Raw genomic sequence first — 122,590 nt, forward strand, 5'->3', positions numbered from 1 at the left:
AGAGTCGGAATAGTTTGTTCTTTCGTTGTTATCGTCACTGGCGCATGGATCGATGGCTTGGAACCATAGAGGTGCATGCATCCCCTCAAATGGGAACCCTTTATTTGGGAGCTTTGAAAAAAAAAACGATTTATAATTTAAATCAGGTGGTATCTAGTATCTGATGGTGAAAGTGTCAGAAATAGATATTAGGAAATCGGGCATGTGATATTAGTATACATAACTCACGCGTGAAAAGAAATATGGCTTGTGAAGACATTCTTTTAAAATGGGATACAGGTCGTTTGACCACAGTGACCCGTGATCTCAGCATCCGTAACTTAAACTAACTAAATATTCCACAGACAAACATAAATCTATATAGATATACCTCCGCTAAGAGCGTGATTGCTTCTTGTATGTACTATGGGTAAACGCTTGACGTGTCGGAGTCAACTGTGTCTGATTCGCCAAGCACAATAACTCCCAAGAGGACATGGTGACTCATTACGATGAACCTCTTCGGCCATGATGACACCACCGTGACTGCTAGAGATCTCCTGAATTTTTTTATGAATTGTATTGTTTGAGAACTTTTACAAATCTCACGCAAACTGAATAAAGATTGTTAAATCAATTAAATTAATCATTAAATCATTAAATCATGCGATTCGTATTTTCATTTGCTAGAGTGAGTATCAAAACTACCATAGTATGCCATTGCAAATGTTGACTTGGCGCTGATTGGACAAGGATCTCTTCATTTCCAAAAAAAAAACTGTCAGTTCGACTAAAATACTACATTTTTAACAAGTATGTAATTATACATTTTTGCAATGGTTCGATGTCTGTGAAATCCCCCCCCCAGTACAGTTGGTGTTAAAAATGACAGAGGCCAGCTAACTGCGCTTCAGCTGATTTATCTCATGTGCGAGATATGGGTCTCATATAAACACAGATGGCGACTTTGACTGAGATAAACGAGTACAAACTAAGACGCTACTTAGCTTTAATTAGGTATTGTGAATGAAAGGTATCGAAGGAGTCACCGGCGGTAATTAGTGCAAGTCGCGCCCAGGTCAAACCTCATACTTGTGATTTCCATTAGAAGAGCGCATTGGATTGTGGGAAAATCAATGTTTATCAACACAAATGTCGCACATACGCGGCGCGACGACCACCACCCTTCAACCAAGTGATATGTGTATTTGGTTCTAAATACATGCTCGGGATCTCTGGTCAGGGGTTGGTGCATCTTTACAATGACACCTATACCATGTTGCGCTATGAGATATATATGCGGGTGTGAGTATGTAAATTTTAGTTGGGGTTGGGGCGCGCGATGGATGTGCCCACTAGAAACCGACCTTAATTTTATGTGTTCATTGAAGATTACCAATGAATACACAGTCTATAGATACAATGTACCTCACACAATATTGGCAAACTAAAAGCGTGGACGGCAAAATCATATTACTCACAATATTCAATATAGTACTTATGGAATTTTACGCAACACCCATTATTCAGCCAATCAACACATAATCATTGCTTGTAATGGCAACTGGTCGCGTACGGGGATATCTCAACTCGCTTCAGCCAATACAAATATTAATATTTTCCATATTTGATCATGGATACGGTTTGAATACGTCGAGAATAATCTTGGTTCAGGTTGTGTGAGTTTTGTTTTCAAGGGTAAACTCTTTATAACTACTAAACGTTCGAGGAAGTTCTTGCCATGACGTCATCCCAACTTAAGTGTGTCCTATACTCGCTATAGCCCTTCTAGGAATTAAAGTTAAGCGCGTGAAATTAAAAATAGCTGCCACCGAACGAACTGAGATATGGCGGTGAAATATCAATGACGATGAAACAGCAACTTTTGTTTTACACGCAACTCCAGCCCTGCAGTGTACAGTCATGCAAATGGACACGGCTGCTCTAAGATACTGGGATTGAAATTCTAAAAACAAACACCACGTATTTCTCATGATGTCGATATAAACCATTGTGTTGCTTTGTTTACGCTCTGGATCCAAACCTCATTTTGTTATAATTATCAAAATAAATATATCGAACGAGGGTAGGAAAACGTCAATTTATTAAGTGCATGAGTCTAAAGGTTTAAGATTGTTGGGAGGAAACATCGGATGGATTCATCGTTGATATGAATTGAATTGTGTGTTTATATTCGCCAAGAAAATAAATACTGTAAGGTGGGTGGCTTGAATAGGGGACTATATTTGTTGCGCATAGAGGCGCACCGGACTCTTTACTCATACAAGCATAAGTCTCACAACGATGAATGCAATGCGAGAATGATGCCATTTTAAATGTACGCCCCTTAATCGACAATGTTGCAACTTTCCTCGATAGTATCAATACACTGAATTATGCCACATATGTTTAACTCATTCATCAAAGCAGTTACTGTAACTAGCGGGGGATTGGTCATTGCAGAGGAAAAATCACAAAAAGAAACAAACATTACAAAAAGAGATATACACGCGTTTGAAAAAAAAATAAAAAAACACCATCCTAAGAATTTCTCATAACCATCTCTAACTGAATAAAAAAACGCAGGTTACTGGTCCCTGTGGGAAAGCATATTTTCGTTTTTTTAAAAACAAACCTGTGTATGTTCAGTTTCGCGTCAACCATGGATACTGATTCTAGTTATGTTTGTTTATTTATACAGAAAGTAAATAAGGTAATCGAAATATTATAGTCCATGTAACTGGAAAAGTGAAACAACAACAGCGATAGAGTCTCTGGCACAACGCGCTGGCTCGACACGTGACCATAACTAGCGCGTAGGATTGGTCAACTGCGAAAAGATAACCAGAGAAGTTATGTCGGGCACGCGGAGGACAGTTTTATCAAAACATTGGGGATTGTGCCACTGTCCATATGTTCAATGTGTATTTACGAGGGGCGTTCAATAAGTAATGCCCGTGACCCACTTCCAGTTGTCAGATCTAGATGAAATTTTGCATGCGTAATGATTTACATCTCTATGGGTTATGTTGCAAACAACAGCTCTGAACTAATTGTGGTTTCTGATTTACTGGTGTTTGAACCGAGTCAGGTGTGAAATGGAGCCAGCTGCGCAGTGATCTGTTTTTTGTAAGGACTTTTGATGAAATGAAAGAAACTTATGATGATGATGCCCGATCATATGACCTTGTAAAACGCTGGCATCGTGAATTCAAACATGGCCGGATGTCTGTGGAACCAGCTCCCAGACCTGGTCGTCCCTCTTCTGCCATTGATGAGGCATCTGTTCGTCAAGTTGAAGCAGCCATTTTGGAAGATCTACGCATTACTATTCGCCAAATAGCCCAAGATCAAGATTAGTACAGAGTCTGTGGAAACTATCACTCATGATCATTTGCATATGCATAAGGTGTCTGCCAGATGGATTCCCAGGTTGCTCACACCTTTCCAGAAGCAAGAACGCGTCGACTGCTCGAGGATGAATTTGGAGATGTGCCAAAACGATAAGTCAAAGTTTTTCAAAAGACTGATTACATAGGATGAAACTTGGGCCCATCACTATGATCCAGAGACCAAAGCCCAGTCAATGCAATGGAAGCACTTGGATTCACCACCTCCAAAGACGGCAAGGGTGCAGCCCTCCGCTGGCAAGGTCATGCTCACAGTCTTCTGGGACAGGACGGAGTAGTGACGACAGATTTCCCGGCAAAGGGCACCACAATTACAGGAGCCTATTACGCTTCAATTTTGATGAAATTAAGAGAAGCTATCAAAATCAAGAGGCGGGGCAAGATCAGCAAAGGTATCCTCCTTCTGCAGGACAACGCTATGATGTCCTCCCCCATCCCCCTTACTCTCCTGACCTTGCACCCTCTAACTTTCATTTCTTCCCAGCCATGAAGTTGTTTTTGAAAGGAAAGCGTTTCCCAGATGAGTTACGACGCGGTTGGAGGACCAACCTGGGGTGTTCTACAAAATCGGTGCCCAGAGCTGCATCAAACGATGGGAGAAATGCATAACTCTGGGTGGTTCCTATGTGGAGAAAGACTAATAACTGTGCCAAGTTTCATTAATTTCCTGCTATGGGAAATGGATCAGGAGTATTACTTATTGAACGCCCCTCGTATATCACGCGGTCACCGCCGCGAGATGCCAAATTAGTCAATTTCACAAGTCATTTTTTGTCCGAGTACGCTCTCAAGTTCGCCATGTTTTCATCCTCGTTCAGGATGATAGTAGTCATGTAAAACCACTAGGATAGAACACCTATCAGTGATCAATATCATCATATCGCATAAAACCCGAAATTAATCTGTTCGTCAATAATATGTTTATAGTTTATATTTTGTAGATATAACACTTTATTTGCAGTCGTATTTGTTCTTTCATATATAGAAACGGAATATGATTGTTTGGATTGCTAGGTTGTGCAAATAATTCAATCCCCGGATTTTGAAAATAAATAAAAATAAATCTCGATGATTTCAACGACTCTGACAGTGAGTCATGTTGACAATTAATAAACATCGCATCAAGTACCATCCTCTCGCACATATAATCGAGTATAATGTGTGTTTCAGTTCTAATTATAGCAAGTTGAGTTCACCTTGATGGGAAAGGTTGGACATGATTCGATCTAATGTCAAGTTCCTGCCAGAAAACGCACACACAATTTATAGGTAATAAACATGCTCAGAAATTAAAGTCCCAATCTGGGTGATTAAAAAGTACATTATAAAGATGGAATTCTACGACTTAAATCTATGGACTTAAAGCGCGGTAGTCGTCGCGCTGCGCATGTGCGAGATATATGGGTCTCATATAAACAAAGATGGCGACTTTGACTGTTGCGCAGATCAACGAATACGAACTGACACGTTTCCAGGCTTAAATTAGGTAATTTTCACGTGATTGGAAGGTATCGAAGGAGTCACCGGTGGTAATTAGTGCAAGTTGCGCCCATGTCAAACCTCATACTTGTGATTTCCATTTGAAGAGCGCATTGGATTGTGGGAAAATCAATGTTTATCAACACAAATGTCGAACATACGCAGCGCGACGACTACCGCGCTTTAAAATTGCATTTCCCCTTTGCATAATCTGCAGAAACCCACCACTGGTCTATGTAACCACTATAAGGATGGAATCCCGAAATCGAATTTATACATACTTCTTATTAAACAATTGAGTGATTACAACAATGATAAATTGGGTTTGATTCGGAAATTAGTACCACGACCTTTGGGTCTGTCAAGCGCGCAGATATTTCAGAATGTGTTAACAAACTAACTGTATCATTCCGCAAGGTGATCGCGTACAATACTGTAAAATGACTAATTTTCGCTGGGTTTAAATTTCACTGATTTACCATTTCAGGCATATTCAGTGGGTTTTAATTTTACAGTTTTATTATTTAGATAATGTGCTCTATCCTCAATTTTACATATTCACTGGGTTTTAATTTAGCGCATTTTCCAGTCAGCGATATAAGCGAAATCAAAACCCAGTGAATAATTAATCATTTTACACTAATCAGTGATGAGTGGTTCTGTGACAAAAATGTACTTTATTTGAGTAAGAGGTTGGCCATTAAAAACTTGAGAGTGGAACTACTGTGCAAATATATTTTTTTTTCAACGAGTTTTGTGAAACTTTTTTTAACCACAATGATGTTTCTTTGAATATTGCAAATTTTCTTTTTCAAGTAGGTGTGGTATTTCTATAACCCTCCCTGTATTTTTTCTTCACAATTGTCTGTGCAGAACTTCCCTCAAACTTTCCCTAACATTGACAGATTCGACAGTCGCCAAGTGAGCAGGAGGTAATTTTATTTCAAAAGGGTTTCTAAGAAAATTTAGATGATTGACAGATTCCGTGGGTTGCTGTGTATGTTGATGTTTTCTCCAATAATGTTGAATGAAAGTGACAGTGTCTGTATCTGGACATACACATAGTAAAACACGCATAAAATATGTTCTGCAAAAACACGTCAAGTGTTGTGGTATAAAAAAAACACGTGACGGCCACATCATTTTCGAGGTTCATTACTTTGAGACGCTGTTATGATATCTCTCAAGGGAACAAAGCGGGAAACAGCAAACAGCTGTGGTCTAATATATCACCCGCAATAGAGAATACCGAGGCTATCTGGGTTATGTTAGCCTGACAGACTTCAAAGCGCGACCTTAGCAAATGTCGGCTACATATGTGATCAAATGGAAGCAGAAAGTAAACAGATGTGTTGTAACCGATAACGTCCACAACATGTTATCTAAACGCTATATATCGCCAAGTAGACACAAATGGCATCGTGATATCAGCGTCGATGGGGTTAATACGCGACTTTTAATCAATGTGCGTGTATGTGGCTTGATTTTAATTCAAGGATATGGGAAGGGAAAAAATCAAATTTGACAACTTGTTGATAGAGTGTGTTAATATGTAAAATAACGATCACTTGTCGTATGAATGGTTAACCCCGGTGGTGCGTCTTCAAGTGTACAGTATATGTCACCACGACAGCTGTTTTAATAATACTATTACAGTAATTACAGTGCCGTCCATATAAACACACCGACTGAATAATATATCACTTGTGGACTACTATAAACGGAACCAAAACATCGCCTACCTCAACAGAAGAACACAAATAACAACAACGGCGAATTCAGTAAAACCACACCAGTGGACCATTACGGCCTTCCACGATTAAGTTACACCCCGTCACCCTGAGGTCTGCGACAACTGGTACAGTAAGCGGGAGATCGTCATGGGGCGTGTGTGGACATCTCTCGCTGGAGTTCTACGCCATGTCTACTAACTAGTGCAGGCTGCCACTGACTCATAAGTCTCCGTCCCTACTATGCCCACCGAAACATTGGGGCATTAATCTTCAGTAGCTTACGGAGTTCAGAATGAGTGAAGTGATCAGAGCGAACCAATTACAACCGGTCTCTGAGGTCGGCAAGGTTCTGATAAAGACTAATTGGGATGCCCGATAATTTATGACAATTTTTTTATTTTATGGCAGTGGTACAGATTTTCAACAGTTTTACAGGAAACGCATTTCTCGTAAAAACAAATATAGTCGGGACAGCTGAATATGACATGGTGTGGTCACGAATGTCATGAATGAATTAAAGTGAATCTCACTGCACTAATATCCGAATAATATGCCAACGAGTTTCAGTGACACGTGACATTATATCTGAGTACTTCATCTAACCAGCCATTTTGTTCATTCTCGTTCACAGCGCGCGTTTTACCCATACTGGTTTCCAAGTGGATGGTTTATTTATTTCATGATATACAGTAAATACATGCCAATCAATCAATCAATCAATATGGTGTTTATATACATTATCCCACTTATAAGTGCATTTCTAATTTGAAAAAAAAAGTATTGCGAGAGTAGCACTGATGTTATTGTATTTAGAACGACCGACCACCGTGTAAGTCCACCGGAATCTCATCACTTTTATTGAGTGCAGTGTAATTCCGCACTGGTAGTTACGATTTAAGTATATCACAGTGTGACAAAACTACCGCAGCTTTTACCAGTGAACACCAGACTAACTGCAATATAAAAACCTAAATAAACTGGCTTTGTGAATGCAATCAAAACCTGGCTGCCACACAAGTTATTTCCAGTCTGATTTCAATTACAACGCATCACCAACGTTAGTCCCATATCAACTTCCAAAGCATTAGCTAGACTCAGTAAACAAGTGTTAAAGCGGGAGGGTCGTCCCCTGCGCACGCGCGGGAATTGAGTCCCAAGCGACGATAACAACACACGCTAAAAACGCAAAGGCTCATGGGTGGACGCTTGTTTGTAAACAATGACACGCTATGGCCACCTGACGCATGCGCAGATGACGACGCCCCACTTTAAATATGAGCAGACAAATGTGGCCATATTTCACCGGGACTGAAGCTGTTTAAGAAAAGGAGTTATGGCATTTTTGAATAAACAGTTCTCTGTATAATATCAAACCCTTCATTTACCACGTATTATCTGAAAATTAGGATATGGAAGAACGCAAGGAATGAATTGGATTCAAGTTGGCCACCGAGAAAATGGTAATTTTTATCCAATTAACTATTTTGAGCTATAGTGGGCAGATCTCATATCTTAAGATGGTTTTGTTCGTTAACGCTTGGTGGAAAATAATATGTAGTTACCAGATTGGAAAATTATATGTGTTTCGTAGATAATCGCTATCTATTTGGTATGTAATTGAATTTACAGATGGATATCCCACCCATGTGATTGGTCAATCCTGCCAATCACCAGGTGGTTTGATGTGTACTGTAGAACATGTTGCGAATTTGACTCTTGGCATGAATTAACAAAATCGTAATTTAGCTAAAGTGTTAACTATCTCCCTGTGAGAATATACTCTCTGTTAAATTAGCTACATCTCGAATTAGCGAAATTACAGATTAGCTAAATTAGCTAAAATAACATGCTAGCTGAAAAGACATGTTTTACAGTATATTTTTCACCGAAAATGCCTTTGTTATGAGGAATTGGTCAAATAAACGCCCCAGCCCTCAATGTATTTGCATATGCCCTTTAATTAACTACAGGTGTCTTGGACATATACAATTGAAATGGGGGGGGGCTGCACTTAAGGGGCAGGGTTAGGATTATATTTATGGGTAACTCTTACCAATTACTGTTTCATTCCCTCCATCAACGTGTTAGCTGTTTCAAATGTTTGCATATCAGAGAAATGAAGCATATGTACAAGGAAAAATTGATACGCTGAAAAACCTATCAATAAATAAGCTGCTCTCTGATTGGTCTGATAGTTAGGTGTTAGGGTTGGGTAGCCAATCAGACACAATGTTGTAAATAGCTTTGCGTTGACTCAATTATCATACTGCTCTTTTGCACAGTAGTGCACGAAAACCACGGTGATGTGCATCGACATTACAATATTCGGTAGTTTGCAAATACACTTAATCATCTTGTTTTATGCCCCTCCAATCACAGAAAACAAATCAATCTACTGGCAGAAGCAGGTGTTCCGTGAACTCCTAAAACGCCCGCTAATTGGTCAGTTGATCGACTCATGAATACTCAAATAATAGTCTCCAAATACATGTCTTGTCGGTGGTTTTTACTGGAAAGAATGTAACACTATTATCGAGACATTTGAAGGCAGTGCTCAATGATGACATCATTTAAAAATGTTCCAATGTTATTGTATCAGCCAATAGAATATCAGTATCAGTTTGGAAATTTATAAAAATCAATGAAATTTAGTTGTGGTCGCAATAGTACAAGTTGTAATTGGGGTGGGCCCGGGGGGTATTTGCAAAAAATACTGACAGGGGTGTGTAGCTGGTTGTTTGAAATCCCAACCCCTTATCAGACAGAAATAAACTCAAATTGCTTACCCCTTTTTAGACAAACTGTGGATATTTGACACCCCTTTCCAGACAATAAGCATAAATCTTAATGGTACCAAGGGAAAAGCAGGTGGACTCCGGGGAGGACTTTGACGATCAAAATGAAGTTACAGAAAGAAAAAATTAGCTTCATTATCCTGATTGTTGGATCACTCAAGCTCTAGAAACAGTCTTTGGAAAATATGGATCCCTTTTTAGACAGAAATAATGAAAAAGGATACCCCTTTTCAGACAGACAGGGTAAAATAAGATACCCTTTTTCAGACAGAAATGGTGAATTTGGGACCCCTTTTGGCGGCACATATACATATAGGGGGTGGGGGCAAAATCAATTTCATGGCTCTCTAGCTCTCATTGAGTTCTCGGCACCCATTTGCGTGCAAGGTCAACTTACAATTCCAAAAATGCGATAATTTACGTGGAATGAAATTAAAAATTGCGCCTTCCAGCGACGAATCGCAAGAAAACCGCGGTGAAATCACAGGGAGCCCAGGAACTATGATCAACTGTACGCACTCCTTATGAGCGGGGGGGGGGTATTATCGGCTGATATCTAGTATAAGAAATAGGCAAGGGATGAAGGCTCCACCCAGCTCATATTTTTTGAACTGGAAAAAACAGACGAACAGAATGAAAAATTAAATCTATAAAAAATACCAGGTTGAAGAATATTAGTTGCTCTTTCAAATTTCGCCATAGCCTTACCTCAATTTTACCTATATCTGCAGAATAAACCAAGAAAACTACACAAATTGACTCCATTTATGAATAACTAACGGTTGGCCCGAACGCACGGCACAGTTGGAGGCGTGGCTTGCTCTGAATTTGTCATGAACCAATCACGGGCTCCCTGTGGCTTTACCCAATTTGTAATTTTGACGTCACAGAAACATTTCGTCGTTTTTTTCTTTCAAATATATATGAGATTTTGTATGTAAATATATATATTTCCTGTATTTTTTTTCTGCAGCATTTGTCAAAATTTATTCTGTGAGTATTTTTTTTCAATTTCCACCCAATCCATACTTTCTAATGGTCAACCCCCGTTGTCTAATCTTTCCTGTGAAATCGCATTAGAAGTTATAACATCACTGGTAGACGATGGCTATGCATCGTTCCACTGCCATTAGCTACCTGAAACTGGTACGACTTTCTAAAACTTTAACTTTATATTTAAAAAAAAACACCATAGATAGATTCAGTAAGTCGGTACACAATGAAAAATGACTTGACTCGTCACCAGTATTTCGAGGGAAATATGCGCAATGACGTCATGAATGAACTAGACATGTCATTCTGTGGAATTTAGACTGCGATTTTTAGAGTCATTAATCGCCTGTACAAATAGTTGACTTACTATACCGTCAACACGTGGTGCTAATGTAATTGACGTAAGAACGGTTGTGAAATGAACAAATAAACACACGTATGAGTACGTTGAATTCTGACAGTTTAATGAGGTGAATGAGTTGACTCACATTGTTCATCTCGTAGATCGTGAGCAACGTGTCGGGCTTTTAAACCACCCGGCACAACGAGGGGTGGGGTGGGGGGGGGGGTTTCCAACTGACCCTTTATCACTGGGACTGTTGTGTGGCATAACATTGTGCAGCAACTGTACATAGAACATAATCGGTAATAATCCCACACCGTTCAAGGAAAAGTTCTTGATTTACGTGTTCGACGTGACCAAAATTGATTTACATACGTGACCAAAATTGGATCTGGTAATCTAGACATGTACATACTACTGTCACTGTTTGATAAACTTATCAGACCAGTTATTGTGTATGAGAGTAACATTTGGGGGCTATCGGTACATTCTTGGTATCTCAAAAAGTACACCAATCATGGCAATATATAGTGAATTGGGAAAATTACCACTTGACTCTTTTATTAAGAAACAAATGATAAAATATGCCAATCGTATTGCAAATTCCACAAATACTCTACTTCGAGAAGCATACTATGGCAATAAAATTATTAAAAGTAAATGGTTTAAGAAACTTGATTTGATATTAAAAAATATTATCTCATTATCAAAATTAAAAACAATTGATGAGAAATTAAAAGAAGAGTTTACAACTGAGTGGAAAAATGAAATAAATAATGACAACAAGGACAAATCAAATTCTAAAAATAAGCTAAAAATCTACACACTTTTTAAAACTAAAATAGATCAAGAAACTACTTAACAATTATGAAAAACAGTGAAATTCTCAAATCCTTAACAAAATGTAGACTTGGCAAATGTATACCAAATTTTGACAAATTTAGTAATGAAAATAAATTCATATCATTACTAAGTGGCGCAAAAATGTCAATTCCTTTAGCACAATATAAAAAAAAAAACTACCTACATAAACTAAGCCAGTAACACATTCCTTGTATACAAATTTTTTATCATTTCTTTTTATTTTTACTTTTTGTCTTTACTTTTTATGTAGTTATATTTCTTTTACTAATATCTGATTTGCAACCCTTTTCATCACCTTCGGGGATGTTGTGTGTTAATGAATAGATACTAAACTATTCGCCCGTCTATTACTATATCACCCCGTATATTACTATATCACTCCGCGTTTCTGTACGTTACAATATGATACGCATATAATGCGTCCGTGCGATACGAATTCGTCCACTCTGCAAAACGATAACATATACTGTGACCGGAAACATGGGTTTATCCACGTAGAAAAATGATAAACAAAAAACAGGTTCGGGTGACGTAAGTGCATCCACACGTAAGTGTTAACATATAATTCGCTTGGGCGACATGAGTTCTTCTTCTACACGTACCAAAATGATAAACACACAGTACGACGGGTGACATGAGTTCGTCCACGTAACGAATGATAAACATTTAATGTAAAGGGTGACATGTCTTCGTCCACGTAACGAATGATAAACATTTAATGTAAAGGATGACATGAGTTCGTCCACGTAACGAATGATAAACATTTAATGTAAAGGGTGACATGTCTTCGTCCCCGTAACGAATGATAAACATTTAATGTAAAGGGTGACATGAGTTCGTCCACGTAATGCATGATAAACATTTAATGTAAAGGATGACATGAGTTCGTCCACGTAACGAATGATAAACATTTAATGTAACGGGCGACATGAGTTCGTCCACGTAACGAATGATAAACATTTAATGTAATGGGCGACATGATTTCGTCCACGTAACGAATGATAAACATTTAATGTAACGGGTGACATGAGTTCGTCCACGTAACGAATGATAAACATTTAATGTAACGGGCGACATGACTTCGTCCACGTAACGATTGATAAACATTTAATGTAAAGGGTGACATGAGTTCGTCCACGTAACGAATGATAAACATTTAATGTAACGGGCGACATGAGTTCGTCCACGTAACGAATGATAAACATTTAATGTAAAGGGTGACATGACTTCGTCCACGTAACGAATGGTAAACATTTAATGTAAAGGGTGACATGAGTTCATCCACGTAACGAATGATAAACATTTAATGTAACGGGCGACATGAGTTCGTCCACGTAACGAATGACAAACATTTAATGTAAAGGGTGACATGACTTCGTCCACGTAACGAATGGTAAACATTTAATGTAAAGGGTGACATGAGTTCGTCCACGTAACGAATGATAAACATTTAATGTAATGGGCGACATGAGTTCGTCCACGTAACGAATGATAAACATTTAATGTAAAGGGTGACATGACTTCGTCCACGTAATGAATGGTAAACATTTAATGTACAGGATGACATGAGTTCGTCCACGTAACGAATGATAAACATTTAATGTAAAGGGCGACATGAGTTCGTCCACGTAACGAATGATAAACATTTAATGTAAAAGGTGACATGACTTCGTCCACGTAACGAAAGGTAAACATTTAATGTAACGGGTGACATGAGTTCATCCACGTAACGAATGATAAACATTTAATGTAACGGGCGACATGAGTTCGTCCACGTAACGAATGATAAACATTTAATGTAACGGGCGACATGACTTCGTCCACGTAACGATTGATAAACATTTAATGTAAAGGGTGACATGAGTTCGTCCACGTAACGAATGATAAACATTTAATGAAAAGGGTGACATGTCTTTGTCCACGTAACGAATGATAAACATTTAATGTAAAGGGTGACATGAGTTAGTCCACGTAACGAATGATAAACATTTAATGTAAAGGATGACATGAGTTCGTCCACGTAACGAATGATAAACATTTAATGTAAAGGGTGACATGTCTTCGTCCCCGTAACGAATGATAAACATTTAATGTAAAGGGTGACATGAGTTCGTCCACGTAATGCATGATAAACATTTAATGTAAAGGATGACATGAGTTCGTCCACGTAACGAATGATAAACATTTAATGTAACGGGCGACATGAGTTCGTCCACGTAACGAATGATAAACATTTAATGTAATGGGCGACATGATTTCGTCCACGTAACGAATGATAAACATTTAATGTAACGGGTGACATGAGTTCGTCCACGTAACGAATGATAAACATTTAATGTAACGGGCGACATGACTTCGTCCACGTAACGATTGATAAACATTTAATGTAAAGGGTGACATGAGTTCGTCCACGTAACGAATGATAAACATTTAATGTAAAGGGTGACATGTCTTTGTCCACGTAACGAATGATAAACATTTAATGTAAAGGGTGACATGAGTTAGTCCACGTAACGAATGATAAACATTTAATGTAAAGGGTGACATGTCTTCGTCCCCGTAACGAATGATAAACATTTAATGTAAAGGGTGACATGAGTTCGTCCACGTAATGAATGATAAACATTTAATGTAAAGGATGACATGACTTCGTCCACGTAATGAATGATAAACATTTAATGTAACAGGTGACATGAGTTCATCCACGTAACGAATAATAAACATTTAATGTAAAGGGTGACATGAGTTCGTCCACGTAACGAATGATAAACATTTAATGTAAAGGGTGACATGACTTCGTCCACGTAACGAATGATAAACATTTAATGTAAAGGGTGACATGTCTTCGTCCACGTAACAAATGATAAACATTTAATGTAAAGGGTGACATGACTTCGTCTACGTAACGAATGATAAACATTTAATGTAAAGGGTGACATGTCTTTATCCACATAACGAATGATAAACATTTAATGTAACGGGCAACATGACTTCGTTCACGTAACGAATGATAAACATTTAATGTAAAGGGTGACATGTCTTCGTCCACGTAACGAATGATAAACATTTAATGTAAAAGGTGACACGACTTTGTCCACATAACGAATGATAAACATTTAATGTAAAGGATGACATGAGTTCGTCCACGTAACGAATGATAAACATTTAATGTAACGGGCGACATGAGTTCGTCCACGTAACGAATGATAAACATTTAATGTAAAGGGTGACATGACTTCGTCCACGTAACGAATGGTAAACATTTAATGTAAAGGGTGACATGAGTTCATCCACGTAACGAATGATAAACATTTAATGTAACGGGCGACATGAGTTCGTCCACGTAACGAATGACAAACATTTAATGTAAAGGGTGACATGACTTCGTCCACGTAACGAATGGTAAACATTTAATGTAAAGGGTGACATGAGTTCGTCCACGTAACGAATGATAAACATTTAATGTAATGGGCGACATGAGTTCGTCCACGTAACGAATGATAAACATTTAATGTAAAGGGTGACATGTCTTTATCCACATAACGAATGATAAACATTTAATGTAACGGGCAACATGACTTCGTCCACGTAACGAATGATAAACATTTAATGTAAAGGGTGACATGTCTTCGTCCACGTAACGAATGATAAACATTTAATGTAAAGGATGACATGAGTTCGTCCACGTAACGAATGATAAACATTTAATGTAAAGGGTGACATGTCTTCGTCCCCGTAACGAATGATAAACATTTAATGTAAAGGGTGACATGAGTTCGTCCACGTAATGCATGATAAACATTTAATGTAAAGGATGACATGAGTTCGTCCACGTAACGAATGATAAACATTTAATGTAACGGGCGACATGAGTTCGTCCACGTAACGAATGATAAACATTTAATGTAATGGGCGACATGATTTCATCCACGTAACGAATGATAAACATTTAATGTAACGGGTGACATGAGTTCGTCCACGTAACGAATGATAAACATTTAATGTAACGGGCGACATGACTTCGTCCACGTAACGATTGATAAACATTTAATGTAAAGGGTGACATGAGTTCGTCCACGTAACGAATGATAAACATTTAATGTAACGGGCGACATGAGTTCGTCCACGTAACGAATGATAAACATTTAATGTAAAGGGTGACATGACTTCGTCCACGTAACGAATGGTAAACATTTAATGTAAAGGGTGACATGAGTTCATCCACGTAACGAATGATAAACATTTAATGTAACGGGCGACATGAGTTCGTCCACGTAACGAATGACAAACATTTAATGTAAAGGGTGACATGACTTCGTCCACGTAACGAATGGTAAACATTTAATGTAAAGGGTGACATGAGTTCGTCCACGTAACGAATGATAAACATTTAATGTAATGGGCGACATGAGTTCGTCCACGTAACGAATGATAAACATTTAATGTAAAGGGTGACATGACTTCGTCCACGTAATGAATGGTAAACATTTAATGTACAGGATGACATGAGTTCGTCCACGTAACGAATGATAAACATTTAATGTAAAGGGCGACATGAGTTCGTCCACGTAACGAATGATAAACATTTAATGTAAAAGGTGACATGACTTCGTCCACGTAACGAAAGGTAAACATTTAATGTAACGGGTGACATGAGTTCATCCACGTAACGAATGATAAACATTTAATGTAACGGGCGACATGAGTTCGTCCACGTAACGAATGATAAACATTTAATGTAACGGGCGACATGACTTCGTCCACGTAACGATTGATAAACATTTAATGTAAAGGGTGACATGAGTTCGTCCACGTAACGAATGATAAACATTTAATGAAAAGGGTGACATGTCTTTGTCCACGTAACGAATGATAAACATTTAATGTAAAGGGTGACATGAGTTAGTCCACGTAACGAATGATAAACATTTAATGTAAAGGATGACATGAGTTCGTCCACGTAACGAATGATAAACATTTAATGTAAAGGGTGACATGTCTTCGTCCCCGTAACGAATGATAAACATTTAATGTAAAGGGTGACATGAGTTCGTCCACGTAATGCATGATAAACATTTAATTTAAAGGATGACATGAGTTCGTCCACGTAACGAATGATAAACATTTAATGTAACGGGCGACATGAGTTCGTCCACGTAACGAATGATAAACATTCAATGTAATGGGCGACATGATTTCGTCCACGTAACGAATGATAAACATTTAATGTAACGGGTGACATGAGTTCGTCCACGTAACGAATGATAAACATTTAATGTAACGGGCGACATGACTTCGTCCACGTAACGATTGATAAACATTTAATGTAAAGGGTGACATGAGTTCGTCCACGTAACGAATGATAAACATTTAATGTAAAGGGTGACATGTCTTTGTCCACGTAACGAATGATAAACATTTAATGTAAAGGGTGACATGAGTTAGTCCACGTAACGAATGATAAACATTTAATGTAAAGGGTGACATGTCTTCGTCCCCGTAACGAATGATAAACATTTAATGTAAAGGGTGACATGAGTTCGTCCACGTAATGAATGATAAACATTTAATGTAAAGGATGACATGACTTCGTCCACGTAATGAATGATAAACATTTAATGTAACAGGTGACATGAGTTCATCCACGTAACGAATAATAAACATTTAATGTAAAGGGTGACATGAGTTCGTCCACGTAACGAATGATAAACATTTAATGTAAAGGGTGACATGACTTCGTCCACGTAACGAATGATAAACATTTAATGTAAAGGGTGACATGTCTTCGTCCACGTAACAAATGATAAACATTTAATGTAAAGGGTGACATGACTTCGTCTACGTAACGAATGATAAAAATTTAATGTAAAGGGTGACATGTCTTTATCCACATAACGAATGATAAACATTTAATGTAACGGGCAACATGACTTCGTTCACGTAACGAATGATAAACATTTAATGTAAAGGGTGACATGTCTTCGTCCACGTAACGAATGATAAACATTTAATGTAAAAGGTGACACGACTTTGTCCACATAACGAATGATAAACATTTAATGTAAAGGATGACATGAGTTCGTCCACGTAACGAATGATAAACATTTAATGTAACGGGCGACATGAGTTCGTCCACGTAACGAATGATAAACATTTAATGTAAAGGGTGACATGACTTCGTCCACGTAACGAATGGTAAACATTTAATGTAAAGGGTGACATGAGTTCATCCACGTAACGAATGATAAACATTTAATGTAACGGGCGACATGAGTTCGTCCACGTAACGAATGACAAACATTTAATGTAAAGGGTGACATGACTTCGTCCACGTAACGAATGGTAAACATTTAATGTAAAGGGTGACATGAGTTCGTCCACGTAACGAATGATAAACATTTAATGTAATGGGCGACATGAGTTCGTCCACGTAACGAATGATAAACATTTAATGTAAAGGGTGACATGACTTCGTCCACGTAATGAATGGTAAACATTTAATGTACAGGATGACATGAGTTCGTCCACGTAATGAATGATAAACATTTAATGTAAAGGGCGACATGAGTTCGTCCACGTAACGAATGATAAACATTTAATGTAAAAGGTGACATGACTTCGTCCACGTAACGAAAGGTAAACATTTAATGTAACGGGTGACATGAGTTCATCCACGTAACGAATGATAAACATTTAATGTAACGGGCGACATGAGTTCGTCCACGTAACGAATGATAAACATTTAATGTAAAGGGTGACATGACTTCGTCCACGTAACGAATGATAAACATTTAATGTAAAGGGTGACATGAATTCGTCCACGTAACGAATGATACATATTTAATGTAAAAGGTGACACAAGTTCGTCCATGTAACGAATGATAAACATTTAATGTAAAGGGTGACATGACTTCGTCCCCGTAACGAATGATAAACATTTAATGTAAAGGGTGACATGACTTCGTCCACGTAACGAATGATAAACATTTAATGTAACGGGCGACATGACTTCGTCCCCGTAACGAATGATAAACATTTAATGTAAAGGGTGACACTACTTTGTCCACGTAACGAATGATAAACATTTAATGTAAAGGGTGACATGACTTCGTCCACGTAACAAATGATAAACATTTAATGTAACAGGCGACACGAGTTCGTCCCCGTAACGAATGATAAACATTTAATGTAAAGGGTGACATGACTTCGTCCACGTAATGAATGATAAACATATAATGTAACGGGCGACACGAGTTCGTCCCCGTAACGAATGATTAACATTTAATGTAAAGGGTAACATGATTTCGTCCACGTAACGAATGGTAAACATTTAATGTAAAGTGTGACACTACTTTGTCCACGTAACGAATGATAAACATTTAATGTAAAGGATGACATGAGTTCGTCCACGTAACGAATGATAAACATTTAATGTAACGGGCGACACGAGTTCGTCCCCGTAACGAATGATAAACATTTAATGTAAAGGGTGACACTACTTTGTCCACGTAACGAATGATAAACATTTAATGTAAAGGATGACATGAGTTCGTCCACGTAACGAATGGTAAACATTTAATGTAACGGGCGACATGTCTTCGTCCACGTAACGAATGGTAAACATTTAATGTAACGGGCGACATGTCTTCGTCCACGTAACGAATGATAAACATTTAATGTAACAGGCGTCATGTCTTCGTCCACGTAACGAATGACAAAAATTTTATGTAAAGGATGACATGAGTTCATCCACGTAACGAATGATAAACATTTAATGTAAAGGGTGACACGACTTTGTCCACGTAACGAATGATAAACATTTAATGTAAAGGATGACATGAGTTCGTCCACGTAACGAATGATAAACATTTAATGTAACGGGCGACATGAGTTCGTCCACGTAAAGAATGATAAACATTTAATGTAACGGGCGACATGAGTTCGTCCACGTAACGAATGATAAACATTTAATGTAACGGGTGACATGATTTCGTCCACGTAACGAATGATAAACATTTAATGTAACAGGCGTCATGTCTTCGTCCACGTAACGAATGATAAACATTTAATGTAACGGGCGACATGTCTTCGTCCACGTAACGAATGGTAAACATTTAATGTAACAGGCGTCATGTCTTCGTCCACGTAACGAATGATAAACATTTAATGTAAAGGGTGACATGAGTTCGTCCACGTAACGAATGATAAACATTTAATGTAAAGGGTGACACTACTTTGTCCACGTAACGAATGATAAACATTTAATGTAAAGGATGACATGTTTTCGTCCACGTAACGAATGATAAACATTTAATGTAATGGGCGACACGAGTTTGTCCCCATAACGAATGATAAACATTTAATGTAAAGGGTGACATGACTTCGTCCACGTAACGAATGATAAACATTTAATGTAAAGGGTGACACTACTTTGTCCACGTAACGAATGATAAACATTTAATTTAAAGGATGACATGAGTTCGTCCACGTAACGAATGATAAACATTTAATGTAAAGGGTGACATGACTTCGTCCACGTAACAAATGGTAAACATTTAATGTAAAGGATGACATGAGTTCGTCCATGTAACAAATGATAAACATTTAATGTAACGGGCGACATGAGTTCGTCCACGTAACAAATGATAAACATTTAATGTAAAAGGTGACATGACTTCGTCCACGTAACGAATGGTAAACATTTAATGTAAAGGGTGACATGAGTTCATCCACGTAACGAATGATAAACATTTAATGTAACGGGCGACATGAGTTCGTCCACGTAACGAATGATAAACATTTAATGTAAAGGATGACATGACTTCGTCCACGTAACGAATGATAAACATTTAATGTAAAGGGTGACATGAATTCGTCCACGTAATGAATGATACATATTTAATGTAAAAGGTGACACGAGTTCGTCCATGTAACGAATGATAAACATTTAATGTAAAGGGTGACATGACTTCGTCCACGTAATGAATGATAAACATTTAATGTAATGGGCGACATGACTTCGTCCCCGTAACGAATGATAAACATTTAATGTAAAGGGTGACATGACTTCGTCCACGTAACGAATGATAAACATTTAATGTAACGGGCAACATGACTTCGTCCCCGTAACGAATGATAAACATTTAATGTAAAGGGTGACACTACTTTGTCCACGTAACGAATGATAAACATTTAATGTAAAGGGTGACATGACTTCGTCCACGTAACAAATGATAAACATTTAATGTAACAGGCGACACAAGTTCGTCCCCGTAACGAATGATAAACATTTAATGTAAAGGGTGACATGACTTCGTCCACGTAATGAATGATAAACATTTAATGTAACGGGCGACACGAGTTCGTCCCCGTAACGAATGATTAACATTAAATGTAAAGGGTGACATGACTTCGTCCACGTAACGAATGGTAAACATTTAATGTAAAGGGTGACACTACTTTGTCCACGTAACGAATGATAAACATTTAATGTAAAGGATGACATGAGTTCGTCCCCGTAACGAATGATAAACATTTAATGTAAAGGGTGACATGACTTCGTCCACGTAACGAATGATAAACATTTAATGTAAAGGGTGACACTACTTTGTCCACGTAACGAATGATAAACATTTAATGTAAAGGATGACATGAGTTCGTCCACGTAACGAATGGTAAACATTTAATGTAACGGGCGACATGTCTTCGTCCACGTAACAAATGGTAAACATTTAATGTAACGGGCGACATGTCTTCGTCCACGTAACGAATGACAAAAATTTAATGTAAAGGATGACATGAGTTCGTCCACGTAACGAATGATAAACATTTAATGTAAAGGGTGACACGACTTTGTCCACGTAACGAATGATAAACATTTAATGTAAAGGATGACATGAGTTCGTCCACGTAACGAATGATAAACATTTAATGTAACGGGCGACATGAGTTCGTCCACGTAACGAATGATACATATTTAATGTAACAGGCGTCATGAGTTCGTCCACGTAATGAATGATAAACATTTAATGTAACAGGCGACATGACTTCGTCCACGTAACGACGGCTAAACATTTAATGTAACGGGCGACATGAGTTCGTCCACGTAACGAATGATAAACATTTAATGTAACGGGTGACATGATTTCGTCCACGTAACGAATGATAAACATTTAATGTAACAGGCGTCATGTCTTCGTCCACGTAACGAATGATAAACATTTAATGTAACGGGCGACATGTCTTCGTCCATGTAACAAATGATAAACATTTAATGTAATGGGCGACATGTCTTCGTCCACGGAACGAATGATAAACATTTAATGTAACGGGTGACACAACTTTGTCCACGTAACGAATGGTAAACATTTAATGTAACAGGCGTCATGTTTTCGTCCACGTAACGAATGATAAACATTTAATGTAAAGGGTGACATGAGTTCGTCCACGTAACGAATGATAAACATTTAATGTAACAGGCGTCATGTCTTCGTCCACGTAACGAATGATAAACATTTAATGTCACGGGTGACACAACATCGTCCTCGTGACGAATGGTAAACATTTAATGTAACATGCGACATGTCTTCGTCCACGTAACGAATGATAAACATTGAATGTAAAGGGTGACACGACTTCGTCCACGTAACGAATGATAAACATTTAATGTAAAGGGTGACACGACTTCGTCCACGTAACGAATGGTAAACATTTAATGTAACAGGCGTCATGTCTTCGTCCACGTAACAAATGATAAACATTTAATGTAAAAGGTGACACGAGTTCGTCCACGTAATGAATGATAAACATTTAATGTAACGGGCGACATGTCTTCGTCCACGTAACGAATGATAAACATTTAATGTAACAGGTGTCATATCTTCGTCCACGTAACGAATGATATACATTTAATGTAAAGGGTGACACAACTTTGTCCACGTAACGAATGATAAACATTTAATGTAACGGGCGACATGTCTTCGTCCACGTAACGAATGATAAACATTTAATGTAACAGGCGTCATATCTTCGTCCACGTAACGAATGATAAACATTTAATGTAAAGGGTGACAGAACTTTGTCCACGTAACGAATGATAAACATTTTATGTAAAAGGTGACATGAGTTCGTCCACGTAACGAATGATAAACATTTAATGTAACGGGCGACATGTCTTCGTCCACGTAACGAATGGTAAACATTTAATGTAACAGGCGTCATGTCTTCGTCCACGTAACGAATGATAAACATTTAATGTAAAGGGTGACACGACTTTGTCCACGTAACGAATGATAAACATTTAATGTAAAAGGTGACATGAGTTCGTCCACGAAACGAATGATAAACATTTAATGTAAAAGGTGACATGACTTCGTTCACATAACGAATGATAAACATTTAATGTAAAGGGTCACATGACTTCGTCCACGTAACGAATGATAAACATTTAATGTAAAGGGTGACATGAGTTAGTCCACGTAACGAATGATACATATTTAATGTAACAGGCGTCATGAGTTCGTCCACGTAATGAATGATAAACATTTAATGTAAAGGGTGACATGACTTCGTCCATGTAACGAAGGCTAAACATTTAATGTAACGGGCGACATGACTTTGTCCCGTAACGAATGATACATATTTAATGCAACAGGCGTCATGACTTCGTCCACGTAACGAATGATAAACATTTAATGTAAAGGGCGACATGACTTTGTCCACGTAACGAATGATACATATTTAATGTAACAGGCGTCATGAGTTCGTCCACGTAATGAATGATAAACATTTAATGTAACAGGCGACATGACTTCGTCCACGTAACGACGGCTAAACATTTAATGTAACGGGCGACATGACTTCGTCCACGTAACGAATGATACATATTTAATGTAACGGGCGACATGAGTTCGTCCACGTAACGAATGATAAACATTTAATGTAACGGGCGACATGAGTTCGTCCACGTAACGAATGATACATATTTAATGTAACGGGCGACATGACTTCGTCCACGTAACGAATGATACATATTTAATGTAACGGGCGACATGAGTTCGTTCACGTAACGAATGATAAACATTTAATGTTGTTTCTATTTCGCTAAATACTGATATACGGTAATGCTATTTGGGAATACAATGTAGTTCTTACAAAACTGGCTTGGAAGATGTTCAAGCACACATTTCACGATTTATCATGTAGGTATGAGGAAAACACTCCCATAATGGAAATGTTTGAGGAATTGGCTCAATTTTGAATAAATGTTTTTCTCAAACTGAATGATTAAATATTATATTAAATAGTAATGAACACATCAAACGATCGTTTGAATGATGCAGCGTTATTAAATAAACAACTGAATGGTTATTGCGTAATAACTTCACAGCGAGATAAGATTAATGAAACACAATTAATCGATAAAGATATTATAATTACAAGCACTAAACAAAGGCGATTTACAAAAAAAGTAGAAAACTTATTCCTCCTTTATCGGAACAAAAAAAATGCTAACAATAGTAACAATGCTAACAAATATTGATCTACGCGAGGCGTGAGTCAATCTCTCGGTTAAATTTAAAGGGCGGCAGTCGTCGTGCCGCGTCCTGTTCGATATGGGACTCATAGCGACGTATACAACGCGTTTATTCACATGAAATTCGAACACGCGCTGAGCGACGACCACCGCGCTTTAAGTAAACGCGAGCTCAAAATCGAAACAGGGAGGCATACTAAACCGAAATTACCAGCAGAACAAAGTATCTGCAATCTTTGCTCAAAAAATAAAAGTGGAAGACAAACCTATTTTATTTAACTTATTACAACATGGCTTTTAACAGTGATCAAAGGAATATTATATGAAGAGACTGGAAAACAAATAATTTTTTTTAACAAATTTGACAAAAGAGAACAAATTTGTAATGATAATGGGCAATAAAAAACACTGCAGTGAATATTGTATTGATCAAATTTATAAAAACAAAACAAAAAAAACTTAATAATAAGACAGCAACACTTCTTGTCGCCATAGAATAATCTTCATTTTATTTGTGCAATTCCTTACTTTATTCTGCCCATTCATAATCATGTATTTCTAGCACGAAAATAATGATCAGCTATCTTGACTAAGATTTTGAAACAGATACATGTGCAAATATGTTACATGATGTATGCATAAAGTTTCAACATACGTTGAAAACAAAATGGCCGTACATATATATACCATGTATCAAATCAGTCAAACTAGATATCGTCAAGAAGAAGTGAAATAGTATTTTTGACCAAAAATCGCTAAAATTGTAGACTTCAAGATGTCGTCACAAAATCTAATGAAGATCCACCTAAGAAACATATGTACCAAGTATAAAAACAATAGATTTACGTTTTCAAGAAAAAGTTGTTCGAAAAAAAAGTTGACGCGACTCGGAGACGACAACGACTTATAACAACAGCTCATCTTCAGGGACAGCGAAGCAACAACAAAAGAAAATTGAAGAAATTGTCACAAGCAAACAAATCAGCAAACCAACAAACCAAATACCAAAGCAATTAGGATGGCAGTTTTCAGGAAAAATTATAACATAGAATTGTTGACGGACGACGACGGACAATTACCTATCTTTGATGACAGCGGAGCTAAAAAAAACGACGATAACAACTGTTTCACTACACTTTCAGAGTTACTGGTGGTCAAATATATGAGAGAGTGGTGAAGCACTATCGGGTAACATTCACACGATATTACCCTCAACAACAACACCGTGTTAGATGTGTAGACCACTTTGTCTCCTGAGATCATTATATGTATTATTAGGGTGCAAATGGACGGAATCCATCATCAGTGGGTGATAGTATGAACACCGACTCGACAAAAAAGCTATATGATAGCCATTTCCGGTCTGGTTGTTCCGTCTGTAGTCTATTTCATTTCTGTACTTCTCGATGACGACGATCGCTTTTGCACATACACCAATGATTTATGGTGTCAGCGAGTGCAATCATCGCCATTCATTACTGTAATCACAATAATACCCACGGTTATTGTAAACTCATGGCGTGAACATTGTACAGAATTTGGGATCAGCAAACCAGTGTTATCAAATAGATAATGCTGTACAATACAGAGCCCAGAAATACTATCAACTTTATTATTAGTAATGGGTCAAAAACTCATGGCTACATGAACTTAATGACATTAAGATATTCTACCGTACTGACATTAATGCAAATCAAAAATTACTAAAATAAAATATGGAATAAAGACAATAATAAAAACAAAAAGCTTTGAACATATAAGCAATTTAATAATTTAATTAAACTGGCCCCATATTTAACAAAATTAATTAACTCCAAGATATCAAAATACTAGCAAGATTGAGACTGAGTTGCCACAAACTAGGAATTGAAATAGACATAAATAAACGCAACAAAACACCAATCAGTGAAAAAATATGCATAACATGTACACTAATAGAAGATGAAAATTAGTTTTCTTTACTTCCTGTAAACTTTACTCATCTGCTCAGAATAATACAAGTAAAGTCACACAAACAATTTGAGCACCAAACACCCACATATGGTTAAAGCGTGGGAGTCGACACCTGCGCATGCGTCAGATGGTCATGGCGTGTCATTGTTTACAAACAAGCGTCTACCCATGAGCCTTTGCGTTTTATGCGTAAGTTGTTATCGTCGCTTGGGACTCAATTCCCGCGCGTGCGCAGGTGACGCCCCTCCCGCTTTAACTGTAGCCAGCCAACTACTAATACGGAATTATTATGAATGATGTATTCACTGTTTTTAATGTAATGTAATTTGTTTCTTCTACTTTGTTATTTCTTTTTTATCTGAATGTTTGTTTATTCGTATGAACTTATTATATTACTGGTGGGTTGATTAATCTAGAATCTACACGTTTGGAGAAGGATTTGGACAAATGACCCCATTAACCATATGGGGTGCGCTATCCGAGGCTGTTATCCGGGAACACTTCGAAACGCAAAATATCGTGTGTGATTATTTGACAATTCTGACATTATCCAATACACGAACCGAAACAATGCATTGCGAAGAACATTGGAAACCGATATTTATTCTTTACAGATAAAATAACCAAAGTTCAATGAATGTCTTTACACGAACGTTGTTTGTTAGTTAGTTTAGATCACCGTCCCTCAACGTTGAGGGACGGTGTTTAGATATAGTTCAACTTCCCGGTGTTGTTGAGTTGAAACGTAATTGGTCGTGCAGATGTTAAACGGAGTTAAACATACCCACTATATATAACCTTCGATACCTGACCATTGTAGGGAATTACACATATTAGTTCTAAACAAAACCTAGTTCTTGGAAAGTGATACCATTGTGAGGCTCAGAGGCTGTTACCAAAATGAGGTATGGAGGCTGTTACCAAAGTAAGGTTTGGAGAATGCACGTGATATCAAAGTGAGGCTTGGGGGCTATTACTAAAGTGAGGCTTGGAGGCTATTATCAAAGTGAGGTTGGAGGCTATTATCAAAGTGAGGTCGGAGTGTGATACTAAAGTGGGGCTTGGAGGGTGATTCCAAAGTATGGTTTGAAAGCTATCATTCATAGTGAGACTTAGAGGGTGATACCAAAAGGTGGCTTGGAGGCTGTAGAGTGGTGTACTGTGAGTGGAACACTATATATATTCTATTGTAGAGTGGTGTACAGTGAGTGGAACACTATATATATTCTATTGTAGAGTGGTGTACAGTGAGTGGAACACTATATATATTCTATTGTAGAGTAGTGTACAGTGAGTGGAACACTATATATATTCTATTGTAGAGTGGTGTACAGTGAGTGGAACACTATATATATTATATTGTAGAGTACTGTACAGTGAGTGGAACACTATATATATTCTATTGTAGAGTAGTGTACAGTGAGTGGAACACTATATATATTCTATTGTAGAGTGGTGTACAGTGAGTGGAACACTATATATATTCTATTGTAGAGTGGTGTACAGTGAGTGGAACACTATATATATTCTATTGTAGAGTGGTGTACAGTGAGTGGAACACTATATATATTCTATTGTAGAGTAGTGTACAGTGAGTGGAACACTATATATATTCTATTGTAGAGTACTGTACAGTGAGTGGAACACTATATATATTCTATTGTAGAGTAGTGTACAGTGAGTGGAACACTATATATATTCTATTGTAGAGTGGTGTACAGTGAGTGGAACACTATATATATTCTATTGTAGAGTGGTGTACAGTGAGTGGAACACTATATATATTCTATTGTAGAGTGGTGTACAGTGGGTGGAACACTATATATATTCTATTGTAGAGTGGTGTACAGTGAGTGGAACACTATATATATTCTATTGTAGAGTAGTGTACAGTGAGTGGAACACTATATATATTCTATTGTAGAGTAGTGTACAGTGAGTGGAACACTATATATATTCTATTGTAGAGTGGTGTACAGTGAGTGGAACACTATATATATTCTATTGTAGAGTGGTGTACAGTGAGTGGAACACATGGATTCAGCCATGCTGTTTCTAAGAGCAATGTAAAATCACATACAGATGAATTCCATCATGTAGTTTGAATACTTAAAGGCCCAGGTATACTATAAATACGCTCCTAAACAATAAGGATTATTTCCTTGCTTGTCACGCTGTAGTAAACAGCTCCAGCCAAGCTCCGGTAAAAACGTGTTTTCTCGAACTTACAGGTCGATTATGTCGTGCCAAAGTGGATGCATGTGACTATGAATATCACAGCAGTGACTGTGTGTAATATTTATGACAATAAATTGTGTACGAGCTGAGATTTTGGCGGATAAAAGTAAAAAACATGAACCGGGGAAAGGGATGCGCGACTAATCTTGAATAATTACTACTGTCAATCAAAGTCACGTGACGTTGGACCGCTGAAACAGGATGCGTCATAGGCTACGCAAGTGATTAACACCATGCATTAAAATAGCCACACCTCCAATTCACACTTGCCCGGGGCAAGTGAATTGGGCCTTTAAACACTAAGTAATCTCAATGACAAAAGAACAAACTTACATTTAATTTAAAGTTTATTTTTTGAAAATCTTTGACAGTGACATTCATTACTGCATTTATTGAAAAAAAAAATGTTTTCAACAATTGGTCAGAAATGTGGAATCATTTTACAAGCCTAGAAAAAATTGGTTGTTAAGCCCAGCAAATAGGAACAAGCTGTTCCTTGATTGGCTGACTGGATGAGTAAGCAATATGATTAGGGAACAATGCAGAGCTGGGTTGTAACTTTTGAGTATTATTTGTGATGAAAATTCACAGCTGGCTGAAGATATGCATTGAATAACAGGAAGCACATTTTATACACTGCGAGAGCTCTATTATATAGTACCAAAGTGAGCTTACAGGCTGTTACTAAAGTGAGGCTAGGAGAGTGATACCAAAAGGAGGCTTGGAGGCCATTGCTAAAGTGAGGCCAGGAGGATACCAAAGTGAGGCTCTGACCCTTGACATGCACACAAAACTTTATTTACAGCAGCATTATTCAAGTTCTAGAAATAGCTTTTTCATAAATTTGTTAGTCCTATTGCTTAATATCGATCAACTTAACATGAACAGAATAGGAATGCAGTCAACAAATTCATATTAGCTTCAAGCGCCACCAAGTGGCAGAATTTAGCAAAGAATAATGTGAATCACTAGAGGGCGCAATAACTTGTTTTAAGATGTATACCTTGATGGCTATACAACCAATGCTTCCAAGCCTCAGACTGGTACAAATAATATATATGGCACCCAGAACATGTTTTTTTTTTATTGAGTGAATAAACCACTTGTTTCTTTCACAGATCAGAGAGAATATCTTCAGTTGGTATGCATTTCATATTACAAGTATTAAACTTGTTTAAAGGGCAGTGGTCAACGTGCGACATTTTGTGTTGATAATCTTTGATTTTCCAACAATTCAATGCTCTACTAATAGAAATCACAAGTTCGAATTTTGACCTGGGCATGACTTACACTAACTACCGCTGGTGACTCGTATGATACCCAACAATTACCAAAGAAATAACCTAGTTAAAGTTTGGTAACATCTTAGTTTGTACTCAATGGTCTGCGCAACAGTCACCATCTTTGTGTATATGAACCCATAACTCCTACAAGTGCGACGCAGCGACCACGGCCCAAACACCTTTGTTGTAAAATATATACCTAACAAAAAGTAGTCAAGCATCTTTTTTATATTCCTAAATACCAGTACTATTAGTTTAGAGGGCGATAGACATTCTGATGCATTATGGTCCATATCGAACTCATGCGTCATATACAATGTGTGTAAAATAAATTGTTTTAATGAAATTTACACTTTTACGGTACGATGACCACTTCCTTTTTCACTGATGGCTGAGCTGCTACTGACTTTAAAGTACACTTAAAACGAATCATGACAATGTCAGCTGATAGGACAATCACAACAAACTTTATAACACTTTGCATTCCTATATTCTTTAACTGGTATATTTAAAACCCATAAAATATCCACAGTATGTTTTTTTTAAACATGAAAAATTTACTGTGACTGTGAATTGCACTCAAGGGTTTGACCTGTTCCACGTAGCATTTCAAATTCACGAAAACAGTATGCAATGTTACATAATAATAAAGACTGCCCTTGGAAGCAGGCATGGTGATTCTTAATAATCTTGTACTTTCATCGATAATATAACATTCTGTGTAAAATAATATTCCATTCAAAAAATGTTGCTCTCTTAAAAATAATTCTTACGCATGGCCTCCAAAGATCACACATCCTGGCACTCTCGGGGGTATTGTTGTCTTATAACAGCAATAAGTTTCAATATTGTACCTCAGTTTTAAACTGGTTCGAATTTTTTTGTTAAATACAATTGAGAAAATGTTATTGATAGTGAATTCATACCACCAGATCGTACCAGGATGTGTGACCTTAAAGTACCAGGATGTGTGACCTTTGGGGGGTCATGTACATGTATAAGGCCCACTGAATGTCCTGAGCAAAATGCAATATAAACACATTTTTGACGTAAATCTCAATTGCCCATGTCATTTTAATTGTAGAAGCAGTAATCTTGTTTTCATCATAAAACAATCAAATTTGTGACCAGTATTTTTACACAGCATTTTGCGAAAAGTTGGCAACAAAAAATAATGCGAAGACAATTACAGAAAAAAAGCAAATAATGTAGAAAAAAGAAAATGTAATCCCAATACAGTTGGGTTATAAAGCACCATTTACATAATCATATATACATAATATACATAGTAATCAAGTCATTATTAAATTGCAGTTGTACAGTACACCTTGGACATCTTAGAGATAAATTTAGTCCATAAGTGGCTGACAGTACAATGTCAGAATTCATTTATCAGTTGGCTTCCGCGTATCACTGTATGTGGAGAGACAATGTGATTATTCATTCGGTGACAGAACTATCATTTCGGCAGTTGCTGAATGTACTGATCAGGGGTTGACAGTCAATTTTATTTCGTATTCAGAAAATATCCTGTTCGGGGGGGCATAGTTGTCCAGTTACGATTCAGTGCACGAAGTAATTAAGTTGGATGAAGTGAAGGCACAGATGTACTGATTGGTTCTCTCATTCTGATTCAGCGAATAACCACATGATATATGATTCATGTGTTGGCTTTGCTTTCCAGATCTGACTGTTGATTGGTTGATCAGCTCTGTTACAGTGTCCAGTCCTGATTGGCAGATCTGAATGTTGATTGGTTAACAAAGTCAGTTACAGTGATTAGCTGCTCGGCTAACCAGATCTGACTGTTAATTGGTTGGTCAGTTTATGTAATCAGCTGACTGTCCAATTCCAACATTCAAACTAGTATTCCATTTTAGCAAACATACATCTCATTCAGTGACAGTATTAGTCAGCAAGTCCAATCATCCAATGAAGACATGTGAGCAGCAATATATCCTATTAGTAATCCGATGAAGTCATCCAGTAAATTTACAATAAAATACGATCAGTGGAAACATTGTTCCTTGATATTCACAGTGTTACGATAAAAAATAGTTCACATTTCCAATAAGATTCTTCACAATATTGGCAGTATCCAAGATTGGTCAAAAAAATGGCAGGACAAACATGAAATCTACAATGAGTTCAACCAAAGACACAATAACTAGTCTATTTACATAATTCCATTGCAGCATTATATTACGCTTGCTGGCAGTTTATCGAACATTGCTTTGTTTTTAGTTTTTGAAGTCCTATCAAGCCTTTCCAATGTACAGCCATTGTTTTGTAATATTTTAGCGCAGTCCTCGGCCCCAACGGCATTAGCATATGATAATGGCGTCCGTCCATCTGCGTCTACACAGTTAACATCCACATTATACTAAAAGATAGAAAGTAAAGACTGTCAATTGTTTTGTTTACAATTTTCACACAGAGGAAAGAATATAGAAATTTGTCTCGACACGTCACTCACCCATATACTAGTATGCAGCTGTTTTATAATAGAATACTGTAAAATGACTAATTTTCACTGGGTTTAAATTTCCCTGATTTACCATTTCAGGCATATTCAGTGGGTTTTAAATTCACGGTTTCGTCATTTAGATAATGTGTTCTATGCTAAATTTTACATATTCACTGGGTTTTAATTTAGCGCATTTTCCAGTCAGCGAAATAAGCAAAATTAAAACTCCGTGAATAATTACGCCTTTTACAGTAGCTAACACAGCTTGGTGTCTTGACATCATCCCAGACTGGAACACTTACCCAAATAAGTAACTGCGTTATAACAGAATTAGCCAATGCGCAACTGAGGTGCAATGAAGTCCTGCCATCTTGGCTTCCGTAACTCGTATTTACTTCCTCTGCCGAATTACTATGCGCTAATAGCAAAACTACCATACGTAAATCTTCCCTGGTCACAGCATCAAGTAATTGCTGAAATAAGAAAGAAAGTTGATTCATTCATAGTCAGACAGGTGGTTATATCTAATTGTTATTCACCATTCCGACTTGGCAAATTGATCTCTGCTTTTGAAGAGATCCAAGCACCAGGACTAGATATCACAATTATGTTTTATTGTAAGCGTCATTAAAAAGTCTCAGTGAAAGTGGTTTCAAAAATAAATGTTAAATTTTGTAAATTATTTTACAAAAATACTACTTTAGACATAACATAATTATTTCATGTACGAGGTACTGTAATTGCATTAATTATTCACTGGGTTTTAATTTCGCTGATAAGTAAAATCTGCTAAGTTAAATCTATGTTAAACTGATAAAATAATTTCCTTGACAATATTGTGAAATTACATCAAATTAGTAAAATTAAAATTTAGTGAAAATAAATGGTTTTACAGTATTCAATAGAGACTGACTATGGTCTCATGCCACTAATCAACCAATAGCTGCAATTTAATGCCTTGCAAGAGCCAATGAAATTTTTTAAATATTTTTTTTTTCTCAGGTGCTCCCTGATTACCTGGGTCAAAGGTGAGACCAGCATGTGGTCTTTTGTTTACTACTTAGCGGCTGTGTACCTGTGGCTTTATTCTGTGTGTATTTGGATGTTCTAATCTTGGTGTTTTTTCAGTGATTTCTTTAGGTGCAATCCAAATACAGTAGGTGTGTCTTGTTTACCTGAGATTTGTAAGAGTTTGAGCTGGCCAACATGTTAGTTTTTTTTCATATGGTTGATTACTGGCATGTTGATTTCCCATTTTTGAGCTATGTTTTCAACTTTCTTCATCATTTTCATATAGCAATCTCGTCATATGTTAACATTGTCGTTTATGGAGTTTCAATTAGTGGTATGACCCTACACAGTGCAGTGCGACTAATTCTATTTCCTGCTCACCTCTCCCAATGATTCATCAGAGTAAGGTAGCGGTGCCAAATATTCCTTGTGTTCGTATTTCGCTCGTATCCACTTTTCTTTTTCTTCCCTACTTGAGCTCTGTGTTGGTTTTATTCTTCCTCTCAATACCACCTCCCACACACTGTTTGCAAACGAGTTCCCGATGGATGTCATCACCAATGTTATATCACACCTACGAAGTACGTAGTACATGGTTAAATAAATTACTGTAAAATCTGTATTAGGGGCCGTGGCTTCTATTAAAATGGTACAATGCAACCAAGGGAATGCGACTTCTATTAGCGCATCTACACGTATGAGAAATGATGAGCAATCTGGTATTTCATTGGACAGTAGGAATAAACATTTGATCCCATGATTTCTTATCTTAATTTGACATCTGCAATCTGTTATTTTATTGGACAGTAAGAATAAACATTTGATCCCATGAGTCCTTATCTTATTGAACCAATTTAGCAGGCATTCCAACAAGTCACACATTTTTTTTCTCCAAATATTCACTAAAAAATTGGAAGTACCATCACAAAATGAAAAATCAGACTGAAAATATTGACTAAAATAAGAAATAATTTAAGTTATCATTATGATACCAACGATTCCAAGAGGTCCAATGTATACATATAAAATGTTGGGGCATTTGGGTGAGCCATTTTTAAAAATGAGTCGAAAATAATTTTTTTATGAAAAACGACAAAAATATTCATTGAGAACACCAATGCAACTTGGCATCAAAGAGAAAATGTGCTAGTCAGTTAACAATGTTATTTCAGACAAGTGTCTGGCACCTGTTGTTAAACTTGGAACACTTTCCAACAACCAAGTACATATGTAACAGTTTATGATGCGCAAACTTGATGTAATAGAAAAAGAGACAAACCATTTATTTTCTATGTTCATTTGAAATGTGGTCAGCATCTCACCCAATAATCTCTGATATTGGATGCAAATAGGTAAACCCATTGATAGAATGGGTCGGTCCATTACACAGGTTACTTTTTACATAAACTCGTTGGCACCACTGTCAGAAAGCAGCATTGCTAACAGACTACCAAATTTGCATGCTAATTTAACGTGCTGCATGAGTGTTAGAACACTACTTAAGTTGAAAACGTAAAGTTGAAGCTGACGAATGATGGTCGACTCTGTCAACAGCAGAGATAAATATGACCACAGACATACCTTTGTCATTTATGCGAGCACATACACATGTACGCTGCTAATAAAGCAAATACAGTATATACCCCCCGGTAATATATGACAACCCACACTGGTAAGCAACCATATTTAGTAAAGTGAACTTACGGCCACTCATCCAGGTCTAAAGATCGCACCCTAGATAAATGCGTTCCAAGATTACGATGAATTCCTGAACACTCAATACACATTAAAGCTCCTAAATTTAAACTTGCCCAATCTGGACCTGAAACAAAATAAAAGATTACTCAGTTTGTTTCATAACTCAACTACGTGAATACAAGTATTTTGCAATGCACAGTCTGTGTTGTGTATTCAAAATATATAAATGCAGATTCATGGATACTTAGAAGAATCTGAATTTAGTATTTTTTTACAACGAAAACTACCATCTTTAATCAATTGACAAAATTCTTGTATGTACGTGTGTATGTATGTATGACATGATATACGGTTTATGTATAGGGTTTGAAGTTACGTGCTCAAGGCATGTACGAGATAAATGTCTGAAACATAATTTATCAAAAACAAAATGGCCTCCGATTGGCCATCTTTGGTTGAATTTACAAATCAAACTGACGTGCATCAACTACACATAATGGTTAATTCCTTCCACTAAATTTGGATAAAATCAAACGATGCATGCCTTACTTTACGTTACATTTTTTGTTGTTTTGTTTTTTAGTACTGTATGTGCAAAGTTCAAAGAGAATGGTTGTCCAGCTCCAGACAGTTGGTCACACATACACACAGACTGAACCATATGTCCCCATTTCGGACTATGCAAACAATTGAACAGAGCTTTCAGCCTACTATGTTAATTCTTGGTGTTTATACACTGTTCAAAGTTTTGAACAATTAAATTTTATCATACATAAATGGACGATTTGAAAGTTTCAAAAGCACATAATATTTTGTTCAATCATACAAGTAACGCTGTTGAAGTTTGTGCAAGACAAAAATTTGCGTCAATGAAACATGTTTACCTTAATTTGTACAAAGCAACTGTGGATTTCCTATAGTTCAGAGTACTTAGAAGTCAAACTTACATACGGACACTTTAGTGTTATAATTGGTGGATTATTAATTGTTTTATACCAACCAGATGAAAGACGACAGAAGTATGGATAATTAATCGAATAGCGCAATAAATTAATTTTAGAAGAAAACAAAACATGACATGCATCTCATTATGATCTAGGTTACTGTAAAATACTTTATTTTCGCTGGAATTAATTTTCACTGAAAAGAATCCTTGGGTGTCTAAATTTGTATGGAATTTGTTTTTACTGATTTTTGAGGAGTTGAATGTAAAATATAGGGAAAACGTTATATTTGCTTGATTTTATTTTCACTGAATCATTTCATCAGTAAATATAGCGAAAATTAATTCCAAGCGAAAATAAAGTATTTTACAGTACTTACTTGGTGCTTCGCAATCCACACAGTATTCATTACCACGCACACTGCGTATCGATTGTATCACCACTTTATCGTCCAAAGTACAACTTTTATCTTTTGATTTAGTGCTTTCAATCCCTTGTATGGATGCTAATATCTGTTGTTCCACCGCTTGCACCCATTCATCTCGCTCCTGTAACCATAACAACATTGTATTAATGAATCAGGAGAATACAGTCTCTGAGCTTGATAAAATTTGGTTTGGAACGACTTAGTCTTTTCCACGAAACGAAACGAAACCCTAACCCTAAATTTTGAACGACTTCAAACATCGCCACATCACAGAAATAAATTTGTCGAGCAATTTTCTCCGATATTATTAGACCACTGACAAAAAATGCGAGTTAGGGTTAGGTTAGGGTTTTGTTTTGTTTCGTTTCGTGGAAAAGACTAAGTTGTTTGGAACTCAAATGTAAAATGTTGGTAACCAGAATAATGATAGAGTTGCATTTCAACTTTGTTACGATCTATAGAAAACCTCTCATTGTCTTGTGTAAGGGTTTGGGATATTGTACAGTTCATAAAAAGAAGAATTCTGCATTCAGAATTAGAAAGCTCTCTGATTTGAATTTGAATTTGATATTTCAGGATTTGTGGCCAGTATTTCAGGATTTGTGGCCAGTTTGTGGCCAGTATTTCAGGATTTGTGGCCAGTATTTCAGGATTTGTGGCCAGTATTTCAGGATTTGTGGCCAGTATTTCAGGATTTGTGGCCAGTATTTCGGGATTTGTGGCCAGTATTTCGGGATTTGTGGCCAGTATTTCGGGATTTGTGGCCAGTATTTCAGGATTTGTGGCCAGTATTTCAGGATTTGTGGCCACTATTTCAGGATTTGTGGCCAGTATTTCAGGATTTGTGGCCAGTATTTCAGGATTTGTGGCCAGTATTTCAGGATTTGTGGCCAGTATTTCAGGATTTGTGGCCAAACCAGATGATTTTATAACAGTAATCATAGTTAGATGTTCTGCATATATATGTTACAAAGTGAGAATACCACTTTTATTTCTGGGTCACCATGGCGACAATCATGGAATATTGTCCTCATCAATGTTAAATTTTAAACTGCAAAAAATATATCGAAATTTACACTCTACATCTGAATGTGACAGCGTTGAGTATTATAAAAACTCACATCACTACTTGGAGCTTCAAAATGCCACTGTCTGTTATCCAAGGAGACAATAATGAACTCGTACTCGTCTGATTCTGAAAATAAGAAAAAAGACAAAACATCAATTAACACATTTTTGGGAGAGAAATTTCCTCAAACTTTTCTGAATTATTATTTGTGATTGGGTGAAGAAAAAAATTAGGGAACATGAATTAGTTTTTGAATTATAAACCTTAATGATATGTATTTTGATCAATTTAAAATTCAAAATGGCGAGGTATGTAAATGTGTTGAAATGGACATAGTGCGAGTGGTTAGTGCTAGTAGCACTAATCCGAAAAAGTACTAGATCTAGTGCTAAAATGGCACTAGATCTAGTACTAAAATGGCACTAGATCTAGTGCTAAAACGGCACTAGATCTAGTACTAAAATGTACATAGTGCGAGTGGCATTGATATCGCGTTGTCAACGACGTCGAGACATCTCGTAATTGTCTGAAAATAAATTAATATTTACGTAAAGTTGTTGTATCTTTCATTTATTGGAAATGTGCTACAGTGGGAAAATTGAGTATGTACATGAATGTCATTGTCCACGTGAATCGTAACTAATAGACCTTTGAAACAACGCGATCGGCCGGGAAACTAGCTCCATGGTCAGTGAAACTGCAGGTCGAACTTCGCAATTTTTACAAATTGTGAATAGATACACTGTATGAAATGGTATTGTGTGGAAGTTTGTGTTTTCAACTTCGGCGTATGTAAACTTGTAACTTGTATGTAAATGGTGGAATAAAGCGTTGATTTTTTTTTAAATCGCTGACGTGCCGTTTTATTTCTGGTCGGCGCCACACTCAATGAAAATAGATCTTCGTAAATGAAATTATGATGGCATATATGAACTAAATAAAAAATGTGTATACTGCTAGTCTAAGTCCCGGGTCCCTGTAAAGCTCGGCGGATTTTGTGTGTACGGCGACCTGTGAATGGGCATGTTGCTCAGTACCGCTGGGAACCAGACAGAAAATGAATCGTTGTCTGGTTGTCATGACATTGACCTTTGCGGACATAATCAACCAATGGTAAAAGTGGATTCACGCAATTCTTTTGTTACATTGTACCACGGCGGTACTAACGGGAAAAAGCCACGACGCTATTGTTTTAGCTTTACCCTGTGATCGTTTGTCAATATTCGTTCACAAACATTGGTCACGTTAGCTCTTAGCCCCTTTTTACAATGGATTACGCTAATCTCAAGCATTCAGTAATATTCGGAGCATGGAGGTACGGAAGGGTCCACAACGCATCTCAAGTGACCATTTAAGCCTGGCTTATTTCCTTTTTTTTCAACCCAAGTTAATCCTGATATGGACATTGTGTAGCTCATCTTTGATGTCGATGATAGTTTGCGATTGCTTACACAAGTAACCAGTTAGCGGAATATGATATACCTCGCCGATTTTTTAACGTGACCATATTATATATGTCTAGACACTTTCTCTGCAATGATATTTGTTAGGAGTCCTTAGGATTTTTTGCTGTACACTCTCGAAATCTTGTACTTGTTACAGTCGCTAATAATTAAAACATGTAAAATCTGTGAAGTAACAAGTTCGTCTGTTGAATTTCCGGTTGTGAAATGCGTATTTTATTAAACCCTTCACAGCTTTATTCAAGAGCGTGTTTGGAGTGTGAATGGATAAGCTTCGTTTGGACAAAGAGCAGTTATCACTGTAAACAATGTTAAATTATTCTTCTAATGCTCAGTTCATCTTTTGAAAATAACTATTTTTAGATTTAAAAAAAAAAATCATGCCATTTCCCTATCAAAATCCAAGCCAAAAGATCGTACTACAACACGCAACATCGGTAAATCTCTTCCGCGTTGCGTTCAATAACATTAACATATTTAAATGAGCTATGGTGATTTGAACACGTTGGCATCATTCAGCATTTTGATTGGTTAATTAGCGATTTAACCTCAACTCATGCAAGAGAAACATGGCGGATACCCTACAGCATCGGGCGTTTGTATGCGATCGGAATCATTTGCTTACGATGAAACTAAATTGAATTTTATTTGAATTTCATAACAATTCAACGAATTTATTTTTTGTGCGTTATTATAATCACTACTGAGTAATAATCAACAATTGTCAAACGCAGCATGATCGGATTACGCAACTGTGATCGTTTGCTACTACGCAATGCAGTTGTGTTTGTTTTTATATGAAACTTCGTTTAAAATATTCTTTCGTTACCAATAAAATAAAAACAAATGTATTTGAAAAATGACACTGGGCGACACTGTAATGACATTTCAGGCAGTCTACTTTTTAATTCAGCAAGAATTATTAATTATTGTTAATTCTGCAATAGTTTCTCTCGTCTTGGGTGGCCCAACTAACGGCGTTGAAAGTCTGCATAGTAGGATATTTCAATGAAAATAAGTCCCCCAAAAATATTTGATGATTATTTTTTTAAATTTTGCACCCCAAATAAGCGCCCACCAGCCAGGACGATTTTTCTGATGAGCTAATTTACAGCAGAATCCGGTATTATATAAAGAAAGTATTATTATGGACATCTCACAGATATATTGCCGATGTTTTATACTGTTTGTAGTTTGCATATGAAGTGGTTGTTGATGCCCCTCCTATTATTCGACGTCGTTGACAATGCGATAACAATGCCACTCGCACTGTGCACATTTTAGCACTAGATCTAGTGCCATTTTTGCACTAGATCTAGTGCCATTTTTGCACTAGATCTAGTGCCATTTTTACCACTAGATCTAGTACTTTTTCGGATTAGTGCTACTAGCACTAACCACTCGCACTACGCCCATCTCAACACATTTACATACATGAAATGGCTGCCAAAGTTGTTGTTTCTAAGGTAACAAGTTAGGGCATCCCTGATTTGTGTTTAATCTTTGACATTCATTTGATAGAAATTTTCACTCAGGAAAATATTAGGATTTTTTTTCTGGTTAAACATATTTATCCTCAAATTTGAACAGAACAGAACATGAATAGCATCAAGGGTTCATGAGATAAGGGCATGCAACTAGTGTGATACAGAATGGAGATCATGCAAATTGCAAGATGTTTTCATAAACTAACTCACCGTCAGCTTGACTTGCATCCATACTTTTAGCCACACCAGAACTTCTGATCCTTCGATGTTTTTTTTTCGTATGAGACGATGGAGGTTCTAATTTCGAACTATTAACGATACTACTAGCCTGTGAGCCTATGCTTGCCAAAGCCGATTCCAAACCATTGAAAATACCTACAAATTGCATTATTTTGTTTAAATAAGAATAGCAAAGAATGCTTTTCCTAAAATAAATCGAGCGCTACTGATTTACAATTGACATGAAGAAATAAATGAAGACACCTTGGAATCTGTGGAAACTGACTCAGACAGACGACAGTACCTCTGACTATTCTGTTTCAGTACGGTAATGACCAAATCCATTGTAGAATATTATTGGAATTTAACAATTATAAATCTGTTTATTATTATATCTTTATTTAAATTCTGAATGAGAAGATGATGAAGCCATTGAAGACCTTTGAGTAAATCAGAATTAATTATTTTTATATTTAAAGGACTATCACTGTCTGATCTCTGTAGACATTAGACACATTATACGATTCATGTACATATCAGAAAGCAATTATAGCTTATCCACTTAAGATTCCAAGACGTTCCCAAGACGCTGTCATTAAAGACCAGATGAGTTCATGCTCATTGCAGTATTCTAATCATTGTTAGCTACAAAGTTAGTACAATTATGATTTTATCGCTACTGATGTTATAAAATAAAATAAAAACGGAACTGGCAATATAGAAACTCGGTCACTGCTGCTGGGAGGTAGTTGCACCTTAGTCTGCCAAGTGTTAGTGTTAGTTTAAGACACAATTCTGCCAATACTGTGTCCTGGGAAATATTAGACAGAATGTATGAATACAAAACTCCAAGTAATGAAATGAAAAAACAAACAATACACATGTAGACATATAGCACTTAGTGAAAGAAAGTTTCTTTTTTGTTTCAAAATAAAACAAATTTGTTGAGAAAAAAAAATTGTTCATTGTTGTTTTCAGTAAAATTTGGTGAATGTATCAAATCAAAATGACGCATTGATGTTAATACCAATATTAGTGAACTCATTTGCATAAATGATTTGACTAGGGAGCTCATTTGCATAAATGATTTGACGAGTGAGCTCATTTGCATAAATGATTTGACAAGTGAGCTCATTTGCATAAATGATTTGACTAGTGAGCTCATTTGCATAAATGATTTGACTAGTGAGCTCATTTGCATAAATGATTAGACTATTTGACCCTATGTAATAGTTTATAGTTGTAGTAATATATGCTACATGTATGAAATGACAATAGATTATAATGGAGTATTGTATTCATAACCTTTTCACTGCCACGTAAATATTTGTCACCTTCCGCAAAATAGTGCACTAATTTCTTTTCACCAATGTCGGTAGCCTGACAAGTTGGCCTAGGATTGCAGCAGTCCAGGGCGCCACCTATGCCAACTTGTCAGGTTACATTAATGGTTGTATAAATGGCATTTTCAGATGACATTTAATTGGTATTTTAGAATTATCAACCTTTCCACCATCAGGCCTCTTCCAATTTTTTTCTTAAATCCTACAAAATTTATGGAAATAAACCCTAATTTTGGAGCCATCAGACAAAATTTGAGTCAATTTTCAGTTTTTATTCAAAAAATTTGACCATATCTTCTGAAAGAAAGTACAAACTATAAACAAGACTATTTTGTGAAAATGTGATGAAAAGAGGGAATTGATGGTGAGAAGGTTAGCATATTGTCATTTTATATTCATATTTTATATATTCATTTCATCTGTAGAGGTTTTTGGCAGGCGATGAGTTATGTGACATATCTAATGCACTAAGAAGAAAAATAAGAAACCACGCACGTTGGAACATATCGTATCGGCAAATAAAATTGAATCATGCTGAATATTATTGATATTTGAACATTAATTACATACTCCTGGCAATTTGCATATACTGTAACTAAATTCAATTACACGAGAGACAATTTTTTGATAATATCACGAGTCAGTGAAAATTATAAACTTTTGTAGCAGTGAAAACTCTTCTAGGGTTTTACAACACAAAGTGTCAGTGTATTTCACAAAATATTCTTAAATGCAAAAAAAACATTAAATCGCCAAAATTCCTAGTAGCAAAATTAAGTGATTGAGAATATTCATAGCATTAAATATGTCACATTATACTATAATGACACTAATAAAATTCAAGTTCAAATCATCCAAATTATTATCTTGATTGTTGAAATTTGTGGGAGGGGGAGGGGTGGCAGTGAAAAAGTTCACATTCGTTATCTGGTTGATAAATTATAACTTAGTAACCTTTGGGACTACGTGAGAAGATAAAACGATGACGGGATGAGGAGAAACGTGAGGTTCTAGAATAACTCGGTGAATAAACAGATAGGCAGGACTGTGAAAGACATTGAGGTAAACTAGCAGAGTATGGGTGAACTAAAAGTAAAATAAATATAAAAAAAAAAAATTATAAATGTTATGCTGCAATTTAACACTTTGATAAGTATGAATTGACTAGAAATGAAATAAATTATTATGAATAAAAAAAAAATTAATTAACACCAATTGTTTTTAAGCTGCAGTTGTGGTTGCATTGCTGTAATACCGACAACTGATGTGGCCCTTAATCTGAATAATAACTTAAAAACAATAGTCTGGAATACACATACTATTACATGATTGTCCATTGTTATAACAAAATGATTATTTTGAAAGTTTTTGAAAAAAAAAACAGTCTGCTAGAGGTGCATCATGTTGAATAGCATTAAGATGAGGAAACCTTCTAGCGACTATTACGTTAAATGGCAGGAATGGTTAGGGCGCCCTCTGTAGTTCGTTTTGTTAAATGAAATGGTTGATAGAGAGCCCTCTATAGACCAACAAGATAAACAAAAGGAAGGCAAAGAGACATTTGGAAGCAATCATGTATTACAGTGAGTTTCAAGACCATTGTTATTTTGAAATTTAGCAACTGCTTAATGTGAACATACTGCAATTAATTGCTGTTAGTGACATGCAAATTTTGCAGTCAGAATAATGAGTGCTTACCAGATGAGTTAATCCAAATAACAGATATGCAAATGAGGAAGAAATGCATGATGGGTGAAAAGTAATTAGTTTAGCAATAATGTACATTCATGAAACATTCTTCATGCAAATATCATCCGCTTTCATAACTGATTTTTTTTTTTTTTGCATGCTAAAAACATTTTCGGTCCAAATTGCAATAATGATTTGGAGTAAAACTTTGAAAGTTTTGAAAAAATATAGTCAGTATACATGTATACTGTACAATGATTAATTTTCACTGGGTTTAAATTTCACTGATTTACCATTTCAGGCATATTCAGTGGGGCTTAAATTCACAGTTTTATCATTTAGATAATGTGTTCTATGCTAAATTTTTCATATTCACTGGGTTTTAATTTAACACATTTTCCAGTCAGCGAAATAAGCGAAATTAAAACCCAGTGAATAATTAATCCTTTTACAGTACACTTCTACATATAAGGTAAATGTTTAGCATCTATGATTGGTTTGTCTTCACATGGCAAATGTAAACACATTCACACATCACTTAATATATTGGCCAATCAAATCAACCGCAAAAAATGCATAGATTCAAGGCCATAGCAGTTTTTATCAAAGATCACAAATTGAGTATGGTTTAGTACGGTTAGTTGATGTGAGATACCACTGAAGGTAATCGAAGAGTGGTTTAAATAGCTGCATAAAATACATGCATGATTGAAACTGTGTTACAGAGATAAAACAAAGTGAAAGCATAACAGCAGAAAGTTGTTCATTGCAAGACAGATACGTTCCGTCATTCATGAATTATCATGCTAAAAATGATGTTGACAATCTAAACAAATAAAAACTGAAATTGATTTGATATAATCAGTGTTGCAGTCTCAGAACGATGATACAAGGTGTGTGATTTTATAGCAAAAATTTGAAAGCTGTCCTCCATTTATGGATTGCGTTGAATTCTGATTAATTTGATTTCCAAGACAGTTAAAAATATTTTCAAATCTACATAAGCACTTCTGGAGATGCAGAAATTAATGAAATATTTTGTATTTGCTGTTAACAGCCGCAATGATTTTATAAATGACAGAGTTATGGCCAAACAATATCGTATTTGCTTTATTAGAAGTGCATTTCCAATAAAACGCAGACACATTGTATTTACTGTATGTTGGTTCATTAAAATACAACTTATTTTGATTCTTGTTATTCATGTGGGTGCCAGCGAATAAAAAATGGAAGTAGTATGTCACATTGTGTGATAACGGGAAATTTATGTCTACACATAAGTAGTGTCATTCAAATGTGTACAGATGTAGTACATTTTTGGCTTATGTGCTATGCATCCAATTTATTTATATAATTAATTTTAATTCATTGAACAGTAAACCAATTAAAAAACCCGCCCTCCAAATTATAAATAGGTACACATTTGTTTATCAAAAGCAGTTATACGATAACAATTCTTATCACTTACCTGGAGTGATGGACGAGTTTGATATTACAACCGCATCCCAGTTCCCGTCATCTCGCGGTAACGAACATGTTTTTGTATGGATTTCTTGTTTATCTTGATAGGACACAAGATTGATATTCTTATCAATTAGACCAAGATTTGAATGTATTGCACCTGTATTCCAAACAATATATAAAAAAAAACTGCAAACAGTGCAACAAGCAACACAAGCGTGAAAATAAATTATCAAACACAAAAATAGTTCACTGTGCTGAAAGACAACAGCAACAACAGCGTTTACATGGACAGACATATACCCTTTTATTCACTCTAGTACAAGCCAGGCAAGCAACATGACTTATTTATTGCTATGCAAACTGATTACAACTGATGATCAAAGGCAAACAAAGTTATAGGTAATAATAAAATTATTACATTGTAAATTCAACTGCTTTATAATTTACCTAATATTTCACATAATATTTTTTTATAACACTGTTATTGCAACCAGTGTTTTCATTTATTTTATTTCAATAAATTGTCTGATTTGTAATTTAATTTGAATTGCAATATACCAGGGTATCCTGACTGGGACAAGAATTTGATGATTTTCTAGTTTTTTGTTGTTTCAGTAAATTGTAAGTGGGCTAGGGTTAGCAATGTTACAATCAAAAATAGCACACAAAAAATAAAGTAAAAATAAAAAAATAAAAATAAAGCAAAATTTACACAGGCCAGAATCATCTGAACAATTGTGTCCAATTTCTTGAGATAATTACCGTACTTCCCCAAGTATAAGCCCAGGGGCCTGAACATGTAAAATCGGGAAAATCAGGGGTGGGCTTATACTCGAGGACCACCTCAGAAAAGATAATTTTTGGGGGGTTTAAAATTGTAACCATCTTCCCAACCACGAAAAATTATTCAAATTACATTTTTCGTTCACAGCACCGGTCTTGAAGAAATATTACGTCTTTTTGATTTCCACAACACTTTTTAAAATGAAGAAACAAACATGTTCATAAAAATACACACGTTTTATTACAATACGGTTTATATACCGTCTGAATTTACGATGCAAAAATGGGTAGGGTCTGTGGGAAAATAGTCGAAGGCAAAACTTTATCGTTAATATCTTCGTTGTGGAATGTTTTCGATCGTACGCAAACTCTCGTTACAATGCAATTTCCGCCATGGTGTTTTTCATCATGATTTGATCTGAACAACTTCCATTGACCTAACAGGTCACGTCTTTCGTTAACCAATCAAAATGCTATGTTGTACAAACGAAGTTTTCCGATTATTGACAAAGTCATTTTTTCAACGCAATGCTGAAGTGAATTACCGCGATGTTAAAATGCGATCTGATTTCGACAAAAAACAGTGATTTTTTCCCTTAAAGCTGTTGATTCTCAATTTTTGAAAGGTAAACTGAGGGTGGAGGAAGTATTTAAACTTTTCATGGTCGTCAATAAGTCATGTCGAAGAATAGTTTGCTCGTTCACATCCCATTCACAATACTGTAAAATACTTTATTTTCACTTGGAATTAATTTTCGCTATATTCGCTGAAGGAATGATTCAATGAAAATTAAATCCAGCGAATATACCGTACCTTTTTCCCTATATTTTACATTCAAGTTGTCAAAAGTCCGTGAAAATAAATTCATACAAAACACCCAAAAAGTCTTTTCAGTGAAAATTAATTCCAGCTAAAATAAAGTGTTTTACAGTAGTTTCAATGAACACGATTATTCGGAAAAGTAAAACGATGTTCAATGATCAGGTTTCACGACTTGACGATCACATTCTTGGCGTTTCTAAAACCACTACTCAAAAGAAATATGGATTGTTTCAGTATTGCAACATCGGGGTTCATCCTGAGTAAATAACAGAATAGAAAAAATCTAAACCATGTCCCGTACGTTCGCCGACCATGCACTCTGAAATTAATGCGAGTTTTCTCGTGGAAGCAGGAACCAAACTACCGTACCAATCACGATTATTATTCAATGAAATACACTTTTTACATGCATATTTGTAATAAATGTCATTGACGCCCGGTAAAAACACCCTGGGCCTATACTCGGGATGCCCTAAACCTGTTAAATGTCTAAAAACAGAGGGTGGGCTTATACTCGGGGAGGGGCTTATGCTCGGGGAAGTACGGTATAATGATTTGAAAAAGAGTTGATATACGGTTCACATTTATAGGATTTTGTAGTAGAGGCTGTACCTGCAAAATTTATAGAGTGTTTATTCTTGGGGGCGGAGCTACTGTTGCTAAGACGCGCACCACTGTACCATGCATTTCTATGGGCTCTGTGTGCGCTGATGTGGAACGCCAGTTGAAGTGCCGTTAGAAACAGCTACAGTTGAGGACACAGCACAAACTCAACTTTGAATTAATCCTAAACAACCAAATTGATACATGTTGCAATTTTTTCCCCATAGTGATGGTTGCCAGGCAATGAAAATGCCCGGATACCCGTCTGAGAATAAATATTTCTTAGTATAGTATTGTGTGCCTCTGAATAGACACCATTTATATTAGATTAGAAAAACAAACTTTGTTTGTTATATAATTAGGATTTATGCCTTTATGAGAACAATTACACTGATAAAGTAAAGCATGGTGACACGTAAGACACTCGGCAAACACAAACAAACCATGCAGCAAAAAAAACAAAAAAAAACCCATTCATTACAGTGATTAACACTGAAACATACATTTGATTATCAAGGGGTGGTTCATTCACATCCCTGGGGTGGCATAAAAGATTAAGTTAAAATCATGAAAACAAAATTCAGTTTGAAAATCAGTTTTCATCTGTCAAATCTTCTTACCTACCCCACATAGTTTTTTATGACCCTCCCCCATAACGGGCATGGCTTACCTAGATTACCAGTTATTGTCATAGCACCAAAATCGTTTGTCATCCCATTTGTACCAGAATTGCCTCTAGAGGGCGCCCCAACAGGATTAGCTCTTGCTAAGGGTGGCCTTTTACCAGGAACCTTGACTGTTGTATTCAGAAGCAAAATTTCTTTTCCATGAACATCGTCCATGTAATCCTAGAAAAAGATTAAAAAAGAACATAGCGAAACTAATGAGAACTTGCCAATTTACAGATTCAGACGACTGTTTGACATCACACTTGTTTGCATGTGCCACTAACTGGGCAATATACATTGGACTGGACGATGGTTTTTTTTTATTGCACACATTATGGCACACATTTGATTGACACTACTTACGTGTAGACTGGGATGATACGTAAGCTTCCCATTATCACACAACGTGACATACTTCTTCTTCCATTCTTTATTCAATGACTTACTGCTTCTCTTGTAAAGATATCCCTAAGATGAAAAAAAGGGACGATGCAATTTAGGATGAAACACAGGAAGTGGAAATTCCCATCACGTCTGAATCATTCCTGTTCTCCATCAAATCTTTGTTTGAATTTAGTTTACGATAATAGCCTGTGACGCTGATTTTGGATGTACACTTCCCATGATGCATTTCACTATGATCAATAAGAAAATTTGTAGCACCATCACTATAGTGCAAGACGAGAGTGCGAAAGCGCCAGTTCTCGCATTTCAGCAAGATTTCATAATATTCTCACCAATATTGATAGGAATTTTATAAATTCTCATTACTGCATTTGTGAAAATATATTTGTTGGTGAGATATAAAATTCTCCGTTTTCAGTAAAAATTCTCACTATTTGTCTACCAAATACTCCAATTGATGAGAATTTTGACTACTCGGTAATTAAACAGTGAAATTTGAAATCGTTAGAATTTATATTCTCACCAGTGAAGCAATGAGAATTCAGTTTCTGACCATGAAAAAATAAAAATTCTCACTGACACTGGTTAAAATAATTACTAGTACTCAGTGTCAATACCTGCCCATGTTTTTCACTTTTTACTAATAGTGCATGTGGTATGCTTCATAAAGTAGTTATATAATCAAATGACAGTGACGACTAACTTTAAAACGACTGATGTACTCACCTGTTTAATTGGAATAGATCTACCACTACCGAGACTAAGATTATCTCCATTCTTAGCGTCGTTGACTTTGTTTTTGTTTGGCTGAATAGAAAAATAGGTAATAATCAGAAAGCGATGATTTTTAATTCGTCATAGTAATATAACATTTATATATACCTGTAATTTGTTTTAATAAGTTTTAAAAATGTTAGTTCACAAATATTTGTATTTAGTATCTGGTACAAGTATGATAACAGTTGATGAAAATATACCTAATATTTAATTAAAATTAATTAAAATTAATTAATTAAAATTAGAATTTACAAACAATTTTTTTAAATTTTTACATCATTGTAAAGTGCAATTTTCAATAATTCTTTTTTTAATAATTTCATATATAAGAATTATTGACAAATTATTTTGACAACAAGTTGACGTAAGAATACTCTCATTGTAAAAAGGTCACCATCATGCAATAATAAACAAAACAAAAAGTTCTTGTCTTGCCATGAAACAGTTTGTTTTGTTTTAAACATTTTTTACGCTACACACATGCAAATTGTGCTAACAAAACTTTGTACATAGCGTCAACCAGAGGCAGCGGTGACTGATTCTTCTAAATACCTCAGTTACAAGTTCGAATTTTATGAAAACAAACAATGTATAAACAATGTATAAAGCATAACGTGGTGTGACAAAGTTTCTTTTTCAGATTTTTAAGACTGAATAACAAGTTGAATACATTAATTCAGTTCAGATTGAAAAAACCCGACTCGCAAGATATGAATATAATACTAACTGTAAATATATTTGATCTTCGTCTCGCTTTCCTTCCTATACTCGGCGTACTGCTGGGACTTGGCGGTGGTGGATCTTTACTATTTTCTTGCTGTGATGTCGGTTGTTGTTGTTGCTGTATTTGTTGTTGTTTATGCTTGTGATCTTCCTTCATTGTGTTGTGATGTCGTTGTAAACTGGGCGTCTGCGGCAGTGCTATACTACTATTGCTTGATGTGGCAGGGGTGGCTGGGGTTTGTGTGGGTGCTGGTGGGGGTGGTGCTGGCAGTTGTGGGATTACAAAATGATTACTGTGTATAGACCGTGGGGTACTGGGTAAAGAGTTTGTAGGCGTGAAAGTAGGAATAGGAATGGGATTCAGTCTACGTTGCTCCACTATCTTTAGGGCCGCTATTAAAAAAATATGAAGAAATGCTTATTATTAATAATAAGAAGAAGAAAAAGGTACGCAACTGGTACGATACGTGATGGCGATCCCAATTTGAAGTGACATGAATTGCAAGATGATAATAAATTTACAAAACAAATGTACATTCTGTGAGCCTGTGAAACTTTTTGCTTACCGAATTCACCATGCCTGGACTTTCTATAAAAAAAAAATTAAAGCCGAAAACTAGAAGTTGGGTTCACTCTTCCACTGATGAAGGTATGCCCATGCCTGGTTTTGAACATCACTTAACTTTTGTGCCAATCAGTGAGCAGACACAGCAGTAAAAAAATTTATTCGTCAAAATGTATCTAACATTTGTACTAATGAGACATATGTAGTTCATGGGTTATAAAGACAGAAGAGACACAAAGCATTGCGGATACTCACCATCCTGGAAGACTCTCTCTATATTAAGACCATACGTAGCACACGTTTCATAGTACGGACACCGTTTTAGATCACTAGCGAGTCTACGGGCTCTGCTATCATCTATCACTCTCGGGTTGCTTTCACTTATACCATCTGTAAATCATCATATAATAAATCACATTAATCATCTACCAATTCAAGAGCAAATGAATAAAGGGTATGTACCTCTCATATTAATGAAGTTGTTGTATACACAAACCCGATATTCTGACAGTCAACCTCCTTAAATAATATATATCATAAAACATCACTTTGGTGTCAGTCGAAAAAAGTTATATTTAGTTTGAAGTTCTTCATTTTGGACCCCCCCCTTAATGAAGTATGGAGGGAGTGGGGGTCTTACAGATCTAAGAGAGTCAGACCATTAAACTAACATAATAATATGGCGCCCAGTATGGAATAATTAGCATATTGTATTTATTACCATGCTAGTTAATTAAACCATTAAGCGCCTTTGTCAACTTTTGGTATCAAATACAAAATGATTTGTGTGATCTGCACATCCTCATTTGAAATAATGATGACAAATTGTTGATGAAAGTGAGCGAAAATTTAAAACGCAATGCATCTAAGTTTTGCCAGTGTTTCACAGAAACCATAATGGCGTTTCAATTCTATCACACACACACAACAGTATAGACTGATGATTGACATGCAGTTCAGAATATCTAAAGGTCATTCTAGGTCATTACATATTCTCCCCGGTTATTGCGGGTCATTTCAGGACATTCATCTCAGTCACTGAGCCACACTAAACCAGTCTACTCACCTTGCGTTCCGACCAGTATCAACGGCAACTCTGCGGTATTCCTATAATGAGCTATTTTTGCATAGAAATTATATAACGTATTAAAGCTGCTTTCGTCTTCAACGCTGAAAACTAAAATGACGGCGTCCACCCATGAACAGAACTGAAGTTCAGGTGCGCCACCTTCGTCCCGTATGAGCAGTAAATAATTTCTGCCGTCGACCACAATTTCTTTTTTGAACCTTCCTCCTGGAACGTAAATAAAAGATTTCCATTAACAGAGTCCTAATCTTGGAAATCATTCAAACCGTTTCAGGCACTCATCAACATGAGATCAAAATTTGATACGTTGGATTAACTACGCTCGTTAATCTGATAAAACCAACTGAAATGCTAAGCGTTTAATCCACACCAGTAAAATTAAGATAACATTCACTTGTAATATGAACCCTTGCACATACACAAGTCTGCTATCAGAGTGGGTTGAGCAAATTTCTGAGAAATTCACAATACAGGTACTGTCTATAAATATTCATTAGTTTATTAACTAGATTTATCACCATTATTAACTACTTCTAACTGTTATTTACAACAAAAGATGAATTTATTATTTCTACCATATCAATTTAACCAATCATCATTACATTACAAGTTCAAAACAGTGTAGATTCTCTTCAGTGTGTTAATTTCCCGGATTTGGTGTTCAATACTCACTTAGCTCACATTACTAGGCTCTCAGTTTACATATGTACATTTATTCCGGAATGAATCATTCCGTGTAGTGTTATCAAAATCATAAACTATCTAAGCACACACATTACGGATACATCCAATAATGTATACAATACAGACTTATGAATATTTTGTAGACATCATGTGATCAGTATTAGACCTGAACAAAAATGTCACATTTTTATTATTTCAATTCTTTGTTTTCATAACAGTTATATTCTAAGATCAGTCACAGAACTACAATGTGAAGAATTACACGGTGTGAATATGCACAAATTGCAGAAACAAATTAATGCTATATTTTCAATAACTGTCAGCATGCCCAATTCTTGGCATTCGTTTTAGGGTTCCCATTAAATGGTTTATTCAAATTGTATCTGCTGACACTTAATATTTATCCACAGAGTGGAGAATCACAAAGATTCACTTTCATTCCAAATAATTGTAACTCATGATAATACAGAATGGCAAAACCAGTACCCGTACCCTCAGAAATTTCTAACAATTTGCATAAAAAAAATATAGTTTTCAGTATTTGCACCTGAATGAAATATAATTCTAGGACGTGTTTGAGGCTTTTTCAAGAGTTTTTATGAAGGATATTATATTTTCTCTGAGTGAATACAAGATTAGTTTCTACAGATTAAAACTAGTCGACATTTCCATGGGAGACAACAAATTGATAAATCAGTTTCGATTTCTGCATCATCATTATTCATTTTGGTGACTCTCCCATCGCCAGCTACCCTCCTAATCATCAGACACCCTCCCATCAGCAGCCACCCTCCCATCACCAGACACCGTCCCATCACCAACCACCATCCCATCAGCAGCCACCCTCCCATCACCAGACACCGTCCCATCACCAACCACCATTCCATCACCAACCACCCTCCCATCACCAGCCACCCTCCCCTCACAAAACAACCTCCCATCCTTAGCCACCCTCCCATCACTAGACACCCTCTCATTGGCAGACATCATCCCATCAACAACCACCTTCCCATTACAAACGACCCTCCCATCACCAACCACCCTCCCATCACCAGCCACCCTCCCCTCACAAAACAACCTCCCATCCTTAGCCACCCTCCCATCACTAGACACCCTCCCATTGGCAGACATCATCCCATCAACAACCACCTTCCCATCACAAAACAACCTCCCATCCTTAGCTACCCTCCCATCACTAGAAACCCTCCCATTGGCAGACATCATCCCATCAACAACCACCTTCCCATCACAAAACAACCTCCCATCCTTAGCTACCCTCCCATCACTAGAAACCCTCCTATTGGCAGACATCATCCCATCAACAACCACCTTCCCATCACAAACCACCCTCCCATCATTAGCCAACCTCCCATCACTAGACCCCCCCCCCCCCCCCCCCCATTGCCAGACAACCTCCCATCACCAGACACTAATCACAGAGTTCCTGTTGCCAATATTTGTATAGCAGGCAAGTATTCATGAGAAGCATTCAGGTCTACTGGGCAGAACGCTGGAATTGTAAAACGATGAACCACATGTACTTAATATTCTTAAACAGTAAGCTGAACAATAGTGGGTCATTGAACAGTACACTACTTTATAGTCATGTACCCTGTCAACACATCATTGGCAGACCAAACATTCAAGATATAAAATAAACACAAATACTATTTCTAAAATATAATTTATCTGATATTAGTATTTTCTGCCAGATGACAGCTTCAGATTTGGTTATTGTCATCAGTTTTGATGAGATAATGAGAAATGCTCAATTTATTTTCACATAAAAATGCAAGCAGATGTCATTCATGCTGAAAAACATTTTACAATATTAGAAATTATTTCTGTCATCGAACAATACCCCCAGAAACGTACCAGTATGTGTGACCTTTTGGTGTCCTGCATAAGACCAACTGCACGACAAACATGATTTCACCACAGAAAATAAATGCCATCCATATTTAGTCACTCCAACCACAGTATCCTTTCAAATGTTTCCTATATTGTGGCCACAATGCATGTTATCCCCCCCCCCCCCCCACTGTTTGTACAGTTGTACAGTTGGCGTACATACTTGTGAATTCACATGGTATTAATTCAGTTGTGTTTCGCATACAAACAGACTTACAGATGATATGATAAACCAGGAACACGAATTTGATAAAATATACATAAATCTTGATATGAACGAGTGTTGAAGATATGAAATGAAATATATTTTACTATTGGAAACCATTAAGTTTACTCGAGAATATATTGCACTTTTTATCATCTCTTTTTTCCTCACAGACTCTGGCAAAGAAGCCGGAATACAGATTTCAAAATCCTCTCAGTATACCTGTTTACTAATACAAGCACTAAACAATTCAGGCATTCAACTTTAATTAATGAAGAGAATGGCTGGCGTAAATATCTAGTATTACAGACAGACAATTTCTGTTCCTAAAAAGAACATTATGAGGGTACTATAACCCGACAGGGGGATATATGCTATTGCTATGGTAACACCAATAATAACAGTAAACTCACCTTCTGGCGATTCTTCTTGCATATAAGAACCAGTTAAATACCTATGAACTAACGCTGATTTACCGCTAGATATACTACCAATAATTCCCTGCAAATAAACAATCAAATCAGTACATCTTTCCTGCGCGTCATGCCCTCTAGTGACGAAGACTTCCTGTGACGTCAAAATGCTATACATTTGTACACGGGTGAAGGCAATATCGTTTGAATCGATCACTGTGCATGGTTGTGTAGTTGTTTGTCATTTAGAATATTGTAATATCTGTCAAAAATGTGGTCTTTTTTGATGAATGACAACAGATCAAAATGATACCGGCCTTTGTGCTACCCATTTACGTCATTTTGTCAATGCAGAAGATTTATTAAAGAGCGGTAAATCACCGAGCCACACGTGTGCGAGATATATTGGTCTCATATAAACAAAGACTTAGACTGTTGCGCAGAGCAACGAGTGCAAACCGAGACGTTACCAAGCTTTAATTAGGTATTTTTTTAGGTGATTGGAAGGTATCAAAAGAGTCATCGGCGGGAATTAGTGCAAGTCGCGCCCAGGTCAAACCTCATACTTGTGATTTCCATTAGAAGAGCGCATTGGATTGTGAGAAAATCAATGTCGCACATGATCAGCGCGACGACCACCGTTCTTTAATGTTCCAGTATGATCACATGATTAGATAGAAACCATGCGACATGGGCCAGTATGCCTTCAAGTTAAATTAAAACTTACCGTACATGTAAAAACAACTTTGTCCCGTCTCCACAAACACAAAATCAAAAATGATATTGCAACGAAAACATTCTACTGAGAATGTTTAACATACAGCCTAGCAGAAAAGCTGATGTGTATATAAACCACATATACAGTGTAAAGGTATATATTGAATAACAATGAATGTCATCAGTATTAAAGGCAGCCATATTGGATGTGACACTAAGGCTGAGAAAAAAAATATCTCTGTTTCATTTTGGACTATGCAATGTTTTTTTCCTTCTAAAGCATTCCAAAATGCGCTTGTACTCGCACTGGTCTCAAATTTCCCCCATTTTAGTTTAGTATTCAAAAACAAAATCGCCTCGCCTCACCTCATTCGGAAATTTCCATGAAACGAGAAACAGAGAATTTTTTTTCCTGGCCTAACACGCTATACTCTTAAATCCATCATCTCCCACCATAATTTTATGTTAATTTTGGATCATTTTTTTTTTCAAAAAAATATGTTAAAACAGATGTGGGTTTTATTTTGTGAACAGTGAAAATTTTTTACTTGCCATGCAAGGGGTTAAATGTTATTGGTTATTTATTTTTGGTACCAATTACTGTATTAAATTTTAAGTTTGAGAAACAGCAATTTTTGGAACCTTCAGGTTACATGTACAATGTAGCGCTGAATAGGTCTCTTATGACATCATACTTGTCAACAGCGCCCTCAGTGTTGGGTGTCAAACATTGCATCATTCTTTATAACCATATGGAGTACAACCATATGTAAATATGCCCTCTCAAAGCAAATAATGAATAGCACTACAAATGATACTCAGACCACCTACTTTGAATAAGATATTTAATTTTTTTTTTTAATTACTTACTACTTTAATTTTTTTTACATACATGTCAATAGACATACTTTCCAGTTTTATTGAGACCAACTATACACTTTTTTTCTCTTACTTGAAAACAAATAAATTATTCCTTAGACATTGTTTGCATGTTTTATAACCAAAGCATTCGTATTTAAGCGTTCTAAGACAAAAAGCTAGGATAGCTTCTCAAGCGTACAATGTCCTGTTCTGAAATCCAGCAGTACTGTAAAATCTGTGTTAAAAGCTACGGTTTCTATTAAAATGGTACAATGCAACAGAGGGGATCTGCCTTCTATTAAAGCATCTACACATATGAGACCTGGTGAATTTTTGGGTCTCAATTGTTTAAAAAGAATGGGTGTGGCTTCGATTAGGGATGTGGCTTCTAATACAGATTTTACAGTACTATTCATGTGGAGCAGAAATTATAAAAGCCAGAATCTGATAGGATACAAGGCCTTCCCTGATTGGTTAGATGATTAGACATTACTGTCCAGGTAGCCACTCAGAGATAGTCTTATAGACTGTGAAATGACTAATTTTCACTGGGTTTAAATTTCACTGATTTACCATTTCAGGCATATTCAGTGGGTTTTAAATTCACGGTTTCGTCATTTAGATAATGTGTTCTATGCTAAATTTTACATATTCACTGTGTTTTAATTTAGCGCATTTTTCAGTCAGCGAAATAAGCAAAATTAAAACCCAGTGAATAATTAACCCCTTTACAGTAAACTCATTCCTAAATGCAAATATTTTGTATCATTACTTACTAATTTGATTTCTGGTACTGTCCTACTTAAAGTCCATTCTTGGCTATTTACAAAGGCATCTGAAAATAATTAAAAAAAAAGAAATATTACATTTTAACTGAATATCGAATATACCAACAATAGTAAATAAATCTGAGATAGATACAAATAACGCTAATGTTGTATATTTAGCACAAAAATTCATGTTCCAGACATAAGTTCTTTGACAAGCAGTAGGCGAAACCGAGAAACGGGAAATTTTTTTTCTTGGCCTTATCTGTTTCTAGATAAAATCACAGTCTAAAGTTCAAAATGTGAAATGTTTCATCACAATGTTGCAACACATGATGCAACTTCTTACACATATATAAACAAATAAAATATCAATGTCGTTGAGGTCAAAACTCCGAACTAGACAATCGTGCATTCGCAACAGCAGAACTATCTTAGATTAACACCTGATGTGACGACCTTGTAATCTTTCTATAAACATTCATTATATTCATACAATGCTGAAATACCACATCAATTGCGATTTATTTATATTCAATACATTTGTAACATATTTATGCTAGCAAGAAAGAAACGCAATACCAAAATTTCCATGATCCAATGTTTTACTCAACAGGGGCCAATACTTGTAGATGATTGCGTGTTTAAACTGCTGGGTATTTCCCGTCCCAAGCAGTCATGTGGATTTTCAGTTTCATTAAAAGGAATTGAATAAAAAATTATGAACACTATAATTTAATTCTCAATGGTGAAAATAATAATTTTTTCAAGAACACATTTAATAGTACACAAATGGGAATTATTTTTTTTGTGCGCGAGTTAATATATTAATTTTTCTTTGATGCAATAACTATTGATTAATTTTTTATTTTTTCAGATGAAAATAGACAGACATCATTGCCAGCATCACCATTGGTATTATTCAAGCTGATTCTGATGTTTTCTAATTCTTCAGTGTACCTATGTTGACTGAGAAAATGTTACCATGCATATATGTTTGCATGGTTTTAAAGCACTTTTTTTCTTGACTTCGCTAAATTAGCTAAATCATGCAGTGAGCTAAATTAGCTAATTGCAGACAGAGAGCTAAATTAGCTAAATCATGCAGTGAGCTAAGTTAGCTAAATCATGCAGTGAGCTAAGTTAGCGAAATCATGCAGTGAGCTAAATTATCTAAGTAAGCTAATTCCTTGGATTGTATGTTGATATTGTAAAAGTCATAGCTTAGTTACGTATAATCTGCATACTGTATATATCTAGGGCTTCATCATTCACTTTGTTTTATTTTTGAAGGGGGCGCAGGATTTTTTCACCCATGTAAAAGCATAGGGTTAAAATATGACTCATTTATTACCACAGACACACTCCTTTCATTTATGCATGTGCTACTAATAGAGACAATATGGTAGTTGGTCTGCACAAGAAAATTATAAGATAATGAACATGTGATGACTGATTGACAGGGATTACGACAACACTAACTTCACTGGCACTCTTCGTGAACTCAGTCAGATTATGGTACCTTTCCAATAAACATTAATCTCGCTGCAAGAAAGTTTTCAATTTTAGTACAATGGAATCATTCCTTAGCCATATTATGGTATTGGGGGAAATACTTTAAGGCATGAATTAGTAGTAGTAGTAGGAAATATGTACTATATAAAATTTTACATTTTAATGATTTTTAGGGCGTTTAAATGGGCAAACATTTTTTTTTTTCACTCAAACGTTTGCTCATGGGTAGAAAGACAGCGATTCAACAAATAACCCGGTAATTGTACTCAACGCAGACTGTAATCACAGTATGGGTGTTGTGTTGAAATGTGTCCTAAAATGCAAACCTGTCCATCACGCCCCAAATCTCTCACTCAGGAGCTCGGCAGGACTTATCAACCACAAACTTTTTAGACCATTAAACCTATTAACCATGGAATAAGTCTGGCATGGTAGATTCCAATTGTCAAATTTAACAGCCCCACAATTAGTGTTGAATGGACAGATTATGGCTTTCATTGATCAGAGCACCATTAAAGGTCATAGATGAATAGTAATTTTGCTTCTCACACATCTAAGTATGCAGTAACCTTACCAAGATGGTGTCTGCACATGCATTTGATTCTAGACACGAAATAAGTAATCCAAATTTAATATAGAGTACATTTTTATTAAAAAACCTTTGGCACACACATTTACGTATAGAATCGCAGCATATCACGAACATTATGTGCATTCAATAAGTTTGGAATTCTAGGAATATATTTTTGTATAGGTAGATGGTCTTATATTTGCCAGATTATTAAATATATCAAAAATGAAAATGAAAATTATAAAGGAGATTTTTGTGGCTAATAGACATTTATATGTATTTCAATATTAAAGTGGGGGAGGCGGCACCTGCCCATGCGACAGGCGACCATAGCGCGTCGTTGTATGCAAATAGGTGTCTACTCATGGACCTTAGCAATATTTGCGTGTGTGTTATCGTCGCTTAGGACTCAATTCCCATACGTGCACCCCTCCACTTTAACAAAAGATGAAGATTATGATAATTCCAAATTTTCGTTTATCTCCAAGAAAACCTGATTTTTGATCATGCTGTTATTCAATCTGTGATGAAACACATCAAATATGTACACACTACATGTAAATGTACACGCATAAATGCAATCCCAGAAAGTCAGTTAACCGAACAAAGATGTCAGTTTTCTGTAAAACTCAAACCCAGGACAACTCTAAAAGTCAGACTTTACACAATTATGCAACATAGAAAGGCGACACAATCAATGCAACTTTGAAGTGAAGTGGAGTGCAGTCGGAAACTGACAATACGATTAAAGTCGCAATCACCTAAGCGGTCTTTCAGCTCAACAAAAGACAAGAAATGCTCACTGAAGCAGTTATACTGACTATGTCCTATTTTGTAAAAGGTCTCCTTTCTCCAGTAATCTGTTTCTTAGGCTAGTTTATTTTCTACAGCAGTGAATGTACCCGGGTAACAGTCGTTGACTGCGAGTGAAAGTGAAAATGATGTATTCAGACACAGTCGTATTTTATACAAGCTTAATACAATACAGTGGAGTCCACGCATAAGATAAAATTTATGCTAGCTTAGGGGGTCTAAAGCAACCTTAGCTTGCTTTCAAAACCACCAGCAACATAAATGCAGAGTATTCATCTCATACATTGTATTAATAACATAGCTAAATGCTACAAAGAATAAAGTTGAAATTATTGATTGATAGTCACTTTAAAAATTGTAAATTTTTATGAAAAGAGAAAGCCAGCTTTGGAGTTGAGTATCAAACAAAATATAATATTTTTTTGTATATGAATTTCCCCCACTTTGATTGGAGTAAAAATTATGGGGAGGAAAACATAAAATTCAGAAAAATGTATTGTTTACATAAAAAAATGTATTGTTTACATAAAAATAATGTTTGTTTTAAATCACATTATTAAGCATTACGTAATGTGATTAATTATTCATGAGGATGTTTGATAATAATAATAATAAATTATAATTAGTTAAAGTGTATCGCACCTGATCTATCACTGATGCTCCATAACTCTCACAGTTTACTTAAAGCTTGTTGACAAAAAATGAGTTTTACATCTGGATTCGAAGATACATGTATCTACATTGGGAGCAGTGCAAATTTTGTTTGGTATACATACATTTGCATACTGTAAAATGCTTTATTTTATGTGGAAGTAATTTTCGCTGAAAAGACATTTTGGGTGTTTTGTATGAAATTTATTTTCAATGATTTTTGACAAGTTGAATGTTAAATATAGGAAAAAAAGTACATTCCGTGGATTTTATTTTCACTGAATCATTCTGTCAGTGAAAATAGCGAAAATTAAATCCAAGCAAAAATAAAGTATTCTACAGTATGTAAAATGATTCCAAAGTAAAGGCGATGAGTTTGAAAATGATTTGTCACCAAAATATTTAAGTTTGAATAAGGAAAACAAATAAAACAACAACAGACATACAGGTAACTGTTGCACCGTTGAAATAATTTAGCAATGACTTTGGTAAGGCTTTCACACTTTCTCATGATTCACAACAAGTCACCACACAACCGAGGTGAATTAATGCAGACAGATTACCCTCTGCACACAGCATCTACTTCTGATCTGTTTCATTCGCTGAACCACGTTCTAGGATTACGTCAATTCTATTTTTAGTAAGACTTTGTAATCGTAGCAAACAATATTCATAGATTCTACACAATTGTGCTGCATTAATCCTTTTACCACTGACTTTCTCGTTCAAATTTGTCTACACTTTTTTTTAATATTCTTCAATATTTCTGGAAATGAACCCTAATTTTGGAGCCAAGAGATAAAATTTCAGTCAATTTTCAATTTTTTGTCACAAATTTGGCTAATTTTGTCTGAATCTTCTTAAGGAAAGTGAATTTGTGAAGAAGGGAAAACACTGGTGGTGAAAAGGTTAATTAATGAAGCTTATACACCCAAACAATGTTCCTTGGCCTCAAGCATTCTGTGTGCAGAAGAGCTGTGACTACATTTTGTATTTATCCAACCAATTGCCATGTGACAGGGTTTCATTCATGAAGACCACATTCCCATTCAACTGCTATTGTACTTTTAAAATACTATCTTTACATAGTCCTTGCCTTTAACCTTTTAAGCGCCAAGGTCAACTTTTGTCATCTTACACAAATAAACCTGCGTAAATATTTCATATTTTTTCCCGAAATTTTGATCAACATATGTAGTTGAATTGAACTTATGTCCATTTGGCCCAAAATTAACCAAGAAATTGTAAAAAAAACTACTTTAAAATGTGCAAAATGTCAAAATATTTTTGTCCCAAAATTTTGATTAAGACCTTTTGATTAAGACCTGGAGCTGAAAATTATCTCCATTTGTTCAAAAATTCTGATTTCAAAACAAAATTTTCCAAAAAATACAGAAAACATGTTGCCAGAAAATAATAATACATTGCATTCAAGAGATTAAAATAATGGACTTTCAGAAGTTCAAGTCTTGCACTGTTCTTGACTACCACAATAAATGTCAAAACATGACTAATGCGAGACAATGAAAGCGTTAATCATACAGAAGCAGAGTTCTAATTGATTCAATTAATATGTTTGTTTTATGCTAATTACCTCAGTAATTGTGATATAATCGATCACAATATCAGTGACAGCAATGTTAACATATACTTTCAACCCTTGTCCATTTCAAAGCCAATTATGGATTCCGATGCAGTTTTACTATACATGTACAAAAATGTATATACGAAATTAAGCACTGATAGAGAATTTTTTATATCGTACAGTACAGGTATTTATAGTGGTATGAGTCATTTTGATAATCCGAACAGTTCCGGCTTTTCAGCACAAATTCAGAAAATAGTCCTGTTTATAGTTTGCATTTTCCTTCAGAATATTGGGTCAAAAATAGCCAAATTTTTTGAGTAAAACTAAAAAATTTACCTAAATTTTGTCTGTAGGCTCCAAAATTAGGGTTCATTTCCAGAAATATTGAAGAATATAAAAAAACTGTGTCAAATTTTGGGGCGAAAGTGTTGCGGTAATAAGGTTAAAGGAACCTAAACATCAGTAGTTGTTGGCTACGTTTCTTGATCAAAATTTTGAAAAAATATGAAAAGTTTATGCAAACAACATATTGCTCCCAGATGAATAGGCTTGACAAACATAGGAAAATGCAATTAACAGTTGTTGTTTTTTTATATCACTTTTCATTTGCTAGATATTTAACTTTTCATCAGTGTTATGTAGTTTACCATCTTGACTCTCCAGTAAAGGATTGTGGGTTAAGTGTTACATTTTAGGCCTAAGGACTAAATTAGTTCTGCTAGAACTACCTCCCTGGTCCCCACCAGAAAAAATATATATATTTAATATTTATTCAGATAAAGTTCCTGTACAATTGTCTTTTTTTTTCCGGGTGAATTAATTCTATTCTCTTCTATTCTACATCATAGCCACTGTTGTCAAAAATTCGGAAAATGATTTGAGATATGTTGATGCAAATTGGTTCTAATTTTCGGTGTGCATATTACTCATGAATATAATTATTATAATTTGTAGCTGTACTGTTTTTACGATTGAAACATTATCATAATTTTAACTCTGTTTAATGAACTAGGATACTATATTTTTAATTCTCGCAGAATATAGTAATTTAATTTCTATATCAATGAATAACTTGGAAACATGCATATTTGGTTTAAAAATATGTTTACGAACTGTGAAATAAATAACCGTGAAAGGGTAAAATGAAGCAGAAGTGAACAAATCCACCAAACATCATTCAATTCAAGCTTCACGACTGAACTCATAATTTTTAATATGATTGCAGTACATTACCAGTAAGTTCTTTTGAAAACAAAATTCATTGATACTTGTTCCACTCTGGGGACTCCGCGCAATAAAAGGCATGCAAGTAGGGCAACAAATTTGTTCAGAGTACGCTTGGATAAAAGGTGTCCATCATGATGTACGTTTTATTCAATATTCCATGGGTAAATGTCACGCTACAGACCACTATTACTCTTTTTTTCCCCACAATATATTGGTGCAATATTATGCAAATTTTATGTAAATTTCTATAATGTCTTTGTTAATTTTGATCCAGATGAATGTAACCTTTCATTGGCTACAATTCTTGATCATCAAACATGTATTTGTAAAACATTTACAAAATTTGTACAATGCTACATGTACAATTTGTAATGCTCTTAAAAATGTTATATTTAGAATATCAAGAAAAATCGTTTTGCTATTAAATGGAACAACATCAAAATGAGACAAAATCTGAATATTTTTTGAGAAATAAAACTGTGTATGTCAAAAATGTGAAAACAAAAGAGGTACCGGTTACAATGTATGCGACTTAGCTGTTTCCATAGAAACAACTTTTCAAACAATTACCAATGATACCGGTAGTAAAAGTACAGCATAAACACCATGGCAGTCGAGTGGCCATTTTGAATTGGAAAAATGAATGAATACTGGTGTTTATTTAGATAAATCTAAATTTATTGTCACCAGAGTTTTTTTAATCTTTATCTCGCAAGACTACACTTGAAATATTGCAGGAAACCTTGTGTCAAGAACATATTTCAAATATATGTTCACCCCCTCCCCCCATCCCCCCAGTAAATGAATTATTCCATCTGCAGTGTGTTACATAATTCACAACTCGTCATGGTGATGTACAGCAAAACATTGAGATTCAGACAATCAGAAGACCCATGAGAAGAAGTCATGAAAGCGATATATGCAGGCTATTATCGTAGGAATTGCATTCATTCTGAGCATGAAATACTGAGGTGCCATTCAGCGTGCGATTAAAATATTTACATACGATGGTTTTCATACATGAATGTATAACGAGAAAAGAATAAACAACTATTCCATTAAAATTGCATTTGCGAGATTGGAATTCTGGGCCATGCAGTTTTAGAATTTACAGTGATGCTGAGAATATGGCAGAGACAAGTCATTACAATTCTGAAATTGCTTAGGCTTGCATGACAGTTTTATCAACTGATGATTTATTGATACCCTAGGGGGTATTCACAGTGAATTATTACTGACCTATGGATTTCAAAAGAAAATGGGTCAAAGGCCACATCGTCATGGTCTTTTAACCACAGTATTTTAGAACACTGCTTGTAGTAGAAATTTAATTAAAAACAATTTCTAATCAATTGTTAATTAATATACTTAATAAATTTAGTGATACACTTTATAATTATATATTTCTCAAACTGTTACAGTTTAACTGATTAGTGCAATGAAGTAATTAATTGAGATAGGGTATGCAACTTTTATAACCATAGATGGTGATGATGATGAAGTATCATTCGTGATTGCTAGAATTTTGAAACTATCTCATTTCATGCATGTCAATTAATGTATTTCTAACCAATAGCATCACAGAACACAGTGGAAACTTTGGATTGCACAAACAGAAATGAGCGAGCTAAATTAATCGCTGCATTCAAACATGCATAATGCATGTATTATATGCTTCGTAAACAAGGAAAGACAATATCAAAAACAGTTTCAGATGAACACTAATCAGTTCTTTCACAGACTCAGTAATTTGCATATAAACAAATCTGAAAATGGAGGTTTGTCTTGTGACCAACACGAAATTCATGCGACTTCTCAGATTTGGGCGATACCACACCAATTGTATACCTTCATCTATAAGCGGGAGGGTGGTCACCTGCGGACACACGGAAATTGAGATCCAAGCGACGATAATAACACACACTAAAAATGCATAGGCTCATGGGTAGACGCTTGTTTGTAAACAATGACACGCTATGGTTATCTGACGCATGCGTAGTTGACGACTCCCACGCTTTAAGAATCTCTGGTATGATTCATTTATACTTATACATTTAACCACCATTAAAGCTACACATCAGTATCATCACAATCTGATATGGTAACCATGACTACCAACATTATATCGTGATACAATTGCAACAAATGTTTCATTGAAGGCAATGATTACACGGAAAATACAGCGCTTCTTCTTATGTAGTTATTTGAACTCTTAACATCACAATACATGTTGAAAATCACACTTATTGATCTTAGAAGTAACTGTTTCTGATGAAATGACAACCTTATTACACTTGTGAAATGTTAGTATTTAAATTGTCCCATCCTTTGAAAATCTAAAAATAAACTTTAAATAATAAAATAAATTAAAAATAAACTGGAAATCTGCTTGCAGTTTCTGAGAAACAATCACATGTGCATGCACTTGTTTGTTTCTTGTTGTCTCTGAAATTTGTTCATGCATGCACTTGTTTGTTTCTTGTTGTCTTTGAAATTTGTTCATATTTATGCTTGTATCTTGTCCAATTATGTCTTCAATTGTGTTTTTTTAAATGTTTTGATATTGCTTCGGCTAAAACCAGGCTATAAATTATTGGCTAAACTTGAAATGCTTTTTTCTGACTCAGCAAACCAGTTGTTCAAAATTTTGCAAAAAATGAGCTGACGCTGACTTTCTTAGTTAGTGATTTTGATGCAATCGTCTATTGGTAAATGTCTACATCATTTAATAATTAATGAGTTATAGTGTTTTACTGTGTTATTTACAAGTATTGCAAAGAAGCTGAGACACGTCCTGTTTGAAGGTAAAATTAATTGCTGTATTATTAGAGTAACCATTACAGATGAAAATGTAACAATTTTAGAAGCAGTAATGGGAAGTATTTTAGATATATAGAGCCCCCCCCGAGAGTTCTGCGCATGCGTCAACTAGATATATAGAGCCCATACTATTTTTTATGCTATTAATATTCTGATATGTTGGGGGGGGGGGGCTCATCGTTTGTTCACATTTCTCTGATAACTATTGTTGCATTTAGTGCAGCTTAGTTGAGATTCAGTGAGGGCCCCCCCGAATGTTTCATTTCAAAATCAAACACATGTACAGTGTAGTACTGTAAACTACTTTATTTATGGGTATTTTCGCTGAAGGGTTGAACCAGTGAAAATAAAATACAGTGAAAATACAATTTCTCCTACATTTTACATTCAAAAATCAGTGAAAAATAAACACCGTAAAAAACAGCCAAAATCTGTTTTCAGCGAAAATTAATTCAAACCAAGTATTTTAAAGTATATACCGGTACATGTATTCTTAATAGGTCAAAGCCATTCTAAGTACACACAGTTTTTGCCAATATTAGAAAATTTGTCCCAGTTCCCCGTTTGAAGTCTAAATGCGTCAGACTGAGACTTACAAATCTAAAGTGTGGATATTATGCAAATTTATTTCATAAATCATTCTCAAAACATTGAGGATATGCTACGCTCATTGACGTATCACATGCCTTAACAGTGGAATGAAGCCTACTATATTGAAGCATATCTTTACAATCAATCACAATGTAACAATAAACCATATTACGATACCACGCTCTCGTAATATGATTATCAATATTTATTTTCAGCCATACAGTTACGGTTATAAAAACAATATCGGCACGTACGCTGATTTCACCATCAAATAATTTTCTATTACGACAAAAACGACACTAAATGTCAACAATTTAAATGACGCTAAATAGTTTCATTTCAAATACCCACCTCATTCAGTAAACTTAATATGTGGTAGACATGCAGTTGGCATGGAAACTGCAATGTAAATTATTTATATATTTATACAAAGTGAGTTAAAAAGGTTTCGAAAGGATAAAAAAAAAATAGTTTTAACGGTACATACTGTTTATACCATATGGTCCGCTAAAAACACAGATATAATTATTTTCGGATATCAGAAATAAACCAAGAATGTAATTATATTTCAGTTATTGGGAGACAATTTATACGTACATACAGAATGAAAGAAAGCATGATTTATAAAGAAATGGTTTCATATGAATAAATCTATGAATAATTTAATTGAAAATTAATTTTAAATATTGGAGCAGACAAAAACATGTGTTCTTTTTCTCTTCAAAACTTTTTTGGCATGGGTCCCATACAACATATATAATGTATGTAAAACAATCGCTTACATGAAATGACGACTGTGGTACTTTAATAAGTACTGTAAAATACTTTATTTTAGCTGGATTTAATTTTCACTGAAATTACTTTTGGGGTTTTTGTGTGGAATATATTTTCAATGTTGCACTGTTCATGTATCATTTTAATAGAAGCCTCATGTCCTATGTTGCACTGTTCATGTATCATTTTAATAGAAGCCTCATGCCCTATGTTGCACTGTTCATGTATCATTTTAATAGAAGCCACATGCCCTATGTTGCACTGTTCATGTATCATTTTAATAGAAGCCACATGCCCTATGTTGCACTGTTCATGTATCATTTTAATAGAAGCCACATGCCCTATGTTGCACTGTTCATGTATCATTTTAATAGAAGCCACATGCCCTATGTTGCACTGTTCATGTATCATTTTAATAGAAGCCTCATGCCCTATGTTGCACTGTTCATGTATCATTTTAATAGAAGCCCCATACCCTATGTTGCACTGTTCATGTATCATTTTAATAGAAGCCTCATGCCCTATGTTGCACTGTTCATGTATCATTTTAATAGAAGCCCCATACCCTATGTTGCACTGTTCATGTATCATTTTAATAGAAGCCTCATGCCCTATGTTGCACTGGTCATGTATCATTTTAATAGAAGCCTCATGTCCTATGTTGCACTGTTCATGTATCATTTTAATAGAAGCCTCATGTCCTATGTTGCACTGTTCATGTATCATTTTAATAGAAGCCACATGCCCTATGTTGCACTGTTCATGTATCATTTTAATAGAAGCCCCATGCCCTATGTTGCACTGGTCATGTATCATTTTAATAGAAGCCTCATGTCCTATGTTGCACTGTTCATGTATCATTTTAATAGAAGCCACATGCCCTATGTTGCACTGTTCATGTATCATTTTAATAGAAGCCTCATGTCCTATGTTGCACTGTTCATGTATCATTTTAATAGAAGCTGCGTTTTTTAACAAAGATTTTATAATATTTGGTTTGTTGGATTGTGTTTTAGTATTAGAATCGAACAAAGGTACTGAATACGCTAGTCTTCGAGAGATTGTGAAAGCGGAAACTATGTAACGGTTCTACACCTAAGCTTTGTCTATCAGCAGTAACTGTAGTAAATTAAGATTTTATTTTCAAAATTTACTGAAAAATTCAAGATGAATTACTAAAAATTACAGTATGATGTACAGTGTATATGGTAAATGGTTTCCTTTATCAATTATCACATCTATAAGTTTTCATATCAGATTTCAGGAACGGTGGTCGTTGTGCCATGCATGTGCAACATTTGATTTTCCCACAATCCAATGCGCTCGTCTAATGGAAATCACAAATAAGAGTTTTGACCTGGGCGTGACATGCACTAATTACTGTCGATGACTCCTTTGCTACTTTCCAATCACCAAAGAAATTACCAAGTTCAAGTTTGGTAACCTCTCAGTTTTAACTCATAGGGACTGTGCAACAGTCAAAGTCGCCATCTTTGTTTATACATGTACATATATGGGGCCCATATCTCCTGTATGCATGGCGCAACTACCGCCGCCTTCAAATCGGAAAAATGCAAGCACATTTTATACATGTATCTCATAAAAACTGTTTCTTATAATCTGGAAATATTTAAACCTGCATCAATAAAGGATTACTTCAAAAAATAGTTCCAGCAAACGGGTCCTACAAAAACCAAACCAATTTTTCGAAATAAAATCACATTGAAAAAAATGTATGTTTGCAGTATTTCAGTCTTTACCTAAAATAGAAAAATCATTAAAATGATAATTTTCAGGCTCAGATGCTATCTGACATTAGCAAGAAATTCATCACATGGTAACCATGACAACATCATCTCTGATCATATCATTCACTTTCTCGTTCTGAACTCCGATGTGTCCTGAATAAAAACTGTCCATTCATCAATTACAGCAAAGACAGTTTTACAATGATGGTGACAAACAGACAAGAAAAACACACAATGTTGAGGTTGCTCGTTCTAAAGGTGGCGAAGGGCATGTTACATATTTTCTGTTAAAGAATAACGATTGTGGCAATAATAACGATTGTGTTAATAATAAAAAAAAAAATTTAAATTGAAAGAAATTATATTTATTTAAATTTTTTGTAATTCACAACAGAGCCATATTGCGGACATATTTAGGTCAACTTGTAAACAGCATGTATCGTAAAATCTGTATTAGAAGTCGCATCCTTAATAGAAGTCGCACCCATTCTTTTTGAACAATTGAGAACCAAAAATTCATCATTTCTCATATGTGTAGATGCTCTAATAGAAGCCGCATCTCCTCTGTTGCATTGTACCATTTTAATAGAAGCCGCGGCTTCTAATACAGATTTTACAGTAACAATATTCCCATCACGACCGCATTATTGCCACTCAACCTGTACTGGAGACAACAAATACAGTTCAAATACAGGTTATTGCTAAGCTTAAATTCAACTTGAGTAAATTTCAGTCCAATTAGAACTGGATTAAAATATCAATAATTTAGATGACATACATAAGCTTTGCTTCACAGTAAATTTTCCCACAAGATTACAATTTATAATAGGTCAGACCGAAGAGAACCTAGCTCATTAGATTTTTTTTCTGATAAATTTTTTTTTTTTTTTTTTGTCTTTCAACAAATACCCCAGCATTAATACAGAAGTGCTCACAAGATGGCCTAAATCAAGAACTGTAAATTTTTCTCACACACGATTGCGGGAATCGCACATTTCTGTTTTGGAACAGCAACACCAATGGAGATTTGGGAAAAATTCACCTATGTTCTTCAAAATATATAAATATATATACCATTTCTGTTCACTGCGAGATCCTGCAATATGTGTGAAATTGAACGTTTTCGCAGTGAACAAAACATCGCCTAATGGGTCTGGTCTTCAATGGCATCCCATGATGCAATGCAATAGACTGATGTCATCCCTAAAAATGGCCGAGGTTCTCTGATTGGCTAAACAGTTACATGTATGTGCTAGAGTAAGGCAGCCAATGAAGGAAATATACTTTCACAGTATATTTTACCTTTTCTTCACACCTCAGCTACTTGGACAATTAACAATATACAGCTGAATGATGGTAGAACAGAGGTACATGTATTGCTAATCCTATCAAAATTTTACATTTCTCAAACCCTTTTGCATGGTACATTTGTATTATTATTACCTACACTTGTCAAACCGGTAGAAGCTGCTTGCAACACTGCATGGTGTCATCTTTAATAGATGATTCACTATAGTTTGGTAAACATATCAGCCTATGTCAGACCATATATATGTACATGCATATCAGACTCAGCCCCAACATTCATCTAAGCCAAACTGTCTCAAATTCATTCAATTTTATTACAAATGCAAAACTGGATTACTACAATGGCTTACTTTATGCCTTATTTACAACTACATGCTGCCTCTGCTTCAGAGGCCTCAAAACTGTGCTGTAATTTCACATACTAAGAGTTTTGCTCATATTACTCCTTTTATTCGTAAATTGCATTGGCTTCCAGTTAACTACAGGATACAATTTAAAATTTTGCTACTCACTTACAAGGCACCACTTGACTGACACAACCCTACATACATGTATGGGACTTAATTACTGGTAAAGGAAATCAAAACCAGAAAACGCTTCGCTCAAGTAAGAGAAGCACACTTGTACAAAAATGTAGTGCTGAGAACCTGTCTCAAGAATTATGCTCATTCCTCATTAACATATGGAACCATGCATCAAATGATATCTGCTCTGCTCCAAATTTGAACACATTTAACCTTTTTACTACCAGTTCATCACAAATTCAAAAAATAGTCCCTTTTATAGCCTGCACTATTCTTCAGAATAGTGCAAAAATAGGGACAAAAATAGCCCAATTTTTAAGTAAAAACTTAAAGTTGACTCAAATTTTGTCTATTGGCTCCAAAATTAGGGTTCATTTCCAGAAATATTGAAGAATATAAAAGAAAAAAATACAGAAAAATTTGAGTAAGAAAGTCTGAAGGTGAAAAGGTTGAACTAAACCTAGAGCTTCTCTGTTTTAGTGAGGTTTACTGTGGATAGCGACCACTTTCGATATACACTGTAAAATCTTAAATTTATTATTATAAATCGCTTCTTTTCAATTCCTACAAGGTACATGTACCTTCATTACCCTGGTTGTCACTAGGAAACTTTGTACCGGTAATTGCACAGTGTAAATAAATAACATTGATGATGCTTTTGAACATCAAAAGTAAACTTTTAAAGAACATTCATTAGTGTATGCGAAAGAACTATTACAAAGACAAAATCAGGGATTTCAGAAAAATTCAAGATGAAATACACAAGATCCATAATTAATCTTGAAAATCACAAATTCTGGGAACTTAGGGATGCCTGAGAAAATAAATGTAAAGTTAAGGAACCAATTTGGTTTATTGTGCAGTTTTGTTACTACAACATTGGCTTAGATCAATTAAGTTTTTTTGAATAGATGTCTATCTGCTTTGCAGCAGAGATAATGTGGACACATGCACATTAAATTTGACGAGATCATCTGTGTGTGATCGTACAAGGTTCGTAAACTAAGAATGGTAAATAAAACATGGAATGCTTATGCTGGACAGGTCCAGGTACATGTATAAGACTTTAGTGTGTGACCTGTATTACGAGGTCATGAATATGATTACCGGTACAATGCAATTAATCCAAGAATCCATTATAAAGAATAACACCCAGAGCAATAAGAAAGGCGTTTTGAATGTCAACCAATAATGATTTTAAAATAATTCAGGTTCATTAGTTTAAATAAAGTACCGTACTTGTAAAATACTGTTATTTTATTTTTACAAATGTATTATTAAAATCAGACATTTTTTGTCTCCAATATACATTTTTTTCAATTTATAGCCAAATTTGTTTGCAAGAGAGAATATATATTATAATTGTATAGTTATTATTCAAAATTATTTCCAGCTAAAAATAATATTGGACTGCAAGAAAACAAAAATTATAATTTTTTGGCTGATATTTTTTGACTAATATTTTTACTAAAAATAATTACAATGATGGAAATTTTAATTAGAAATTAAAATAATTATAGCTACCAGATAATTATTGAGTCACTGTAATAAAAATGTACCCACAGAAGGTAAGCTGATTATTTATAAAAAAAAAAAAAATATTAAAATTAAAATATTTAAAATTATACTTTCGATCAAAATCTTTCCCTGGATTGAGAGATATGTACTGTTTTTTTTTGACAGGACATACCGAGGGCTCTGACGGATTAAGTTGCCTATAATTGTATATAGCATCACAAGGGACTCTTTTGCATTATGTGAAACTGCATATGAGCATGACTTAATGTTATCCACAGCCAAGCCTAGATACATACATGTCAAAAAACCAGGAAAAATAAAACTGAACCTAAGCTTCAACAGTATGGCTCCAGTTGCCAAAATGTTTTTTCTGTTTAATATTTCTTTAATTCTTTTAAATTTCACAGCCTGGTTAATTTATTGTACCGTGATACATCAATTATACACAGCATGGTCATTTTTTGGATATTCCTAATACAACCTGGATTTGATTATTATGAACATTTTGTCTGAAATCACTATGCTGCACACGAGGACTTCTCAATCCTGACAACTCGCATCCTGTTCCTGATGCTGTCTGCAAATCCCGTCATTTACACAACACGTCAGATCAGTTACACTGTCCCTCATGTTTCAAAAATTGAACTAATCTATTACAATACAGTTACCTCTAGGTATGTCAAAATATTCTACCGTCAAACATACCATATTTGACTTAGTTTTCAATGTTACTTTTCATTCACTATTGCATGAATAGAGAATTGGTTGAAATGTATTTAAAAATTTAAATTGAATAATTTTGCAATTATTTATAAAAAAAACTGACATACTGGAAGATACAAGGTCGGCATCATTACCGGTTGAAACAACCCCCATTAACGTAATAACACCTGTCTTAGGAGGCCCTTGATAAGAGAACGACAATCACGATACAAGTACCTCAGCAGAACAGCACATACACTCACAATTATTAACGGAATTGCATATATCAAATTTCATAAAATATTTAACAGTTTTGCAATCTTGTTTCTACCACACAGGGTTGCAGTGATGAATTGTTTTTAATTTCAAAATCTCAGTTTTATAGGCAAGAACACTAATATGGTAATAAATCACACTTCTTGTCGCCAGTGGTTCTACTTCCTGGTTCTAAAAAGGATATCCTCAAAAACTATCACCACTAAGAAATTTTTTTTTTATAATATTTATGGAATTATATTATTAAAACTTATTCAAAAGCAAACAAATTATACAAGATTTTTTGTAGGTGAGAAAAAAATTAAATAAATACTATTGATGTAATAAAATACCTGAGAGATGTCTGCAAAAAAAATTCCTTTCTCTCCAGCGAATAAGACATTTAAATAAATTACAAATAAATTACAGCTGTACATCAAAAATGATACTTGATGAATACTTTTTTTTCTGACATTACAACTGACATGGTAATAATGACAAGTTTCCAGGCAGCCAGTTTTCATCAAGAAAAAAGCTAAAAAGGTTATGAATAACGTGAGGCTTTCAATACTCAAAAATTCATTAAAATGATTAGACGAGCGTATCAACAATGGCACGCGAACTTAGAGGTAACAACACCGTAGCAATGTGTGACTGGACTATCGGTTGTAAACAGACGGTTAAAACGTTGACTTATTGTCTGTCGTCACTACAGTGTACACACACCATGCAAAGAATTAAAATACCATGAACTCCAGTGTTCCAAATCACAAAGAAAGGATACACAATGCTTAAAATAAATACATGTGCTTTATATGTAAGGTAGATGCATAGATCAGAAAATCTTTTCCGTAATTATCACAAAGCAAACATTGCAAACACAGACTGTGGGAACTATTGAATAAATAAATATCTGCAAAAAAAAAAATCAATAATTTAAAATTAGGCTTACCATTTTGGCTGAGACATTTGAGCATACGATCTAATCGCTTCTTGCGTTTTCGCAAACTCATTCCTTTAAGTACGGAAAGGCCACAGAATTCGTTGAGGTATCACAACTGCATGGCGCGTATTTATTCAGAGAAAATGTACGAACAACATAATCCATACGTAGTGCTAGCAATGAATGGCACAGTCGTCAGCTAATAATAGCACTTACATACTCCACAACATGGGGTTTTCCATGCCACTAGGTTGCACTATTATAAAACAGGAACGAAGTTACTGCTCATGGTGAACAACAAATCCAATTTTGATTCAAAAATTCACTTCAATTAATAATCATTGATTTTAACAAAATATGTATGGTGAATTTATCCTACTTTTTATGAAAAAAAATGAGAAAATGATGCCCATCAATACTAACCAACCCTAAGCACCCCTATAAACAAATGGTACTTTCCACACCAGATGTGCCAATGAGAACAAAGCATTAAAAGCGCTCAACCAATAAATGATTCTGAATGAATAACAATGTACATAATAAAGCAGTGCTTACTTTTGAACATTTCAATATTAAAATTTAATTTTAAATTACTTACAGTAATTAGATCCAATTAACTTACAATCGGCTCAAAAGTATGCACAAACTATCCAAAAACAAAAATGTCAATATCGAAGAGTACCACTTGTGCTTGTGAATACGTTTTGAAGTTGCACATTGTTTATTTTGACTGTATCAAATTTAAAATTGGAGCTATGTGCCCTGTGGTGTATATGGTTAATTGATGGTGACCCATGTCCTGTGAACGAACAAACCGCTACATATCATGTTGCCAACAACCACTATAGCAGCGCTGGAAAAGCTTTCAACAATCACAGAATCTACAAAGTACGTTTGCTACCTTTCATACATGAAAGTGAAAACACCAAATAAGATTCAATGGAAACTAAGTCTATATTACTCACAGGCAAAATTTTCACTTGAAGTGAAAAGATGATGGGTGTAACTTTGCTGTTACGCTTTATGTTTGATTCAATTTCATTTTAAACTTCTGAACAAAGCAACTTTACTGGGTTACCATGAAGTAGGATGAAATCTATTAGTCATGGTCTGGATTTAATTATATCCAAGTTCACTGCTAGTAACAGTACTTTACAATAATTTTCATATCGAAATCATTAGTCATGTTTAATGAACTATTTTTTTTTTTGAGGAATTTTTTTTTTTTAAAGTTTTAGTACTTTCCCCCTAATAACGCAGATAACTTTGAGTACGTAAAATCCCGAATGTTTCTAAAAATGTTGTTTAATACCACATCTTAACCTTTTCACCATCAGTTCCTTCTTTTCATCACAAATTCACAAAATAGTCCCATTTATAGTCTGCACTTTCCTTCAGAAGATTGGGACAAAAACAGCCACATTTTTTGTGTAAAAATTGAAAATTGATTCAGATTTTTCTTGTTGGCTCCAAAATTAGGGTTCATTTCCAGAAATATTGAAAAATATAAGAAAGTACAGACAAATTTAGCGACAAAGGAATAATAAAAACACTATTTTGACTAAGTAGAGCACATACGGAAATGTACATGTAGCAGTAGTGGGTCCTTCATTAACTTGTCAAAGTTAACACTGCTATATGTTTGAGTCAAAACAATATTATTTTACAACAAATCATAATCCCCGCTAACATTTTTTTCAAATAATTTTCAAATAAGATCAAATGGAAAATTAAAAAAAAAATTATACAGAATTATTTTGCAAAAGCAACCAGGCAACCAACAACAGCAAACAAAATACAAACACAATAAAAACCAGACAAAGCTGACCATTTCACCCCCAAACAAAACAAAACACCCACAACTTTGATACAAATATTATTGTTTAGATTTTTCCCCATGTACTTTCAAGTGTCAAAGATCAAATTTTTTCTGACAATGAATCAACAGCGCAAAAACACATAAATTATATTTAACTCGATGTCACGATAAACATTTTTACATTTTTGGATGCAAGAATTTCATAACAACTTCATGAATAGCGTTTGTTTCAAAATTATAATACTGAGCATAAATAGTGACAGCCATACTATCATGTAACTGGCAATGAGATTTGTAATAAATCACAGAAAAATCGATATTGTTTTCAAATGACATCAAACAAACATAAAATGAGTGATCAATATAAGTGTCACATACTGTGTGTTGACATTATTAATGACAACAATATTTGCAAAGCAGTGCACAATCTGTTGACACTGTAAACAGAATGATGACGCCCAACAAAAATATAAAATTCTTCAAAACATTACACATTTCATCTGATGTATTATTACGCAAAACTGTCTTCATGTGATATTTCAGAATGTAGTATTGGGCTGAATTCTGAAGGAAAACAAAATATATTTAAAAAGTTTTTTTCTATAAACATTTAGACCTTTTATAAATTTTAAATGAAGGCTTAAAACAACCTGAAACAATCACAATGCTTTAGTAGACTAATACGGTACTGCCTGTAATCCTACAACAGCCTATGAATTTTGACCTATTCAGACAATTTCTTTATTACATGTACCTGAAAATAAATGGTGGTGTGTGACTTATATACGACTAACATTCAACAAACAAAAATAATAATTTAATAATTTGAGGTGTTTTGAATATATTTGATGGGATCTATGTTCTGCGTAAACTGGCTATGATTGGGGGGGAAGACACAGAGACTCATGGGTAATAGGTCTTCTCCAGCAGATAAGAACTCAGATTAGATTAGAAAAACAGTTTTCCGGGATAACAGTTTTGCAAATGTTTTACAAACTTCTATCAAAATCATTCATGCTTAGGTGAAATTCAGTGTTTTTTCTAGTAGAATAATTTTGACAGAGATATTCAAAATTTCAATTTAAGTGCAGTTCCTGGATAAGAATTGAATGAATAATTAAATAAATAAATACTCAGTACATACATGTCATTTGCTATTTTTCACGGCTCTCTAAAGAATCAGATTCCGTATCCACGTCAGCATCAATGACGAACGTCAAATGTGACAATAGTGTCAGCTGTAGCATTAACTCGTTTAATTCCACCTTTTTGAATTTAGAACAAATTTTATTCATCCAAATCACATTTTACTTGTACGCCCTTGTATTGCCCTTCCGACAAACTACTTTCAAATTTCTTTTTAACATCAGTGTACATAAAGAAACAAATGTGACATCAACAATTATTTTAAGACTAATTCAGACTGTTAAGTGGTCTGGATAGCGTCAATGCCCCTCAAAAAAGCAGACTAAACAAGTCTGTGCACCCTACAAAGTACACCAACTTGAGAATTAAGTCTGCACTGAAATTATAACCTGGTCCAACTTTAAAAAAAAGAAAAAAAAGAGTACATGTTTTGTTTTCTTATCGTAACACCATGTGTGTTCATGCTTATAAAAGCTCTGTTATAATAATGCACACAACAATGTACAATATTGATACCAATCATCTACAGTACGATTCATCATGTAACCATGCCAACACACCACTCAATAGGACTGCTAAAATCCATTACTACAGTGATATAGATCTATGAAAGTAACCTACCGATGAGTTAATCTGAAACAGCTCAATCAAACACCGATAAAACAGTGAGTAAATTAAACATAATACATGTACAGTAATTCGTACTATCGACAATATCCCTTTTGAATAATAAACTGACGTCACAAATAAAAGGAAACCTGCATGCATATAAGTCACAAAAACATGCACAGACAACTGTTATTCAGATTTAAGGGTCATTCGAGGTGAGAGGCATGCAGGAAATCAACACAAAGCTAACAGCATGGGTGTTCCCAAGGTCAAAGCTTGACTGGGCTTGACATAGTTAATATACGCAATTTTCACATCAGTTGCTAACACTGCAGAAACACTATACATATTGCAGAAAGAGCTTTAAGGCACTGATCATGATACCAGCTTTGAATAAATACATTATGGTTTTGTGTTTGAAAAAAAAAGGAAAGTGGCCTGTCTGCAATTCTCGCAGTGCCATATACTCAGACAATAGTTGCGATTGTTGCTCGGCTTTCCGCAGGAAACAGTTTTCTTGATAACTTTTTATCAGTTGTCAGTAAGAAACCATTGACAGTCAAGCATGGGGCTTTCAAATGCATTCAGTTGCACAGTACGCCATCTTTGTTGATAAAGACATCCTGTTGCTTCAAGGGATAAGTTTCCAACAATTTTGGTCGTACATTGTACGTGACCCGTATTTCATATAGCAAACACGTATCATCATTTAAAACTGTGCGATATTCAGGGTAGTTTACATACATTGTATGTGATGCATATTCTGAAAGTAATATGATTCATTCTCAGAAGCAGATTGTAGATATTGTCACAAAATGAACACATCTGATGGTAGTCAACCGAAGGAATCTATATATACCAAATGTCAAAGTGAAACAGTTTTTTAAATTTGTTGAAAAATGTTTGCTAAAAGTAGGGAATTAAAGATTTTATCACAAAATAAACAAATCTGAGAGAAGTCAACTCAAAGTATGTATATGTATATATAAAATAACAAAGCAATAGAGCAAGTGGTTTTCAAGAAGTCGAAAAAGTTGACAACAAGGGGCGTCTTCAACTTTGTCAAACGATGAATCTAAAAATTTGAGCTAAAATAAAGGATATAGTAAAATAATCTAATATTTGGAAAAAAGTTTTAATTTTGTGATTTTCAAGGAAACAGTTGCTGAACAGGAACATGTGAAATTTAATCTGTATTTGTGCCCTAATAAATGACACATTTTCACAGTGTACAAAAAAAATATTTGATTGATTACGTCTAGCCTGTGATTACACAATTACGGAATTTATTTTGTCAATTTATGTTGTACGAACCAAAAAAATATTGCAATTACGTTGAACGAAAATAACCCTTGCCCCCCCCTCCCAATGATCACATGAATGATTTGATTGGTCAATGTACTCATTTTGAAATTGTACATGTACAAATGTAACATGCTAAAAACCAAGACTTCAGGATTTCATATCTTAAACATTATTATCACTTGCAACTGTATCTATTACCACAAGAATAGTCTGTTTTAATACAGAGTGGAAGCGGTTTCATATGCTCACAATGTGTCAGTGGTTTAACACTTACAATGTATACTATTTGCCAATCTCAGCCATATTAACCCTGTCAGTCAACTTTCGTCACCGTTCCAAAATGAACTAACAGAATTTTTTTTCATATTTCACAAAGAATTAGATATTATTTTGACCTGTAGCCCTTGAGGGAAGTCACACGCCTATTTGGTCCAAAATTAACTTGGAAATTGGGGAAAAATACATAAAAATGTATGCACTAACGGGATAAACTGTATAATATTACAAAATGGAAAAAACATAAAAATTCGACAGAATGCAGATTTGTTTTGATATTGCATTTCACAAGCAATCACCATCCCAACCCACCAATCACCATCCCAACACACCAATCACCACCACCCCACAAATCACCACCACCAACCCATAAATCACCAAGAGCCAACCAATCACAACCACCCCAACCCACCAATCACCACCTCAATCCACCAATCACAACCCCCCAACCCACCAATCACCACCTCAATCCACCAATCACAATCCCCAACCCACCAATCACCACCTCAATCCACCAATCACAATCCCCAACCCATCAATCACCACCAACAACCCACCAATCACCAACAACCCACCGATCACCACCAACAACCCACCAATCACCACCAACAACCCACCAATCACCACCAACAACCCACCAATCACCACCATCAACCCACCAATCACCACCAACAACCCACCGATCACTACCATCAACCCACCAATCACCACCAACAACCCACCGATCACCACCAACAACCCACTGATCACCACCAACAACCCACCGATCACCACCAACAACCCACCGATCACCACCAACAACCCACCGATCACCACCACCAACCCACCGATCACCACCAACAACCCACCGATCACCACCAACAACCTACCAAACCCCATTTAACATACAGGCCATGATAGCACCAAACTGTCACCCATACACAACTCTAGGAAGCATTACATAAACATTACAATGCAGTGTGCTGCAGATTATTGAAATTACACATTCTTATTGGTAGATTCATACCACATAGCCACATCCCTGTAATATTATTATTAATAAATCCCCCACAGCGCCATTGGATGAAGAAAAAGGAATATGGGGTTTCATTACTGTTATTATGTATCACCACCATCAGAATTAAACAAATTTAGTTAAAGTGGAGGGATCGTAACTTGCACACCCGCAAGAATTGATTCCCATGCATTGATAACAACGCACGCAAAAAAAAATGCAAAGGCTCGTGGGTAGATGCTTGTTTGTAAACAACGACATGCTATGGCAGTTTGCCGCATACACAGGTGATGACTCCTATGCTTTAAATTTGTTTTTGTTAAAATGAATTTGCCTGAATAGTTTACATTATTGTGTGAGGATGTAAAGCTATGATGATAAAAACCTCCAATTCTGATAGCGGAGATTTATAACGTCCAATAATGGGCAACCTGGTGTCCTTTATTCCCTAACAACAATGCTATATATTTGCATTCAGAACAGACAGTGAGAGTGCAGATACCCAGAATACTGCACAATAAACAACTTTCTGTAGTTATTTACTAGTTTGAAGCAGCACAGTACATTTGGGTGAATTTAAACAGCCCACTACTGTAAGCTCGTTAATTAATCACTAGTTTTTTCACTGTGTTCATTGATACGGTAATTGAAATTCACTAATTTAATCAAATTCATGTGAACATACAAATGTAGAACAATAATTCCTTTGTTAAGGGTGTGAATTTAAAACCCAGCAAAATGGCTAAAAACCTCAAAATAGTGGAATTAAAATGGGTTTACAAGTACTGAACTGAACTCATAACCTCCTATTAACTTTACAGAACAATATGTTCTTGTCTTCAGGAGTCGAATAAAGCAATAAATTAAAGTTTATCGAAGCTATATAAAAGGTTAGTACAAGAAATAAATTACAGACAAAAATGTACAACTCAATTTATATTCAATTTACACAAATAGATTTGTGTACAGACCTAATAACATTCACTCAAGCCGCCATTTTGTTTCCATGGCAATCTCACATACATAGAATCAGCTAAAACAAACTTGGGCCTATTACTGTATTTGCTATTTAGTGTCCTAACACTGACCTACGAATAATTACTAGAATCAACAATCCACACATAGCCCCATACACATGCACATGTATGAATTCAATTTGGATAGTTTAATATATGCTGTAGTTTTGGATTACTGGTATTAATTTGTTAATTTTTGACTGAACTGATATAATTTTCCAGGTCCTAATTAAATTTTGTTTGTTTTGGGAAAGTTATGAAGACTGACTTGCATTCAATAAGTTAACCTTGTCAATGATATGAAACCAAGTTATTGACAAAAATAGACATTTCATTTTCAACTTAATTTGAACCCTTCAAAACATAATTTTGTTTTCCAAATTTTGATCAACCCCTGTACTCAACAGGAAATTACATATATATTGAATTAAAACACAAACACATATTATGGGTGGTTTTCAAACAGAGTTTAGGGTTGTTAACATTGCAATAATGAAAAAAAAAAGGTATATTTTTTTTTCAAAATGTTCAGATAATTGCAATGCCATAATTTCTGTTGTGAACCCACCGGAGAATCTCCAGGGTCAATCTGTGCCTCATTATACATAATGTTTAGAATTCCGAAGGATCCTCTCACAAATTGGGTTTGCTTTTGATGTTTTCGTACATGAAACGGGTAATTATTTTCCAAATGTATGTACATATATAAGGGCATTTTTTAAAAGACGTGTTTTGAGCATGGGTACCAATGCTTCAATTCTAGTGCCCCTCCCCAAACCTAACCCCCAGCTCCCATTGTTCCAAAATTTACAAAGTATTAGATTTCATGGAAAAATACATCAAAATGTGCAACATGTTGACACAAAAAAACTATAGGTTAACCGCATTACCGAGGGTTACTCTTTTTCAGTGTCAGTCCAGATTAGATTTTATGCAAGATGGCACACAATAGTTAACATCATACATGTACACCGTATTTGTACAGTGTAAATGGCGAGACAGCCACTCAGTGCTTTGAGCTAATAAATGACGGAGGAACTGAGAAAACAAATATATATCCATGTAGGTATCACATGCAAGCATGTATCAACAAATTAAGAGAAAAATCAGAAAAACATACAAAAAAATACAACATACTTACTTCTAGATTACTATCATTTGCAAAAATCTTGTTTAATGATTGCTACTCGTGTTAATTGGTAACTAAGTGGTAGATAGAGCAAGGAGATAGGTCAGTCTGTTGCTATAGTGATATAATCAAAACCCGTGCAAGTTGATACGCTGTCGTCTACGGTATTACCAAACTAATAGCAACGCGAACAGTGCGACTGCATATCAACCAAATCTCAGACATGACACACGTTACTGTTTGCTTCGTATAATACACCAATACAATGAAACGAACAAAACAAGTCATTGTAATAAACTATATTCAACATCATCAACGCTAAGATTGTAAAATGCCCATGACGTCTGTAGGCGAGGTTTTTTAATTCAATTTCCATGGTACAGTATATAGAGCATATAGTCAAAACAATGTCACATTTGTTAACATAACAAGTACGTTTTATACATGAGAGGAATATATAAGTGTACATAATACATGTACTTGTAAAACACCAAAACCAAAGACAACAAAGTATCAACAACGTCACACCTGACTAAACGATGTACATTACCTGCGTAAGGAATGCTCATATAAGGAATGCTCATGACGGGTCCCGCAGGGAGCACGCTATACACAAACCACCAAGACGCAAACCCATGTACGTGTACACAGCTGCCTGCCAGGGTATATTTTTTTTTTTTAGCGCTCTGTGGAGGTTATAAGGTTTCTCATTCTTCAGAATGTTTACACCGCTTTTGTTACACTACAATTTGTTGTTTAGTGTCTGATCCACGCATAGTAGAAGCTATTGTGTGAATGTCACAATAGTCACAGATGACTCAGGCTTGCCCACGCCACTCTGTACCTAGTAATGGCTGGCTTGTCACACTTTGTAATTACAATGCACATATTACTTTTTTTTGCTGTTGTTGTTTATTTCTGGTGGATGCACGTTACATGTGGCACCAATATGCATGTTTTGTCAATTTCATTGAAGTGAAATTTAGCCAGAGAGATTTCTTTTATTTTTTTTAAAAAATCTAGAAGTCGCTAATCAGTTTGTTGCTCTGCACATTAACTCTTTGAAAGCCAGAACTTTTTCTGGCTAAATTTTGGTGCAAACATTTGACATTTTTTATGCATTTTTCAATATTTTTTTTAATAATTTTGGACAAAACAGACATAATTTCCTATTGCCTACAAGTATTGATCAAATTTTGGAAGAAATAACAAAATTATTTAATTAGTTTAAATTTTATGATGGCAACATATGGCACTCAAATCATATAAAGTGTTTAGAACAGCTCATGAACTTTTTCTTGACATGACTGATTCACTACAACTTTTACTAAGAATTAATCCACAAAGTTCATAAAATATTTTGTTAGAATTCTGAAATTGTTAGGAAAAATAAATAAATTGTATCTAATTCTGTTACTTTGTTTCAAAGTTGACTATGATTTTTGTGGAAATGACAAACATTTTCAAATATCGCTGCATCAACTTAAGAAAAAAAAATTGATTAGAAAAATTTATCAATATGGTTATATACCGGTACTTATTAATAAAATGTGTGAATGTAATGTATAGTACGGTTGTATTTTCGATATTCAGAACATGGTGACCTTTGACCCCTGAAAATAGTCTAGCAGATGTTTTTACTCTGTTGCGACTCAGTCAGAACTATGATTAATTTATACAGTTCAAATAATAGGAAAAACCATGAATGACTTACAATATTCACAGATCTGCTTACAAACAGTCAATTTGCTGTAATGCAGGATTAAAAATGAATGTAGATTGCAAGTCATAGAGAAAAAGTAATTTTATAGAATACTGAAATAGAAGTGGGTTTAACTTTTTCGCCACAAGTCTTTCTTGCCCAAATTTTTCACTTTTTTCTTATATTCTCCAATATTTCTATTTTCTACCCTAATTTTGGAGGCAACAGACATAATATGAGTCAATTTTCAGTTTTTAGTGAAAAAATTTGACTATTTTTGTTAATCTTCTTAAGGAAAGTGCAGACTATAAACAGGACTATTTTGGGATTTGGTGGTGAGAAGGTTAAACATATCTGACACAGACAAATTTATTTGGGTTCTAATAGGATACTATAATTGAATCGCAAAATATGGGGGTATATTATACATCATAGAAAGACCGATAAGTATGCACAAAAGCGATAGGGTGGTAGTATCAACCAATGTTCAGCAGAGGTCGCTGCACTTTCAGTGTACTATGGTGATTACATTATTATTGTAAAATAATACATATTTTCATCTCGCGTCTACATAAATTGAGTAAGAGAAAAAATTAGATTGCAAGGAAAAGCGTATAAACATGACATAAATTTTGACATCGAAATGAGTACAAATATGCTTTAAACCAAATACAAATACAGCTTTTTACAAAATAGAAAATTCTATTTTCAATCTGAATGTCAGATGTGTACCGGTAATTATCTGAGCAGTTAAGAATAGCGCCCTCTATAGTTTAACACTGATATTATTATTTTTTCATGGCACTTTTTTTTATAGCACTTTAGATAACGAACGCGACATGACCATATCGTCATACACTGTGTATAAGGGGTATGTGCAATTTTAGCATTATTATAATCTAATATTAACCAGTTTATCGAAAAACTATATTTGCCCATTTTAAGTTTGAAAATAATAAAATCTCATGAAATCAAAGTTTCCACATGTTAGGCAAGAGAAAATACACAGAAATCTTAATACAAATGTATCTGTAATTTGCACTGTACACACCGGTTTAGTATATGCCTGCTTAAAAGAAATGTAATTTTGAAAATTCTTAAATCATATTTGAAATCCATGATTGTAGATTAATAATTTTAATTAATACATTCATTAAAACACTACCATAATTATTTTGTAAAAAACAAAAAGAAAGAAATAACAATTACAACACAGAGGGCGCTATCACAGAAGAAGAAAAGAAAAAAAAAAAAAAAACAGTGGTGTGCTGTACATCTAAAAGATATACAAAGCTTTCCCAGTCGTTGTGCAGCATACATCCCAGATATTTTATTTAACATGCATATTACATGTACATTACCTCAAGTTGTGATCATTGATGTCTATATTGATCAACAATCAGCTACAGAGTGTCTTTTTTTTTTTTTTGTATTTTTTTACTCTACTCTCTTGACTCAGAAAAATTCAATGACTGATTCAATAAATGATCAAGTTTACTCTACTCTCTTGACTCAGAAAAATTCAATGACTGATTCAATAAATGATCAAGTTACTGAGAGGGAAGGAAGTGGCTGTCCTTATTCATAGCTGTGGTATATCAGTACACTGTACATTTGATATAAAGTCCATTGAATGGTACAACCACACTGGAGGTACAAATATTTCTTCTCACTAACTTGGTCATTGAATTTTTCTGAGTAAAGATTTATAGGTGTAGAGTAGTTTGTGTACCATTAAAACAGACTCCATATAGGTAGTACATGTACTATTAAAGTTTAATCTCTCTGCAACTACCTTATGCGTATTGCTATAACATATGGTATTTAGGTTACCAACTACAGGTCACTGTATACCACTTAATAACCGCTTACTGCTTACTGCTTTCGTCACCATTCTCACTAATATTTTATTTGCATATTTTCTTTTGCATATTAGTTAAGTGTAGACCAAATGCAGATAATCATCTGCTGGCGACAGATTTTGAACATTTTTGAAAAATTATGCAGGTTTATTTTGTGATAAGAGACAAAACCTAACTTTGGTGTTTACTAAGGTCGAATGTCAAAAAGTCAGAATTTAACTACTGGTAATACATGTACATTGTATATGGTAGAGATGATTTAGTAATCATTGCCCTAGCAACTAAAATAGTCGGACGTTTCACACAATATGCTCTTTGTTTTGTTGTCAGTCATAAAACACTGCAATGATCATCACGATTCAGTTATTTATGACCAGTATAAAGAAATTATTTATATTTCACCGGACATCCTGTCATGTACATATATATCATACCAAGTACAAGAGTTTAGGGTCTAACCATTTCATTTAGAGGGTAGTTCTAAGCATTTTCCCTCTTACTTTACATACTTCGGCATATGCTCTATATCTTTTAACACCCCTGCAGAGTACATAGACTAGTCCATCTCAAATGCTGAGGTTTGAATGTGACATTTACTCAGTGGAGTTAAAGCATATGTATATAAAGACAGAATTTGGTTGGTTGAAAAAAACCTGTCAACAAACAAGCAGCGCTCTGATTGATCTGAATTTGAGGTGTTAAGGTTGGTTAGCCAATCAGGAACAGTCTTGTTATTGGCTTCACATCGACTCCATTTATAACGTGCCTTCACATTCATGCAAATGCAATACTGTAGAATACTTTATTTTCGCTTGGAATTTATTTTCACTATTTTCGCTGAAGGGATGTTTCCGTGAAAATAAAATCCAGTGAATATACTTTTTTTCCTATATTTCACATTAAACTCATCAAAAATCAGTGAAAATAAATTCCACACAAAACGCCCAAAAAGCCTTTTCAGCGAAAATTAATTCCAGTGAAAATAAAGTATTCCACAGTAGATAGTTTTGGAATCGCAGCGTTTGGGGCATGTTACAATCCAGTGAAGAATATGTATTGACCAATGCCATTTATGTGAACCATTGTTACAAAGTGAATGGTTATTCAAAATGACAACCATTGCCAAAGTTCGGCTTGATAATATTAAACGCTGATAGCTGTGATTCTTAGTACTATTGTATAATTGTTACAAATATTACAGCCCAAATATGGGCATCTGTATCCACTCACATAACCATTTGCTCTTGTGAATTAGGCAAACGATTTCCAGCACAAACGCATATAATCGACCAGTAGTTTATAAAACATGCTAAAGGAGAACCTTCCAAGCCCACGAATTGCACCAAAGAATTATGGGACACTATTGTTTATGTTGTTTACAAAGTCAATCTATCTTTTGTTATCCATTGTAATTTTAATCCAGAAAGTAAATTTCTTGTGAGATTAGGCTTAACTGGAAGTGCCCTTTAAGTATATACCACACTGTATTGTTAAACTGAAACATCTGTGTATAGTATTTTTTAAACACTTACAGGAAGCCCTACCATTCGACTTCTATGACCTCACCTATATGTGGCCCCAAAACTGAATACATATCAAAGTTGCAAAACGCTTATAATTGATTTGGTTACGATTAATGGAGGATGGGAGGGAGGGGAATTTTGTTTACGAACCAAAATAAACAACTTTTCCTTAAATTGCCGTGGCATGACCCTACATTAGGCACATGTCAGTAATACTCAGTAGGGAGTCAGTGCCATTACAGTGTATGCCTCCAATTATGAAACACACATAACGTGAGGCTATGCTAATTAGGACTTATCAGCATGAAACAAGGCTGAAAATAGAACAGTGTATAATTTAATTAATACATTTCATTTCTGCTTTAATTATATCATATTTGAAGCTCGGATGCAGAACCGACTATTGATGATGATCAATGGTAATTTGTGTTTTTTAGGGGCAGCATTTCAAGGATTTGACGATAAGAGACGAAAAAGTTAAATGTGATAACTGTGGTTGAAGTGTAATGCATACATTGTCTTCGGTACTTTTAGAGTCAGTACTTGGTACGGGGTGCTTAAACTGTAGACATACCGTATTTTCTCCATCCATAGCATGTGCACTTTAATATGTAAATGACAGAGGTGTGTCATTATACATTAAATGCAATTTTAAAGTAAAAGTTATGATCCAACTATTTCAATGTTTCGAATATGTAGTGAATCACTTGCAACACTGAAGTAGTGTACTGAGGATGTGTGTACAATTTCAGATCCACATTTCTAAGATCTGACTATTCCTTTTGGCCCCAAGTGGTAAGAGATCAGATGAAATACGAGCGTGTCATTTCTTGCAAAAAGTTATTTTTAAGTAAAGTTGATTTTATTTGAGGTGGCCCATCACATCACACCATGGTACATTTTCTAAATGTGCTGTGTGACCTATATTTAAGGCCAGGAGATCCTTGTCAACAAAAGCTGTTACATGTATTCCAACTAATTAACAGTGAGTGCAGAGATAAACTGATCAGGAAAACCTCCATCTTTCTATCAAACTCTTTTGCAACATTTCAGTATTCCTAAGAACACTTTTTTTTCCCCATACTTATACATGTACTCCGAACAAGACATTATTCCGAGACACAATCACTTTCAAATTAGATTAATCGATCTGGATTTAAAATAAAGTCAGATTTGGAGCAAAAGAATTTATTAATAAGTGAAATGTGATTTGGAATACTTTTATAAGACTGAATTTTTGTGCGACCAATTTTAAACAGAATTACAACCAGACCCTGTTAGTTTAAAGCAGGGGAGTCGTCACCTGTGCATGCGTCAGATGGCCATAGCGTGTCATTGTTTACAAACAAGCATCTACCCATGAGCCTTTGCGTTTTTAGCGTGTGTTGTTATTATTGCTTTGGACTCAATTCCCGCGCGTGCGCAGGTGATGACTCTCTCGCTTTAATACCTTCAGTTCTTAATCAGATTTCCACCCAACTTGTTTCCATATAGGAGATGATATCCACGCTCTATCAGTGGCTTTGGTTGTACAAATTTGAATCTAAGCTACAGTCACCCAAGGGTATTACCGATATTACCTCAAATAATATTAACAATTCTGAGTATAGCTGCGAAACAAATTGCCTTCATAAGAGGCAAGGACAGGAAAAGATGACATCATCTTGAACATTTCACATGGGTGCTTATATGACATGGAATCACAGTGAACATTTCACATGGGTCCTTACGACATGGAATCACAGTGAACATTTCACATGGGTCCTTACGACATGGAATCACAGTGAACATTTCACATGGGTCCTTACGACATGGAATCACAGTGAACATTTCACATGGGTCCTTACGACATGGAATCACAGTGAACATTTCACATGGGTCCTTATGACATGAAATCACAGTGAACATTTCACATGGGTCCTTATGACATGAAATCACAGTGAACATTTCACATGGGTCCTTACGACATGGAATTACAGTGAACATTTCATATGGGTCCTTACGACATGGAATCACAGTGAACATTTCACATGGGTCCTTACGACATGGAATCACAGTGAACATTTCACATGGGTCCTTACGACATGGAATCACAGTGAACATTTCACATGGGTCCTTATGACATGAAATCACAGTGAACATTTCACATGGGTCCTTACGACATGGAATTACAGTGAACATTTCATATGGGTCCTTACGACATGGAATCACAGTGAACATTTCACATGGATCCTTACGACATGGAATCACAGTGAACATTTCACATGGGTCCTGATGACATGAAATCACAATGAACATTTCACATGGGTCCTCACGACATGAAATCACAGTGAATATTTCACATGGGTCCTTACGACATGGAATCACAGTGAACATTTCACATGGATCCTTACGACATGGAATCACAGTGAACATTTCACATGGATCCTTACGACATGGAATCACAGTGAACATTTCACATGGGTCCTTATGACATGAAATCACAGTGAACATTTCACATGGGTCCTCACGACATGAAATCACAGTGAATATTTCACATGGGTCCTTATGACATGGAATCACAGTGAACATTTCACATGGGTCCTTATGACATGAAATCACAGTGAACATTTCACATGGGTCCTTATGACATGGAATCACAGTGAATATTTCACATGGGTCCTTATGACATGGAATCACAGTGAACATTTCACATGGGTGCTTATGACATTGTGAAGCATCCTTAAACCAAATAACTAGCATTATTAGTTAGGAAAATTAAACGATCTTATATTTTGTGAGAAACACACATATAGTAAACATGTACATGTATGAAAAACAATTTGCATTAATAGATGGTGTAATTTTACAATTTGTAAGTCTTATACACCGTGTCTCAACACCAGGGACGGTGTTGAGAAACGATGCCTTACACCAGAAATGTACATTTCTGTGCTTCAAATGGTGACATAAATGTACCTTTACCCCCAACAACACCCACCCCACCCCCTCACACACACATAAAATCATGTCTTTGGAACCAGATGAAGTATTAATGAAAACCATTTTCCTAAGATTTAAGGCACTGATAATGCAATGATCAAAGACGACGACCAATCATAGAAAAGTCTCCTGGGTCCTCTAGACATTATACATGTAAGGAACACAAAGTACATGCAATCATGATTTGATGCTCAGGTACAAATCTGTTTTTGAAATATTCTTTCAATTTTGCAAAATTTTAATGATAAGGAAATTACATATTTTTTTTCATTCTTTACGTGATGGATTTCAATTGAACGGTGAAGGATACTGATGGATAATTAGATGGTGAATGAGTCATAAGAGTTCATGTACCTGTACAGACTATAAAACAAGATGAAGTTGTATAAGTACATGTACATTAACAAAATATTACCAAGAGTGGAACAAGTCAATGCCAGTTAGGGGCGGAACTGATTTTCAAAACTCATTGACGATGATTTCAGACCGTACCAGAAGTACACTCTTGTAGTGTGTTTATTATGATGACCTTGATGTTGATTTCAGTATTTATGGTAATTTTTATGGTAATATTGATCAATCTGATAGTGTTGATAATGGTGCTTAATTTACTTTTGTGTTGATTTAACTATAGATATTGATCTATATGTTAATGTCGATTATACATATTGACTATGGTACTAATGTTGATTTTGATGGTATTGTTGATTTTGATGGTATTGTTGATTTTGGTGCTAAAGTTGATATTTATGGTAATGTTGATTTTACTGCTAATGTTGATTTTGATGGTTATGTTGATTTTGACGGTAATGTTGATTGTGTTGCTAATGTTGATATTTATGGTTATGTTGATTTTGACGGTAATGTTGATTTTGTTGCTAATCTTGATATTTTTGGTAATGTTGATATTTATGGTAATGTTGATTTTGTTGCTAATGTTGATATTTTTGGTAATGTTGATTTTACTGCTAATGTTGATTTTGATGGTTATGTTGTACTTGACGGTAATGTTGATTTTGTTGCTAATGTTGATATTTATGGTAATGTTGATTTTGTTGCTATATGTAATGTTGTCTTTCATGGTATTGTTGATTTAGATGATACTGTTGGTTATGAAAGCAACATTGATTTTAGTGCTAATGTTGATATTTATGGTATTGTTAATATTCAACACATAATGTTGATTTCAATATTGAAATTCATAAAAATCAAGAAAATCATACTATTCTGAACTTCAAACAGTTTTATACATAATAAAATGCTAGACATAAATATACACTGAAGTAGTTATCGAACTCTGTAAATGATGAATGAAAAAAATATTTTATTTAACAGACATTGAGCTAATTATTTAGTCAGGCATAAAACATACCCAAATAAGCTATAATTATTCACAGACCTTTAAAACTGTATGGCCTGATTGCATTCAGAGCAATTTAATTTGACATGGTAACAGCACGCAGCAGTACACGCAATGTCAGTTTAACGATACTCTCTAAATGTACATGCTGTAGGGGTTTGAGGCAAATACACTATTTTTAGTTTGACATTTTGTTTTTATACTCTTATATTTCTTACCTATGATGACACGCATGTACTGTATTTGCTCTATTAGTAGCTTACACACTTATGTATAATGACAGGGGTTTCTATTTTCAAAGAAACTAATATTTTAATGATTCAGTATACAACAAAGCCAATTTTTGGTTTTGGTTTTGGTTTATATGCTAGTGAGAATGAGAATAGAAGTAATACGGTACCCTATCTTTTTTTTTAATTTATACCTATTCAGAGATCGAGCTTCATTTTTGAAGAAAACCTAGAAAAAACACGATTGATTTACCCTGAAAAAAATCATTGGGAAGAAAATTCATGTAAAATACTGCATGGAAATGAGAGTATAGTCAAATATCAACCTGATCACACTAGGAAATAAAATTAAATATTGAGAACAGAATATAAATTATATTTATTTATTAATCATTATAATGGTTGGAGGATTACACAGAATTATTTGTTTATACAAGTCATGTATTTATGCTGATTCACATCTGTGATGTAATCACGCCAGATGACACTATGTCACATGACACCATGTCACATGACCTGGATATTAAATCATATTCATTCATACAGTGCCTGCTCCTCACTCAGTGATATCCTCTTTATAAAGGTCAAACGAGGTCATGGTAATTTAAATTAATGTTACTACATTTTTCAAACAATCCTTCACTGTGAGTACACTACTAGGATGAGTTTAAATTAAGAGTAAAATCTATTTCAGTTATTTTTATTGGATAATATGTATGTATAGTGAAACACGTCAGAACTGAACACCAAAGAAACAGTAAATTGTTTAGTTCACAGAGAAGAGGCTAGAAAATGGTTTTTAGTATATATGTGTTCAGTTTATATATGGTTCAGTTTAGACAGGTTTCTAGTTTACACAGGGTTCAGTTTATACAGATTTCTAGTCTATACAGGGTTCAGTTTAAGCAGGTTACTGGTTTACAAAGGGTTTAGTTTAAACAGGTTTTTTAGTTCAGTTTAGACAGGTTTCTAGTTTACAAAGGGTTCAGTTTAGACAGGTTTCTAGTTTACAAAGGGTTCAGTTTAGACAGGTTTTCTTGTTCAGTTTAGACAGATTTCTAGTTTACACAGGGTTCAGTTTAGACAGGTTTTCTAGTTTACACAGGGTTCAGTTTAGACAGGTTTCTAGTTTACACAGGGTTCAATTTAGACAGGTTTTCTAGTTCAGTTTAGACAGTTTTCTAGTTTACACAGGGTTCAGTTTAGACAGGTTTTCTAGTTCAGTTTAGACAGGTTTCTAGTTTAAACAGGGTTCAGTTTAGACAGGTTTCTAGTTTACACAGGGTTCAGTTTAGACAGATTTCTAGTTTACACAGGGTTCAGTTTAGACAGGTTTCTAGTTTACACAGGGTTCACCTTACATAGGGTTCTGTTTACAAAGGTTTCCAGTTTACACAGAGTTCAGTTTAGACAGATTTTACACCTACATGTATGCCAATTTTGCCTACCAACAATTATGTTTAAGCCACACACAATGCAATTAAAACAAAACATTATGGAATTCTAATTCCAACTAATTATTTAACAGTTCATGTCCTGTTTATCCTATATTACTAAGAAATACAAAATTTATACTATTTTTATCACAGTGTATTAATTACTATGCATGATTAGAATGTATATACATGTATGTAGGTCAAGTCCCAGGTGTTCAATTCTAGTGAAGTCTCTCGTCAATTTATCTGTCAGCTGCTGCCGATAATGAAATTCCATAACAACGATGTTTCAGTGTTATTTTCCCGGCTTGCGAAAATTTGTACAAACAGAAATATGATTATGATGTAAAAACATTCACTGGAAATTGAAAAAAAAAGTGAAAATACACCATAAATCAATGTTTCAATGACTAGATCAAAAATTAATAGCCTTTTAACATTAACTTAACACAAAAACATAGATGGTAGTAAAATCGGTGAAAAGAAATTTACAATATTTTTTGAAATATTTAATACATGTATAACATTTAATTTCAATCTGTTTCAATTAAATGAACTTTTTCACGGTTCGATCAAAATTATTCACTGATTCCAATTGATGATAAATCAATAATAAAAACAAAAAGTTACAAAAATTGTGGTATGTTGTAGCATGGAGGTAACTTTTTACCTCCATGGTTGCGGTATAATAACTCATAAGGTCATTCAATTCAGACAAACAACTAAAGAAGAGACAGATTTGTATCACATGTACATTTACCATGACGATGGTAATGAACTATTTTTTTTAATGATTGCATTATAATAATTACATTTATAATTTTCTCAAAAAAATTAAATATTCTCATCTGCACAAAATTTTTTTGACTATTGCAATCATGAACAAAGCATTGAATATTCTCATCACAAACAATGTCAGCATTAAAACGATTGTCCTCGCTGTCCGACATTTCACTTAGGGTATCTCCCAGCTTAAAAATGTACTACCGGTATATAACATTTGAAGATGTTCAATTGTAATGTTAACTTTTCTTTCTGAAGGATCAGCATTTTCACATTAAGCTATAAAAAAAAAAATTCAAGTTCAAAAACAAATCATTGAATTTTTGCTGCAGACGTTCGGTTTGCACCTTTTACCCAATACACAAGATCTAGCAGTGATTGGAAAATCCTCCAATGTAAGATTGTTATCATTTATTTTACAAATAAAAGTTGATAATTGGGTCAACAATTGATAAAATTAGATTTCAAAATGAAATACAAACGTCCATTGAATCAGGTTGAATCAAGTAAAGAGATACTAATAAACTAGTCCCCAGAAAGCTCCATTAAGCTTTAAGTCAGATTGTATTACTTGTATAGTATGTGATGTATGCCGTGTTTGTGTATTCCAATCATACGGTAACTACAATCTGTAAATTATATTGGACAAGTACATGTAATATACATCCAACACCGAAAACAACAGAATTTGCCGTTCCGTAAAAAAACACTGGTATCAGCAAAATGTATCAGCATGAACGTTCGAATTTTTCCTAATATGGGGTAAACTACATCACCAACATTGACATGTTCCAGTATATTGACGTTTTGTTTGAACGTTTTCCTTTGTTTACATTGGATGCAAAGTGCTATAGTACGGCAAAAATGGAAACATGTCACTAAAGACAGTGCAGCACAAAAAAATTTTCATTAAATTAATATACAAGCAGAAAAAGTACCGGTACATTGTATCTATAATAATAAAAATCACAAGAATACTGCCAAGAGTGTGTTCGGTTATATGCCGCTTGATACGATTGCCGTAGTGTCTTCATGTATACTTTTTGGTATTCTCAAGATAATCTGGTATTATCAGTCGAGTGTAATTACCATAGCCCATTTTTACACCATTCACAAAAAGACGATACATTCTAGGAATGTTTTCATTAGGCAACACATCCCGGTACTTTCTGGAGGTGTATTTGTCTTATAACAGTAGTCCTTTCTAATAATATACAATTTTTTTCAAAGTACCAGGATGTGTGAATTTTTAGGTCATGCATAGTTCCCATTTTGGATCATACTGAGGGCGACTTCCTGTCATTTTGTAATTTTCAACGTTCGTCTCTCTCGAAATTAAAGCGGTTCGTTGTACTCTGTGATTTGTCTGCTCTTTACAAGGTTTTTATTCCGATTTTGAATACAAGAAGAAATTGAAAATACAGAATCAATTGTACATTCTCCCATAGATTGAAATGTTCTTTTGTGAATCAGAGACAACGGGTGACACAGTCGGGTGATTTTCTTCAAATTGTAGGCTTCTCTGACTGGCCTTTCTCACCCTGGAGGTTGATATTACCCTTATTCATTCGCAATCCAAAGCTATGACTAACCAATATTAAAACATCAAACTACATGACGTGAAAAGAGGACTTCCCTTCTCATTGTTATTTATTTGGGAAATCGCCATGATAATTAAAAGATTTTTTTTCTATATTTATTGTTTTTCAAAAAGACATAATTAATGCTATGGCCAAAATAATTTATTGTAATTATCTTATATACTAATATTCAATATTTTTTGATTTCCGACTCTGTGTTGAAAAGTCCGAAATATTTAAACAGCACTAAATTTTATTGATACATTTGTGTTATATCATTATTACACATAAAAACAAAATAATGCTTCGGGCGTTATCAAACAGAAGTGTGTTCAATCAGTGCATGCAATCGACCTTTGACCTGCATATCACACTGATGACCTGATAGTGACTTGTCATCTTCAGACAGCGATATGATGACTGACAGCAACATAATTGTACAAGCTTTCCTTTCAAGGAGTCAGCCTTTCAAGCGAATCTCATTTCGTATACAATGTACTTGTGCAATGTACCATAAAAACGACAGTGAATTTTTGATAAAATTTCTAAATTTAGTAATTCTAAAGTTTGTCTTTCAATTTAGATGGTAGCGATTTGTTTTATCTATCGTTATTACATGCGTAACTAAATATTTTTGATAAGTATTAATGGTGATACACTTGAATCTGAACCTCAAAGGATGCTGAAAATTATTCAAGGATTACTAATATAAAACAACAGTAAAGAGAACTCGTAATTTCACACTGAGATACTGTCAACCGGGAAACTGAGTCAACTGTGGGTTTAATTTTTTTTTTAATAACAGATTTAATACTGAACGGATATTTAGTATATTTTAATCTCAAGGTTTTGTACAGGAAATAATTATACATTCTACAATACACTAACCCAATTTTGATTTAATCAAGCAAATTTAGTTAACATAAAATTAAAATATCCAGTGAATAATTAAACACTTTTTACATTATGGTAATATGAGGGTTATAACAATAACCCCCCCCCCCTCTCTCTCTCTCTCTCTCTCTCTCCTAGGAGGACGTGTCAGTCAAAATATTGAGAGGACATGTAATGGTATTTTTATCCTGATTCCAAACAATAAATTGCTAAATTTGCAATTTAATAAGAGGATTTGTCAAGACAAAATTTTTCTTTCACAAAATTAGATCAGTTCATAGTATTTTTGAAAGACAAGATCATGTCAAACATTTATTTTGGATATTTAATAAATTTTTTTTCAACAATTTGATGATTTAATGGCGTTCCTGAGGAATTTTCAAAAACTGAAAACAAAAAGACCATTAAAAGGTTATTCATTGCAAATCTTCAAACCAGTTTAACATCCACCATTTTACACAGAATTTTGTGACAACTTAAATAATAACATATATAATGACCTCACAACAAAATAATTGAAAGCCTTTGCGAGACGCTGTGGACAGGAAGAAATTCTTTCTTATTGTCAATGGAAGTCCCAAAATTCTATTTATTTTACATTCAAATATGAGAAATGAAAAGTGCCCTTAATAATAACACTGTTTCCATGGAAACTCACCATCATGGTGAATTAGCAAACAGGAAACATTTCATACAAATATAATTCAAATTTATACATAAGTTGTACAACTACAATGCAGTGAACAAGTTAGGTACATGTACATGCAGCAAAAATGTAAATTTCTCATAGAAAATATTGTGCGAATTTTTAACAAAACTGTGAAATGTTGTTCTAGCATTAATTTCCCAGACTTATTTTAATACATGGGAGTCACAATGATTTCCCCAAATTTTTTTATTACCGGTACATGTACATGTACATACACACTCAAGTCATCAAAAATCTTTGTGGCATAAATTAAGAATCACAATTTTCACTGGATTCCATTTCACTTGATGTTTAAAACACAGTGAATAATCAGAGGGTCTATGGAATAATCAAGATCTAATACAGCAGCTAATTGTTTTTTGAACCACAATTTGAGTAATGCAACATGGCTGGTTCTTTTCCTGTTTCCTGTAATATGGATGAGCTTATTAGGTGTACCTACACAATACATGTACATGTATAAAGGCAATGAGGATTGGAAAACAAATTCTGAGATTTCTCAGAAGATGTCTTTAGCTAAAATTTTCAACACATTTTGCTAGAAATTTCAGAAAAACTGATTTTACAATAAGATCATCTTTAAAATAATACAATGTACAGTCATCACTCATTGCATGTTCCAAATTTGTGTAAACAAATTATTTCACATGTGTCACATATGTTGCATGGGACCCATATCAAACATGATGTCATGACTACATGTATAGTGCTTTAAAGGGTGGCATTGCCCATTATTAACTTGAAAGAGGAAGAAATGACAGAAAGAAAAGACTATTTACCAGTGTATAAATAAAAAAAAAACACAGATTTTATAAAGGAAAGGAAACACATATTTTACATGTACATGTACTATCTCTGTTCAACTCCTAAATTAATAAGGTTTTATTTGTTGATTGCTAAAAACTAGAATTGTTTCATAAGTATGTGATGACTCCACAGAGAATACATACACCAATCTCATAATTTGCAAACTATTCCATATGAATACCCTGAATACGAGATGAGTACTAATCAGACTGACAAACACTAATTGCAGTGATACATTCATATACAAGTACTGTACATACTGTATGTACAGATACAATGTACATGTACATTGTACTTTTCTAAATGAAACAGATTATCACTTGTAAACTGAAACGGTATCAACCACAGTGAAAAGAGAATTTTTGAAGAAAATTGCCTTCCTAATTACTCACACCAGATATTAAATCTCTTATTTAAAATTGATTGGTTTGAATTGTTGACAAATCAGGATGATTGGTTCATTCTGATGAGAAAAGAAGACAGGATAATCTTTCATTTATTTGTCACCTAGATCAAATTCTTTAACCTTTTAAATGGCAGAGTTTTTCCCGCCAAAATTTTGGAGCGAAATTTTTAGAATTTGTAGGCATTTTTCACTAATTATTTTGGGTAATTTTGGACCAAATGTAAAAATTTTCCAGTGTTAAGTGTTTTGATCAAAATTTTGAAAAGAATTTATGTAGATTTTGGAAAAACTTATATAAAATTATTTTGTGAATGTTGTCGAAAGACGACATTGACATTCAAAGCCAGAAGCGAACCTGAACCTTCCTGATGTAAGGCTACCATAGTAACTACTGTACACGTAACTACTGTTCCCGAATAATCTTATTTCTAATCAATCCCAGCATTCTTTTTTGGATTGAGTGTATCAGGCTACTGCATGGTCAAGCAATCAGAATTCAAAATGGCCTCCTAGAAACTACATCTATATCAATCATCAGAGACATCATTAAGAAGAAACAGAATCTTCCAAATTTAAACTCTGATTGCAAATATATCATCAATATTTTGAAAGGGTGCATTGTAATTTAACACCATGTTGGCGACTGACTGTTTGAATAGCTGTTAATAATGACTCTTGATAAACACTTGAAATACATAGCAGTCAAAGCGTGGAAATACTCATGTAATATTACCAACCACTCAACCATGTTTGTAGTTCTAAAAGCCTTTCAAGACAAGAAATTTCCCACCATAATACTCGGTCAAATTTTCATCAATTTATACTAATTTTGAGAAATTTGGATTCAAAACTCTATAAATAGACATTGTTTATAGTTTTTTTTGGTTGTTAATAGAGATAATTTTTTTTTATAGACATGGTAAGGAATCATAGTTATTTAAGTACATTATAATGACTTCATGTTTTTATTTGTTTAGCAGTAGACTGGAAGTTTGGCTGGAAAGTAGGTGGCTACACTAAGGAAGCCATTCATAGAGTACAAGCAATTAAATTACAAAATAAGTACTGTATTAGTACTGGTAGTGCAGGCTCTTACCGAAATGTTCAAGTAAATTATACAATAAATGAAATTTTTGGGTTCAACTCATTTCTATTTGAGATGCGCTTTTTATACAGCAAATACGGTGCATGACTTCCACCTTTCACCACCAGCTCGATTTTTTATTACAAATTCACAGAATTGGGACAAAAATAACCAATTTTTTGGAGTAAAAACTGAAAATTGGCTTAAATTTTGTTTGTTGGCTGCAAAATTTGGGTTCATTTCCAGAAATTTTGAAAAGTAAAAAATTGTGAAAAGATTAATCTGGGAGGTTCAGAGTTTGAAAATGAAATGTGAACATTAAGAAAAGTCACATGATAGTGTTGTAGCCAACAGGACCAGGGAAACAGCTCAATCTTTTGAATGCCAAAGTTAACTTTTTTCATAAGATAAACCTGCATATTATTATTTTTTTCTCTAAAACTTCTTATCAAGGCTTGTAAGCAATCAGATATTATGTTGATTTAGTCCAAAATTAACAAAGCTATTGTGGAAAATACAGAAAAATTAGTAAAATGATGAAATTTGTGCCAACATTTTTGGAGGAGAAATGTACATGTATAGAGTTTATAAGGTTCATATGTAAGGAAACCAATGTATTTTTAAAGATCTTTTACACATACATGTACAACTGAAGTAAAAGGCTCTTGAAAGTCTTAGAACATGTCATGTTTTAAAGCTCAATCGTTTTACGAAAATAGATTTATTCGTGATACGATGATTTGTTTTTTATTTGAAGGGTCGTGTGAACTTCAAGAACAAGGTTTATGTGAACATGTACATTGATGGTATTGGAAGTCTATATTGGTATTCAAGGCTTACCGGTACTTTTCAGTAAACAGTAAACTAAACCCAACTAGCATAGGCACTGGATGGTTTTAATTAAACTTCAAAAAATACACACCAATAGACCATCCATCGTGAGGTTATTCCTACTTTACTGATGGAATAAAAACACATACAACACTAACAGACCACAAATGTTTACTTTTACCATACTACTGTAAAATACATGTACTTTATTTTCACCTGAAATTAATTTTCGCTATTTTCGCTGAAGGAATGATTCGATGAAAATAAAATCCAGCGAATATACCTTTTTTCCTATATTTAACATTCAACTCATCAAAAAGCAGTAGAATTTAATGCAAAACACGCAAGAAGTCTTTTCAGTGAAAATTAATTCCAGCTAAAATAAAGTATTCTACAGTACATGTAGAACAGTGACTATCAATCACTGATGTTTGAAAGCACAGGATGTGATGATTTCACAATACTGTGAACATGTTATTATTTACCAGATTTGAAATCCATAAAATTAAATCATTGTGAACATGTGAGATTACAATAAAACTTATTACTTCACTGTAAAATGTATTAGTTTTATTTAAAACCCAGCGAATATGCTCAAAGTATCAAACTAGTGAAATTAATTAAATATAGATACCAATTTCACTCAATGATTTTACAGAACATTTAATTACACTACATGTTTATGGGTGGAAATTACAATATTTAAATATTTTGTATTCGCAAATATTTCAGTATTTTTTATTTGCACCTGCTGTTATAGTACAAAAATTCAGTTCATAGAGAAAGAAAAGGAAACTGCTCAGTTTTTGAATTTCATTCAAATTATTTCCTCTACAAGACTACATAAAAACATAAGATACATCTGAATTGTGATCCAAGTACATGTACATGCCGTATAAAGTATGATGATGGCAACAAACATGCCCAATTTATTTACAAGAATATTTATTTAATTTACATCTACTGGCATGAGAAAGGTAGACAGCGACTAAAGCGTGTACATTCGTGAAAATGATGTGTGAGTGCACATGTAACAATCACATGTCACTTCAGGCATGCATGTACATGTGGGACTGCATGACATTGATTGGTGTTTGTATAACCACACTTTGACCTCCTGACCTCTTTGTTCACTGGGGAAATTATCTGTGTATGATTGTATTGCACCCACGCCAGTGCAATATTCAAATATTGCACCCACATCAGTGTAATATCCAAATATTACACCCATGCCTGTGCAATATCCAAATACGAATTATGTTTCGTATGACACCCACATCAGTACAATATTCAGATAATGAATCGCACCAGAGCATTATCCAATTATTGCACCCACACCAGTGCAATATCCAAATAATGCATCCACACCAGTACAATATCCAGATAATGCAACACCAGTGCAATATCTAAATAATGCACTGCACTGATGTATTATCAAGATATTACACCCGCATCAGAGAAATATTAAAATATTGCACCTGTACCAAAATCTAGATATTGCCCCATGCAAGCCATCCGAATACAAAAATGTGACTCATCAATTTTAGATATTATCACTGTTTTCTGTCCTTTATAAATTTAACCAATTTTAAAGTACAAGGAGCAAAGGTTCCTGGTTGAATTTGAACTTGTAGCTCCAAGCTTAAAAGCCAACACATGTTTTTTGATTTACCAAGAAAGTTATGTTAGTGATCAGTTTCGAACCTTGTCACATCCAAAGCGTAGTCATAAATATTCATAAGTTGATTAAGCGATGTAATGCTGTCCACATGGAATATCTTGAATATGTAAATGTTATGTGAACAGTGAAAACATGTACACATGCATACTGTACCAACATAATCAGTTGAATGTGATATGAAATGATACTGTTGACATGTTATGAGTGGACACTGTACTCATGTTGTGTAATTATTCGGATATTAAAATACACTCGGACATTTGTACAATTACACTCCCACTCGTACATTACCATACACATAATTACCACCCACTGGGATTATTAGTATGTTGGTGTACATGTGACAAGTCTTGATGACAAAATGCGACAGATATAATACTGTGGAGTGTTAAATTTTCACTGCAAGCAATTATTTTCAAAATTCAAGCATATACCTTAAAAATGTGATTTACAAGGATGGAATTTTAATTTTTAGCTAATATTTTTAATTCCCTACTTGACTAATAATTACTCATACATGTATCAGGAGTAATAGAGCAATTAGCAAGCAGGGGTTGTTCCAGAGGGAGTAATACAATTCAGTGGCACCACCAAGTGAGAGAGATTGGGTTCTCTCTACCAGGGTTTGGAGTTTTTGATAATTTTAAGTTAAAATGCAGCATTCTATGGCTTCCTTGGGGGCCAAAATTGCCATCAGACAGGTCACAGTTGAAGACTGTGGCCACATGTGATTCCTGGTCAATCAGAATGTTATGGTTTCCAGAGGATCTGCTCCCCAGGGTAAGGGGGCGCATGACCATGGCATGAGGGCGGTGCGCCTCTGTTCCCCTCGTTTGAAAAAATCCCTGTGTATGTATAATACATTTTAAAACTGATACATGTAGTAATGAACATGGCAAAAACTAATCAATGTAAATAAAGACCTAAAATTTACACTTGTCGTCTTTTTCTGACTGATACGCCAACCAGTCAAGTAAAGCAAACTGGGATGTACATTGAATGGAAAGAATGAGTCTCAGACATAAACAAGGACTGCAATCATTATGTTTCAATGAAAAGTTGTACTAATGAAATAGCTAATGACCTAATCAATGACAAATGACCTAATATTACAATCAATGACAAATGAACATATTACTATTATCAATGATACATGTAAATGAACTGTTTTAATGATTAAACCAATGGCACAATCCTTGACAAATTGTGTAATCAATGACAAATGATGTAGTATTACAATCAATGACAAATGAACCTATTGCTGTTATCATTGATACATATAAATAAATAGTTTTAATGATTAAACCATTGTTGTAATAAATGACTAATGAACCAATCATGCAATCAATGACAAATGAACATACTGCTGTTATTGATAATACATGTACCGTACATTGTAAATGAATTGTTTTAATGATGATTGAATCAATGATAATTCCAACGATAAATGAACCAATGATGCAATCCACAACAAATCTTGCAACCCATGAATAATGAACTAATACTAATGTTACAATCAATGGTAATAGAAGTAAATATCTTAATGATCACACCAGACTTCATTTTCACACATCTATCTCCAATTTCAATTGCTAGTCAGAGGACAATTAAGAGGTACATGTACATGTAGTTTCAAAAGCTGAGTATTTAAAATATATCCCCAGCATATGTCACATCAATCACCCTCTCGAATAATTTTACACTGATCAATGAAATGTAATTTATAATGTTTGGCAGCCATTTTGCTTTGGCTACATGTACATACTTCCTATGTGCTGAAGAAGCGGGAGCTGACCAGTTAATAATGTTAACAAATAAATACAAGATTATTAGTCAATATTAACAGTATTCAAGACTGGGTATACATGGTTAATAAAGTTTGTGTATAAATAAAAGTTATAAACAACTGCTAATGTATTTAAATGTATAATAAGGTTGAATCAGTTATTTTAAATCAGCATAATAATTTAGTTAACTTTATTAGGTAACCAGGACCTGCAATTACAGTTTGGATACTGACAGTCCTAATGAGCATGCTCTTAACACCACAATATGATGTAGAGTGGGAGTAATATTTCCATGGAAGCGATGTGGTAACCATGGCAACAGAGTGAGGTGAAATTAAATCTATTCCTCTCAGCAGAAGGTGCATTGACGTTGCAGAGTACGGGGAAAAGGAAATGTTAACTGTAGCATACACACACTGACATATCTATCGTGTTAAACCGAGACAACATTATCTATATGTACGATCACTAATGAGTTATACAATTAGTTCAAATCACTACATAGGAATTAATGAATAAATTATTATAATGATGTCTGTCTGTCCGTCCGTCTGTCTGTCTGTCTGTCAGAAATTGACATTTCTACATGTGCCACGGGACACAACATTGTATTCTTTTCAAATATAAAATGTAAACTACTGTAGAATACTTTATTTTCGCTTGGAATTTATTTTCGCTATTTTCGCTGAATGGATGATTCCGTGAAAATAAAATCCAGCGAATATACTTTTTTTCCTATATTTCACATTAAATTCATCAAAAATCAGTGAAAATAAGTTCCATACAAAACGCCCAAAAAGCCTTTTCAGCGAAAATTAATTCCAGCGAAAATAAAGTATTCCACAGTATACAGTGTAACCTGTCCAATTCAAACATACATGTAGAAAGGACTGACAAAATCATTGTTTGGTTTATTCATTCAAACATTCTCCAGTCCCTTAACTATGAACTGTTTGGTGATTGGACAAATGACAGGGGAAAAAATGGAGTATTTGGTTAAGACAAATTTCTAGAAATATATAAACACTGTACATGAATACACCTGTAATTCATAGATGAAGGCAATTTGGCATACATACATGTACATTTATACAGCCTATAGACAGATGGCCAGCAGACGATAATGGACAGACAGACAAATAATCAGAAATATGAAATAGTGTTGGTCAGCTATTTCCAAAAACAGCAGAATATTGCATCATATAATAGAAATAAATTTTATATTGACCAAGATTACTATGGTTACAAGAACAATGCTCTCTAGAAACAAATTGACGTGAATGAAACTGATTTTCAAAAAAACCTTGACGACTGACTGTCCATTCCCCAGGAGAGATTGATATTCATGAAATCTTAAATATTATAATTAAATTTACAGAACATGGATAGATATTTCTGAGAAAGAATTAGCATGTCACTGCATTTTGAAAAGCTAGTTTTTTGAGCCATCTGGTTCTGAAGCTTTTTTTTCCTAAATTAATCAGATGTCTAATCAGGCTTGATCTAAATTGAAATTCGGCAGAAAGTCACATCCAGATCTACTAGAACTTGAAGGACAGAAAAACCTTTTGAATAAGTCAGTGTGTTATCCCGTTATAGAGTAACAGCGCCCTCTATAAATGTGTGACTGCCCCCATGTGGTCAAATAGGAATATTTTTTCTGAAATGACATCTGGGCTTTTGCTGCATTGTACAGATAAAATAGACTTAGCCTTGATGGCTAATAGCACACCGTATTTCAAATACTAACTTATTTAGCCACTCTACAAACAGAATAAAGACTTTATTGTGAAAAAAAACTTTATTCAGATTCAGTATAAAAATATATATTGCTATAAATATATACAGTACTTTAAATTAAGCAGTATGTTTTTCTGATCATCAATATGTTTTACTGTTTGTGGTTGATGACATGCTTTTAAATGATGATCATTTTTTCAGATAAACTCATGGTTTGAAATTAGTCTTAGCATTTGGTGTCAAAAGTAATATAAATTGATGCAACTATTAAATCAACATACATAATTCACCATTGATGAGAATTAGTGGTTTTCACTGCAGTAGAGATGTGATTAAACCCACAAGTTTTGATCATAGAGCTCCAAAGGGATGAAGTCATCATATACATGTATGTACATGTATCTACCCAGCACATCAAACAAAATATAAGTGTACCAGATTTCATACATACACTTACATGTATCAACAAATTTTGAGGTAGTAAAAATAATATTTTGTTTAATGTGCTGGTTACATGTACATACATGTGGTATATGACGACTTCATCCCTTTATTTTTTCAAGTGGATGATTTATAGCATACTGATGGAATTTTTTTTGTATGAATTAAAAGAATACATGTACATTACATGTATGATCAATTAAAATAGTGCTTTGCTTTTTTTCAATGATTGTAGTTAATTCAGGATTCTTGGTCACTGAAACAAAATATTGCAGGGAAGCAGACAATATTCAACTCATTTGAGTGACTTTGCAATGTTGCAAATTAATTAAAATAATAATTTTAGAATAATGGAAAAGTAGTATTTTTCTGAAAATTAAATTATAGTAATTTTTTATTTTTTTGATAAAAAAAATAACTGAAAACAAGTCATAATGTGATGTGATCCAGCCTCAGCAGGTTCAGTAATAAGTTCATGCATACAGTACTTTGACCGGTGGAGCTTTGTAGACAGGAAGAATTAAGTCTGATAAAAATACTGATGTGACATTCAATTTAATATGCTAGACATTCATACATATGTATAACAAGGTTATCTTTTTTTCTAAAAAATTGTGATACAAGTTCATTGTGAGAACATGTTAGATATAATCTTACTTTAATAGATAATTATCTTTTGAATGAGGCATGGTGAACGAATTAATAAGGGATTCAAATTAATTGACTTTTTACAGTACATCTAAACTCACACTTACAAATGCACTTTCTTATCTTTGCCCGCTAGCTGACAAATATGGGAAGAACAGAATGAGTTTATTTTAATAATAAATTACATTTTTTTTGTGTCTGTTTTCAACTGTGACTCACTAGGCAATTAGGTGATATTGCCATAAGGAATAATAATCAATTATGCAAATTATGCAAAGAATGAATAAATAATGATAAATGCATAGATGGTGAATAAATTAACTGAATGGTATGAAAAGTATATAAAATTTACGAGACTGAGAGAAAACAAAGATTATGCATGTATGTACATGTATGTATCTTTGTACAATGTATGCGGTATACTATCAGCAGAGGCCAAGTAGGAACACAAGATTTCACACTACATATATCCAAGGTTATTTTTTTTTTAGTAACTGTGATATATCCAAGTATATGCAGTATACAACTGTACATGTACAATGTAAAATGCTTAATTTTTATTTCTAGGAATTTTCGCAAGTTGATGATTTTGAAGCAATCATGAAGGAAAAATTCTCTCAAAGAATGATAAACCACGGATTAAGCATAAATAGTCGCATCATAAAAAATCTCTGTGCATCACAGATGCATGATACAGGTAATTGCTTAGAAGGTATTCTCTCAAAGTTTAGGAGTCGTCTGGAAGACTGCTATGTTCAGAGGCATGGTAATTTTGACCAGGTTAAAAACTTAGTTTTAGTCATGTATTTTGTCAGCTTTGTGTTTGGAAGTACCATAGTCCACCATGTCACATATAATATTTGGCACACATAATCCTCACCTACCAGTAATACCTTTTCCAGCAAATACACAAATCCAAAATATCTTGAACTGCTTTTATCAAACACTTAGGGCAACTTTTGACACCATTCACGATTTCAAAACCCACATAATTTTTTTCATACATTTTCATATTATTCCAACATTTTGATCAAGACAATAACAAATACATATATGTCGATAAGGTCAAAAGTTATAGAAGAATACATAAAAAAAAAAAATCAGAAAATTTTGCACCAAAAGTTTGTTTAAAAAAAAAATAGGTTAAGGATATTACTGATAGTCTAAAAGTTGACCTAGATTCAATTGAAGACATTTATTTGCTGAAAGCAGTGACTATTAAACAAATGAAAAATACCAACATATTCAAATTATATTGTAACCACCTCTTTTCAGTATTTTGGAACACCAGGAAATTCACTTATATTGTATTTTTGTGATCAAATTTATTGGTTTTTTCAAACAAATTCAGCTCAACTCTAGGTCCTAAGATAATTGAGATTCAACTGCAGATACAATATATAGCAAAACACAGCTACACAAATAAGAAATGGCCATTAAAAGACTTTAAAGCATCCGGTGACAATGATAAGTAGTATAGTATGTACTGTATATCAATCAACTTCCTATAAGTTCCAAGTGTGAAATTATCATCGCTACCCGCACATCAGTATCAGACTCAAGTGAATTACCATATAGAGATGATAAATACACATCAAATCTGATAGCGTCACCCAATATGCGCAACACACACATGATCAAAATTAGTACAGTATTGAAAGGTGTAATAGGAAGGAATGTCCCACATAGTTTGGTGTTTAACACATGCGGTTTAATATTTAACCACTTTAGATCACGTTCTCACTTGCAGTGGATTACTAGGAACTGATAACCTCATTATACACCAACTCTCCTTCTTTATCTTAGGGGGGATCTTAAATTATCGCAAAACTTGTTGGAGAACAAGAATTGTTGACTACTGTTGTACTTTTGCTGAAAAATTTTAAATAAATGTATACAAATCAAGGAAACGTATAGAGTACAACCATGGGTAGACTAAAACCATGCAAAACAGATGTAATATGTAAAGATTTTTGTTTGGATATTCTTTTTACAAATCCTACGAAAGATCTCGAGTGTCATCACTGTTACTGTATTATCTACTTTCTTAAAATCTAAACAAATCTTTCAGACAATCAATAATTCAGTTTTGAACTGTACATGAACTTCAACTTTCCCCATGCAGTATACAATATTCAAACTGAATACTCAGCACCATATTAACTCCAATAGTGCATCTCTGATAAAAGATCACATAAAACGATATCATATTTGCTCTATTAGTATTAACATATATGCTTATGTAAATGATCATATTTTAATGATCCAGTATAATATACATGCGACCGCTTGTTTCCATGCACTTCTACATGTAATAGAGATGCGCTACTAATAGAACAAATCAATATGTCTGTCTATATTTGGTACATGTATAAGCAATTAATGTCCAACTATTATTGAAATACTTTAAATTATCCAGAACAGTAAAATTTTGAGCTCATGCTCATGTTCAAGTACATATACCAACTGACAGTAATACTGTACAACACATTGATTTACTGTAGCTACCGGTACATGCCATTTTAGCGAATTTGACTCATAAATTAACTGAAGCTTAATTTTAATAGCCACAGTACATTTGTAAAATGCCAACAATTACTACATGTGAATTTTTTATTTTGAATTAATAAAATCATGAATTATTGGTAGCTACATGTAAATTAGCTAAAATAACATGCTAGCTAAAAAGACATGCTCGATAGTAGTAGGATCTACGAGCTAACGACAACTGCAAGTGACATGCATTTAAAAGTACCCTTTCTTCAATATTGCACATATACTTCTTATTTTGGGCGAGTCCAAACGTCAGAGAAAAAAAACAACAACATATTTTGTGAGTTTCTGTAATACTTTAGAGATGACCCCTTAAAAGTGCTTTATACAAACGTGATGGGAACAGTCTAGCCTAAAACTTCCATGACCCTAAAATCAGACTGTCTGTGCTGTAGCTTACAAATTTGTTAAAACTCTGACAACTTGAAATATGGTAATGTTATATGTAATGAGAACCACGCTTGAACTAGTGGGAACGACTAGATGCTTGCCCGATAGCAGTTAATCTGATTGAAATATAATAATAGCAGGCGTGTAATCGGTATACATGGCCACTTGAAAACAAGTAAACATACACGGCAGTCCATGGTTAGGGTTAGGGTGAGGTGTAGTGGTCTATGACTTATGTGTACATAGCGACTTGCAAACACGTACACGACCCGTGTAATACTATCCACAGCTTTGTTATCGACAATATCACAGTGGCAATAATAATAAAATCGTTAACATGAACATTACTATTGGTAGTAATACTGTAGTTTTCCTAGACCAACATGCAATGTACACCTTTATCCGCTTACATAAAAGTATTAAAGCCCCCTTTTCAAAATTTCAGAACATTCTGGCCGCATCTCCAATAGAAGAACTAAAAATCGCACGTGTAGATTAAAATTTGACTTATTTTGTCTGTAGAAACACCTCTGTAACAATCGTTACAAATTGTCATAGCAATGTATAACAGATAAGGTTATGCTGTAGCCACGGTGATTACTACTACAGTTGTTAGTAACATATTCATAAACTTTTTGAACCAATTGGCAAACAGGAAGGGAATTTCAAATTCATCTGAAATCTAGTACTTAATATAGACTCATTATTAATAAACAATTGTATTTAGGTCAGACTTTTATTATCCCTTGTTTCGCCAACCCGCCAAATGAATAGGAGCCGAAAATGAAATAAAAATTTATTGCAATGTAATTTCTCGCGCCCGCCAAATTGTAAGTGCAATAAATTACTAAAAAAATTATTTTTATCTTCATTTTTTTTTCGACACGCTGCATAACAAATCAAAGTTGTATTTTCGTGGAAGTATCATGATCAAAGTATCGAAAGTCTTGTGCAGATGAGAAACAAGACTATACATGGAATATAATTTTATTTCATTTATTCTCTCTGATCAATTATCTCACTTACAATACTTTGAGAATCACACAAATCTAATGGGAAAAAAAAAATTAATTTTATTTTTTTTCCGCCCTTCCCAAAAAATGTGCCTTATAAAAACTTGAGAAACAAGGAATAAAAAAAGTCTGGCCTTACGTGATACTTTAGGGTTGTTGACACTGTATTATTGTGATGAACAGAAGAATACCAAAAGTCCAGAGATTGTCAAATTTACATCAAGTGTAATTCATCATCCCTATTCACCCTCCCAAAACTACAACCAATTTTGTGTTTCTGGAAGGATGATTACTGTAAATGCATTAATTATTAACTGGGATTTAATTTCACGATTTTCACTGATAAGTAAAATCCGCTAAAATAAATCTACGTGAACATGTAAAATAACAATAAAACTCACCGTTTACTTAACAAATTTGTGAATATACTTGAAACATCAAAATAGTGAAATTTTGTCAGTAAATATAAATGGTTTTACAGTATACATGTACCAGAACAAGAAAACATTTTCAAATATATTAGGACTTTAATTTACAAGGGACATAAACATGAGGTGTACAAAGTTATTGAACCAGACAGGAGAGACCGTTATTTTCCCAAACAAAACACTACTAGTACAAACACACAGAACATTAAGTAGACATTGAATTCACTCACAATACCTGGTGAGTAAGTGGCGTACAGTTTTTCAAAGGTTGAAAGGAACAAACATGTGTAAATGCTGAAAGGAGGTATGTACAAGCAAAGAGTTGATGAAAGTTACAATTTACATATTCAGTAATTGAGAAGAAATTGTTCACACAGGTGGTTCATTAGAATATTTGCATATAATGAATGGTACACCTGGCATTTTACACAAAACCTGGTGTTCAACTTTGGGTTCACTTCGAAACACCAATCATTTTTGAACATTTTTCCACATATTTCTATGATTTATCTGTTAATTTTGGACCAAATGATCATGATTTCCCATTGCTTGTAGGTCAAGTTTTGGAAAAAAATACAAGAACAATTATACAAGTTTTTATTTCTATGCAATATGACAATAACTGAATTGAAAAGATTAACTTTCAAACTCACTTGTCTGAAATGTACATTGCCTTGGTCTGTTATGGCAAGTGAGTTACTATTTAGTTGTCTGAATGGAAATTTTACTTTTCCTGGGCTGTATAAGAAGGTATGTAAATGTGTCGAAATGGACATAGTGCGAGTGGTTCGTGCTAGTAGCACTAATCCGAAAAAGTACTAGATCTAGTGCTAAAATGGCACTAGATTTAGTGCTAAAACGGCACTAGATCTAGTGCTAAAATGTACATAGTGCGAGTGGCATTGATATCGCGTTGTCAACGACGTCAAGACATCCCGTAATTCTCCGAAAATAAATTAATATTTACGTAAAATTGTTTTATCTTTCATTCATTGGAAATGTGCTACAGTGGGAAAATTGAGAATGTCATTGTCCACGTTTGTCGTAATAGACCGTTGGAACAACGCGATCGGCCGGGAAACTATCTGAAACTGCAGGTCGAACTTCAAAATTTTTACAAATTGTGAATAGATATACTGTATGAAATGGTATTGTGTGGAAGTTTGTGTTTTCAACTTTGGCGAATGGAAACTTTATGTAAATGGTGGAATTCAGCGTTGATTTTTTTTAAATCGCTGATGTGCCGTTTTATTTCTGGTCGGCGCCACACTTAATGAAAATAGATCTTCGAAAATGAAATTATGATGCCATATGTGAACTAAATAAAAAATTGGTATACTCCTAGTCTAAGTCCCGGGTCCCTGTAAAGCTCGGTGGATTTTGTGTGTACTGCGACCTGTGAATATGCATATACATATTCACGCAATCCTGTTGTTACATTGTATCATGGAGGAACTAACGGAATATGATGTAACCTTGCCGATTTTTTAACGTGACCATAATATATATGTCTAGACACTTTCTCTGCAATAATATTTTTTAGGAGCCCTCAGGATTTTTTGTTGTAGACTCTCGAAATCTTGTTCTTGTTACAGTTGCTAATAATTAAAACATGTGAAGTAACAAGTTCTTCTGTTGAATTTCCGGTTGTAAAATACGTATTTTAACCCTTCATAGCTAAACAAACCCAATGTATGGTCGCGTTAAAAAAATGGGACCAAGAAATCGTCCAGGACGATTTTTCGGCAGTTTTTAAATTTATTTTTTAAAACATTTTGTCGTAATTTATCGGACATTTCAATCGTTCCTGACGCCTAAATCAGTCTATTTAAGTTTTTATTCAAGAGCGTGTTTATTGTGACTAGCGTAAGCTCCGTTTGGACAAAGAGATGTTATCACTGTAAACAATGTTAAATTATTATTCTTATGCTAAGTTCATTTTTGAAAACAACTATTTTTTTATTTAAAAAAAAATCACGCCATTTTCCCATCAAAATCCAAGCCAAAAGAGCGTTCTACGACATCAGCAAATCTCTTCCGCGTTGCGTTCAATAACATTAACATATTTAAATGAGCTGTGGTGATTTGAACGCGTTGGCATCATCCAGCATTTTGATTGGTTAATTAGCGATTTGACCTATTAGCTCAACTCATGCAAGAGAAACATGGCGGATACCCTACCGCATCGAGCGTTTATATGCGATCGGAATCATTTGCTTACGATGAAACTAAGTTGATTTTTATTTGAATCAACGAATTTATTTTTTGTGCATTATTATAATCACTACTGAGTAATATTCAACGTTTGTGAAACGTAGCATGTCCGGATTGAGCATCTTTGATCGCTTGCTGCTACGCAATGCAGTTGTGTTTGTTTTTATTAGAAACGTTGTTTAAAATATACTTTTGTTACCAATAAAATAAAAACAATTGTATTTGACAAATGACACTGGGCGACACTGTAATGACATTCCAGGTGGTCTACTTTTTAATTCAGCAAGAATTATTAATTATTGTTAATTCTGCAATAGTTTCTTTCGTCTTGGGTGGCCCAACTGACGGCGTAGAAAGTCTGTGTAGTTGGATACAATGAAAATTTCCCCCCAAAATATTTGATAATTATTTTTTGAAATTTTGAACCCCATCACCCGTGAAATCCCAAGGGCGATTTTTCGGATGGCCGAATTTACGGCAGAATCCGGTATTATATAAAGAAAGTATTATTATGGACATCTCGCGCATATTGCCGATGTTTCATACTGTTTGTAGTTTGCATATGAAAGTGGTTGTTGATGCCCCTCCTATTATTTGACGTTGTTGACAAAGCGATAACAATGCCACTCGCACTGTGCACATTTTAGCACTAGATCTAGTGCTATTTTAGCATTAGATCTAGTGCCATTTTAGCACTAGATCTAGTGCCATTTTAGCACTAGATCTAGTACTTTTTCGGATTAATGCTACTAGCACTAGCCACTCGCACTACGCCCATTTCGACACATTTACATACACGGTATAAGACTACCCTACATGTAACTAGCGATGTTTGTTTAAAATTAGAAAATGAACCCATATTTTAATCTGCCACTATACCATTAATATTAGAACCATTTAAACGACCAAAAAAAGAAGAAGAATAAAAGGCGCTTCACCAAACATCTCAAGACAAGAAACAAATCAATTTTTTCACCAAACAAACACTTATATTTAAGCGTATTTGATTGTTTTATTCTTGTACACAAAAACACCCTAGGCAGCAATTTTTTATTTCATAAATATCGAGTGACCAACAACAGCTGCATCGGAATTATAGCGAAAACAAATGTAATATTGATCCAATAGATCTTGTGATACCAAATATGAGTAAACACATGTCAAGTCACGTAATATGACAAATTTATGATAATATCATACAAATACTGTGAAACCTGTGTATAGCGACCACCCAAGGAACTTTATTAAAATGGTCTTTATAGACAGGTGGTCATTTTATGGAGATTTGATTATATTTTTTTTAGGATCGCCAACTCCATACATTTGACAATACTCACTTATGAGATGTTTATATAGCAACAAAAACATGTTTATTTGAGTTGATCAAAATCAAAAGTTTGAATTCAGAAAATTTTAATTTTTTAAATAAATACCATGCTAATTATTATTATGGTGGCAAAAATATTGTCGAAAGGGTGGTCACATAAAACAGGTGGTCTTCAGGCACTGACTGCTTATACGTTATGTCTTGAGACTACCTAAAAGTGGTCGCTATAGACAGGTGGTCTTCAGGCACTGACTGCTTATACGTTATGTCTTGAGACTACCTAAAAGTGGTCGCTATAGACAGGTGGTCTTCAGGCACTGACTGCTTATACGTTATGTCTTGAGACTACCTAAAAGTGGTCGCTATAGACAGGTGGTCTTCAGACAATGACTGTTCATATGTAATGCCTTGGGACTACCTAAAAGTGGTCACTCTAGACAGCGGCCTTTATACAAAAGTGGTCACAAACACATGTTTAATTTTGGCTGTTTTCCTGCTGTATTTGATCTATTAGATGCACATTTCTAATAAAAACACAAAAACTAAAAATTGCATTAATTTTATGCTAGAATATTCCCTAATTTAAACATAGACTCCAGTGTTCGAACCAGAAAAGTATTGTCAAATTTGCATAATGTAATGTGTTAATCACCTCATTATATTCATTGTTATTCTAAATTGTCTCCATTGTTTATGCCTTCTCTGTAATGCCCTGGTGAGAACCTTGGACTCCCCTTTCATTATTTACATTTAGCATATACAACTGTACACTAATAGAGTAAACATGAACATCCTAATATTTAATTTTTATGTTTTCTTAAGTTACCAAATGGATTTAAAAATTTAACTGAGAAATATGAAAGCAGGAGGGTTGATACCCGCATATGTGCAGGAATTGAGTCCCAAGCGACGATAACAACACACGCTAAAAACGCAAAGGCTCATGGGAGGACGCTTGTTTGTAAACAATGACACACTATGGCCATCTGACGCATGCGCAGGTGATGACAACCCTGCTTTAATATATTATATGTTGCTAGGGTCTTAGATTGGCAGTGATGCTATACGGCAAAGTTGTTAATTTGTCTCTCCAATCAAGACTCATAATTAAAAGCGTTAAAACATAAACCAAACTCACGCTTAACCTTGCGCTGTGATGTAGGTACATGTGCTTCTGATAAAACTAATACTGTAGAGAAAACCTCTATGGATAGTCGCATATACAAAACTACATTAATAAATTACGTAGAAACGTATTTGAAAGACAACACGCTGAGCCATCATGAGATCCATCATAGGGACCTTCACTATCACAATCCATCTAAAATCGTACATGCAAATAAATTCTTGACATTTTGACAGTCAGTTCCTATATTTAACCATCTACTTATGGTATAGGTCAAAGAGTAAGAGACGTGTATAGCGTTAATTGTGGTAATGGACTATGATTGTGGAGCTGTGATTTAAGACTTCTGCAGGGGCATGAAAGAGCGGCAATCTGGGTCAAACGTGGCACAGGTACATATCGATTTTTCTCATTGATCATATCGATCATGGAATGGTCATGTTCTAGTTGTTTAAACAACTAAATTGTCTATAATTTTTTTACTTTTATATATTATATATATATTTAATCCAGTAAAAAATAGATAAATAAATTGTAAATTATTTGTTCTAACAACTCCATGGGTTGGGTCATTAAGGTCGTGTTTGTTCATAAAATAAACAAGACCAGATTTGAACCACATGCGTACACAGTGCTATGCGTAGTATGGGACCCATACCGAACACACATTAAACTAATACCCTTTATATACATTTATAAATTTGACTAAGTAATGTACAGCACAATACAAAATACAAAATCAACTTCCCAATCACTTAAAACCTAAACTGATACATTACTGAATTATCTTAACAATCTCTCCATGCAATCTAAATCAACAATTCAGTTGTCGTGCATGAACTTGAACTTCCCCCATGCAGGCTACTGTATACAATATGCAAATTAAACGCTCAGCACCATATTAACTCCATTAGAAGTGCATTTTTGAAGAGCACTGACTGTATTTGCTCTATTAGTAGCGCATATACTAGTTACCGTAATGAGAGTTGAGTCTCTGAGCAAAAATAATATGTCATATTTTAATGGCCCATTAAATAACAAGATGCAACTGTAGATTTTCATGCGCTTCTATTAGAAATATGCCTCTATAGAGCAAATCTGATAATTGCATTTATTTTATACAATGTATACTGTAAAACCATTTATATTTACTGAAATTTAAATTCAAGTTTTGAGCATAATGACTGTGTTTTAATTTCACGAATTTGTCAAGGAAACAATGAGTTTTATTGTTATTTTACATATTCATGTAGATTTTATTCAGTGGATTTTATTTAGCGCCGAAAATATTTAAATAAAACCCCAGTGAATAATTAATGCATTTACAGTATTATATCATTAAAACTTAAATATGAAAACACCTCTGTCATTCATGTACCGGTAAGTGCATATAATATTAATAAAGCAAGTACATGTATGGCATCAGTAGGATTCTGTATGGGCATTGCATATTCAATTAATATGCAAAAATTACTGACTTAATCCCCAACACTGTGTACACAGATATGTGTGTGTATATCATATATGAAAATTCTTTAATGTCGATTGGAATTTATTTTTCATGAGATGATTCAGTGAAAAAAAAACCACAGCAAATATACCTTGTGGTAAATAAGCGAAAATGAACTTCAAACAAAACACTCAAAACATCTTTCCAGCAAAAATTAATTCCAGCTAAAATAAAGTATTTTATAGTACATTGTATATGGTATTGAGTAATTTAACATATTCTATGAACACAATCAATAGCAAATGATACTGCCCACAAAATGCAGCAAGCTTTTTAAAATTTGAATAAATTTCATTTTATCTAAGATTCATATCCTAATATCCCAATTTGAAAGGATTGATTTTCTTTGAATTTTGGACTAACCTTATTAATCTGCTATTATAGCATATATAATATATATATGTCCTTGGGGTTCTCACCTGTAAATTGTTAAGGTGCGGCACCCTAGACATCTAGACATATTTTGTAGGTTGGGCAAGTGTTTTTCAGTTCTGTGAATACTGTACGAGATAATTAATGGCATCCCATAAAAACTGATACAACTCCTCAGAGATTGCGTTAACCCCATATTTTGCTTCCCGGACTCCAATTATTGAAGAGGGACCCAGTTTTTCAGGCATGCTGGGGTCCAATCTCTAATAAAGTTATCCAGGGTCAAATTTCAATTTCTTAAAATTTTGTAAGTGGGACTCGTCTTGTCGAGACACTAGTGCAAACTCTGACTCCTAACCTCTCATGAAAGCTGTTTTTGATCAATACCCCCCCTCCCCCCGGTACATAATTTAAATTTGAATCTATCATAAAAAAAAAAAAAAAAATTAAGTTTTTTATGTGATATCCGATTATATTTTGCAAAAATTACATCCCACTCTCTCACCTCACCCCATATGTACAAATGGTCTATCCCTTACATTAATAATCAGTGTTAAATCAAAAATCAGTCTTATACTAAACTAAAATACAACAGTTATAAGTAACGAAATCCATCATTTTTCCACCAAGATTTTAGTGGAACATTTCATACAAATTTTCTATAATTTCTTTTTCAATTTTGGACAAAATGAACATAATTTCGCATATAGGCCTTGATTGAAATAGAAATCTGGGAAAAAAAATATGTAGGTTTATTTTGTGAAATGGAACAAAAGATGACTTTGGCATTCAAAGGATTCATTTCCTGATAGTTGAGTTAGCAATACAACCCACTGTGAATAAATGGAAGAGTTTACTCTCCCTGAATCAGAACCAAATCAAATGCTTTTAATTCCTGCCACTGGGGTACATGTTCATTGTCTTTAATGACATCAGACAAAATGATAATGCATTTGAATCATATGCATATGTACATGCATTGTATATCAGGTTTTAATCACATTCATAGAAGTAATAGTACATCATAGTTTACAAAGACATTTCTATGATCGAAATAAGTAATATTTTAGTAATTCAGTGTACATGTACAACAAATGCATTTTTTTGTTTATCGGTATATTATGTGCTTCTAGTGGAGATGCACTACTAATAGAAGAAATATGGTATATAATATTGGTCTATATATTGTACTGCATTTCAATCACCCATTTAGTGCATTCAACATGAAGGCAATTAAGAGCCAAGATACTTGAATTTCAAATATGTAATTGATCAAAGAAGTGTTCTATAAATGAAATAAGAAACGCTGCAGATGGGATCGAACAACTGAAATATAAAATGACATCGGTGAAAGGTCACCACAGTGCATGAAACCTGCTTCCACGCCACATACATGTGTAAACCAATGTTCCTAAGCACAACCTTGTTCGTAATAAACATTTGTAGACACACCCACACAAACTAAATTGTGTCACCTTCCATGTAAAATGAGTGACGTTCAAACGACAGGTATCATGTGACATATAAAGAGAATTTGTATATTTTTTGGTAAAGTCTTTAGCTTTAATATAGCACATTTAGCAACCACCAAGGGAAACAGATTTAAATCCAAGCGAACAAATACACATTTTTTGCAGAATTGAATGCGTAGGAATGTCCCCCTCTTAGGAAAGGTGGGCTGAGCATAGGATATGCTATGAATAAACATTCACACGAGTTGTAATATATCTATAATATTATTTTAAGAAAGAAATAACTATGGTCTTAATCAGTTTCAGTTCAAGGTGATTGAATAGGAGGAATTCTACGAATGAATAAAGTGAAAATATGATATACAATGTTAAAGGTTTATTTATAGAAACAACAATCAACAAATGGTTAAGTTATTTCCCAAAATAAAAAAAATTAAACTATTTCACAGGCTCAAGAGTAATTGCAATTGCTCCTATTGATATACGGATAAAAAAAATACCTTTATTTAAAATCTAATTAATAATACAGTTTTTGTCATTAGTTTAGATGAACAAATTAAAAAACAAAATTTAATTAGATATGCTGGAAGTGAAAATACAATTTTGTTATGACAGTTTATTAATTATTTCACAGAGGATTTACCGCCAAGTTTTGACATATTACATGAACACCTTGCGGCTCACTGGGGGCAAATATGTGAATTCCCGTCACACTTCATAACAATAAAATAACTGTAACATGGTACAATTGGATTATTGATCAGTTTGACAGGCGCTCTGTGATTGAATAATATCATTGTCCAGTGTCTGAGACAGGCAGTCACATGGAACGGAATAAAACGTGTGCGTATGTTGCGGGAATAAGAATACGGTGAATTTCCACGCAGAATCGCGGATGTCTGCGTTGCTGATCACAGTCAATCCATTCACAGCTGCGGCGCGTAGAGGACGTTACGTCTTGAGTGGGCAGAGTGCATGAAATAAACACAATCGCGGACTCAATCAAAACAAACAACTGTCTTGGACGTGCGTATGTCCGGCTTCGTCGATTGGCCACTTTGGTCTTGTAAGATGGGTTACATTCACGGGGAACCTGGTTCCAATTTATGGAAATTAAAAATGAAATGGTTACATACCTTCGATACAGACTACATGCTCCCGTAGCTGATTCTGTAAGACGGGATCTTCAGTTTGTTCAAGCAAATCGTAGATAGCGTAAATGTGGGGATGGACGCTCTCAAATCGTTGGATTTCTTCCCTGATCGCCAACGAGTTCGTAAACTCCGGATTATAAGAATTCATCGTGCACGAGGCTGCGATATCCGCGGCCACACTAGGCCATATTTTGGCGAAAAAAAGATGACAGCACACCACAAGGATAAGACAAATCCGTCGGAAAGAGGTACACAGGAAATTCGAACTCACAGCTGTATGGGCATGCGCAGTGCAACGGAGACGCTGAATACCCCAGAATGCACTGCTGTAAACTCAGTGAGAGCAAATTACTCCCCGTAACGTGAATGACCGAGACGCTAATGATTCACTTTATAAATCACCATAGCAATATTGTGCAATAATTATCAGTATTCGAAATGGAGGCACGCGTCCAGACACAACAGATAAATATTCAATAAAACGTGGAAAAATCATGTTATTGCCCGTGTTTTCGCCGAAAAAGTAGAATGTTGTCGTAAGGTGGCGCACGTACACCCCGGACTCACTTACATCTGGGACATACACTAGTCTGGTTCCCTGCCCAAGTTTTCACCGCTGAGGGCTCAAAGAAAAACAAGGTCAGGTACGGGCCGACATCTTGGTCAGATTTCTGGCCAAAATGGATGACAGTCACATGATGGTCACATGGTTACTTCGCAACAAACAAAATGGCTGCCTCCACTGTGACATGTACGCCGGTCAAGATAAGTAATTCATCTCAAGCGTGTTTTGTTTGTAGTACAGTGGGGACACGAACAAAAAAAATCCACGAAGGTACCGGGAAACATAACTTGAAGTTGTTGTTGTCGAAATATGGCGAAGTAGAGGTGATTGAGGGTTTGATTTGTAGGAATTGTGAACGCCATTTGTTGACACTAGATCGTCAGGTGAATGAATTTCGAGAGAAATGCCAAACTTCGAGCAGACTAAATTCGAATGTGAAGCGATGTGCGAGATCTCCATTGGTTGCTGAAGGAAAAAGCTTTAAGAAACACTCCAATTTGTCTAGTTGTAAGATCACCGAAATCACTGACAGTGTTGAAATAAGATGTGCAGAAGAATGTCCAACTCCATGTTTGTTTACATTTACGGGGAGCGTGACATAAAACTGTCGTCTTCACGGCAACAAAACAGCAGGTGGCCTGGTTGCGTTAGATTTCTTGAACGCGCTCGTAGTTTGTTTTAAAATTGGGTCAAGTCTCAGACTAGTACGAAACCTTTACTCTAATCTCGGGAAAACGATATATTTATTCAGTTACCGGTGATACACACTTCGAACCCAGTTTTAAAACGTTGAAAAATTATTCAAACAAATCGACCACTTCGGAAACATATTTTCTATATTTATTCAATCAATTGGCCCACCCCCAAAAATATTTATTTTTACATGGCCGAATTGATTGAGTTTTTACGGTACAATGTAATTCCCAGGGGACACTTAATTATAATAACTTATTTTGGTGAATATTTGTTCATCCAAACAATTCATATTTCTCTTTTCAAAAGAATTTGATTTTATATATAATGGTCAGCACATTTTGTGTGGCAAAACCCCATCACAAATATGGGTTCCAGGTCTTCAAGCGAGTCAGATTCCAGGGTTTTAGTGGTCCTATGCTATGTTATGCCACCATAAATAGTCTTTAACCCCTATGCTTATCTGATATCACATATTTAGTGTAATGTTTATAATGGCACTAAATTTCCTCTATGATATACTCGACCTCAGAAAATAAATTTACAAGTAATTTGTGTACCATATGT

General features: G+C 34.6%; 1 protein-coding gene across 7 annotated transcripts; it reads right to left on the bottom strand.

Annotated features, from left to right (window-relative positions):
* Positions 1 to 28,651: 28,651 nt before the first annotated feature.
* On the bottom strand, positions 28,652 to 121,070 carry LOC100369235 (arf-GAP with GTPase, ANK repeat and PH domain-containing protein 1-like). Of its 7 annotated transcripts, none has more exons than XM_085495002.1 (18): positions 120,748 to 121,070; positions 56,888 to 56,946; positions 54,534 to 54,621; positions 51,300 to 51,527; positions 50,489 to 50,623; positions 49,673 to 50,061; positions 48,895 to 48,975; positions 48,127 to 48,231; positions 47,766 to 47,943; positions 44,891 to 44,983; positions 42,688 to 42,819; positions 40,382 to 40,546; positions 37,274 to 37,347; positions 36,105 to 36,273; positions 34,788 to 34,905; positions 33,465 to 33,657; positions 32,375 to 32,545; positions 28,652 to 31,988 (listed from the first exon to the last, which is right to left on the bottom strand). In XM_085495002.1, the coding sequence occupies exons 1-18, from the start codon at positions 120,911 to 120,913 to the stop codon at positions 31,803 to 31,805; spliced, it is 2,730 nt and encodes a 909-aa protein (XP_085351128.1). In that variant the 5' UTR covers positions 120,914 to 121,070; the 3' UTR covers positions 28,652 to 31,802. The 7 variants fall into 7 exon arrangements, with proteins under 7 accessions (XP_085351128.1, XP_085351127.1, XP_077868159.1 ...); XM_085495001.1 differs by having other exon boundaries at positions 44,891 to 45,043; XM_078012033.2 differs by lacking the exon at positions 120,748 to 121,070 and adding an exon at positions 83,271 to 83,380 and having other exon boundaries at positions 44,891 to 45,043.
* Positions 121,071 to 122,590: the final 1,520 nt, after the last annotated feature.

This window comes from Saccoglossus kowalevskii, chromosome 21 (genome assembly GCF_978046115.1).
Source record: "Saccoglossus kowalevskii chromosome 21, keSacKowa6.1, whole genome shotgun sequence".
Lineage (NCBI taxonomy): Eukaryota > Metazoa > Hemichordata > Enteropneusta > Harrimaniidae > Saccoglossus > Saccoglossus kowalevskii.

What these genes read in the sequence shown, in the direction of transcription:
- LOC100369235 (XM_085495001.1), bottom strand. Translation starts at nt 120,913, where the DNA reads ATGAATTCTTATAATCCGGAGTTTACGAACTCGTTGGCGATCAGGGAA. An exon ending in TTGAAGCTCCAAGTAGTGAT is followed by an intron (nt 36,274 to 37,273) that starts GTGAGTTTTTAT and finishes TTATGGTTACAG; the next exon opens with GAGCGAGATGAATGGGTGCA. An exon ending in TAACGCAGTTACTTATTTGG is followed by an intron (nt 31,989 to 32,374) that starts GTAAGTGTTCCA and finishes TCTATCTTTTAG; the next exon opens with TATAATGTGGATGTTAACTG.